This window comes from Lithobates pipiens, unplaced genomic scaffold, assembly GCF_037356315.1.
Source record: "Lithobates pipiens isolate NorthernLeopardFrog02 unplaced genomic scaffold, aLitPip1_a1.2 Scaffold_16, whole genome shotgun sequence".
In the NCBI taxonomy this organism is placed as follows: domain Eukaryota; kingdom Metazoa; phylum Chordata; class Amphibia; order Anura; family Ranidae; genus Lithobates; species Lithobates pipiens.
Genome location: NW_027507748.1, coordinates 594,917,106 through 595,061,284, shown reverse-complemented (window position 1 = coordinate 595,061,284; position 144,179 = coordinate 594,917,106). Strand labels below are relative to the sequence as shown.

Here is a 144,179-nt window from a genome sequence, read left to right as displayed (position 1 = left end):
TGTTTACTTGGTGTTTTTGTGTAAACAGGCATGTATCAAACCATAAAATACAGAACACAGGAACTTACAAAGTTCAACTTTGAAAAGTGAAGACAATATCAGACATGAGTATGTACAAACTGGGCTGATATTGCCTTCATCACATGGGGTCTCACCCCTGAAAAATCCAAATTTGGAAGATGCACACAGTGTGTCAACATGTGCTATCTCCCATCATGGGGGATCAATGTACATGCTTTGGGGCTGCAACCCCTTCATCTTAGACACTTTACACAAAACACGTACATTGATCCCCCATGATGGGAGATAGCACATGTTTACGCACTCTGTGCATCTTCCAAATTTGTAATTTCGTGAAATACAAAATTTTTGGTTTAAAATATCAAAAATAAAACCCTATCTAGTTTTGTGTGTTTCACACTCTCCCCAAAATATCAGTGATGTTCTTCATTTTATTTTTAACATCATTGATGTTTTGCTGTATATTTTCCAAATCCCGATTGCACCCCATTATCTCCCCAATCAGGATCTGGGCACTTTCAACGGGAATCTTCTTCCACATCACCTACAAAACAAAGCAAAAAAATACACCATACCATGTAATAAAAATATGGTGACATACATTGATGAGCTTACCGGAAGCTGTGTTCTCCGACACTCACCTGTTGTGGTGACAATTTGCCCAACCTCCACAATCTCTCCTTCCCCCTCCTCCTCCTCCTGTTTCTGCTTTTGGAAGTTGCCCTCCTTTGGGAGGGGCGTGGTCCCTGGTGTCCTCATACTTGCCGAGTCTTCTCTCCCCTATAAGAATGTAAACAAAGAATAATTAGCACACAGAGGGCAGAAATAGGAATCTGAAACATTGCTTGGAAGTGTTGTACAATTGTATTTTTTGGCCGAGTTCCAAGGTGAGAACATTATCGGGGACACTTTGTTAAGCTGGAATACTTCCCTGCAGAATGAGGTTTCTTACGAACGAATGAAACCATGAACTTGAAAGTGGCCATTTTAAAATGCACAACATGAAATCAAAGCACATATGAACACACGACAACTACTTACTTTTTTTAAGAACACTCTTGATCCTTAAGTACTGTTCGTGCTCCCTCAGTTTCAGGTCGTTTTCTCAGTTGATCCTTGGATCGTTGTACCCCAAAATTCTTATGAAGACTCTTCACAACTTTAGACATGATCTTGGCCTTTCTGATATTTGGGTTTGGGTAAGGGCCATACTTCCCATCATAGTCGGTCCTGTTCAATATGTCCACCATCTCCAACATCTCTCCAAAAGACATATTTGAGGCCTTAAGTCTTCTCTTCCTGGATCGGGATGTTTCAGGCTCCGGGCTTTCCTCCCCCTCCTCCTTGTTAGTGGAACTATTATTAGTGCGCACCTGCGTTCTCTCCGCCGTGTGCTCTCCCCACTGCGCCGGAAGCAAAGGGGCGGGGAATAGTCTATAAAGAACGTCAGGGGCAGGCGGAGTTTCACGCATGCGCACTGTATATAAAACGCAACAGGCGTGTATCGTTCATACGATCTGGGAAGAGAGTGAGGCATGGACACGACGAACGTGCAAACGTAGGTAAAATTTTTAACTTGGTGCATCACTAGACTAGACTGCTTCTATCTAGGCCGATGTTGGGACAAGTTTACGAGGGTTTTTAATGGCATTATTAATATTTGAGGGTTTGTCTTGTGTTGTGTCTTGCAGACAATATGGATCCATTCAAAAACCCAAATTTTATGGGGCTATTCCTCGAACTCTACAAGGAGATGCCCTGCCTGTGGCAGTTCCACAACGAGTTTTATGCCGACATAACAAAGAGGAACGCAGCGCTGGAGAAACTGCTTTCTTTGGTGCAGATCATGGTCCCCACGGCAGACATGGCCTATCTGAATAGGAAAATTGGGGCCATGAAGATTACATATCTCAGGGAGAGAAAGAAGCACCTGGAGTGCTTGAGAGCAGGAGATACAGATGCTGTTTATTACCCCAGGATGGTTTACTTTAAGAGACTGCATTTTCTGGTAGACCAGGGGGTACCCAGGCCACCACTCGGGCCACCACTCTCCAGTCTTCCTTCATGGCATCTTTGACCCCCAGCTGAGGCTTTCAATGTCCAACCTGGGCCTTCCAGGCAGCAAAATGTGGTGGGGCTCAGCTTAAAACAGGTATTGCATTGTTGAACATATTTCTTGTGTTACATTTAATGATGTTAACTAGATGTTCTTATTGATCAGTAAGTTGTGGTTTACATATCAAGAGACAGTAGTGACCAAAAATGATTGGGACGGGAAAGAAAAATGCTGGGCTCAGAATGATAGTCTGTTCTATTTGGTAACATTCAATTTGCAAAAGCCAGGAGCACAAAATGGTGTGATTGATGAGCAAAAAACTAAAACTATGTCCCCTTTTCATACACAGGAAGACCTCAGTCGGGGGTAGGCTGTTGCAAGTGGCAGCCAGGAGGTTGACCAGTGCCCTCCATCTCCTCCTCCTGCCCCAACTACAGGAGACCAGCAACAGCCTCAAAGGATGCCTGGTGGGAAGTGCCGAAGGAAGATGAGTGAGTGATGGCCTGGGTTCAGTCTGGTCTGCCAGAAGATGCAGCCTCTTGAAGATCCACATCCTGGGGACATAAATGGCATCTGAATTTCCTGTTCTCTAGGACTTCGGGACCAGACTTCTCTCCCTGAGATATGTACTCCTCAGGCCACCAATTTTTGATATTCTCTTTGTTCATGTCTGCCCTGGGGGCCAAAGGCTGCACCAAAGTAACAAGTTTCTCCAGCGCCGCATTCCTCTTTTTATTTTATTGCGACCAAAATAAAGGTTTTTTTTGTTTGATCAAATACTTGTGTAAGTGTTTTCCTTCAAAAAGTACAGTTTATTTGTGAGCAGGCAGGTATATTTCAAAAAAACAAAGTGAAATGAATAACAAGGGGTACCAACAATAAACAACCTCCTGTAGATTAAAAAAGAAAAACAAAATATGAAAAATACAATAATATTGTTGTGGTAAGTTCACACACAAAAAACACCCAAAAAAAGGAGAAATGAGCAAACTGTCTTTTAGGCCCCTTTCACACATGCGGATAGTATGTCCGTATTTCATCCATCTGTTTGCGGATGAAATACGGGCCATACATTCATCCCTATGGGATAGCGGGTGTCTGCGGATGAGCATCCGCAGACACCCGCTATTGTCCGCCTCCGCAAATGTCCGATTCTGCAGACGGAGGAAAATCCTATTTTTCTGTCCGTCTCCAGAGCGGATCGGATGAACACGGACACACGGTCCGTGCTCGTCCGATCCCCATAGAGGAGAGCGGAGAGCTGACAGGGCGGTCCCCGCACAGTGTGCGGAGACCGCCCTGTCCGCCGCCAGCTCAGCGGGGACAACGGAGCGATCCCCGCTGAGCGAGCGGATCATCACGGGGCGGATCTTTACTGATCCGCCCCGTGTGAAAGAGGCCTAAAGGAGATTTTTAGGAATTAGAAAAAAAAAAAAAACATCCAAAAAAGAATAAACAAAATCTAAAATTGTGTAGATGTGACGCAAAATAAAATTGTATTGCTGAAATGGTGAAAAAAAGAGTAATGAAATACGCTCGGGAGAAGTGTGTGTGACTATGAGCATCAAAAGAAGTTCGTTCTTGCAGCATTATAAAGAACAAGAGAATGCGCTTCATTAAAGAATTTTTAACATTGCAGCGTGACAAATGTGCTATATCGCTTACGAGCAGTAGTTTTACCTGAATGAGCGCTTCCGTGTTGGAATTTGAATGTGAGCATGCGTGGCACCTTGTCCGTCGGAGTAGGCTACACATGATCGGAGTATGTCCGATCGGACCAATTTGACGGAAAATATTTCCAGCAAGTTGGAAAATTGGGTCAGATGGATATTCCGACGGACACAGTCCGATGCATACCACACACAGTCGGATTATCCAACAAAACGGTCCGATAGGACACATTCCGTCGGAATCTCCGACCGTGTGTACAAGGGCAAGGAGGCACTAGTGCAAGTGACTGCAGATAGAATATAATGTGGTTTAACCACAGTTGGCCAGTCTATGACTTCAATGGTAGTACAGGGCCAGACGTGATGTGGAATATATGAGAGATGGATGGCTGAGTCCGCTGAAACAGAGACAATCAGTGGTGCATTTGCATAGTACAGCCATGGGTACAGGTAAAGGCTGAATAGAGTTTGCGCACCAATAAACTCAATGGTAGCCAAACAGCTAACCTGGCTGTGTAAAGCAGGACTGGTCATCTTAACCTCCCTGGTGGTATTCCCGAGTGTGGCTCAGTTACATTTCAGTACCATTAGCGGTAACCCCGAACCAGTGGCGGCTCGTGAAGTTTTAGGATGGGGGGCGCCAGACCCCGCCCTTCCTTTTTGACCCCTCACACTTTGTGAAAATGGGCATGTTTTCAGCGAAATAGTGGGCGTGGCTCTAAGGTGGTGTGGTTAGTGTCTGAGATGAACGAGGGACTGAGGGATGGCAGGCCCAGATCCTACACAACAATAGAAATATGTGTATTCTAGAAAGTTTAACAATTGTCAGAAACCATGAATCAGACTGAGACAGAAGTACAATTAAATCACACTTGTTTATTAATAAAAATAAAAAGGTAAATAAAAAAAAGCATAGTCAAGCATAGCCAGAGTCCAGTAACCAGATCGGGTAGTCAGCCACGCCAGAAGTCAGGGATCCAAGTAGAGCAACAGTAAGCAGGATAAAGGAGCCAGAAGGGATGTCAGCAAGCCAGTCTTTAAACAAACTGCAGGAGATGGCTTCTAGTGATGTGACCAAGGCAAAGGCAGAGGTGAAGTGTGCTGGAAGGCTTTAAGTAGGCAGGTCAGACGAGCATCATCAGGAACAGCTGGTAACTGTGAAGAGAGAAGAGAGCTGGCAATTAGCCGACAGCTGAGCGGCCAGCCCAGAGAAGGAAGGGCTAAGTCAGCCCTGACAGTACCCCCTCCTCAATGACCCCTCTCCCTCGGAGGGCCACTGGGCTTGAGGGGAAACTGTCTATGAAACTCGCGGAAGAGGACAGGGGCATGTACATCAGAGGATGAAACCCAGGATCGTTCCTCCGGACCATAACTCTTCCAATGCACCAGGTACTGTATGCGCCCACGGAACCTATGGGAGTCAACAATGGATTGTACCTCATACTCCTCATGGTTCTCAACCTGAATAGGATGAGGACGTGGCACCGAGGTGGTAAATCGGTTACAGACCAACGGTTTCAACAAGGACACATGAAACATATTTGAGATGCGCATACTAGGAGGAAGGTCCAACGCGTAAGCCACTGGGTTAATCCTGCGAAGGATACGGAAAGGCCCAATAAACCGAGGTGCAAACTTCAGTGAGGGAACACGAAGCCGGAGGTTGCGAGATGACAGCCAGACCCTCTCCCCAACCTGGTAGGAAGGCGCAGGCAGGTATCTGCGGTCAGCATGGAGTCTGTACCTATCATTGATTGACTAAGATTGATCTCTGCTATCCTGACCCTGGCCTGCATTGTAACCACGCTCTACTCTACACTGCTTGATATCCTGTTGCCAAACCTTGCCTGTATCCTGACCATTCTCTGCCTGTCGACTATATCTACATCTGATCATCTGTTACCAAATCCGGCTTGTCTGATTATGTATTCAGTGTCTTCCCAGCTTACCAACCTGCTTCCTGTTTCCTGCTGCACCAGCTGAACTGACAAGACCAAAGACGAACCAGGCACCCATACACCGCCAGGCTCTTGCGGCCATTGTTGCAACATCGGTGGCCCTTGAGCCGGGGTTGTACGAGACACCCTTCCCACTGCACGTCAGGCTCATCCAGCAGGTACGTAACAGTACCAGACAGCCATGTCTGAGCCTGCAAGTGGGAAGTCGGCCATGGATGACATCTGTCAGCATCTTGCAGCCCTTACCCAAGCAGTCAAATCTCTACAGGAGGGTTATATACAACTGGAACAACGTGTACAGACTATAGCTACACCAGCAAGCACTGCTGCGCCTTCTGCTTCAGGGACTGCCACTTCACAACCTCAGTGGTGATGTTGCCCTCTGAACCCAGAGTTCCAGCACCAGAGAGATTTTCAGGTGACCGGGGAAAATTTCTATCCTTCCGTAACACATGTGAACTATACTTCGCCTTGCAACCTCGAACCTTCTCCCTTGAAGCCACCAAAGTAGGATTCATCATATCACTGCTTCAGGGTGAGCCCCAGTCCTGGGCTCATCGGATGTTGGAAAAGAACGATGTCTTGTTACAGTCCATGTCTGCCTTCTTTGGCGCGTTGGCCGAATTATACGACGACCCACAACGAACCACCACAGCAGAGGCTGCCCTTCATGCACTCCAGCAAGGCCGCAGAACGGCCGAAGATTATGTTACAGACTTTAGACGCTGGAGTGCAGACACACAGTGGAATGATGCAGCCCTGTGACCCCAGTTCCGCTTGGGGTTATCAGAAGGTCTGAAAGACAAATTGGCCCATGTCGGAGTCCCAAATACCCTGGAGGCCCTTATCACACTGACCATTCAAATTGACTGTCAGCTCCGTAAGCGACAATCCGAAAGATCAGCCCAGCAGCCACGCCCGGTCTGGATAATGCCCCGGATCCCAGTTCCTAATCACCCTGCACCTGTTAGCTTCACTCCAGTTCAACCAGCTCCTGTTACTATTGCCGCTGAAGCACCGGAGCCTATGCAAGTTGGCCTAATACGCCCCTCTCTGTCTCCGGAGGAATGCCTGCACCGACGACAGAACAACCTCTGCCTATACTGTGGGGAAGCTAGCCACTATGTACGTTCCTGTCCAACCAAGACACGCAAGTGGCGGATGTTTTCTTCCGTTAATAACTTTTCTTCATCTACCAATGCCACCAACCTAACCCTTTCCATCTCTTTCCAGCTGCTAGAAAGGGAAGTGCCAGTTACAGCGATCATTATTAACGGGGCCTGCAGTAGCTTCATCGATCTAACCTTTGCAACACAATAACGTATCCCCTTAAGACCTAAAGCACAAGGACTTTCTGTTTTTCTAGCTGACGGGTCATGTATCAAGTCCGGACCTGTGACCCAAGAGACATTTGCCTTACCAGTGTTGGCCTCCTCCCAACCTAAGGAAATCCTAAGCCTCAATGTCATCTCTTCACCACTATTCCCTGTTATTCTGGGCCTACCCTGGCTGCAGGCGCATAATCCAAGAGTTAACTGGGCCACAGGGAGAATTGACTTCCACTCAGCCTATTGCCAGGAACACTGCCTTCCAAGAGCCCCAGCTTCGACTACAACACTACTTTGTGTGGACTCTTGAGTCTGAGATGCGCCAAGTCATACCTGAACCTTACCATGAGTTCCTGGATGTCTTTAGTAAGCGAGGGGCTGACACTCTTCCCCCGCATTGGCCATACGACTGCCCAATTGAACTGCTTCCAGGGTCGGAAATCCCTTTTGGTAGAATCTTCCCCCTCGCTGAACGAGAACAGGAGGCACTAAAAGAATATATCCAAGAAAACTTGAAAAAGGGGTTCATCCGACCTTCTACCTCCCCAGCAGGAGCAGGAATATTTTTCGTTGAGAAAAAGGACCACTCCCTACAACCTTGTGTGGACTATCGGGAGCTCAACAAAATTACAGTTAAAAACCGGTATCCTCTCCCTCTAGTACCCAAACTATTTCAGAGATTAAGGTCGGCAACCATTTTCACCAAACTAGATCTACGGGGGGCCTACAATTTAGTCCGCATCCGTCAAGGGGATGAGTGGAAGACAGCTTTTCGCACCCGATTCGGGCACTATGAATACCTGGTGATGCCCTTTGGACTATGCAATGCCCCGGCTACCTTCCAACACTTTGTCAATTACATTTTCTGAGACTTCCTGGATATATTTTTGATTGTTTACCTAGACGACATTTAGATTTTTTCCATTTCCCCGGACTCTCACCGAGATCATGTCAGAATGGTGCTGAGCCGGCTCCGGCAACACGGACTCTATGCTAAAGGTGAAAATGCGAGTTTAAACGAAGCAGCATCCAATTCCTGGGACTGATAATCTCACCTGAAGGCATTAAGATGGACTCTGAAAAAGTCTCTGCTATCTTAGACTGGCCTGCACCTACCGACAAGAAGGGGGTGCAGCGCTTCGTAGGATTTGCCAACTTTTACAGGAGGTTCATTAGGGGCTTCTCCGCTATCATAACCCCTATCACACAGCTGACTAAACAGAACCTCCGCTTCCATTGGACACCTGAGGCACAAGCTGCATTTGATACTTTGAAGGGACTGTTTACTTCAGCACCTGTTCTTGGTCACCCAGACCCGTCTCTGCCATATACACTAGAAGTAGACGCATCTGAAGTCGCTATTGGAGCAGTCATCTCCCAACGCCAAGGCCCTAAGGATCTGATGCATCCAGTAGCCTTTTTCTACCGCAAGTTGTCTCCAGCAGAGAGAAACTATGACGTTGGGGACCGAGAATTGCTGGCCATAAAGGCAGCTTTAAAAGAATGGATGTACCACCTGGAGGGAGCAGTGCATCCTATATTGATCTATACTGACCACAAAAATCTTGAGTACCTGAGGACTGCTAAACGCCTTAAGCCACGTCAAGCACGTTGGGCCCTGTTCTTTTCCCGCTTTGTTTTCCACAATACTTACCAGCCGGGTTCGAAGAATGTCAAACCAGATGCACAGTCTCATATGTTTGATGACCCCAAGGAACCACCAGTGGCAGATACCAACTTGTCTGAAAATAACTTCTTACGGTTACAGGGCAACCTTCTCAAACAAATGAAGCAGGCTTCAACAGATGTTCCCAGCCTTCCAGGGGTTACTCTGACACTCCAGGAAGGATTGCTGTTTAACAGGAGCAAGTTATTTGTGCCTGAATGTCTAACCATTTTGGGTCTGTGTCATGATCATCCCCTAGCAGGTCATTTCGGTGTGCACAGGACACTTGATCTCCTGAAACGCACGTTCCGGTGGCCAGACCTGGAAGAAACCTGTAAGAGATATGTAAAATCCTGTGCGATCTGCAACCGGAGCAAGGGTACAAAGAACCGAGCCTGGGGTCTACTTCGGCCACTGCCAGTCCCTGACAGACCATGGAGAATGATAGCTATGGATTTCATTGTGGAACTTCCCCCATCAGAAGGATGCACAGCCATCTTCGTGGTAGTGGACCGATTGTCCAAAATGGCCTATTACTTGCCTCTGAAGAGTACTTCCTCTGCCATGGAGACGGCTAAAGTGTTTATCAGGGAGATTGTTAGGCTTCATGGAGTCCCTATGAACACTGTCTCTGATCAGGGGGTTCAGTTCACTTCCTGATTCTGGAAAACTCTGTGTGAAGCCCTCACAATTGAAAGATCCTTGTCCTCCACCTACCATCCCCAGACCAATGGACAGACAGAGAGGACCAATCAGAAGTTGGAGCAGTATATCCGATGCTTCACCACTTTTGTCCAGGATGACTGGGTATCGCTGCTACCACTAGCGGAGTTCGCCTACAACAATGCCGCTCACTCAGCCACAGGTCAGTCACCCTTCTTTGCAAATTATGAAATTATGGTTTTCATCCATCCTTCTTGCCCGACTTTATTCCAGAGGCCACAGTCCCTGCTGTCCATCTCACAGTGGATTTCCACAAACGCAACAATAAGTTACTTCAAGAAGTGGTTACCAAGGCACAAGCAAAAGGGCTTATCACAAGAAAAGAAGGGGTGAACTGATTCTCCACCCAGGAGACCAGGTATGGCTGTCTACTATGAATCTCAGGTTGGCATGTCCCTCAAAGAAACTGGCACCTATATTTGTGGGACCATTCCCAGTCAAGAAGAAACTTAATGAGGTTGCTTATGCATTATCTTTACCTGATTCACTTAAGATACATCCTGTCTTCCATGTTTCTCTCTTTAAAACCCGCAGTCCCTGACTCTTTTCCAGATAGAGTATCCAGGCCACCAGAACCTGTGATCATCAATGGTAAAGAGGAGTACGAGGTAGAGGTCATCATAGACTGCAGGAAAAGAAGGAATTAGGTACAGTACTTAGTTAAGTGGAAAGGTTATGGCCCAGAGGATACCTCTTTGGAGGCTGAACAGGATGTGCATGCCAGAGACTTGGTTAATGCCTTTTTTTCGCAGTCATCCACAGAAGAGAGACCCATTGGGCACCCGGAGGTTGCCCGTAAGAGGGGAGCAATGTCATGGATCTGCCACCTAGGGGTTAAAATAGTTCAGACTAATTTCAGTGATTGGTAACAGGCTGCCTGATTTAACCACCTCAGCAGCACTGTGCCTTTGCTGTCTGGTCTCCAGCTCATACCTGTTCCTGTGATCCGATCTGTTTCCTGTGTTTGACCCGGCTTGTTTGACTACGATTGATCTCTGCTATCCTGACCCTGGCCTGCCTTGTAGCCACGCTCTAGTATACACTGCTTGATATCCTGTTGCCGAACCTTGCCTGTATCTTGACCATTCTCTGCCTATCATCTATATCTACATCTGATCATCTGTTACCAAACCCGACTTGTTTGACTACGTATTCAGTGTCTTCCCAGCTTACCACCCTGCTTCCTGTTTGGCCTTATCCTCCAAGACTGACAAAGGCTAAACCCAGCAACGAGGAGGTATGGCACCAGGTTGAAGGTCAATTGCGCAATCATAAGACTGGTGTGGAGGCAAACTACCGGCTTGACCTTTATCAAAGACATCGCTAAAATCACGGTACTCCTCCAGCAGGGAGGGGAGTGAAGAGGTGTACAGGACCTTGGATACCTTCAGGAAGCGTGTCTCACTGCATTGTGGTGACCAGGAGAGAACCTCAGCATGGAGCCAATCAAAAGAGGGGTTGTGCTTCTGTAACCAAGAATAACCAATAACCAGCGGAAACCTGGGTGAGAAAATAACTTGGAATTGTATCTCATGGTGAAGAGCCCCTATGGCCATGGACAACGGAACCGTCTCATGAGTCACATGGGCAGGCTGTAAAGGTCTCCCGTCAAGAACCTCAATGCCAAGTGGAGTGTCACGCAGCTGCAGTGTAATCGAGTGCTGCGAAACAAATGCAGCATCAATGAATAGGCCTGCAGCCCCAGAGTCGATTAGAGCCTGTATCTCGATGGACGACTCAGCCCAAGAAAGCGTGACGGAAACCAGGGGCTTATCTTTCTGGATAACTGGGGATGAAACAATGCCACCTAAGGTCTGTCCATGACAGGACCTCAAGTTTCGGGCGTTCCCTGGACAGGTAGGACAAGACTTCAAAAAGTGACCTGCCTGGCCACAATAAAGGCACAATCTCTCCCTCCTCCTAAAGGCTCTCTCATCCACAGAGAGACGCGTGAAGCCCTGGTGCATGGGTTCATCTTCACTGACCAACTCGGTACCAGGAGGCATGGGAGGTGAGGGAGGCATGGGTGGGACTACAAAGCTTGGAGGCAAACGTACAGGAGGCTTCCGCAAGCGCTCCTTAAGAGAAAGTCTTTCTCTGAGTCTGCAGTCAATGAGGATGGCAAACGAGATCAAGCTCTCCAGCTCAGTGGGTATATCTCGGGCTGCTATCTCATCCTTGATGGAATCTGAGAGATCATGAGAAAAAGCAGCCACGAGGGCCTCATTGTTCCAAGTAACCTCTGCTGCCAGAGTACGAAATTCAATGGCGTAGTCGGTAACAGTTCTCGTACTCTGTTTAATGGACATGAGGCACTTGGCCACAGAAGCAGAGCTTTCGGGAACATCAAATACCCTTTTAAAGGAGGCCACAAACTGAGGGTAACTCAAGACAACAGGTTTTTGCATCTCCTATAGAGGGTTAGCCCAGGCCAAGGCTCTCTCAGAAAGCAAAGATATCAGGAAACCTACTTTGCTTCTGTCTGTGGGAAACGAAACGCCTGGGGCAGCATCTCAAAGTATATCTCAACCTGATTGAGAAACCCTCTGCATTGAACTGGATCACCCCAAATTGCTGGGGAAGCAGAGCAGAACCAGGCATACCACTTATAGAGGTAATACTCTAGGCTGGTGCCTGCACAGAGACTGGGGCAGCAGCAGGGATGGCCTGCAACTCAGGTTGTACTGGAGGAGCTACCGTGGGGGATTCCAGGCGAGCCGTGTGATTCAGGAGCATTTGTAACGCCATGGCAAACTGATCCATGCGGTGATCTTGCTCATCCAATCTGGAAAAAATATTAACAACAAGTGGATTGACTGTATCTTCTGAATTCATGGCCTTCAACTACTGTCAGAAACCATGAATCAGACTGAGACAGAAGTACAATTAAATCACACTTGTTTATTAATAAAAATAAAAAGGTAAATAAAAAAAGCATAGTCAAGCATAGCCAGAGTCCAGTAACCAGATCGGGTAGTCAGCCAGGCCAGAAGTCAGGGATCCAAGTAGAGCAACAGCATAAGGATAAGGAGCCAGAAGGGATGTCATCAAGCCAGTCTTTAAACAAACTGCAGGCAATGGTTTCTAGTGATGTGACCAAGGCGAAGGCAGAGGTGAAGTGAGCTGGAAGGCTTTAAGTAGGCAGGTCAGACGAGCATCATAAGGAACAGCTGGTAACTGTGGAGTGAGAAGAGAGCTGGCAATTAGCCGACAGCTGAGTGGTCAGCCCAGAGAAGGAAGGGCTATGCCAGCCCTGACAACAATCTGCAGATAAAGATATTTCAAACACCTAGTGTTAGCACTTCAATCATCCCGGCACCATGGTTGTTATGGTGTCAGGATGATTGAAGCGCATTATTTCTATTATAACATTGTAATATAAAATGAAATCATTCAACTCACCATAATGCAGAATCAGTGGAAGCCCTGAGCGTGTCACTAGCCACGTCGCCTGCCACCAGATGCCATCAGGTGTCCCCAGCAGAATCCCTCCTTACATGGAGCCTGTGTCCCACCAAATGCAGCCTGTGTCCCACTAAATTGTAGCAGCCTGTGTCCCCATCAATTGCAGCAGCATGTGTCACCAAAAAATTGCCATAGCATGTGTCCCACCAAATTGCAGCAGCATGTGTCCCATCAATTTGCAGCAGCATGTGTCCCATCAATTTTGAAGCAGCATGTGTCACCATCAATTCCAGCATGTGTCACCACCAAATTGCAGCAGCATATGTCACCGTCAATTGCAGCAGCATGTGTCACCACCAATTGCAGCAGCATTTCTCACCACCAAATTTCAGCAGCTTGTGTCCCCATCAAATTGCAGCAGCGTGTGTCACCACCAAATTGCAGCAGCATATGTCACCTTCAAATTGCAGCAGCATGTGTCACCATCAAATTTTAGCAGCATGCTTCCCACCAAATTGCAGCAGCATGTTTCACCACCAATTGCAGCAGCATGTTTCACCACCAATTGCAGCAGCATGTGTCCCATCAAATTGCAGCAGCACGTGTCACTGCCAAATTGAAGCAGCATGCCTCCCACCAAGTTGCAGCAGCATGCGTCCCACCAAGTTGCAGCAGCATGCGTCCCACCACGTTGCAGCAGCATGCGTCCCACCACGTTGCAGCAGCATGCGTCCCACCACGTTGCAGCAGCATGCGTCCCACCACGTTGCAGCAGCATGTGTCCCACCAAGTTGCAGCAGCATGTGTCCCACCAAGTTGCAGCAGCATGTGTCCCACCAAGTTGCAGCAGCATGTGTCCCTCCAAGTTGCAGCAGCATGTGTCCCTCCAAGTTGCAGCATCATGTGTCCCTCCAAGTTGCAGCATCATGTGTCCCACCAAGTTGCAGCAGAATGTGAAACCAAGTTGCAGCAGCATGTGTCCCACCAAGTTGCAGCAGCATGTGCCCCAAGTTGCAGCAGCATGTGCCCCAAGTTGCAGCAGCCTCACATCAAACCCCCCATACTTACATTGCAGTGTGTTTTCCTCTCCAGCGATGTCTATTCATACTTCCTGGTTCCTCTCTCCAGGGCGCAAGTGGAGAGAGAAAACAGGAAGTGAAATCAACTCAGATTTCAATCAAACCACCTGGCTGTAGTAATATATACTACAAATGGGCGGAAGCTACTGGGCACTTCACAAAGCTAAACGCCCGCAAATGAAGCGCCATGGCGTCTAAACACAGTGCACTTTAGGACTTTTTTTTATAAAGGGCGTGTTTTCAAAAAACATTTTTTTTGACTGCCTGGAGGTGGGGCGGCACCCAGCAGCCCCCTATGGACGGGCCGCCCCTGCGAGCCACACTCAGGATTGTATTGTAGAATCCTGGTGCAGTGTACTTACCTTGCCCCCAGGATCCTGCAATGTCCCCTCTCTATGTTTGTGTGCTGTGTCCTCCGGCAGATGTCCTGTGTGCCGGGCTCCTTTCCCTGCGAGTGTTGTGACACATGGGGGTGGAGCCTGGCAGCAAATTCAAAAAGTACACAAAACATAACACATACAGTACATTGTAATCTTACAGATGACATTACTGTATCAAATCATTTCACCTCCCTTTTATCCCTAATGCTTTGCCCAGTGCCCCACATGTAGTTTTATATGATATATACTGTTATTCTGCCTGGAAACTGGAGATTGTCCATGGCAACCAAAAAGTGTCCCTTTATGTAAAAGTGGTTTTAGAGCAACTAGAAAACAGAGATAATAAATTAGAATCACTTGCGGAATTGAGCGATAGTAAAATTTATTTTATTATTATTTTTTATAATTATTTATTATATTATAATTTATGATTTTGTGTTTTAAACTTTATCATACCCGGGATGTCTACTAGACTCTTGTATGGACAGATTTAAAGCGGTAGTAAACCCGCAATTTTTTTTTTTTTTTTTTTAAAACCTGCAAAGCAAAAGGCATAATGAGCTAGTATGCACCGCATACTAGCTCATTATGAAATACTTACCTTAGAACGAGGCCCCGACATCTCGCCCGATCCACGCCGAGGGAGCCGACATGCTCCCTCGGCGTCTCTTCCGGGTATCGCGGCTCCGGCGCTGTGAGTGGCCGGAGCCGCGATATCGTCACTCCCGCGCATGCGCGCGGGAGATTTAAATCCGGCCGGACGAGCGCTGCCGGATTTTCACGGAGAGAACCCCCTTGTGCGCATGCGCCGCTGCAGTCAGCGGCGCATACCGAGGGGAATATCTCCTAAACCGTACAGGTTTAGGAGATATTTTTTTTACCTACAGGTAAGCCTTATTATAGGCTTTCCTGTAGGTAAAAGTTAAAAAAGTGGGTATACAACCACTTTAAGTGTGCTATTCCTAAGAATTATAGGCCTACAATATAAAACACCAAATTTCTATGCAAAACAATTTTACTGCTTTCAGCATAAAAAATCGGCCATAATCATACTGCCAGGGAGGGTAAAGTGCTTGTAAACCTACTTACACCACTTGTACCTACAGGTAAGCCTATAATCAGGGTGGCCAGGTGGGTGCTTGGGTGTGCTAAAGTTCCCCCAAATAGTCTTCAAGCACCCTCATAGCACCCCCAAAAATTCCACTGAGGTATTGACATAAAATTAGAAACATTTTTTTTTATAATATTGTACCTGCTGTGAATCTTGTCTGATACTTGGCTGGGGACTCTTTTTTGAAGAGGAGGGATACAGACACATAAGCTGCTGTTTAATTAGATCTGTCTGAGAGGGGCGGATTGATCCACAGTGTTGTGCAGAGGCTCTAACTTTTAAAAGCACCTGTGACAGTCCAGCCCAGCAATCAGAAGGAAGGAAGGTGTGAGGTCAGCTGAGCTGCTGGGTGTGTCTTTACATGGGAGACCGCTGGGGAGGAGCAGAGAGCTGACTGACTCTGCAGTGCTAGTTATCTGACAAGAGAAGGGGGTTTTCTGGTGTGCAAAACAGGGGGGGGGGGGCTGTGGTCCTAGGAGGAGGGAGGATGGGTGCTTGCTGTTCTTTTCATTTGGGAGCTGTTATTGTGCTGGGGGAGGGGAGTGAGTCTCCTCTCTGCAGTTTTGTCATTTGATCTGTCAGCAGCAGACAGACTGATCTGGAGTCTGAGCTGCACACTCCGTGCATCCCCCCCATAATACACCCCCTATGCTTGCTGCACGCTCTGTGCATCCCCCCATCATACACCCCCTTTGCTTGCTGCACGCTCTGTGCATCCCCCCCCATCATACACCCCCTTTGCTTGCTGCATGCTTTGTGCATCCCCCCATCATACACCCCCTATGCTTGCTGCACGCTCTGTGCATCCCCCCCATCATACACCCCCTATGCTTGCTGCACGCTCTGTGCATCCCTCCCCCATCATACACCCCCTATGCTTGCTGCATGCTCTGTGCATCCCCCCCATCATACACCCCCCTATGCTTGCTGCACGCTCTGTGCATCCCCCCATCATACACCCCCTACGCTTGCTGCACGCTCTGTGCATCCCCCCATCATACACCCCCTATGCTTGCTGCACGCTCTGTGCATCCCCCCATCATACACCCCCTATGCTTGCTGCACGCTCCGTGCACCCCCCCCCCCATCATACACCCCCTATGCTTGCTGCATGCTCCGTGCATCCCCCCCATCATACACCCCCTATGCTTGCTGCACGCTCCGTGCATCCCCCCCATCATACACACCCTATGCTTGCTGCACGCTCCGTGCATCCCCCCCCATCATACACCCCCTATGCTTGCTGCACGCTCCGTGCATCCCCCCCATCATACACCCCCTATGCTTGCTGCACGCTCCGTGCATCCCCCCCATCATACACCCCCTATGCTTGCTGCACGCTCCGTGCATCCCCCCCATCATACACCCCCTATGCTTGCTGCACGCTCCGTGCATCCCCCCCATCATACACCCCCTATGCTTGCTGCACGCTCCGTGCATCCCCCCCATCATACACCCCCTATGCTTGCTGCACGCTCCGTGCATCCCCCCCATCATACACCCCCTATGCTTGCTGCACGCTCCGTGCATCCCCCCCATCATACACCCCCTATGCTTGCTGCACGCTCCGTGCATCCCCCCCATCATACACCCCCTATGCTTGCTGCACGCTCCGTGCATCCCCCCCATCATACACCCCCTATGCTTGCTGCACGCTCCGTGCATCCCCCCCATCATACACCCCCTATGCTTGCTGCACGCTCCGTGCATCCCCCCCATCATACACCCCCTATGCTTGCTGCACGCTCCGTGCATCCCCCCCATCATACACCCCCTATGCTTGCTGCACGCTCCGTGCATCCCCCCCATCATACACCCCCTATGCTTGCTGCACGCTCCGTGCATCCCCCCCATCATACACCCCCTATGCTTGCTGCACGCTCCGTGCATCCCCCCCATCATACACCCCCTATGCTTGCTGCACGCTCCGTGCATCCCCCCCATCATACACCCCCTATGCTTGCTGCACGCTCCGTGCATCCCCCCCTATCATACACCCCCTATGCTTCCTACACGCTCCGTGCATCCCCCATCATACACCCCCTGTGCTTGCTGCACGCTCGGCGCATACACCCCCCTCCCCTGTGCTTGCCGCACGCTCGGTGCATACACCCCCTCCCCTGTGCTTGCCGCACGCTCGGTGCATACACCCCCTCCCCTGTGCTTGCCGCACGCTCGGTGCATACACCCCCTCCCCTGTGCTTGCCGCACGCTCGGTGCATACACCCCCTCCCCTGTGCTTGCCGCACGCTCGGTGCATACACCCCCTCCCCTGTGCTTGCCGCACGCTCGGTGCATACACCCCCTTCCCTGTGCTTGCCGCACGCTCGGTGCATACACCCCCTTCCCTGTGCTTGCCGCACGCTCGGTGCATACACCCCCTTCCCTGTGCTTGCCGCACGCTCGGTGCATACACCCCCTCCCCTGTGCTTGCCGCACGCTCGGTGCATACACCCCCTCCCCTGTGCTTGCCGCACGCTCGGTGCATACACCCCCTCCCCTGTGCTTGCCGCACGCTCGGTGCATACACCCCCTCCCCTGTGCTTGCCGCACGCTCGGTGCATACACCCCCTCCCCTGTGCTTGCCGCACGCTCGGTGCATACACCCCCTCCCCTGTGGTTGCCGCACGCTCGGTGCATACACCCCCTCCCCTGTGGTTGCCGCACGCTCGGTGCATACACCCCCTCCCCTGTGGTTGCCGCACGCTCGGTGCATACACCCCCTCCCCTGTGGTTGCCGCACGCTCGGTGCATACACCCCCTCCCCTGTGGTTGCCGCACGCTCGGTGCATACACCCCCTCCCCTGTGGTTGCCGCACGCTCGGTGCATCCCCCATCATACACCCCTGTGGTTGCCGCACGCTCGGTGCATCCCCCATCATACACCCCTGTGGTTGCCGCACGCTCGGTGCATCCCCCATCATACACCCCTGTGGTTGCCGCACGCTCGGTGCATCCCCCATCATACACCCCTGTGGTTGCCGCACGCTCGGTGCATCCCCCATCATACACCCCTGTGGTTGCCGCACGCTCGGTGCATCCCCCATCATACACCCCTGTGGTTGCCGCACGCTCGGTGCATCCCCCCATCATACACCCTCCCCTGTGCTTGCTGCACGCTTGGTGCATACACCCCCCCCCCATGCATCCCCCATCATACACCCTGGAGTTGCCAGGAGGACGTAAAGCCTTTTTAAAAAAAAAATTAAAAATACACGCTGCAAGACAAAGGCATAATGAGCTAGCATGCATGGCATACTATCTCATTATGAATTACTTACCTGAGATCTAACCCCCTGCATTGGCCCTTGTTTGCCTCCGACACCGCCATCCATCCCGATGTGTCTTCTGGGTATCGTGGCTCCGGTGCTGTGACTATCCAGAGCTGTTAGAAATGACACGCCCAGTGCCCGATGTCTACAGTGCATGCACTGTAGACATCGGTGCCGCTATTTCTGCAATTATCTCCTAAACCTTTTAGGTTTGGGAGATATTTGAGTTTTAATCTAGGCTCACCTGTAGGTTAAAGTGGATGTAATGGGTTTAAAACGCACATTACAGGTTCTGTGGGTGGTTAAGGTGGTAATTAAACTTGTTGCCTTATCTGCATTTAATTAGCATCAGAACCTGTGTAATTCATATGTGTTTGGGTTTAAAGGATGAGTTGGCAATCCTAATACACCCCCTTATGCTTGCTGCACGCTCCATGCATGCCCAATACACCCCCTTATGATTGCTGCACGCTCCATGCATGCCCAATACACCCCCTTATGCTTTTTTTTTTTTATTTTTTTTATTTTATTTTTTTTTCTAAATTGTTTCAGGGAGGGAGAACCGTCTTCTGCAGCAGTCTGGACAGTCACAGCTCATTGGTGCAGGAAGTGAAGGAAACAGAGGAAAGCATTCCCTATATACTGTATTGTCTGTATATCTACACACCAGGAGGCTGTTATAAAATGCTCAGGGATTTGTCAGAGGGAATACAGACACCAAGTATTCTCTTTTCCCAGAAGAAATGATATTCACTATAGAGCCCAGGTTGGCAACCCATAGACCACAATCTACCAGGCAATCACATCCAGGTGACTGGTAGATTGGTCCTGGGCTTGCTGACCTTCTGTCACTGATTGTGGATCATGATGATGGCGGCTGGCCACAGAAGAGAAGCGGGGCTGGAAGGAGCAGGTGGCCGCAGGGACCTTAAGCCTGCTTCTTGAGCCAATGCCTTGTCCATAGTTAAGGTGGTGTGATACCAATAGCACTTTACCTCTTTCTTGGTATTGGGATCCACAACAGCTGGAAGTGAAGGTCAGTGGGCATAATAGGGCACAGTAAAAGCTATGTGGGCACAATGGCAGCTATATAGGCACAATAGCATAAAGATGCTTTTGAGCCCATATAGAGATGCACAACATGGCATGTGTACACCTTTGGCTGCTGCCTCTGGAGCTAAAGAGGGTAGGAATTGGGGAACGTAAAAGTGTGATTCATCCACAGGGTTTTACCAACCCCAATTTTGCTTGTAAGCAAGCCCTAATGGTACCTCCAAATGCAGTTAAGGGCTGTTTAACAAGTCCAAAAGGCACCACCGTGCCTCTAAAAAGTGATCTAAGCATGTGTGACAGGTTGTGAAAAGGCTGATTTAAACCTATAACTGCTGTGCAATGCATGCAGTTGAAGTTTGGTAGTACAACCATTGTAGGTTCAAACCAGGTGGTGAAGCGGTAACATCTCCGCCTCACCACCTGCCAAACACTTCTGAAAAACAAAATGCAAATTAGTTTTCAAAGGACTTCAGTCTGACTTTAGGGAGGATTTGAAAGACATCTGTGCGGGTTCATGCACAAATGTATATTATCGCCTCAATGGTAGTACAGGAACTACTTCTGTAAATCAGTGTGGCGCCACAGTCAACAATGCACCGATTGGTCTACTTCTATTACTTGCAATAGCCTGATTTGACCTGTCTAATCGCATGTCAAATCGTGCAGATGTGAGCCAGGGGGTTCAAACCCTGGAAGTTGATTTGTTGTGCAAAGCTGCATCAGATTCTGTGTGCACCAGGTTTAGTAAATCTATCCGTGTCCGGTGATCTTTGACTTCACCAGTGTTGTGCAGGTAGATCTCCACCTCTCTATTATCAAGTTGAAACAAAAGGTAATAACTGGGAGATGAGCTGATGGAGAAAATGAAAATACAGTTGTTAGGTGTGGGTAGGATAGGCTTCTCTGAAGGGAAGGGTTTTCAGGGATTGTCTAAAAGCTAATAAAGTAGGAGATAGGCGGACAGATTGGGGTAGGGCATTCCATAGGATTGGAGAGGCTTTGGAAAAGTCCTGGAGGTGCGCATGGGAGGAGGTGATGAGGGAGCTAGAGAGCAGGAGGTCTTGAGAGGAATGAAGAGAACAAGTAGGTTGGTATTTAGAGACTAAGCTAGTGATGTACCTCGGGGTGAAATTGTGGTTGGCTTTGTATGTAGTTAGTATTTTTAATTGAATTCTTTGGCCAAGCGGAAGCCAGTGGAGGCATTGACAGAGGAGTAGCAGACAAGGATTGGTAAGGTGGATGAGTCTGGGAACAACATTCATGATGAATTGAAGAGGTGATAGACTATGTAGAGGTAAGGCAACTCCCTTCTCATTGAAGTAGTCGAGGTTGGAGATGACCAGTGAGTGAATTAAGAGCTTTGTTGTGTCAATGGTTAGAAAGGGGGATATTTTGGAGATGTTGTAGAGGTTGAGGTGGCAGGATTTGGACAGCAATTGGATGTGTTGCTTGAAGGAGAGTTCAGAATCCAGGACTACACCTAGAACCTTGGCATGTGGGGGATGGGCTTATGGTTGTGCCATTGATTTTGACAGTGAGATCAAGGGAAGGGTCATATGGGGAATGTAAAATTATAAGTTTGGTTTGGATAGGTTGTGACGTCCAGACTGATATATCTGAAGGTAAATTAGTGATGTGTGAGGAGACGGAGGGAGTGAGCTGAGGGGTAGAGAAATGGATTTGGTTGCCGTCAGCATAGAGGTGGTATTGGAAGCCATGGGAGGCTATCAGTTCTCCCAGAGAGGAGGTGTAGATTGAAAATGGGAGCAGTCCAAAAACAGAACCTTGGGGGATCCCACAGAGAAAGGGAGAGGAAGAAGTAGAGTTGTAAGAATTGCTAAAGGTGCGGTTGGATAAGTAGGAAGACAACCAGTGAAGAGTACAGTCAGAGACCAAAGGTGTGGAGTTTGAGGGGGTGGTCAACTGTATCAAAGGCAGCAGAGGTCCAGGAGTAAAGAATGTCTGTCTGGTTTTGGCCATTAGTAGATCATTCGTTTTAGGAGAGCAGTTTTGGAGAGCTCTATAGGTGACTACCCCTGCTATACACACACTTTCTGACTGGGAGAAAAGAATGCAGAATCTGTTCTGTCCATCCCTCCCTCTGCTTGCTTCATCTTTAACCGCTTGCTGCCATCAATTGATGGTAGCAGAATGGCACCTGTGCACTTTAGGAGTGTTGGGCACTCACTGTGTGATTTAGGAGCCTGTGCGTCTGGCCGCGATGGCTGTCTGATACCTGCGATTGCTCCTGAGGAGAGAACAGATCTGTCAATGTAAACCGATCTCCTCTCTCAGGGGTGAGGAGTGACCTGTTCCTACTGCTTAGGAATAACGATCAGTCTTCTCCCCCAGACAAATCCTTCGAGGGCTGAAGTGGTTAAACTTTAAGGCTCATTCACACTAGCTGTGATTTCAAGAGCAATCAACATTTGCTTTTGAGAGAGCATTAGACAGGTGGTAAGAAGGTCGGAAGGGTCTTTCCACTGCCTGCTTTACATCCTTGAATCCCACATTAGTGTTGCAGACCAGCCCCAGTCACTTGAATGGGTTGTGTTTGGGTGGTAGCACCTGACAAAGGCAATGGGGTATAATTCCTGCTGTGATGCTAACCACCATAGCTGTGTACACCCCCACGCTGCTGCCTATGCAGTTGGGGCTGGTAAAAATGTGGCTCAATTTCAGGCTTGTACAGCCCCCTAACCGCTAGTGCAAATTCGTTCTGACATTGCTGGTGTGGTGTCACAGTATATCTCACTATAAGAAAACATTTTGCAGTTCTTGTGGGATATGGGACCATGTTCCTGACTGCATGGCATTTTTTTCAATGAGTTTTTATGGTTCTCTGGTTTCTTTGTAGTGGCTGAATTGTTATACTTTACTATCCCACTGACTTGATGTTGTTGCTGGCACTGACATATGCTGGGGGGTAATCATTTCTGGCCCTGACATGGTACCCCCAAAAAATTTGGGATGGTGCCACCCCTGTCTATGGGTGTCATGTATGTCTTGCTGACAACATATTTGTTATATATTAAAGGTCTGGGGTGATTAAACGCAAATGGTGCATGTGATTTCAAAAAAGGTGCCAGTCCAGACTGCATTTTTAAGGACATTGCAGCCCACTTTTATTTAAAGGAACGGAAAGTTCACAAAGTGTTCAGTTTTCAATTCCACAACCCAGAACTGAGTAGAATTTTGACACGAGGTATATTTCTACACTCATTTCCTGTTCCTGTCATGTTAGCTGAATCGCTGTAGCTGTACGGAAGTCACTTTAAAGGGTATAGGGGGCTGCGATACTGAGGAGCCATGTGTGTGCCCGATGCTTATTGCATTTTTCCCCCAAAAAATATATAGAAAAACATAAACTAAGTAAGATTTTTTTTTTTTTTTTTAAATTGTCATGCTTTTTTGTTTTGTAGTGCAAAAAATAAAACCTGCAGAGGTGATCAAATACCACCAAAAGAGCTCTATTTGTGGGGGGAAAGGGACATAAATTTTGTTTTTGTACAAGGTTGCATGCCTGCGCAATTGTCAGTGACACAGTGCCTAATTGCAGAAAATGGCCTGGTCAATAAGGGGGTAAATCCTTCCGACTCAAGTGGTTAATCTGGGGGACTTCCCTGCAGTGCTCTTGTCAAGCTGGGATGTAAATCACTTCATAGGTAACAGATCTGATGAGTGATTGCCTGCAGGTCTATCCTTGCTGCCATAAATTCCCTCTGCAGCTTCAGGACTGGAGACCAGGTGCTTCCTAAAAAATTTTTTTTTTTCCTGGGTCTTGTGGCTCCTTGACTTCCTTTTTGCTGTCCAAGAGCAAAACATCAGTGTTCTCTTCATGCCCTCAAGTGCCCAGTTCACCTTGATGGGTAAAGCCAAGCATACCTGCATTTTCATGGTTTTCTTGAGTGTCCTGTTTGGTCTGTAAGGGCAGTTTGGCCCACTTGACTATATAATTGCATTTGTTAGCCTGCACTGACTTTGCTACAATCCCTTGTCTTACTACCAGAACCTCAGCCCAAGTGTCCTTTCCTGAAAGATGTAAATGGGTGCAAAATATATTAGCCTTGGCTGTATTGCAGAGAAAACGGTCACTACATGGAAGGCTGTCCCTTCTAGCTGCAGTGACTAGGTGAGCTCATGGAAACCCACCTAGTTGACGTGTTTATCATCAAATGTAGTTCTATCTACTCCAGTATCAGTGGTGGACTGTCCAGACGGGACTCTGCCCCTCCCCAATCCATGTGCACGGCCTGTAATCTACATGCAGGTTGTCTAACACATGGATTCCAGTGTTTTTTAAGCACATGATTAGAGCCTGAGGCTCTAATTGGCTTCTGCGCCCCGTGCCCACCCAGTTGTGTGACAATAGCAAATGAATATTCGCTATTGTCTTCCTGACTCTCCTGTTGGCCAATTGGAGAAGCGATCCAATTGGCCACTTAGGAGGAGGGAGCAGATGTACAGCAAAAGCGGCCATGCGAAAGCCGCTGCCCGTGATCTAGATGGGGTGCGGGCTGGTGACCATCTGCCTGACCAGTGTTTGCTGCCCCCCCAATATACTACCAGTCATCCCTGTCCAGTATTTTAGATGCATTGGCAGCAGATTAACCCTTATTTAGACAGTGATGCAGAGTTGGGGATATACCTTAAGGCCCATTAAAAAGTCATTTTTTTTTAATTTTTTTTTTTATTCCCCTTTACAGTGGGGGCTGTAAATGTAGAGTGTATGGTGCTGCTGCACGTCTGTACATTATGCCCAGAACATCCAAACAGCTAGAGCAAAGCACAGTGAAAGGTTTTGGCCAACCTATGTGGCATAGTACAGTAACCCATGCAGGACACCTGTCAAACAATAATCCTGGAACTACCATGCTAATGTCCTTGTCTGAGTATTTCAGTAGTATATTTACCAGAACAGATATAAAAAAAAACTTGATAATATCACCCATTCTATGCATGTTGGGCTATATTTTTCGATTGAATTATCTGTATGTCCAGACAGGATTGGTTCATGCTACTGATCTTGTAATTAGTTGTAGGTGTGAACTTGTAAATTGCCTAAAAGAGAGATATAGCTGACTGTTCAAATGTATGTCTTGCAGAGCTGCTTCCTTAAGGATAATCTCCTGAAATCCTGAAGATGTATAGGTTGAAGGTAGCGACGGGAACTGACCTGGCTGCTAGCACCTGTAGTAATGTCTCTATTGTCCTTGTGGGGGTACATGGAGAAAGTGAAATACACAAACTGCCCCATCAATGGAATAACTTCATATCTGGAGCTGTGAGTATCACTACATAGCGCTGACAGTATTTGTAATAGGTTACAATGGCATTACAACAGTCATAGCAGTCAACACAGCTGCTATGGGGTTGGGGGGAGGGGGTGGGAGGGGGACCCATTAAGGAGGCTGGTATTGAAAATTAAATATAGACAATGTGTGTAGGTACAAATCCAGTACTCAGATTTGAGGTTGCTGTTAACACTTTGTAAACCCTGTCATTTCCAAATGGTTTTCACCTGTTTCCCCTTCCTATTGCCTATGACATTTCCAATGAAGAACATACTAGAGACACTTTCAGGACCGCAGTCGGTTGCTAGTCAGATTCCCCTTTGTAGATGATGCCGTAAGGAGGATTTTTTTTTTTTTTTTAAGCTGTTTAGTAAATCCCAGAACATTTCCTCACATAAAATCTAATGAGATTAGAGGTTTATAGTTCTGTCACACACCCACAAGAAGATTGTATTACCCCTTATTTTTATATAGACATTGGAGCTCTTATTGGCGCATATTAGACAGGATCAGAATATCCAGGGCATAGGGATAGGAAATAGTCACCATAAAGTAGCGGCTTACGCCGATCTTTTATTTTGTGACCAACCCGGTCACTTCTATACCAAATTTATTGAATGCACTCAGGTTGTATTCTGCCCTTTCCAGTTATAAAAATAATGTACACAAATCGGAAGCACTGAATGTTGACTTCCCTAGTGAAACTCTGAACACCGTGCAGCGGAATTTTCCCTTTGCATGGGCCAAAAATCAAATCAAATACCTGGGGATATATCTGACCCCCCTCCCTCACGTCAACCTTTCAGGAAAACTATGCCCCCTGGCTAACCACCCTGCATCGTGACCTACAGCGTTGGCATAAACATACTCACTCATTCTTGGTTCGGCAGGAACGGCATCCTTAAGATGGTCGTCCTACCGAGACTTTTGTACTTCCTGCAAACACTTCCGGTGGTGGGGCCTCCTCATTTTCTTACGACTGTGAGGGGGTTATTTTTTACATTTCCTGTGCATGCTGTTGCATATAGAGCCCCGACTCTGCCGAAGGATCTAGGAGGCATAGGTTTCCCGGACCCGGTCAAATATCACCAGGCGGTATATTGTACCAGAGCCCTAGATTGGGTTAAACATTGGAAAAGGAGTGGGTAGAGGTGGAGCAAGTGTTCTCTAGTCCCATTGCTGACCCTGGTGTAGCAAACCTCAAGCCTCCTGGCAACTTTAAAAAAACACCCGTTGATAGGGAACACACTATCTGTTATTACCAACTTGAAATTGGTAAGGGTGAGCCCCCAGGAACCCTCCCTGTTTCTGGTGATTGAGGCACAGGACTTCCCCCGCTAGTATGTCGAGTAGGAGATTTAGGAAGTTCAGAGTCCAACAGATATAGGTTGCAGGACTTTTGTTGCGGGGGACGGTGGCTCTCGGTTGAAGAAATTCAGTCGATGCTGGACCCTCCCCTGGACAGATGGAGGGCCATCCAGATTAGACACCTTTTTGACCTCCTCACATTTTTGACCTGATAGTCCACTCCCTGTCTGCTTTTGAAGAGCTATGTCTTGACCCCGGCCCTCCACTTGTTATCGGTACTGTACAAGTTGGTAGTTGCCCCCTCAGATGGGGCACCCCCTCTGTACTTGGGGAGGTGGGAATGGGATTTGGGACGGACCTTTACGAAGGAACAGAGGGTCCTGTATTTTGCTCAATGTTCCTCCATCGCCACGAGATTCCAGGAGGCAGGGTACAAGCTGTTGGCAGTGTGGTATGGGGTCCCCACACTTCTGCATAGAATCTACCCATCGGTGTCCTCTGCCTGCAGGAGATGCCATCAGGCAGCGGGTTCACTGCTGCATGTATTCTGGTCCTGCCCACGCATTTGACCTTTTTGGGAGAATGTGCGCCGAGTGATCCTGAAGCTAACGAATATAGCCCTAGCAGATGATCCAGCCCAGTGTCTCCTCCATCTTACCCCAATGCCGAGAAGGAGATATAGGAACTCACTCATGATTCACCTGCTGAACATGGCGAGAATCTGTGTGCCTCTAAATTGGAAGAGGGAGGACCTCCCCCCCTCAATGGGCCAGTGGCTGGCTGTGGTGAGTGAAATAGGCCTGATGGAGCAATTGACAGCGACGGTCCACCGGAAGGTGGAGAAATATAATAAAACGTGGTTTTATTGGCACCAATTCCGGTTTTCGTGGGAATACAAGGACCTAGCGTCTCCTGTTGCAAGCTGGGTAGTTAAGGGTGCCCCTGGAGTGAACCTTGGTGGTTGGCTGCTGTGGGGATTTCACCCCCACCCCCTTTTTTTTATTTTTTATTCCTTATCTTCCTTTCCTCTGTCTCCCGTTCCTTTCTGATCAGGACCAGAGTCAGTCCAAATTCTTTCTGCTCTTTTCCTGTAGCCCTATGCACTTTTTTCTTCTAGCTTTATTTCCTACCTATAATTTAATTTTAAAAAAACGTATTGGATCTCAGCAGTCTGACGGCTTTCATTATGGGGATTTTAGCAGCTGTGTTCGACCCCTGTAGGGGTCAGCAATTAAGACTTTTGTTTCTGTAAAATTCTCCCTGTGTATATGTGAATGTTGTGGTTCCGCAAAGTTCCTGGTTATATACACTTATAAGTCTTTCAACAAGCTATACATGGTTTCTTTTTGTATGTTGATCGGTCTGCTGTGTTCAATAAAATCCTTTTAAATGAAGAAAAAGATTGTATTAGGGCTATAGAGTTGTGTGCAGGAATATTAACAATTATCTAATCACATAAAATATTGCAGCGGTTGCTATTACTGCTATCTTTAACTACTAGACTACCTCTTCCATTTTTTTTTTTTTTTTTTTTTTTAACTCTGCCAATGGTAATGGTGGAAGGATTTAGAATTCACAAGACCCTGAGATCTGTGATACTTAAACTATCTGAGCTTCCATGGGTGAAGATTACCTGGAAAATGTAACATTGAGGTGTGGGCAAAAACTTCATTGGAGCATTGGCTAGTAGAGGTGCAACGGATCGTCACCAATCTGATCCGAATGGGTCAACCCGCTCAGGTCGGCACATGCTGCGATCCGTGGAGTGGTCTTGGCCTTAGGAAAGGCCGCAGCTTCGGCCTAGCTCTGAAGCGGGGCCGTCTTTCTACACCCAGGCTGTTTACACTGATCGCTCCGACGGAGCGATTACTTGTACACAAACCAGAGTCATGTCATGACGCCGGTTCCTCTCTCCCCTCTCTGTACTAACCTGTACAGTGGAGGGGAGAGATCCTGAGATGGAAGCAGCCATCCTTCCATACCCTGCGATACCCTGCCAATACTCTGCAGTACCGCAATACTCTGCAGTACCCTAGCAATACTCTGCAATACCCTGCCTGCCAATGCCCAGCCTTACCCAGCCATACTCCCCCCAATATTACAGTGGGGGAGATTGTGGATATTACATTGGGGACTATATGGTGGTGGAATTTTCACAGGTTTTTGCAAATTAAATTATTTGCTGATCTGAAAAATGATCTGATCCGAGGAACGATCCGTGAGTTTTTGATCCGTTGCACTCCTATTGGCTAGGTACCAATACCAATAAGATGCCTCTAATGACATGTTCCCTGCTAATAGCTGCTGTTTATTGGAAAATATTACTTGCATGCAGCCTCTGAAGTTCTGGTGGTGACGTGAACAGTTGGGGCTGAAGAATGGTGTTCAGAGCCAGTCCCTCGCTGTGCAGATCCTCCATTCAGAAAACTTTTTTAACCACTTCAGCCCCGGACCAATTTGCAGCATAAGGACCAGAGATCTTTTTACAATTTCGCACTGCTCTGCTTTAACTGGTAATTGCGCGGTCATGCAATGTTGTAACCAAACGAAATTTGCGTCCTTTTCTTCCCACAAATAGAGCTTTCTTTTGATGGTATCTGCCTCTGCGATTTTTATTTTTTGCGATATAAATGGAAAGACCGAAAATTTTGAGAAATTTTCTTTGTTATAAAAAAATAAAATCGAATAAACTAAATTTTAGTCATACATTTAGGGCAAAATGTATTCAGCCACATGTCTTTAGTAAAAAAAAAAAAAGTCAAGCATATATATATATATTGGTTTGCGCAAAAGTTATAGCGTCTGCAAACTAGAGCACATTTTCTGGAATTTACACAGCTTTTAATTTATGACTGCCTATCATTTCTTGAGGTGCTAAAATGGTAGGGCAGTACAAACCCCCCCCCCCCCCCAAATGACCCCATTTTGGAAAGTAGACACCCCAAGGAAATTGCTGAGGGGCATGCTGAGCCCATTGAAATTTTTTTTTTATTTATTTATTTTTTTTGTCCTAAGGGATTGAATAATGGCAAAAAAATTTTTACAAAACGTTGTCACTAAATGATATTGCTCACACATGCCATGGTTATGTGGAATTGCACCCCAAAATATTTTCTGCTACTTCTCCTGAGTATGGGGATACCACATGTGTGGGACTTTTTGGGAGCCTAGTCACGCACGGCACCCCAAAAACCAATCACTGCCTTCAGGATTTCTAAGGGTGAAAATTTTTTATTTCACTACATATCAGTTTTGAAGGCCATAAAATGCCAAAATGGCACAAAACCCCCCCCAAAATGACCCCATTTTGGAAAGTAGATACCCCAAGCTATTTGCTGAGAGGCATGTTGAGTCCATGGAATATTTTATATTTTGCCACAAGTTGCAGGAATATTACAAACTTTTTTTTTTTTTTTCTCAAAGTTGTCACTAAATGATTGCTCACACATGCTATAGGCATAAGTGAAATTACACCCCAAAATAAGTTCTGCTGCTTCTCCTGAGTACAGGAATACCACATGTGTGGGACTTTTTGGGAGCCTGGCTGCGTACGGGACCCCGAAATCCAAGCACTGCCTTCAGGATTTCTAAGGGCATTATTTTTTTATTTTACTCCTCCCTACCTATCAGTTTTGAAGGCCATAAAATGCCAAGATGGCACAAAACCCCCCCAAATTACCCCATTTTGTAAAGTAGATACCCCAAGCTATTTGCTGAGGGGCATGTTTAGTCTATTGAATTGTATATATTTTTTTTATTTATTTTTTTGTCCCAATGACAAAAAATAAATTATTTACAAAAAGTTGTCACTAAATTATTAATTGCTCACACATGCCATAGTTATATGTGGAATTGCACCCCAAAATACATTTTGCTGCTTCTCCTGAGTACAGGGATACCACATGTGTGGGACTTTTTGGGAGCCTAGCTGCGTACGGGGCCCCAAAAACCAATCGCCACCTTCTGGATTTTTAAGGGCGCAAATTTTTGATTTCACTCCTCACTACCTATTGCAGTTTCGAAGGCCATAAAATGCCAAAATAGCACAAAACCCCCCCCCCCCAAATGACTCCATTTTGGAAAGTAGACACCCCAAGCTATTTGCTGAGTCATGTTGGCTGAACGAAAAGATTGATCAGTGGGTATGCCCACCATTAGAATACCTCCCTTCATCCACCCACTTCTAATGGACATATATGCACCATTTATATATGCCGAAGCATGGGGGCATCCTCCCACAAAAGTTATGCCACATACACACGGTCAAACTTTCCACGGGCATCCGTCGGAATTTCGACCGTATGTACGCAGCATTAGGAGCAAAATCGCTCCTCTGCCCCTGCTGCCCCCATGCTTCGGCATATATGCTCTTTTTTAACTGGTGGTGAAATCACCTCCTACAGCACTGGAGTCATGGCTTTATGTATCCTGGGAGCAAACGCTATTGCTGTCAAGATAAATCCGCGCTGCAGCTGAATGGCATACCTGAAAACCAAAAAAATGGTTAACAAAAAAACTCAGTAAACTGTAAAGTATAAAAAAAATTGGAGAGAGAATAAAACGACAACTATTTTTGGTTTTTATATTTTATATATATTTTTTTGAACTGTAAACTGTAACGGTTCGGGTCTCTCAAAATGCAATGGCATCTTGGGAGACCCTGTGTTGGTGTGCCTAGCCTGTGAAATGCTGTACCCTACGCTAATACTTCACTAGTTCATGGTAGCGTTCAAAACACTAAGGCAAAGACCAGGACAGCGTGGACAATAACAACGGGTGTCACGCCTATATCTGCGCTTGGTACAGACACGACATCTTCTTTGGGGTGGCTCGTTGGGTAGGGGTACTCGGGAGGGCATAAGTATAATGCCTCTCATGCAGCCGGCTTACTGCATTTGGTTGGGAATGGTGAGGTGCAGAACCGTCTGGATACAGAAGCTCTGTGACAACCTCTCTGGAAGAAGAGAGGTTAAAGTCCCGCCTGAAGCTTTGTATAGCACAAAAGCATTCAGCAAAGCCAATTGAAATAAGTAAGCAGACACTTTTTTTTTTTTTTTTGTACCGGTGTCTGGCCTTACGGGAAACTAGATACGGCACCAACAACTGGTCATTGAGGTCCACCCCTCCCATATATTTGTTATATTCGTGGACACAGAGGGGGTTTCTCCACAATACCAGTCGCCGTATGAATTTGGACCGTCGTGTCTGCATGAAGGGAGGTAAGAACGAAAACATTCTTATTATTCCTCCACTTCATAGCGAGCAAATTATTACACCGATAGCAGGCTCTCTCCCCCAGCCTAAGACAGGAATCTACAAGCCGCTGGGGAAAGCCCCGGAAATTAGGTCGCACGGGGCCACATGCTCCAATCTGATCAAATAAATGACTAAACAGTGGCACGTTGGTGTAATTGTCCACGTATAAGTGGTACCCCTTTCCGAATAAGGGTGACACAAAGTTCCACACTATCTTGCCAGCGCTTCCTATGTAGTCAGCGCAGTTCTCCAGGTCTACGTAACTATCTTTACCCTCATAAACCATAAAGCTTCATGTATAGCCTGTGGCCCTGTCACAGCACTTATAGAGCTTGACCCCGTATCTGGTACGCTTATTGGGAATGTACTGTTTGAATGACATGCGACCAGTAAACTTAATCAGGGACTGATCAACGCAGACAACTTGATGGGGAGTAAGCAAGTCTGCAAAACGTTGGTTGAAGTGGTTTGAGGGGCCGAGTTTTGTCGAGCTGATCGTATTCAGTGTCTCCACGATGACGACAAAGGTAATTGTCACTGAAGTGCATGAACCGCAAGATCTGCTCGTATCACTTCCTGGACATGGAGTTAGAGAACACGGGCATGTGGTCAGTCAGATGCGTGGACCAATGAGCCCGCAATGTCATGAAATTGTGTGCCCATGTTGAGGGAAAGGCCCAGAAAGGTCTTAAATTCGGAAACCATAACTGGTTTCCAATCTCTGGCAAGGGCAGGCAACTGGGGATTAGCGGCGATGTGTTGACCAGCATATAAACTAGTTTGGTCCACAATAGATCTATAGAGATCTTCTGTGAAATACAGGGAATAAAAATCAAGTGGCGTAAAATCTGTATCTACCTGAATACCGGGTTGGGCAATGATTGGGGGAAGTACTGGTGCTGCAGAAGTGGTGGGCACCCAATGAGGATTGGCGATTTCTGCAGGAAGGACACTATGGGAACGACGGGCCTGCCTTTGTCTTCTTCTTGGTGGGAGCGGGACACTACTTGTGCTTGCCACCTCGCCAGCTTGAACTGCACTTATGGGACTCGCCACGTCACCATGTGATACTGCACTGCTGGATGTACGTCCAGGGTGTACTAGGCCGCTGGTGCTTGCCAGTTCACCAAAAGGATGAGCGGCGCTAGTACTGGTTCTCTGCTCCATACGAGGGACCTGCAGTTCTTGCACCTCAACATCAGAAGATCGGGGTCGGGTACACCTGACGTTAGCGGGGACCTTATCTTTGTCAGAGCTATCTGTCATGGAGCCGTTGTCCACTACAGGGTCGTATTCTGAGCCTGACAGATCAGTGTCTTCCTCTTTACTATCTGTCATGCTCAAACGTGTAGGCCTCTTCATTAGTGTACCTTCGCTTTGCCATGTTGGGCTCTAAATTTAGGGGTACACTAGTGACTCGCAGGTAAAAAAAAGCACCTAGGCTGTCAGCGACTGTATCAAACGCTACAAAAACTGTTGGCAATCGCAGGGATCAAGCCTGACTCTGCGAACGCTGCAGTTATGTGTTTAGTAAGTGACAGTGATCGATCGATACTGCACTTGGGGGCGGAGGGGCAAAACGCAGGTGCTAGCAGGTATCTGGATTGATCCTGCTAACAATGCGTTTTTTTTTTTTTTTTTAGAACCCTAAACTGCTGGGCACGCTAGTATAGATCCGATCAGATATTGATCTGTTTAGATTCTATACCACTAAGGGAGGTGCATGCTTTGCGCATGGGTGTTAGCGGTACTGGCACTAACCTAGCACTGCCTGGGGTGACGAAGACCCTATCTGACCCTAAAACCGAATTGATATCACGCACCGGGTGATCAGGGGGTTAAACCTTTATTGGGTAATAAATGGCGGGTGCCCTGATGCTATAAAAAGTGAACTACCTAACCAGCGTCACCCGTAACACTTATACGGTGATCACTGGTGAAAGGGTTAACTAGGGGCAATCAGGGGGTTAAAATCTTTATTTGGTATTCATATGGGGGTACCTGACGTTATATAAAAACCTGATGGGGGACCTAAACTAAACTTACTGGCTAACCAGCGTCACCAGTGACACTTATACAGTGAATGCTGGTGAAAGGGTTAACTCGGGGCAATCAAGGGGTTAAAACCTTTATTAGGTTATATATTGGGGTACCTAACACTATAAAACCTGGCAGTGAACCTAAAAAAAACTATCTTCCAAGCGGCACCAGTGACACTAATGCAGTGATCAAAAACGATTGTTTAGTGTCACTGGTAAAAGGGGGGTGTAAGGGTTAACTGGGGGGGGGGGCAATCAAGGGGTTAAACCTTTATTAGGGGGCTACCCTGGACCTAAAGTGGCCTAACACTAGCTGCCCTGACACTTTTTACAGTCACAACTGTCACTAAATGCAGTGATCAGTAAATGATCACGGCAATCAGTGACACTGTGACTGGGGGGGGGAGGAGTGATTGGGGGTGACTGGGGTGAAAAGTGTACTTGTGTCAGTGGACTGTTGGCGCACTTGGATGTCTTCTCTCCTCGTTGTCCAGTCAAAAAGACCGAGTGGAGTGACATCACTTCCTCCTTCCTGTGTTTACACTTACAAAGGGGAGGAAGCTTCTCATTCACCAGGAGCGATAGAGAGGGGATGGCCAGAAACTAACGGCCATCCCCTCATCCCGGATCGCTCCTAAACCGGACCGCTGCATCCAGCGGTCTGATCGGACCCCCCACTCGCATTGCACCGACGTACATTGCCATGCGACGGTCCTTAAGTGGTTAATTCATTTTAACCACTTCCTGCCCGCGCTATAGCCGAAAGACGGCTACAGCACAGAGATTTCCTGCTGGGAGGGCGTCCCTGGACCTCCTCCTCCTATTGCGCATCGGACGTTCTGTGCTGGCTGTGTCCCATCTGTTGGCGGCACTTGGCAGTGGCACCACTTGTCATTGTCCTGGTGCTCCAGGGCCTTCAAAAGTGTAATAGGTAGTCAACAAGTTAGATGTGTAATTTATGCTGCTAGAACATGTGATGGTGCTCCCTGCATGTTGGGCCTCTCTAAGTGGCCAGGTTGTGGAAAAGTACCACACATGTGGTATCATAATACTCAGGAGTAGCAGAATTTATTTTGGGGTGTCATCTGTGGTATACACATGCCATGTGAGAGAAATGACCTATTACAATGACCATTTTGTGGGAAAAAAAATCTTAATTTTACAAAGAATTGTGGGAGAAAATAACATCAAAAAGCTTACCATTTCTCTTACTAAATACCTTGGAATGTCTTCTTTCAAAAAAGGGGTCATTTGGGGGGTATTTGTACTTTCCTGGCTTGTTCAGGTCGCAAGAAATGAGATCGGCCACCAGTACATCACATGAATTTTGTATGATTTGCACCACAGCTTGTAGACTCTCTAACGTTCACAAAGACCAAATAATAAATGCTGAGAGGGTAGTTAGGCGCTCACCTATTAGTTCTACCTAGTACTTGCAGGGGATTCACCTGCTATTAATTGAACCTAATCCCTACTGGGATTTATTTGAGATCAGAGTGTGAATAAAGTGAAACCTAGTTGTCAAATACTTGGTGGCAATTTTACCACCTAAATGAACATATAACGATAAATAAAATATTCCACATGTGTATTTATATAAAAATAGCTAACTGATAGCAATATGGGACGTGCATGAAGGTATTATAGAAATCATATTACACTTTCTAACCTTAGCCTGCTTCCTTCCCTTTCCCTTGATATGAGGATGTGATGTCTGTTTTACTCATTGAAGGGTTCATAGGGCCCTATTTGGGCTCGTCACTCAATTTTTTGTCACTTTTAGTGTGCATTATTTGTTGTTGCAGATAAGTGCTCTGCATATTGTAGCCTGTGACATCTATGTTGGTCTGTTCTCCTGCTAGCACATGCTTCCTTTATTTGTATATGTTGACTCTGTAACTGCAATGTGACATTTACTTAATAAAAACTTATTGTAAAAAAAAAAAAAGAAATCATAATTCACATTATCATGACAATGCTATGTGTTGGTGCAGAAACTTCAATGCACTTTCTACAATGTTAGACAGTGCATTTGTGCAAAATGGGGAAAAAAAGTGCTGAGTGCTTATAAAGGTGCCACACTTTCAATATATACTGTAAAAAAGTGCTAAGTGCTTCTATAAGTGCCAAAATGTGTAAATGCAGTACTTTACAATTTATAAAATGGCTAAATGGAATAATACACATCTAAATTGATACACAAATCCAGCAGCAGAAATAAATGTCAAAGTCCCTCTGGAACAAAAGTGACAGTGTGCTTCAATGCTTAGTGGATTCCTGGATTGCAACCAGTGCGATTTCCATGCTTAAAGACAAAAATCTGCACTCACCAGCTCCCCCGCCCCTTAAGGGGTTAAAGTGCCTCCACAGTGTGAGCCCCTGTGCCGCTATGTAGAGCTGTTCTGGTTACCATCCAGTATTCCTCATTAAAAATGAAAATGAAGCATACATGGTGTAATCCAGTCTTTAAAAACAACTTTTATTAAATGCATGAAATGCTACTCACAAAATTGAAGGTTAAAACAGCGCCTCAGTGTATATGCTGACCACAGCGTTTGAATTCACTGCCGCTATGAGAGTGTACACCATAGGCCACGCCCTACACTTTTCATCATTGGTCGTCGTCTGGAGAGCCAGACTTGTGGATTTGCTGGATTTGTGTATCAATTTAGATTTGTATTCTTCCTTTTAGCTTTTTTATAAATTTTAAAGTACTGTATTTACACATTTTGGCACTTATAGAAGCACTTGGCACTTTTTTTCAGTATATATTGAAAGTGTGGCACCTTTATAAGCACTCAGCACTTTTTTTAATTTTGCACAAATGCACTTTCTAACATTGTAGAAAGTGCAGAAACTTCAATGCACTAACACATAGCATTGTCATGATGTGAATTATGATTTCTATAATACCTTCATGCACGTCCCATATTGCTATCAGTTAGCTATTTTTATATAAATACACATGTGAAATATTTTTTTATCGTATGTTCATTTATGTGGGTAAAATTGCCACTAAATTTCTGACAACTAGGTTTCACTTTATTCACACTCTGTGATCTCAAATCCCAGTAGGGATTAGGTTCAATTAATAGCAGGTGAGTCCCCTGCAAGTACTAGGTAGAACTAATTGGTGAGCACCTAACTACCCTCTCAGCATTCATATACGTCTTTTCAACCTTTTAGGTTGAATGTGTTAGGTAGTGGCAGCCCCTTCTCATCACTTATTCCTTTTGTTTATACATTTCCTCATTTGGTCTTCACTTTTTCTATGGTTTTATTAGTAATAAACATTTCCTGTCGCATCATGGCAGCATACACCTATTAGTTGTGGCTCCGCCCCCGCAACCTGATAGGACCGTTTAACTATTAAATCTTGAGAGGGCCCCTGCTTCAGCATTCTCCTTTTTTTTTTTTTTTTTCCTCCCTCACCTGAGAAGACCGGACATCACCCCTTACCGCTATCGCCCCCAGCCATGTTCAAGCCTCTCCTGGGTGGAAGTCCTACCTGTACAGCCTCTAAATGAGCTTAATGGAGGAATCCCCACTCTGATGGTCTCAGGGGTATCGTTATTTATCTTTACAAATCTTAAACAGATTTATTATGCAGCGGCCTCTAACCTGTGCATTCTAGGTATTTTCTGTTCCTTTCCTGTCAAGCTCTGTAGAACCTCGCTCCTCGGGCGCCGATGATTGAACTCCTCTGCGCATGCGCTGGCGTTCAGTGCCTCATTGTCTTGTCTGTTCGCCACTTTCCAAAATGGAGCCGAACGTCGTGGGACATTTCTGCACATGTGCGGGATGACGTCGACGTTGCGACGGCATTAGCGCGGGGTTTAAAAATTGCATTTTTGCTTTGTGTACCGTGGCTGCTGCTGCTTCACGACCAAGATCGTCTTCGTCATTCCGATCGTTTCTTACATATCGTTCCCTTCGGATCTCAGGTCAGTCTCTTTGTTTCTAAAGTTCTTTTTCTGCAACTGGCATATCTCCCTACCTGTCTTTGCACACTGATTTCCGTTCGTTTTTAGGATTCACTCTTCATGGAGGCCGCTGCCCCAGCAGACCATTGCCAGCCTATTGGGTAAGTGGGGTCAACTTGGTAAGTACGAAGAGGAAAAAGAGAGCCTGTCACTAACGCTGTCTAAATTGCACAGCCCTATCAGGTCATCCAGATCGTCGCACTCAAGGCGCTCAAGAAGAAGCCGCTCCCGTCATAGACGGGACCGAGACCATAGCAGAAGCCGCTCACGGCGCAGAGAGCGGAGATCACAGGAGGAGGCGATCAAGGTCCTACTCTCGACATGGACACTCCTACCACAGAAGATCCCCCTACTAGCAGACACTCTTCTCGCGCTCAAAGTCTCCATCCCTCTGGAAACTCGTGCTGGGTTTGTGGCGCAATAGCACTCCCAGATAAGCTGGCCTGTCGTTCATGCTTCAATGAAGCAACAAAAGACAGGGAATTAGATCCTAGTATTCCAGCTACTGAATTGCCCCTCCAAATCGCAGGGCCGGAAACTAGCAGACCTTTGCAAGGCACCACATCTGCTGTTCCCTCCACTTCAAGGATGTCAGATCCTTTGTCAGATGATGACATTGACGCCTCTACCGGCTTCGACTTTGCACTAGTTGAACCCTTCATTAAATCAGTGAAGGAAGCGATCAATTGAGTGGAAGAGAAACAAACTCCTCAGAAGCTGAGGAAATATTTTCCAAATCTCAAGAGAGATCCTGAGACCTTCCCATTTATTGAGGAACTAGAGGATTTGATTAAAGAGGAATGGCAAAAGCCGGATAAGATCAGTAACTAACAGGTTAGCAAAACTTTATCCCCTGAAGGAGCCTAGTGTCACTCCATTAGTGACCCCGCCAGTGGTGGATTCTTTGATGCGTCTTTCCAGACATGTGACACTTCCAATCGAAGATGCGGTTACATTTAAAGATGTACTAGATGGGAAAATTGACCTAGATCTGAAAAGATCTTACCTATCAGCAGGGGGCGCATGCAGACCAGCTGTGGCCCTAGCAGCTGTCGGTAGAGCCATTTCCAACTGGTCCGCCAATACCGAGAGACTGGTGTCAGAAGGAGGGGAACAAAAGAAGGTAATCTCAGCCCTACAGGAACTATCTCTCGCAGGCGACTTGGTCGCAGAAGCCTCTGTAGATAGAATTAAATCTACATCTAGAGCAATGCTGAGCTCAGTAATGGCCAGAAGGGCACTTTGGCTGAAACCCTGGTCTGCAGACCCATCCTCAAAGACAAACTGGTGCAAGATTCCCTTTGACAGAGCAAATCTCTTTGGAGAAAAGCTAGATTCTGCGATTTCTAAAGTTACCGGGGGAAAATCGGGTCTGATCCCTTCAGATAGAAGATCTAAACAGCAAAGACCGTCAGCCCCCAGACGTAACCTCCCAGACAAATATAGGGAGGCAAGATCCTACAGACCTGGCAAGGAGTACAGGAGAAACTGGAAGAACCCTCAATCATCCTTCCTCAAGCTCCAGAAAGCCAAGACCCCTACTTCAGGGGATCAAAAGTCTTTTTGAAGGTGCGCCCGCCCAACCAGCTGTAGTAGGAGCCAGGCTAAGGTTGTTCAAGCAGGTATGGGCGGGGACAAAGGATCCATGGGCAGTGGCGACTGTATAATTCGGACACAGATGGAGGTTCCGAAAGCACCCAAGGGACCATTTCCGAATAACAAGGATACCATCATCTCACCAAAAGAGTACTACTGAACGGATATGTTCAGGACCTAATCCAGAAGCAAGCTATAAGGGAAGTTCCTCTACCACAGAGAGGGAGAGGATTCTATTCTCCTCTATTTCTGGTAAAAAAGAAAACAGGAGACTTGCGTCCTGTCATGGGCTTAAAGAAACTCAATCACCGAATCCTGGTGGAGGCATTCAAAATGGAGTCTGCAGACAATCCTCCAGGCCATCAACATAGGAGATTGGATGCTCTCCATCGATTTACAAGACGCCTACCTGCACGTTCCCATTCACACCTCATTTCAGAAATGTCTCCGTTTTTGTTGTAGGTCATCAACATTTCCAATTCCAAAGTCTCCCGTTCTGAATATCCACTGCTCCAAGAACATTTACAAAAGTGTTACTGCCAGTAATTGCCCTATTAAGGGAGCAAGGCCTGAGGGTGCACCACTACCTAGACGATATCCTTCTCCTGGCCGACAACCGAGATTCCCTCCTACTTCACCGCGCAATCCTAATTTCCACCCTGCAAAAATTTGGGTGGCTGATAAATTGGGGGAAGAGCAGTCTAAATCCCACACAGCGAATGATTTTTCTGGGGGCAGAGCTGGATACCTGACTCAATACAGTAGAACTCCCGGAGGAGAAAGTTCCCATCCTAATCCGGAAAGTAAAGAGATTACTCGTGGCCACTACCATCCCCGCCAGGGAATGTCTCAGTATTTTAGGGTCATTCTCGGCAACTATCCCAATGGTACAATGGGCCCAGTGGAATGCCAGGCCTCTTCAAATATCATTCCTCAAACAATGGAACGGCGTGTCAATGACCCAGCCGATGGTGATCCGGGAAGAGGTGAAGCAATCGCTATCTTGGTGGACAAAACCACATAATCTCTGAAGAGGTGCAAACGCTTAGTCCTTCTCTCTCAAGAAGTAATCACCTCGGATGCCAGCATGGAAGGATGGGGAGCACACTAGCGTCACCACGCAGCCCAAGGTTGTTGGCCATTCAGGACACACGATGTGGTTTCCAACTTATTGGAGATGAAAGCGGCATTCCAGGCACTACTAGCCTTCAGCCCATTTCTGGAGGGAAAAGATGTCCTACTAAAGATGGACAATCGAGTGGCTGTGGCCTATATCAACAGGCAAGGAGGCACCAGGAGTCGCTCCATGTTGCAAGAAGTCCAACCAGTCTTCCAATGGGCGCAACTGAATTTAACCAGTCTCAGGGCAACATACGTGCCAGGTGTCCAGAATCAGATAGCAGACACCTTGAGTCGACAGTTCGTATCCAACCACGAATGGGCCCTAAGCAGTCAGGCCTTTTCTCTGATAACGAAGACTTGGGGGGGGTTCCGGATATCGATCTGGCAGCAACTCCAAGCAATGCAAAGTGTCAGAGGTACCTGGCGAGAGTTCCCTTTCCTTCGGCGGAAGGCACGGATTGTTTACAACACAACTGGAATTTCCACCTAGGTTACGTGTTTCCACCAACTCCAATCATATCCAGGCTTCTACTCAGACTCAGGAAATCAAGTTCCACAGTTTTAGCAGTCCTGCCCTTTTGGCCAAGGAGGCCGTGGTTCACGACCCTACTCCAATTGAGTACAGCAGAACCATTGCTGCTCCCTGTGACAGTGGATCTACTCTCTCAAGGTCAATTCCTCCATCCATGCCCGGAGAAGTTACACCTAACAGCATGGAGACTGAAAGGGCTAGGTTCATAGCTCACGGATGTTCCCACAAAGTGATAAACACCCTTCTCCAAGCCAGAAGGTTTACCACTAACACTTGCAAGAGAATCTGGGATAGGTTCCTCTCGGTCGCACAACAACAAGCCTGGGACCCTTCATCCCCTACAGTTGCTCAGGTCCTAGAGTTCCTTCAGCTAGGTCTTGACAAAGGTCTTGGTTTAAGCACCTTGAAAGTACACGTATCAGCTCTATCTGCCATAACGGGGGTGAAATGGGCTCAAGAACCTCTTATTTCTCAATTCCAGAAGGCTTGTCTAAGATTGAGACCTCCCAGAAAGCCCTCATTTCCAACTTGGGATCTTTCGATAGTACTGGACTTCCTATCCCATGACCCATTCTTTCCAGTTGAAAAAGCTTCCCTTTGGAATCTAACCCTCAAAATCACCTTTCTGATAGCGATTTACATCAGCCAAGAGGGTGTCGGAAATGCATGCACTAATGGGATTTACATCAGCCAAGAGGGTGTCGGAAATGCATGCACTAATGGCAAAGGAACCATACCTTACCATCTACCCAGACAAGGTAGTTCTGAAACCTTCAGACCGCTTCATTCCCCAAAGTGGCTTCCTCCTTTCATTTTAATCAGGAAATATGCCTTCCCACTCTTTCTACAGAGCAGGGCGACCCTCATCCACTGGAAGTAAAATCTAACTTACTGGCCTACCTCTCGAAGACCAGTGACTTCAGGAAAGTGGAAAACCACCTAGTCATCCCTCATGGCTCCAGAAGAGGACAGGCAGCTACTTCCCGCACCATTGCAGCATGGCTTGTGAAAATCATAAAGAAATCCTACTCTTCTAATCAAGCTCAGATACCTGAGGGCTTAAAGGCGCACTCTACAAGGGCAATGGCAACCTCCTGGGCAGCTTTCTGCAAAGTCTCCTCAGAAACCATCTGCAAGGCAGCCACATGGTCTTCAAAAAGTACTTTTATATCCCACTACAAAGTGGACTCCGCTAGGTTGTCCACGGTGGAATTTGGTAGAGCGATTATTCAGTCCAATTCCTCCATTCCTTGTAAATAAACTTTTTCTGCTTAGACCCACCCAGTTTTGCGAGTTATTCCCCATAGGTGTATGCTGCCATGATGCGACAGGAAAACTGAAAATTGTATACTCACCTTTCCGTAATTTTCCTTTCCTGTTGCATCTCATGGCAGCATACAGATGCCCACCCGTCTAAGGTGAGGTATCTATATATTGAGAATGCTGAAGCAGGGGCCCTCAAGATTTAATAGTTAAACGGTCCTATCAGGTTGCGGGGGCAGAGCCACAACCCATAGGTGTATGCTGCCATGAGATGCAACAGGAAAGGATAATTACGGAAAGGTGAGTATACAATTTTCAGTTTTTTCAGTGTCCATAGCGCACCTTAACCCCCCTTTTTTTCTAAAGACCAAATATCCACTAATTTGGATTATTTTTACCAAAGATATGTAACAGTATAAATTGTGGCCAAACTTTATGAAGAAAAATTAATAATTTGCATAATTTTATCATAATTTTATCACAGAAACAAATGCGTTTTTTTTTTTTTTTTCCAAATTTTCAGTCTTTTCATTTATAGCATAAAAAAAAAACCCAGAGGTGATCAAATACCACCCAAAGAAAGCTCTATTTGTGGGGGGGGGGGGGGGGGGGGAGAAAGGACAAAATTAATTTGGGTACAGTGTATGACTGAGTAATTGTCATTCAAAGTGTGAGCACCGAAAGCTGAAAATTGGTCTGGGCAGGAGGGGTGTTTAAGTGCCCAGTAGGCAAGTGGTTAAAGAATATAAGGTTTTCTGTGATTATACAAGGAGGGGGAGAATGTGGCGTTCATATGCCCCTTGTTCCGTCACAGAAGTGACAGAACGCTTTGTATTTGTAAAGAATACAAGACATTTTCTGGATGGAGGCACTGCACAGCAAATGACCTATACTGATCACTTACCTTCAGCCCAGCCCTTCACCTCAAACGTCAGCAGGGACATCAATGTCAGAGGCTGCATATAAGTAAAATTCTTCATGAAAGAAGCATCAGCTACTAGTGGAGCTCACATTAGCGTTGCCTTATTAATACCTAGTTAAAGCCCCAATAACTCCCCCCAGACTCCAGCTTTAATGGTAACGCTTCATTCCTTGCACCGTGGTCTCCCAGGACAATTTCTATCTATAACCCTGTCCTGAGTATTGCACTGCCTATGCCAACAGCTGCTATCTGTCATTAATTTTTGTATATTTTATTTAAATAACATTTCCAACTGCCAGTTAGAGAGGTAGCCATGGGGGCCCATCCAAATTTTTTTCGGGTGTCCCAATTCAAATTTGTTGCCTAATTTGAAACCTCATCAGATAAAAGTGGAAGGTGGAGTTTCTAATCAAATATGCGTTTTTAGTTCTTGATGACTGTATGTTTGGTATCGGGAAACCAGTTAGAATTTTCTTCAATCATGTTGCATCCGTGTTCCAATTTCATGATACTAACATTTTGACAAATATACTGCACAAAACATGTGAAATGATAGAGAAACTTTGCTTAGACTGCAAGTATGGTGTTTCTATTCCCTGGAGGCTACTAGCACTGCAAACCATATAAATGTTTTTCCCACTTTCGTCTTTCAGGACAGCACATGAGACCTCTGCTCCTCCCTTCTCAGGAAACACTGCCTCCACCAGATCTTTAAAACCACACCTTCCCTCCAGCCCTTCAGTTTTGGTGTCTCCTCGCCGGAGGAAACATCGATGGGAACCTGGTTTTAAATCGGCTGGGGAGGCTGAGTCCAGTTTTACCCTGAAGGCAGAACGTTTTGTCTGGCCGAAGGGATTTCCGAAGAGATTAAGGTCTCATACATTGCAGAAGGGCTGTAGAGTCCATTACCTGCAGTGTCTGGCGCGTCTCATCCTTCCTTGGGGAGAGTGGAGGCATGGGACGTTCGTTTTGGCGCTGCCTGGGGAAGGTGTTCGCTGGATGTGTCCGAGTCTTCCCCTCGTTAGTGGTGCCAGCATGGAGCGCAACGCTGGGTCGGATGACAGGCGATGTCTTTTTCCTATGGGAGAGGTCTCGCCCTGTTCACTCGCGACTTCTGGTTCCGGTCGTGGGACGCCATAAACAAACAGCGCGAAAGCTGGTGTCTGCCTCATTCACGCTGTAGCGACAGCTAAGAGGAGCAGTTTCTTGGCGAATCGACTGTTCAGACCAAAGGGATGTCTGAAGACTGGTTCCAGTTCGGCTCGGGGTGATGCCAGCACCAGTCACTCTAAGGTAAGTGGAACCCTGGGGTGGTGTTCCCTTACTACTTCCCGTATAGCTCCACAGGTGATCTCCCCCTCCTTGGATAGGAGGGGAAGAGTTGTATGTCTGGGACCCTGGTTGTGGTTGGTCCTGGGAGGGTGCACTCCTGGTGTCCATTATGGTGTTCATTTTTGCTGGCAGGGGCTGATGCTGGTGGTGGGGTTTTTTTTTTTTTTTTTTTTTTTTTTTGTCGTTTCAGGACAAGTCCATGGAAAAGTCCAAGCCTTCACGTGGGTCCAAGTGCCTTATGTAGAAGTGTATAAAAATCAAACAAATGGTGTTGCGCTACCTGAACTAAATATAATTAAAGTGCTTATGCTTATAGTGACAGTATTATTAAGTGATAAAAGATGATGGTAGATATTAGTGCACTACCTAAAAACGTATGACTAAACTATACTAAATTAGAATAAAAGTGCTTTGTGCTTATATGAAAAATAGTGTTAAATGCGTGGCCCGCTCCCGGGCGCAGTGTCTCCTTATTAAGTAATTATTCCTTTAAATGTGATAATATAAAATATGCACAATTATAATATGGAAAAATCCAAGGGTTGAAGTTTTTCCAACAAATTAATCCTTGAATAATCAAGTGAAAGGGATATCCTGTCTGTTACAACTCGTATGTCAAGAATATCATGTGCTTTACATAAACATGAATATCTCCAAGCAGAGTACATAGAATAATTTCCCTTATATTAAAACGTGAAACACACAATGCATGCTTGAACAAGAAAGCTATGTAAATAAAGTCTTTAGTGAAATAAAATAAAATACAGTGACCAGTGATTATTTGTTTAGCGATCTCCTTAATAGGGAAGATGAAATAAAAAGTCTATGTGAGCTGAAATAAAGTGACCAGTGGCTTATTCAGTGCTTCTCAATGACAGGTGCCAGCAACCGTGTTTTGTGATTCCTGTATCTCCAGTGTACACGGCACACCAGGTAAAGTGGCCCCTTACCTTACTGCTGTAAGGTAAACAGCAAATCAAACAAACAGGGTCCAGGGGTTGTGCCCTAATTCCGATGATTCAGAGACCTCTATGGATGCTATTGAAGCCTAAGATCCATATGGAAACTATCTGAGAAATAAACCCAGCCGAGGGGACCCATACCCATCTACCAGGAATTGGGGCACAACCCCTGGACCCCCCTGGACCCTGTTTGTTTGATTTGCTGTTTACCTTACAGCAGTAAGGTAAGGGGCCACTTTACCTGGTGTGCCGTGTACACTGGAGATACAGGAATCACAAAACATGGTTGCTGGCACCTGTCATTGAGAAGCACTGAATAAGCCACTGGTCACTTTATTTCAGCTCACATATAGACTTTTTTTTATTTCATCTTCCCTATTAAGGAGATCGCTAAACAAATAATCACTGGTCACTGTATTTTATTTCACTAAAGACTTTATTTACATAGCTTTCTTGTTCAAGCATGCATTGTGTGTTGCATGTTTTAATATAAGGGAAATTATTCTATGTACTCTGCTTGGAGATATTCATGTTTATGTAAAGCACATGATATTGACATACGAGTTGTAACAGACAGGATATCCCTTTCACTTGATTATTCAAGGATTAATTTGTTGGAAAAACTTCACAACCCTTGGATTTTTCCATATTATAATTGTGCATATTTTATATTATCACATTTATTTAAAGGAATAATTTATTACTTAATAAGGAGACACTGCTACCGGGAGTGGGCCACTCATATAACACTATTTTTCATATAAGCACAAAGCACTTTTATTCTAATTTAGTATAGTTTAGTCATACGTTTTAGGTAGTGCACTAATATCTACCATTATCTTTTATCACTTAATACTGTCACTATAAGCATAAGCACTTTAATTATATTTAGTTCAGGTAGCGCAACACCGTTTGATATATATATATATATATATAATATAATATAATATAATATAATATAATATAATATAATATAATATAATATAATATAATATAATATAATATAATATAATATAATATAATATAATATAATATAATATAATATAATATAATATAATATAATATAATATAATATAATATAATATAATATAATATAATATAATATAATATAATATAATATAATATAATATAATATAATATAATATAATATAATATAATATAATATAATATAATATAATATAATTATCTGGGGGTTAGGGTTTATACCCCTGCTGGTGGTTTTCTGCAACCTACCCTTACAAATAGTTTAGGCCCTTGACAGCGCGGGGATACTCTAACTTATTATGTAGAAGTGTGTTAGGGGAATCCTGGGGGAAAGTATTATGCAGGAATTGCATTGAGGGCTTGGTCAAAGTTCTAGTCTGGTGGCTTCTGTTAAAGAGCTCTCCAGCACTTTTCAGTCTTTTAAAACCTTGTTTGAGAATTTCCAGCCTGTACAGCCTCCAGCTAGTCCTCTGCCAGCACAACAGGATGTTGCACCTGGCCCCTTGGCAGGTCCCTCTGCTAATGATGGGTTGCCTGGGGGTAGCGGAACGATACTAGAGGATGAGCAGGTTAGCGAATCCTCACTCTTCTGAGTCTGAGGGAGAGGAGGTAGATGGCGAGTCCTCCAGATCCTCCCATTACAAGCTCTCCTTGAAGGAAGTGGAGGAGCTCCTGGGATTCACACTATATTCACACTATATTCACACTATATTCACACTACGTATCCAAGAAGAGAAACCCCAGTCTCTGCATGACCAGATGTATGAAGGTCTAGGAGAACCAAAGAAAAGGGTCTTCCCAGTACATGAAGTTCTGGTAGACACCATTAGGAAGGAATGGTGAGACCCAGAGAGGAAGCCTTTCTTTTCTAGAGCATTGAAACCCAGATTACCTTTTTCAGAGGATGAATCTGCTGTGTGGAACAAATCGCCTAGATTGGATACAGCTTTCTCTCAAGTATCCAGAAGGACCGAAGATATGGGTATGTTAACCGACCCTATTGATAAGAGGATGGACTCTCTCCTCAAGAAGGCTTGGGATTCTTCTTTAAGCAATCTTAAGCCTGCCATGGCTGTCAGTGTTGGCACGCAACATGGTACACTGGTTGACTCAAAAGCTCATTGAGGCAGGCACTGCAAAATAGACCATTCTTTCCTCTTCCAAAGCTTTTAAAAGGAGTCTCATACATAGCAGATGCGTCAGCAGAATCAGTCCGCGTGTCTGCTAGGTCCTCTGCATTGGCCAATTCAGCCAGAAGGGCACTTTGGTTAAAGACTTGGCAAGCGGGCAATGCCTCAAAGATCAAACTTTGTGGTATTCCCTTCACGGGGGATTTACTGTTCGGGCCAGACTTGGTGGCTGTCCTTAATCGGACAGCAGATAAAAAGGCTTTTCCTTTTTAGATTTTTCCCCTATTTTTTTTTTTTTTTTCTTTAAAGACTCGCCCACAAAGGAAGATTTTCTGAGGACAAAGTCCCTGAAGAAGGTCTGGACCAACAAGGGCGGAGGACATGGGGGAGCCATTTTTCTCCCTCCTGAGCAGTCCCAAAAGGCCCAATGACATGTTAACCCAGGTGGGAGGAAGACTGGGGCTTTCCTTCCACAGTGGGAGTCTGTTACCTCCAATCCTTTTATTCTAGGCATTATAAGGAGGGGGTACAGACTGCAGTTCTCAAATCCCCCCCCACAGACTGTTAATCACAGACCTGCCAAGGTGTGCAGAGAAGGCAGCAGCCCTTCTGGCCTCTCTGAAGGATTTGGAGCAGCAGAATGTGATATCACGGATCCCTCCTGGGGAGGTAGGCACAGGGTTTTATTCCCACGTTTTCATGGTCAAAAAGCTTTCAGGGAAGTTCAGGCTGATCCTGAACCTGAAACCTTTGAATCTGTCAATCTGCTACAAAAGGTTTTCGGATGGATTCCATTTTTCCGTGAAGGCACTGCTTCCTCCAAATTGCTTCATGGCATCCATAGACCTAAGACGCCCATCTGCACATTCCAATTGCCGAGGACAGCCAGAGATTCCTCGGGTTGGCAGTAAGGTCCAGGTCAGAAATGGTGCACCTTAAATTTTGGGCTATACTCTCCCTACCCCCCCCCCCCCCCCCCGGGTATTCACCAAAGTTACAGAGGAGGCCCTGGCCTTTCTGTGACTCAAGGGAATCTGTGGTAGCATATCTGGAACTCCAGGGACATCATGTGCAGGTCTGTTCAGACAAGTCTTCAGCAGTTGCTTACATCAATTGGTAGGGGGGCACAAGAAGCAGCTCTTTGCTCTCTAACGGAAGCAATATTCAGCTGGGCGGAGGTAACAGTACGCTCTCTGCAGTACACCTGAAAGGAGAGCTAAATTGGAGAGCAGACTTCCTCAGCAGGAAAAAGCTGAGGGAGCGACTGGGTCTTGAATCTTGAAATTACAGGTTGATTGTCCAGAGGTGGGGGAGACTGTCCGTGGACCTTTTTGCGTCAAGGGAAAACACAAAAGCTCCTTTTCTCTCTGAATTGGGGGATGGAACAATAGGAGTGGATGCTCTCTCAGAGATGGCCTTTTACTAAGTGCTATGCCTTTCCCCCTCCCATGTTGCTGGCAGTTCTGAGGAAATTCCAGTTAGAGGATACAACTCTGATCTTGATAGCCCCACACTGGCCCAGGAGGCCTTTTGTTTTCTGTACTAGAGAAGCTTGCGGTAGAACCACCTTGGATACTTCCGGTCAGGGAGTATATACTCTTCCAAGGCCCAATCTGCTGCCCTCAGGTTGAGAGGTGGAGTCTGGCAGCCTGGCTACTGAAGAGGAGATGCTGAAAAGCAAGGGGTTCTCCAAAAATTCTGAATTCTAGAAAGGAAGACGCGTAGGATTTATGGAAGGTATGGAAAAAATTCAATTCCTGGTGTGCGTAGAGCTCCTTAAACATTAATAGTCCAGTAGCAGTACTGGAGTTCCTACAGAGGGGGGCAGATGAGGGACTGGCTCTCAGTACGCTTAAAGGTCAGGTTTCTGCTTTAAGTGTTTTTTTCTGGAGCAGTAATTGGCAGCGAACCCTTGGGTCTCCAGGTTCTTTAAAGGGTTAAGTAGACAGACCAGTCAGTTTACATCCTTTTCCAGTTTGGGATTTCTTTAGTTTTACAGGCTCTTACAGAGGATCCTTTATTAGTTCTTGTACAGTAAAATTTTTAACCCTCAAGACAGTTTGTTTTGGTAGCTATCACTACCGCAAGAAGGGTCAGTGAGTTAGAAGCCCTCTCAAGGAGAACACCCTTTTTTCAGGTTTTTCTGGATCGGATTATTTTTAAAACCGATCTGGCCTTTTTGCCAAAGGTATCTTCAAATTTCCATAGAAGTCAGGAAATCAGTTTGCCCACTTTCTGTTTGAATCCTGTGAGGGAACAGGAACATGTCTTCCACAAGTTAGATGTCAGGAGGTGTGTGTTAAAGTACCTGGAGGTTACGGAGCAATTCAGGAAATCCGATTCTTTCTTTTTCAAGGGCTAGGAAGGGTTCTAAAGCCTCTAGAAATACTATAGCCAGGTGGATTAGGTTGGCAATCAGTCAAGCATACATAGCAAAAGGTATTAGGGCCCATTCCACTAGGGCTATGGCTACCTCACAAGCAGAGTGGGCTGGTGCTACACCCGAGCAGATCTGCAGAGCAGCAACATGGTCAAGTTTTAAGACTTTCGTTAAGCACTACAGATTGGACTTATTGTCTGCCCAGGACCAGGCCTTTGGGTGTAAGGTCCTGCAAGCAGTGGTCCCACCCTAGGGTAAGTGCTCGCTTATCCTCAAGTGTGCTGTCCTGAAAGACGAAAGTAGGAAAATCGAAGTTGCATACCGGTAACGTTTTTCCAGGAGTCTTTCAGGACAGTACCAGTACCCACCCAAAATAAGGTCTTTACCATTAGGACATAAGAGCATCAGGTATGTGTAATGTTTGTTTGTCTCCCTAGTCTGGCCGGAGGTGCTCGTGCAAAAGCTGAAGGGCTGGAGGGAAGGTGTGGTTTTAAAGATCTGGTGGAGGCGGTGTTTCCTGAGAAGGGAGGAGCCGAGGTCTCATGTGCTGTACTGAAAGACTCCTGTAAAAAACGTTACCTGTATGTAACTTGGATATTATTTTATTTTTTTTTAATACCCGAGTGTACAAAGATTGTGAATAATGCAATTAAAGTGCTGTGCTCCAAACATGTGCATACAGTGCCTTGAAAAAGTATTTATAGCCTTTGAAATTTTCCACATTTTGTCATGTTATCCCCTTTTTTTTTTTTTTTTTTTTTTTTACGTATTTGGTGGTTTTATGTGGGGAACATATGGGGAAAGACACAAGGTTAAAAACCAAGACCCATCAATGGGGTTTTTTTTTTTTTTTTAAATAAGTCTTTGATAACAAACATAAGTGTCTCTAATAATCCATGCTGCTCATTTAAATGCTCCCAAATTGTGCATAGTGAACTACAGTACACCACCTCCCTGAACAGATCCCGTGCTCTCTTCTGCTCACACAAGCTATGTACTCACCAGAATCTCATGACCCTCTTATCCTAATAAGTGGGTTTGTGCTGTCACTCTAGGCAGCCTTTCAGGTCACCTTCAAATCTTGGGTCTCTGCACCCTTTAATCCTCAAAGTACTTTTTGGCCATCATGAGTAAACAATGTAATAGAATGCAATAATGTAGACCTTTTTTATTTTAAAAAAAATGAATGTATAAACTCCAAGTGCACAGTCGCATTAAAAACAAATATGCCAGCATTTAACATGGTTACTATGCCACTTTGATCCAAGATGGCCATCGATGACACAACTTCCAGCATGTGTTCTACAGGCCGGTGTTTCATAAGATTAGCTGACCCGTCAGAATATGTAACAAAAATGACGTTCCATTGCTGCCATCTTATTACACCCTGCACTCCTCTGTAAATACACTGAGAAGAGGGGCACACGGACATCTTACACCCATCAGTTTTGCATTTCAGACTTGTAACAGTAAACTGATCTTGTATAGTGAAATGCAGTATTTGGAAATCCATTGTACCATTACATGTTTAAAATTCAACATCTAAGCAGTTCAGATTTCTAAATACTGCATTTCACCTCAACGCTGTTAAAAATAAGTGTTAAATGCAAAACTCCAGTGGGTGTAACAAGATGGCTGCTTGCCCCATCTGTGTATCCTTACTGTGGAGTGCAGGGTGTAGCAAGATGTTGACAGAACATCATTTTGTTGCACATTCAGATGTGTCGCCTAATCCGCTGAAACTGGAGGTGATGCAGGTGGATAAGTTGTCACGATGAATAGCCCTGCCCAATGTGTTTTGTCCAATTGATGTTGGGAATGTTTAGCGTGCGCCCTCTGCATCTTTATATGTACTAATTTTATTTAGTGTTTACTATTTCCACAATCTTGTTACTCTTTGGTACCCTCTTGTACCTTGCTCATCTGCATCAAAGAAAACACCACTGCTACGCTCTCATGTTTCCACCAGCTAAATCCATTCACTCTACTTACAAACTAGACACTGGAAAATATGGGGATATTGTTTCCCAGGGTTCGGGAAAATTATTCTCAACACTTTAAAAAATATAAAGGCTACCAATGAAACCTAAAGCTTTAACACTTGAGAGAAAAATATTGGTAAGACTTATTAAAACTTAACTTATTAAAGTTTGTTGTGGCTTTCGCTATGTTTTATTCTGCTGAATATTTGACATTTCACTTGGTCTTTAATCAGCTTTTGTCTATCTCTACCAGCACGCTCTTTGAATGATCCATGATCAGTGCTTAGATTTGTAGTGTGCAGAGCTCTTAGATTCCAATTTTGGCTTTTCCAGGTGACAGAGTTTAATATCGCTGTAAATAAAGACCTCGGAGAGCTCCTGATGGTTAAGCTGTCCATGGAGCGCTACCTAAATTTCCCTCTGGATCCCTGGTACTGCAATTATGTCACAGTGACCTGTCCCAAAGACCAACTTTACAAATTCCCATTGTATCAGTGGATATTCAAATCTGTGGAGATCCCAGAAGGGAAGGGTAAGATGTGACTTTATCATTATTATACTGGAAATGTATTTAACTGTCTATTGTAGGTATTTTTCTGAGGCAGATATGAAATATTACCAATAACATTGAGTCTAATTATGGAGATCTTTAAAGTGCTACAAAAACTCCCTGCGAAAGAACTTGCCTCTAACGGCCCATAGCAGCATGTCTACAGCAAACAAGTACTTTCAAACATTTGTATACACCTTTTTTTTTTTTTTCCCTCCTCTTCGGGGGGGAGGTGTAGGGTGTTGGGAGGTGGAGGGCTTTACCTATTTACCTTGCAGTCTGGACCCCGCGTTGTATGTTATCCACTCCTGACCCCTGCACTACTTCTTCAGCATTACATACTTGTAACCTAGAGCATTGTATGCCTGGGTTTAACTATACCCATTCAAGTCCCTCTCAATTTGGCCTCACCCACCCATCAGTGTGGTGTACTATGTGCTTATATCAGATTTATACTATACTTTGCCCCCCATATTTGTCCCAACAAGGGACAGATTTTCTATAGTAATGTTTGAAGATGACTTCACACCTGTAGAAAAAGCAGAGCCTGGCTCAGACTTTTGGAAACTAGACTGTATGGCTCCCTGTAGACTGAATCCCGGACATCCGAGAATGGTGGGGGCAGGTAAAATACATTTTATAAGATAACTGTACTAAACCCACTGTTTTGTTTTTCTAATAGTATATTCCTAGTTCCACCCATAACATTAAACTAGTTTAGTAACATATCAAGTCTTTTAATGTCTGCACCAGACTGAGCATCTAATGCACGGCTGCTATGGGCTACAGTAACTTTTTGGTATCTGATCCTGCAGAGCACAAACATTAACTGTCTGTTTGGTACATCTGTCAGATTTATGTGCTAAATGGGGGAATTGTGGTAGCAAATGTGACTGTATAATCTGTTCTGTTTCAGGTGTTGTGATAACTAAGAATATTCACCCTGCTCTCCAGCAACAAAGAAAATTAGAATTGGAGATGAATAGAGAGACACACAAGTGAGTGATCGGCACATACGTTCTCTGTATGGTGAGAGGGGGGTTGTCCATTATAGGACAGTTCATTTTCACTCGCATCTTGCTAATGACATAACTTCTGCTCCAGCCTTCCTGCTGATTGTGTTTAACCACTTTCAGACCGGACCATTTTGCTGGTAAATGACCAGAGGTCTTTTTACACTTTGGCACTGCGCTGTTTTAACTGGTAATTGCGCGGTCATGCAATGTTGTACCCAAACAAAATTTGCGTCCTTTTCTTCCCACAAATAGAGCTTTCTTTTGATGGTATTTGATTGCCTCTGCGATTTTTATTTTTTGCGATATAAACGTAAAAAGACCGCAAATTTTGAAAAATGATATTTTCTACTTTTTGTTATTAGAAAAATCCAATAAACTCAATTTTAGTCATACATTTAGGCCAAAATGTATTCAGCCACATGTCTTTGGTAAAAAAAAAGTCAATAATTGTATATTTATTGGTTTGCGCAAAAGTTGTCACATCTACAAACTAAGGTACGTTTTCTGGAATTTACGCAGCTTTTAGTTTACGACTGCCTATCTCATTTCTTGAGGTGCTAAAATGGCAGGGCAGTACAAAACCCCCCCAAATGACCCCATTTTGGAAAGTAGACCCCCTAAGGAAATTGATAAGAGGCATGTTGAGCCCATTGAATATTTTATTTTTTTGCCTCAAGCGATTGAATAATGACAAAAAAAAAATTTTTTTTTTTTTTTTTTACACAAAGTTGTCACTAAATGATATATTGCTCACACATGCTATGGGCGTATGTGAAATGACACCCCAAAATAAATTCTGCTGCTTCTCCTGAGTATGGGGATACCACATATGTGGGACTTTTTGGGAGCCTAGCCGCGTACGGGGCCCCGAAAACCAAGCACCGCCTTCAGGCTTTCTAAGGGCGTTACAGTTTTGAAGGCCATAAAATGCCAAGATGGCACAAACCCCCCCCAAATGACCCCATTTTGGAAAGTAGACACCCCTAAATTTAGGGGTACACTAGTGAGACTAGGTAATAAATGGCGGGTGCCCTGAAACTATAAAAAAATAACTAACCAACCAGCGTCACCTGTAACAGTTATATGGTGATCACTGGTGAAAGGGTTAACTAGGGGGCAATTAGGGGGCTTTATGCGGTAGTATATGGGGGTCCCTGGCGCTATAAAAAGCTGCAGCGAACCTAAATACCTACCTGCCTAACTAGCGTCACCTGTGACACTAATACAGCGATCAGAAAAACGATCGCTTATTAGGCTGGGTTCACACTGGAGCGATGCGGGAACGCCACGAATGCGCGGCGGGTTCCCGCATCGCATGCCTCCCGGCGGCAGTTCACACTGCCCTATGCGAACTGCTGGGAGTGTCAGTGAAATGTTACTGACACCCCCAGATCAGTTCGCATATCGCAGTGCGATCTGCAAACTCGGATCGCATGGTGTGAACACCCATGCGATCCGATTCTGCTGCCGGCCAAAAAAAGGGTCCCGTGCGAATGTGCGGCGGGTGCGGCGAATGGCTGAACTCGAATCGCACAGAGATCGGATGTGATTTGCACTGCAGTGCGGTGCGAATCACATTCGTTCTCATAAACCGCTGCAATGTGAACCCAGCCTTAGTGACACTGGCGACGGGGGGTGATCACGGGGTTAAACCTTTATTGGGGGGGTTAGGGGGGTACATTAGAACTAAAGGGGGCTAACTCTAACTGCCCTAACAGTTATTACAGTCACAAATGACACCAATGCAAAAAAAAAAAAAAAAAAAGACATTGGTGTCACTGTGACTGGGGGGCAGGGGTAATTGGGGGGGTGATCGGGGGGTAAAGGGGGGGTGTGAGTGTGCCTGGCATGTTCTACTGTGTGTGTAGAGTGTTGGTGCAACTCACCGATCCGCTCTCCTCCGTGTCGGAACGAAAAATACCGACACGGAGGAGAGAATACATCACTTCCTCTCCTGTGTTTACATTACAGGAGAGGAAGTGATGTCACCGGGGATTTCTATTCGTCGGGAGCGATCGCGAGGGGGTGGCCATGAATGAATGGCCGCCCCCTCGTCCCGGATCGCTCCCGGACGAAAACCGACCGCCGCAGGCACCGGGCGGGGGCCCGATCGGGCCCCCGACCCGCGGGAGGCAAGGGACGTACATGTATGTCCTTATGCCTGCCCGTGCCATTCTACCGACGTACATCGGCGTGCGGCGGTCGGCAACTGGTTAAAGAATTCCAGGTGTGATACATTGTATTGCTGGATACACTGGAATTTGATGCTCAGTGCGAACAAAGCATTTCCTGAATGAATGGCGTTCTCTGATTCGGTGAGGTAGAGAGCATGTTAGTCCCTTGCCTGTTCACATCATCCAGTCCGAATGCTTTACATTCATTAAGAAATTGCAAAGCTTTTTAGGAATGAAGTGCTTGCTGAACGGCTGACCTCCTATATGCAAAAGACATCACAATGACCACCCAGCAAGGGACCTGGAAGTAAATGGAGATCACTGGATTGGCGGTGTCATAACTTTTTTTTTTTTTTGCCCAACCTTTGACCTCTGCTGCTACTAGTGTATATTAGATTTGTTGTGTTAATCATTTCTCTTGTCTTAGACTAAACAACAAAATGCGTACATGCTTCTAAGCCCTGCTATGGGTACAAACAACAAAAATATACAGTATCTGACAATTGAGTACTCACGCATTTTTTGTAAATGTTCTACTTTTTTCTTATGTGACAACACTGAAGAAAAGACAATTTTATACAATGTAAAGTAGTGAGTGTACAGCTTGTCTAACGGTGTAAATTTGCTGTCCCCTCAAAATAACGCAACACACAGCTATTAATATCTAAACCGCTGGCAACAAAAGTGAGTACACCCCTAAGTGAATGTCGAAATTGGGCCCAATTAGCCATTTTCCCTCCCTGATGTCATGTGACTCATTAGTGTTACAAGGTCTCAGGTGTTAAATTTGGTGTTTTTTCGCTCTTTCTGGTCACTGAAAGTTAAGCGTGGCACCACCATGGCAAAGACTTCTGAGAATCTGAAGAAAAGAATTGTTGCTCTACATAAATATGGCCTAGGCTATAACAAGGTTACCACTTTTGTTGCCAGCAGTTTAAACGTAATTGGCTGGATTATTTTGAGGGGACAGCAAATGTAGAATATTATACAAGCTGAACACTCTCTACTTTACATTGTAGCAAAGTGTCATTTCTTCAGTGTCACATTAAAATATAATTTACAAATGTGTGAGGGGTGTTATCTTGTAGATTCTGTACATATGCATTATTGCTGCAATTGCCAGGAGCATTTATTTTTGATTGCTCTTGGGTGGAGGGTTATGGTAATAAAAAAAAATGTATTCTACTATTGTACAAATTTTTCCTTTGATAAATAAAATCAGGAGATGCCAACCATTTAGCACCAAGTGAAATCCCAATTAGTATCAATAATATGGATGTGCTAAGTAATTGCGATGGTATGTACAGTATTTTTTTTTTTTTTTTTTAAGTTGTGTCCAAGATGCAAAACTGTTCAGATATTTAGGTTTATTTAGACTGGTTGTAACTAAATGCTGACTTGGTTCTATTAACTGGCACCTAATAGATTATTTATTATGTAGGTGGAAAGTTTATGCAGAAGGTGCCCCTCATTGCATTGATGTAACCAATGATGATCCACAGAATCTGCCTCCTAATGACCAGTACTCCTTCCAGAAGCTGGCCCATTTTGGTTCTACATCATATTCCACGTATGTATCGAGCATCTATTGACCTGCAAAAACCCTGACAATATAAAATGTCAGTAAACCCACTGCCGCCTATTTTTGGTATAGGGCAACATAAGCTGCAGTCTGTACTGTAGGAAATGTGAAAATATTGGCTAGTAACTTATTCTCTGCAGGCATGTGATCTTTATTTGCTATGTATGACATCGTGAGCTCAATGGGTGGAGCAATTGGGTAACGCCACTGAAGGAAAGTTCCTTTGTTTTCCTATGCCTGCACAGAGCTGATTGGCACTGTTGTGGGTTGGTAGGAAAATATTCAAATTTAAATGACTCGATAAGCAACATTTAAGCCATGTAAAATAACTAGCAAATTACAAATTTTTAAAATGGAGGTGCATTTATTTTTTTTCTGATTGCCAGCCCGTGTCAAACTCGTGAGCCACTCGCAATCCAACACTCGTTATGTCTGCACATACTGAAAAGCCAGAGGGTTGGTTGCTACAACATTGACACTAGTAATGGAAATGTGCATTGATTAAAGGTTGGGGAAAACTGTTAGAAATCAAAATAAAAATGGGGTTTGAGAACCTAGGCTCAGCAGGGACCGGCTGAGATTTCAGCCATCTATGGGCTAGCTGATTGTACCCAAATTGTTCCATTGACTTGGGTAAAAACAGCCGGTCAGATTTCTACATGCAATTATTGCCAGTAGCTATAGCCTCTAGAAATCATGGTGCTCTCCTTCCAGGGACAGCTTCCTGCATTTCAAATTATTTAGAGCTAAACTTCAGAAACTTTTAAAATACATAGTGTAGCGCTGACCCCCGAAGGAGCTTCTGGTTTTTATTGGGCTTACCATTGCCTCACCTGCTTGCTTCTCCGTCTCAGGGGTCCTGTTGTAAAGAATGTTATCTCCAACGCTTGGTCCTTTTTTCCAAGATTTATTTGAGAAACAAAGTTTTGCAATAGGGTTAAGGGGAGTTTAGGTACCATGTGATTGCAGGATAGAGGTATTTCTGTAATCCAGAGGACAAACTGCTTCCACAGACTGGATCTAGCAATCGCTGGATAGGCCTCTCACTGACCTAGCAGCCGGTGAGATGCTCCAACAAAGTCTCTGCCACAGACTTGTCAATTTAAATGAACTTCTTGAGAAATTAGTTGTCAAACAGTACTAGTTTCCTTCAGCCGAACTGGTGATACTGTGATAGGTGACCCAGCTTGCGTCCTCCAACTGAGTCTCCAGGCTGTTCCAGAGATACCAGCCTTGTTCGGTCCTCTCCTGAAAAAGTCCTACCCTGGATCCTCCAGTCACTTGTCTTCTTTCCGCAGGCAAAAGACGGCACAGGACCACCCCTGGATCGGTAGGCCATGAGTCTTTTGGGCCTACCCTTTCAGTTGCAAAGCCTTGGGCCACGGCACACAACCCAGGCCAGGAGGGCCATGAGGTTGGGATAACTAACCCCAGAAAAGAGCACCTTAAATACTCCACCCAGAATGCACAGTGGGTGAACCACTCCCACTGAACTATTTCCGAGCAAAAAGGGTATTCAATGCATCCAGCCTGTTGCATTTCCACCACACTTACTGGTGGTGACAGTGACACCTACAGCCAAGTGGAAACTAGCACAACCCAGCTGAACTGGTACAGAAACCAGAACTTTGAAATAATTTGTCTGAGCCAAACTGCATCTTCAGGCAACTTAAATTTGCAAAAACAAAAGCGTCTGCTCATTAGGAGCAGGGTGCTACAGTGTCATTTTTACATGAGTGATTTGTATTTCTGCCAATTCAGTCCAGAGATTAAAAATGCTCTACCACACATCATGGCCCTGTCGTATAGCATATAGGAGACCTGATTTTTAACTGTTGCAGTTCTTTAAAGCCCCCAATGGTGAGTCCACTCCGTCGTTCTGCTGTCTGCTCCTATCAGCATGTTCCTTGCACTGCAGTACAGCCATAGCTCCCAACTGCCCCCTTTGTCCCTCTTTCCTTATATTGGACTAATATATATAGTTGTGTATAGAAAATGAACTGCTTATCAGTGTTTCTAAGTTGCTGCATTTGGAAATGCCAAAAGCCAGTATAAACGAATGGTAGTGGTAAAAAATCACTTGTGGGTTTTACTAATCCTTTTTATTGTACAATTCTCTAACCACTTCCCATCTGAGCCAATTCTGACACTTCGCGCATACATGTAAAAATCTACTTTTTCTGAAGTGGTCTTCCAGGACAGCACCCTAAGATGACTGGTCCACCTGACAGCAAAAACAATCAGGTTAAAACCCCTGCCCCTCCCTGTGCTTATCCAGTTTTTGATGGTTCCCCACAGCGAAGCTGGTATTTTCCTCAGACCTGGGACTGGTGGTCTCCCCCCTGGGAGCCAGACCAAAAGCTTGGGAAGCCTCTGGGTCTGGTAGGATATTTCTGTCCTTCCTGGGGAGTCCACCTATCTATTCCTCAGGGGGGCAGCATTTGGAAGAGCCCCCCTGAGAGCTGAAGGACCCTGAGGTGGTGTACCCAGAACTTCAGGGGGCTTTATATTGTCTCGCCTCCTTACCTGTGCAGAGGCCGTGCAGAAAAGGAGTCCTGGTTATCCTTCCTGGTAGCTGAGGGTTATGGAGACTGTCTTCCTCAATCTGTAGCTATACAGTGGTGGCTGGTGCTTCTGGCTGTGTTTGCCCAGCAGCTCCCCCTGTGGCTTGCATGGCCAGTTATTTTTTATTTTTTCTTAACCGGAGTAGATGGGAGAAGGCACCGCTCCTGTAAGCTGAGGGCACTCGGCACAATCTTCCTGGTGTCTCGTGGAGGAATAACATGTCCTCCCTAGAACAGAAAGTGATCTCAGCGTGCCCCGTGTCATTTCTGGTCTCTGGCAAAATGGTAGAGGAAGACTGTCATCACTCTTAAAAGGACAGTCCAGGAGGAGCAGACACCCACTTCTCCTCCTATGCACACCAGCTGCCACTTGGTTGGCAACTGTCGGAGGCTATCCAAAGAAGCTTACTGACACCAGCAGCATGGAGCGTGAGGAGAGACCCGCAGGGTCCATGGCCATGGAGACCATAGGGGGTGAGTCAGACCAGCTGCCAGAGGTTTAGATGGTGTGAGGTACCCCAACTCATGAGTGCTGTTTTGATACCTGTGTAATTCAAGGCAGGACACCACTGCCCTTGGGGTTGCCAGCTGTTATGTTAAATCCTCTAACTGTTCTAAAAGATGCAGGAGCTGTAATAAGTTACCCCTGAACCATTCCAAACACTTTTGCTTTAAATGCCTAAAAAACCTGACAGGGAAGGGAACATCTCGGATTATGAAGGATTTCCTCGCTGTACAAACTGATGCTGTCCACACTTAAGGCTTTTCAGTCCTCCCCTAGGGACTCAAAACCTCAGACCAGTAAGAATGCTTCATCCAGGGGGTCTAGAAGGCAAATCTGAATTTCTCCTTTCTCAGGATTTGGAGGAGGAAGAGTCTGAATCCCCTGAGCAGGGGTTTTCGGATGAGGGTGTAATGGACAGCCAAGAGGGGCATGACTCCAGGTCTAGGCATATTTATTTTTTTCAGCTGACATGGAGGGCCTTCTTGGGGCCATTTATGCATCTGAGGAGATTCAGAAGCCCACTGCTCAGGTCTCTGCCCAAGACAAAATGTATAGAGGCTTAATTAAGCCCCAAACCATTCTTCCAGTACATTCAGCCCTTAAGGCTATTATCCTAAAGGAATGGAAGGAACCTGAGAGGAAGCTCTTGAAATACAACACATGGGAACATAGATGCCCTTTTTACAGAGGAGGATGAGAAGTTCTTCAAAACTCCTAGGCTAGACTCCTCCTTGGCACAGGTTTGTAAGCAGTCTGATCTTTCTTTCCTGGTAACATCAAAGATTGGCGGGATCGGTGGGCTGAATCTATTATACGCAGGGCCTACCGATGCAGCTATGAGCCCTGCGATGGCCTCCGCCTGCATAGCAAGAAATGCCGACATGTGGATCTCTAAATAGACCACATTAGATTAGTTGGATGGCAACAGCACTACCTATGACTATTTAGCAGATGCTGCGGTTGAAATGGTGCATACAACCACCAAATATGGTGCCTTATTGAACTCGTCAAGGAGAGCCCTCTGGGTTAAAACTTGGGATGGGGATAGTTCATCTAAGACATTTTATGTGGCCTCCATTTTTTGAGGGTTCCCTCCTTTTCGGTACCGGCCTAGATAAAGCCCTTGCTAGATTTACCAAAGGGCAGCATATCCGAACTTGCCAGTCAAGCGGTCATAGTGCCGGTCGCAGAGGGTCAGGGTTTTTACTCCACTTTTTGTGGTACCAAAACCCTTGAATGCATTGCCTCATTATATTCCTGCGGTACAAAAAGTTCTGCATGGAGTGTTCCTCAAACACCTCCTCAAGGATGTGTTCATGGAAACTTTAGATTTGAAAGATTCCCATCTTCACGTCCCTATTTTTCAGGATCATCATATCTTCCTGAGATTCGCAATTGCCTCTCCACAGGTAATTCAGCACTGGCAGTTTGCAGCCCTCCCTTTCAGACTGGCATCCAGTCCAAGGGTATTTACAAAGGTCCCATCAGAAATCGTGGCCTTCCGGCATCTCCAGGGAGTAGTGCTGATCCCCCCCCCCCCCCCCCCTATTTAGACTACATTCTGATTTACAATCACAATCGATCAGCTGCTCTCGGATCTAACCAAGGTAGTGTTTTTAGAATCTCTGGGGTGAATCGGCAAAAGGGAAATCCTCAGATTCCTGCCCAGATGAAAATGTATCTAGGATTCCTCAGAACAAAAACTAGGCAAAAACGATCCCATACAGAAGTATGAGGGTTCTGGGCCTAATGACTTAATGTATCCCAGCAGTTCCATGGGCGCAGCTACACCCCAGGACCCTCCAGCACTTCTTCCTATCCTTGGGACAGGGAGAGAAGGTCTCTGGATATAAAGGTTGCCATTCTGGTCGACTATTATCTGGTGGCTTCTTCAGGTTTCAGGAGCCTCCCCTGGGACCCCCCCCGCCCCCCCCCCCCCCGGGACTAGAGTTCTTCAGAAGTTGTTTCTCTCGAAAGGCAGTTTGATTCTAATAATTCTTGGGCCACCAAGGGGCTCTTGGTTTCAACCCTTACAGGGTTGATCCATAACCCCGCCTCTGCACCTACCTGTTCGTGGGACCTTCTCCTTCAGGGTCCAGTCTGCCATCCAGACCCCAGCTTCTTCAGGCTGATGGCCTGGCTTTTGAAAGGCAGAACCTGCGGGAGAAGTGCCTATCGGACAGAGTACTGGATACTCTTCTAAGTAGAAAGCCAGTCACAAGGTGTATTTACGCTAAGACTTGGGTTTTTTTTTTCTTGCAGGTGTCATGTGAAAGGGATGTCCCAACAAATTCCTGCCACTCTGTAATTGCTCCAGGATGGAGCAGATAAGGGACTGGCAACAAAGACCCTTAAGGCAGCAGTTGCAGCCTTGTCCTGTGTTTTGGATGAACACTTGGCGCTAGGCCCCCTGATCAAGAGGTTCTTATTGGTCAGATAAGCTGTCCCCCTGTTCAGCTGTCTAGGTTTCCACCATGGGACATTACCTTTTTGGTTTTAGAGGGGTTAAACAAAGCTCAGTTTTGAGCCAATAGATCAGGTTCCCCTCAATTCTTAACTTTATGTTGACGTTACTATTGGTGATCACATCTACCAGGAGAGTAGGGTGATATTCAGGCCTTTATGATTGAAGAACCATTTTTTTTTCGTTTGCTTGAGAACAGGGTTATACCCCCTGTACTTCCCTAAGGTAGCATCCATGTTCCATACAACTCAAGTAGTGCTTCCTTTCGTTACAATCCCCAAAATGAGGGAAATTTATTTTCATTATCTGGATGTCAGATGTTGTCTTAATTAGAAAGTTACTTTCGAAGGTCCATCTATTAGTTTTTTCAAAGTAATCTTCCAGGATGGCTTGCAGAGAAGGGCTCCTCTCACCTAGCACAGGAAACATATTATCCACATTACAGCAGCACATATGCCTTAGCCCCTCAGTATTTGTTTCCTCTGGCCAGACTGGAACTCCAAACAGATGTTTATTTTTTCCGGCCTTCGTGCTAAATGGCAGGGGCCTCCTGATGTCCATACCCATGGCAAACAGGGGTAGTACTTCTGGGTATGAGTCAGTTTGGGCCACCCAGTGACCTGAGAGCTGTCTAAGGTGAAATTAAGGGACCCCCCTCTCCCGATTGAGTTGTAGCCTCAGATCTGTGAGGAGTGGAGGAGGTTATTGAGTAGGTCCATCTAAAATGGCATAGCAGGGTGTTCTCCTAGTAGAGGCACACTCCTCTGTATGGTCCGGGTACTTTTTCTGCTGTTTAGAGATCTCCATGTGCAGGTCTTCTCTCCTCAGAATGTGGCTCATGCTGGTGGCGTGGTGTGATGAGGTAACTTCCAGGACTGGGTGACAGGAAGTGACCTGGCAGAAAGTCCAGTGGCGGCCAACTTGGTACTCCCATTGAAGCCTAGCTGGGGTTAACAGGGCTGTGCCGGAGGGTGGCATCAGATCCACAGCGCCGCTTCGGATTCTCCACACCTCCTTATATAAGGGCCCAAATAGCAAGATGGTGCTGAAGGCTTCCAGGAGCATGGAGACACCAGGATCCATGGAAGCAGGTCTGGAGGCACCATCTGTTGATTCAGGCCCTAAGGTAAGAAAATGGGGGGGCGGACTGCTCCTTTGCTTTTCTTGTCCTCTTGTGGGGGGGGGGGGGGGGCACAGGGGGTGTTGTCTTGTAGGGCCTGTTTTTTGTTAAGCTTGGTGTAGACAGATGTTGCACATACTAGCATAGCCTCTGGTAGTGGGTACTTTGTTAAAAAAAAGTTCTTGGATTAGAATTTTTGTTATCCACAGGGTGTTTTTGTTACGGGTATTGTCTTCAGTGGAAGCAATGTGCTGGTGTTTGTCATTTGATTCATTTCAGGACTAAGCCCAGAGATGGCAAAACAGACACCCAGAAAATGCCTTGGGGGTGGAAGAAGAGTGCATGTCAGGACTGTATATAGACAAGCTCATCAAAGGTTCAAAGATCCCTTTTTCCTGCAGAGGAAACGGGAACTATTAAAGGCTACAAACGACACCCTGGAGCTGGAGGACCAGGAGTTGTCTGTACATGACCTTTTTATATGCAGGCCTTCAGCCTGAGCAGAACCTTTCCTGTACATATGTCCCTAGAAAGACAGTATATGGAAGAAACCAGGAAAGGGAAGTCTTCTTCCCTAAGAATTTGAAAAGGTTTCTCTTTAAAGAGCAAGATACAATGTTGTGGGAAAAGTGCCCCAGACTGGACGCTTCCCTATCTAAAGTTTCAAAGGGTTCCTTTGAGGACTTAGGCACCCTAAAGGAGCCAATGAACAAAGGCGGAAGGTTATTTAAAGAGGGCGTGGGAAGCCTGCTCCGCTAGCTTTAAGCCAACACTAGCCACTACATGCGTGGAGGATATGCTTGATTTATGGCTTAACCACTTTCAGACCGGACCACTTTGCAGGCTTAAGACCAGACCACTTTTTGCGATTCGGCACTGCGTCGATTTAACTGATAATTGCGCGGTCGTGCAACGTGGCTTCCAAACAAAATTGACGTGTGGTTCCCCCCCCCCCCACATAGAGCTGCTTTCTTTTGGTGGTTTTTGATCACCCCTGCGGTTATTTTTTTTTTTTTTGCGCTATAAAGAGCAACAATTTTGAAAAACACTATTTTATTACCTTTTGTTATAATATCCCCCAAAAATAAACCACTTTTTTTTTCTTATTTTTTTTTTTCCCTCAGTTTAGGCCGATACGTATTCATCTACATATTTTTGGTAAAAAAATTGCAATAAGTGATTGGTTTGCGCAAGTTATATCATACAAAATGGGATAGTTTTATGGCATTTATTTTTTTGCTAGTAATGGCGGTGATCAGCGGGTTTTTTTTTTTTTTTGACTGCAACATTAGGGCACACATCGGACATTTTTGGGACCGTTTGCATTTGTATAGCACCGATTGCTGTGTAAATGACACTGGCATTGAAGGGGTTAACCAGGGGTGGCAGTGTAGGGGTTAAGTGTTCCTAGGGGCATGTTACTAACTGTGGGGGCTGGGCTTTGTTTTAGTGAACACTGATCTCTGCTCCAATCAAAGCGGAGATCAGCGTCGCTTATTGCTGGGGAGATGCTGTTTACAATGGCATCTCCCCGTTCAGCAGCCCCGTGAGACTATCATGGGTATCCCTGTGGCGATGTAGAGCGCAGGGGTTCCAAATGGCACGTGAGCACCCCGTGCCATTCTGCCAACATACATCGGTGTGTCGGTCAGGAACTGGTTAAACGGCTCCACGCTCTTCTGGAGTCAAACTCCCAGGGAAGAGATTTTGGATGCTTTACCAACGCTAAATAAGGCAATTAGCCTATATAGCAGATGCGTCCATGGAGTCTGTTAGATTCTCGGACAGGTCTACAGCATTAATGAAGCTAGGAGGGCTTATCTGGCTGAAGTCCTGGGGATGAGACAGTGTCAAAGGCCAAACTCTGTCCCCTCCCCTTTAATGGAGATTTGCTCTTTGGTAAAGGGCTAGAATCTGTCCTAGAGAGGTCGATTGATAGAGGGTTTCCTTTCGCCAAATACACGTGTGCTGGAGAAGGTAATGAGCTTCATTCCCCCCCCCCCCCAACCCTGTGTGTGTGTGTGTGTGTGTGTGTGTGTGTGTGTGTTCCCCCCACATGGCAAGTGAACGTGTAGCGCTAACATCCTCGTGATTATAGCATGAAAACACACATTAAAGAGGAAGTAAACCCTGATGAGTTTACTTCCTCTTTCATTCCCTGCAAAAGCAAAGCATAATGGACTACTATGCATCGCATAGTAGCCCATTATGTGTCACTTACCTGCCACGGGAGCCTGCGAAGTCACCACTGTCCCCTGTAGTCTGCCGCATTTATCTTCTTGGTGGGTCTCGCAGCTCCACCGCTGTCATTCGGCAAAGCCGCGATGTCACTCCTGCGCATGCGCACGGGAGCCGAGACGCGCAGAATCTTCGTTATCGAGGATGCCACGCTCAGTGCGCCTGCGCGCTGCTGTCTATGGCGCTTGCGCCGTAGACAGCAGTGCCTGTATTTGGGCAAATATCTCCTAAACCGTATAGGTTTGGGAGATATTTCTTGGACCTACATGTAAGCCTTAATCTAGGCTTACCTGTAGGTCCAAGTGGTTTTGTAAGGGTTTACAACCACTTTAATAAGCAAGTCTATGGACATTTCTTTGGTTTAGTAGTTGGTGCCATCTAGCGGCCAAATACTGGTACTGAACTTGAATGTTTATTGCTTTGAAGACAGCACAAAAGACATACAGGAAGTGACTGTTTTGATCAGGTTGACCCTTTTACCCAGGAGGCTTGATGACCTACCCATGAACACTCTTTAGCAGTGCATGCTGGGTAGGACAAAATTAACCCAAGCAGCCATTTTAAGTCTCTTGGGATCACATGGCCTGTCTGTGGGGAGGCTCTCCCCCGCCTTTTCAGAGCGCAAACCTTGTTCGTTTGTGCAAGTGATCTGATGCAGCCAGAGACTGACCAGATTGGAGAGATCTGCAGCCAGAGGGGGTTCTTAATTGAGCAGATGGTGTTGCTCTTCTGAGGGATCTAAAGGGGTTACAGCAGTAGTTTATGAACATACAAAAGCAGCCATTTGCATTTTTTTTTTTTGTATAAAGTGAAGTCTTCCTTTAAAGCTGGGAGCCTAACAAACACTGCTGACAAATTCCCCTCCCCCTTTTGAAGAGGTGTGGTAACGGCTTACACTATGTGTAATCAGGTTCTCACCTGAGGCTTAACACAGACTCTCTGCTCATATGCTGAAGACAGGAGTCGTTCACTAAAAGCAGGAGCCCTGGGCATGTAAAGTATTATGGTACTTGGCATCAAGGGCTGATCCTTGTGGTGACATTGTTTTCTTTTGTCAAAACTATTCAGCAAATACCATAACTTGTTTCTTAAAGCACCTCTGCTTTGTGCTTGGCACACTTGACTTCGTGTACCACAAAGGTACTAAGGTTTCCACCCGTAGCCTCTGGGAACTAGTCATGCCACTGTCATCCTCTCCAGAGATGCCTGACATGGCAAGCCAGGGTGAGTTATTAGAAGCAATTGGTGGTGCAACTGCTTCTCACACTTCAGCTCCTGTATACGTGACTGACTGAAGATGCATTTTCCTCTGCCCTGCAGGGCTTAGAAGGAAGATTAGCGGCTTTAATTACATCTTCCATTCAAGGGGATAAGAAGCGTGGTAGATCCCTCTCTCCCACTCCAAACCCTTTACCAAGTGAACAGTGGGGACAGGATGAGGTATTGCCCTCAAATGATCAGGGAAACACAGATCCAATTCATCTGCAGAGGAAATGGCTGATGTTCTAGCTTTACAATCTAAGGTCAAATTCTTACAAAAAAGTGAAACAAAACCAGAGCAGAACTGGAGTGGCTACCAAATCTGGGGAAGTCGCAGTTGGTACCTACTCAAAGTATAGTATTCCTAGGATACCTAATAGACTCAACTACATCCAAGATTTTTCTAATGAAAGCAAAAATGGCAAAGCTAACTAGAGCTGAGCAGCCTCTGCATATGTACAGAGACCTCCATCCAGGGTATGAGGGTTCTTGGTTTGACAGCAGCCATTCCAGGAGTCCAGTGGGCACAATTCCATACTCTAGTACTTCAGGCGTTCATGCTTTGTCTGGGATGGAAGGAAGGACTCTCTTCAGAGGCAGACAGATCCCATAGAAAGTTAAACTCTCAATAGTGGTTGATCCTTGCAAATTTCTCTGCAGGTTGACTTTGGTCCCAACACAACCCTCTGGCGGTCACCACGGGTAACAGCGGTCAAGGGTGGGGAGACCGTTCAGGCACACAGAGGGGTCTGGAAAAGTTACATCAATAAGCTGGGAGATTTGGTCTTGGACAGAATGGTGCTTGAATCGAACAGGAAGTGGAAAATCCCACAAATAGACCTTTTTGCTACAATGCAGAGCAGGGAGGTGGAACAATTCTCTATACAGAGAGCATCTCAGTCTGGGCCTAGATGCCCTATCCCAATCATGGGAGGTAAATCTGGTGTTTGCATTACCACCTCTTGCCCTCATTCCAAAGATTATCCAGAAGATAAGTGTTGAGCATGAAGCTTATCCTGATCACACCATTCTGGCCAAAGGTCTTGGATCTCAGGATTATTAAAACTCTGCATCTGAGACTGGTCAAGAGACTTCTTGCATCCATCAGCTGTCAGTGGATCTCCAAGTCAAGGAGGTTCCCTCCCTGGGACTTATCCACTGTTTTGCAAGGTCTTTGTAAAACAGTTTGAGCCAATAGACAAACTGCTCATAAAGCTCTTAACCTTGAACAGTGATTTTGGTGGCCCTAGTCTCTGCTAGGAGGGTTGGTGAGATACAGGAGCTTTCAGTAATTGAGCCCTTCTGCATCTTGCAGGACAAGATTATCCTCTTGCTGGATCCGGCATTTCTTGCTAAAGTACTGTCTAACTTCCATTGGTTGGTAGAGATCATGATACCATAATTTTGCAGAAATCCTGTCAGGAGATGCTTGATCGCCTACATAGAGCGCACCGAGGAATGGCTATGTTCCACCAGCCTGTTTGTGGTGGTTGCAGATTCAAACGGGTAAAAGGGTATCTAAAAAATACCATCGCAAGGTGGATGAAGTAGGCCATCGTGGAGGCATGCAAAGCATCATCCCGGACACCTCCATTAGGGATAAATGCTCATTCCATGAGCGGTTTCTACTTGGGCTGAAAGGGCAGGATCGTCTACCCTCCAGATTTGCAAGGCTGCAACCGGTCCAGGTTTCAGATGTTCATAAAGCATTACAGACTGGATCTGCTTGCCAGCCAAGACCAGTCTTTTGGCAGGAAAGTGCTGCAGGCTGTGGTCCCATCCTGATCAAGTAGTCCTATTTTTTGTCTTCTGCAAGCTGTCCTGGAAGATGACTTGGAAAAAGTGGTGTTACTTGTTAACTACTTTCCAGGAATCTTCTAGGACAGCATCAGTTCCCTCCCTCCTTTTTTGGTGGTTAGCAATGTAAAGCAGAGTAAAGTTAAAGCTACGCTATCTAAAGTTAATGACTGCTTATTCTGAAGCCTTTGGTTATTTAATACTGAGGGGCTAAGGCATGTGTGTTGCTTTTTATGATGTGGATCATGTGTTTGCTGTGCTAGGTGGGAGGAGCCTATCTCTGTAAGCCATCCTGGAAGAAGTAGTTAACAGGTAATAACACTGTTTTCTGGCCAAAAGAGGCCACCAAGCATCTAAAGCATCCATAGCTGGATGGATTAAACATGCCATTGCCTTAGCCTATGACCAGTCTGGGTGGAATGTGCCTTAATGTCCCTCAGGACTGCAGTAACAATCACTGGCAACCTCTTGGGCAGATAAGGCCAGAGCTTCGGTGGAGCAGATATGTAGAGCCGCTACAAGGACAAGCCAGAACACCTTCCTGCGGCGTTATAGGGAGGAGTTGCTGTCCCCTCAAGGTCTGGCGTTTGGTAGGGATGTCCTACAAGCAGTTCCACCCTAAGGTAGGCCTGAGCTACTTGATCTTCTCTCAGGGTGCCGTCCTGGAAGACTACTTGAAGACTTCCCAGAAACACTGTTGCGTGTAACTGGTCATTTTCTAAAGGACTGTAAGGTGGACCAGTCATCTGTAAGGGTGCCATCCTGGAAGACTTCCAAGAAATGCTGTTACCAGTAAGTGGAACTGGTAATTTTTTGTGCTAGAAAATTTTGTGTGTTTTTTTATATAATTTTTTGCAGGGACCCTGTAGAATACAATGGAGTTTCTTTTTTGTGAAAGAGCTCATGCTGAGTAAATGGATGCCTAACATGACCACTTTAAAATTGCATCTGCCCATGGAAGCAAACTACAGTGCTTAAAATTCTGCATAGGTGACACTTTAAACACCTTCACAGGTTACCAGTTTAGCGTTGACCAGGAAGTCTGGTGCTAGACTTGTCACGAATGTCAGAATGAGAGCAATAATGCCTCGCATGTGATGAGCTCACTGTTTACATATGCATATGCTAACGTATGCATTCACATTTAAGCACAGTGGGGCGGGATGCTTTCTATTTTTTTCTTTTACTTTTATAGAATGTATTTACTTTTTTTACTAACTTTATTGCTATCACACTTGTAACATCTGGGGCGGTGACAGGTCTTTAAGGAGAGATTTAGTCTATTGGTCTGCCAAGTCTCTCCTGGCCTCTCATGCTGCCGATCAGATGGATATATATGTCTGATCAGCTGCTTTCCTGGTCGCTGATGCCCAGGTAAACAGGCGGAAACGGAAGTGACTTGTCTTGGTATAACCACTGACACCTGAAGACGTCCATGGATGTCCTATGTATGGCAAGGTGTCCTATGGCTACATACTTTTCCTTCATAGGTGTCCCTCATTTCCATCTCAAAGTTGGGAGGCATGGTACAGCTGATTAACTTCATATGCTGCTTCTCCCTCTCCAGCTTTGTGCTGCTGTACAATGGATTTGTACTGCTTGCATTTAAGGATGTGTTGGTAAGTCCAGAGCTGCAACAATGTAAGGCTTTTATTTGTCCATGGAGTTCAGATTTAAAAACTATAGGCAAAACTTTATATTTTGGATAGAGTAGGGATATAGACCCTCCCTGTAGAAAAGGGGCCCCTTGCTTCTGTGCAGATGGGTCCAGTTACTATAAGTGAAGGAGGGGAGAGTAGGAAGACGTTCCAGTCTCCATGCAGCAAGGGCAAGATGGAGGAGACTATCTGTGCAGCGCTACCTCTTGGGCCCCCACTCTCAGGCCTCAAGCTCAGTACCTTCTGAGCAGACTGGTGCGCTCACATCGACTCCAGTGCTGCAAAAAGGACAGTCTGTTTTGAAATCTGGAGTTTTTCCACCATTCTTTTTGTCCCAGTGTCCTCTGAGAACTGTCGGGTCCATGAGTCTCATTTCATAGATGTTGACTATAATTTTCATGATCTTTTTGATCAACAGATTGCCAACCATTTCAATAATGGCAAAATCTACATAATTCGCAAGGAGATATCGGGTTCAATACTCTCCTCCTTTTTTTTTTTTGCCCAGTTACCACAGATGAAGTTGATAAACTCCTCTCTATGACCCACCTCACTACCTGTCCCCTCAATTACTGCAACCACCGTCCCACTCTATCCTAAACTCCTTAACCCACATCTTCGATCTCCTTGGCACCTTTCCTTCCCTGCTCAAACGTGCACTGGTTATCCCCATACTCAACCCTCCCTAGACCCCACTTGTTTTAACAACTTGAGACCCATCTCCCGCCTCCTGTTTGCCTCAACTCATTGAATGCCTTGTCCATGGCTGAATGAGTCACTACCTCACAGACCACAAACTTCTTGACCCCCCTACAGTCTTCTGTCCACAACATTCTACTGAAATTGACCTACTAAAACTTGCCAATGAACTACTGCTAAAACCAATGGGCATTACTCCATACTCGTACACCTAGACCTCTTTGCTGCCTTTGACACAGTTGACTACCTGCTCCTCAGCAAATTACACTCCCTTGGCCTCTGTGATTCTGCTTTATCCTGGTTCTCCTCCTACATATCAGTGCACTTTCAGTGTCACAACTCCATCTCCATCTCCTCCACTCCCCTCCGTCTTTGGGCATCTCCTATTCTCACTCTATACCTCCTTCCCTGGGCCAGCTGATGACCTCCCATGGCTTCCAATACCACCTCTATGCTGACACCCAGGTCTATCTCTCCACTCCTCAACTCACCCCCTCGATCTTCTTGCAGATCTCACTTACTGAATGACATGTCAATATGGATGCCACACCACTTCATCCAATGCAATATTTCTAAAACTGAGCTTGTTTTTTCCTCCATGGCCCCCCTGTGACTTCACCATTTATATCAACACAACCATTGGTCCCTCCACGTATGGTAGGGTCCTGGGTGTAATCCTTGTCTTTGACCTCTCCTTTGGGACCCCCATATCCAATCACTGGCTAAATCCTGCTGCCTTAACCTCCATCTCCAGAATTCGACTCTTCCTGACTGACACCGCAAAGCAACTTATTCACTCCTTGATTATTTCCCAACTTGACTACTGCAACTCTCTCCTTAATGGACTACCCTTAAGCAGGCTATCCCCCTTAATTCTATTATGAATTCCGTTGCTAGACTAATGCATCTCACTAACCGATCCATGACTGCTGCTCCTCTCCGCCAATCCCTTCACTGGCTCCCCCTACCCCACAGTGTAAAATTCAAAATGCTAACCATAACATACAAGGCCATTCACAACATCGCCCCATCTACATCACCAACCTCTGTAAAGATCGCCCAAATCCTCCACTCCGCTCCTCCCAGGACCTCCTGCTCTCTAGCTCCCTTGTTGTCTCCTCCCATGCTCACCTTCAAGACTTCTCCAGAGCCTCTCCCATCCTCTGGAACACCCTGTTCCAGTATATCTGATCAGCCCCTACCCTGTTCACCTTTAGGAGATCCCTGAGAACTCATTCAGGGAAGCCTATCCCACACCCACTTAACTGTCCCCGAGCCACCCCCATCAAATCACTCTCTGCAGCTATTGCCTTTTATACCACCCCCTCCCTTTTTAGAATGTGTAAGCTCTACAAGCAGGGCCCTCCTGTACCTTTTTTGTACTGTAAATGTGGTATCCCCTGTACACTGTAAAGGGCTGCATAAACTGTTGGTGCTATATAAATTGTGAATAACTTTCATTTAATCACATTTTCATTGTTCTGCATAGAAGTCCAGACCATAGCTCTTTCCATGCTGACTAGAAGGAAAATGTCCAGCATTGCAGTAGAATTATAAAGTAAACCTGTCTGTAAAGTGGTTTTATGAGGTTGATTTACTAAAGCTGGTGCAGCTGTGCATGGTAGCCAGTCGGCTTCTAATCTGAGCTTGTTAAATTAAAGGGGTTGTAAACTTGTTTTTTTAAACAAAGTTATACTTCGACTGTGCAGCTTGTTTTGCACAGAGTGCCCCCGAACCTGCTCTTCTGGGGTCCCTTGGCGGCTGTCTCTGCCTCCTCCCGCAAGTACTTCTCACGTTTATGCGAACTCCCTCACATGGTGAGAAGTACTTGCGGGCGCGCTCCCGTGATACAGCCGGTGGCTATAGCTGCTCACTGCATCACTCGGCCCCGCCTCTGGCATGAGCCTCATTGCATGTGATTGACAGCAGCGCAAGCCAATGGCTGTGCTGCTTGCAATCCATCCACTCCAGCCAATCAGTGGCGAAGAGGACGTTGGGAGAGTGCGGCACTTTCGAGGGGACAGGTAAGTAAAGCGGGGGGACTGGAAGCGCCTGCACTGAAATGTTTCACCTTTAACGCATAGAATGCATTAAGGTTTAAATATTTACCTTTACAACCCCTTTAAGCTTTGGCAATAAAATCTGGAAGCTGGTTGGTTTCTATGCAGAAGGGAGCCTGATTTTGTACTCTCCAGCTTTAGTAAACCCTATGTCTGTTTCTGTAGTCCAGCACCTGGCTACACAAGTCTAGTATGCTGTAGAGAACAATAAAGCAAATGCGTTCTACATGTCAAATTCATAATGTCTTTATAGTAATTGTCAACTAACATTTTACTAAATTGTTATATTGGAGTGCACATGTGTTTAAAAATATGGTTGGCTCTTATCTGCTATGCATTTTGTGTTTTGCATGGGCCACATGGCAGCTCACACTGGGCCATGGGGGTTGTGGGGTGGGCGGCGGACTTCTGGTGTCCTCCGCCCCCTAGCACTCTGTCGCCCGAACTACTGGATTCTATTACACGTGCCTGTGATCTGTTGCTGCCAGTCGCATATCTATATTTACTTTGGCACAGCTCTACCATTGTTTGCCTTTCATTGTACTTCTGTACTGTTTATATACCCATGCTTTCACTGATAGTTAATAAAACGTTATTTGAAAAAAAATATGGTTGGCATACGTCTGGTGCTCCTCACTGAGGGATTTTAGGGCCATAACCAGCCAAACAATCTTTTTGCCCCAGGGTAAGGTTTCTTGACTTCCCTGGTGTCCAAACCTCAGGATGGCTGTTACCTGGCATGTCTGGTTTATTGGCTGTTGTCTATGGTCTGGTAGCTCTGCCTCTTCAGATAAAATCTGCAAGGAAAGGCTGGATATTGTGTCATTTACAGGGTACAGACTTCTGTGTATCCTGTATATCCATCAATAACACTGGTATTAATTGTCCTATTTTCTCTTAGTGGCTTAGAAGTAAAGCTGAATGGATATGCCCTAAATGCTGATTCATGGCATATCCTGGAAGACATCAAACTAGTGTCCTCCCTGCGAAGATCACAGTATTCAGGTATTGCAATTAAAATCTGCTTCTGAATCTCTCGTATGCTTTTTAAACATTCTTGAGCTTTGAGGGTAGGGACTGATGTGAGTGTGCAATGTACAGGGGCAATTGTAGACACTCACTCAGGTTGAACTGGATGGACTGGTGTCTTTAGTCAACCTTACTAACTATGAAACGTGAACTCAGTAATTCAAACTTGGTCTGTAAAACATAGTATCCCTGAAGTGCACCCATCCTCCCCCACATATTCACCTTCTCCTTCCCTTAACTACCCTTTTATCCAACAGGTGCAGAGTTGGCCCTGCATTAGCCTAATTAGGGTGTGTTTTTTTTTTTTTTTTTTTTTTTTTTTTTTTTATATCCACCCCCCGTATAGGTTTAGGAGAAATTTCTTGGATCTACAGGTAAGCCTTAATCTAGGCTTACCTGTAGGTCAAAGTGTGTAAGGGTTTACAACCACTTTAAGCTTGCATCTTTAAAGCGGTAGTAAACTCCCATCTCTGGCTTTTACCTATAGGTAAGGCTTACTTACAGTTAGTGTAAATATATCCTAAATGTGCGCTATTTACTATACATGCGGCCAGTGACATTGTTGGCGCATGTGCTTTAGAGTCCTGTGCTATAAATGGTGGCTCGTAAAAGTGACGACATTGCGGCTGTGGCCAGTCACACAGCCGGAGTATGCAAACCCGGAAGGAAGACCAGGTAAAAAATGGAAGCGGTGGCCTTTTCATTAAGGGCACATGCGCAGCCCCCTCTATCCATGCCACCCCCTATATGGTTAATGGATAGGTTCATGCATAGCATGGTTTATTTTGAAGCACCTGATTAGAGCCATAGGCTTCAAAATAGGGTGCACTCAGAGTGCAGAGCATTGTGCTCAATGCCCACCCAGGTGTTTAGAAAATCCAATGCATATTCAATTTTCTAACACTGAATTGCCTCTCTGCCAATCAGGAAGTGTGAAGCTAATGCCCATTTCCTGATTGGCTAAAAGATCAGGCGATCCTATTGGAGGAGTGGGATGCATGGCGGAAGGCACCATTAGCCAAACCACAAAAGGAAGAATGCTACTGGACATGCTGCCTGCTTCATAGATGGGGTAAGCGTGGGACTTTGATGTCCCGGCTGTCCTCCAGGGGGGGGAGGTTTAAGGTAAGTTTAACATAAAAGGATATCGGAACTGGAGAGTGCAGGGAAGGGAAATCTAGCAGCTAAGAGGCACAAGGAGCTCAGCTATGGGGAGATAGGAGGAACTGTATATGTATTTTTTTTTTTTTCTCTTGAGGAGATTAAGGGGATATAATCAACATTTCCAAATCCAGAAGTGGTCCATATAGGGAACTTGGTTTACAATCACTTTAAAGTGAATAAGTCAACATCCTCAGACAACTTAGTGTTCAGATAGTAGCTAATCGCTGCCTGTGAAAGTGTACTTCTGTAATTTCAATGAAAATCACTTTTTTTTCGTAAATGAAAAATCGGCCAGGGTTTACTTCTTTAAAGTCGTCAGAGGACAAGGGGCTACTCTTTAAGTCTGGAGGAAAAAATGTAATCTCCAAATATGGAAAGGTTTCTTCATAGTATCGGATGTGGAATAGAATCCCTCCAGATGTGGTTCTGGCCAGCTCAGTAGATTTCTTTAAAAAAGCCTGCATTTCTTTTCCTAGGTGCACATAACTGGATACTAACATTTATAGGGAAAGTTGATCCTGGGAATATCCGATTTACCTCTTAAGGGAATCAAAGGAATCTATTCCCCCTGTCACGAGTGCATATGCTTTGAAGGAGCAGTAATACCCGTGCCATCCGTTCAGAGGTCTGTGCCTCGGTCTGTAACTGACATCATAGTGGCTAGGCCAGTCATATGGCCGGAGCACATGAACCTGGAAGGAAGGCTGAAGACAGAAGCCCTGTCAGTGGTGACAGTGCACCACTAGAGGTCTTCTTTCTAAGCCAAGTATTTTGTAATGTGCTTGTACACAATGCATACTAGCACATTTTGCAATTGTCTTGCAGGGTTTAAAACTTGCAGTTTACTACAGCTTTAAATCAGATTGACTGTCTGTAATATAGTATATTTAGCCTTTAAGTCTATTTTGGAAGAGGTTTGCTGAGTCTCTTCAGTAATAAAATACTGTAATGTAGTAGACAAGAAATTGTGTACTTGGATACACGTTAATCAATGGAAAGTGCTGTTTATTGCAATTGAGGACTCACTACAGACATACTCCACTGATCTACTTCACTATACTACAGTAAAACTGCACTAGCACACTTCAATATACTGCAGTAAACCTACCCAGATACACTAAAGTTAAAATAGTCACGCTACTCGTGCTGCACTCGCTATATACACACTACACTGACGCTACACTCACAATAGAATAACAATGGCACACTAACCCGCTAGTAGCAATGAACAATGCCCTTTTTTCTATCGCCACTCCAATATCACACTGCAAATGGCTGCTCTGGGAAGGAACATTTTTATTGTAGGGTGGGTGAATGAGCCACAATTAGGCACAGTCATTACTTTCTCCAATCATGGCTCTGACAGTGTTCTGTGCCCTGATTGGGCAAAGCCTTCATTGCCTCAGCCAATCAAGGCTTCCAGTGCAGCATGCAGTGCGTTGTGAGGTGTTCGGGCTGAACAAACATCCGAACACCCTGACAATTTGAGTTTTCCCCAAATGGGCGAACAACCAATGTCAACTCGTGCTTGGGCCGAGCCATTCTCCCAACACTACTGGTGAGTGTTCCTGCCTTTTTTAGTTCTATTTTAAGCCACTTGTACATTTGACAACCCACTAGCTGCTACTTTTATGCATCATTTTTTTTTAAAACTCTTGTATTTCAGATATAGTGAGTAAGATATGGAAGGAGGATTCTTTCTTTGGAAGCCAATATCTGAATGGACTCAACCCCACGATGATCAAGAAATGTGTTCAAGTTCCAGGCAACTTCCCAGTTACTGACCACATGGTGGCCCAATCCCTGGGGGCTTGCACAAATCTACAGAAAGAACTCCAGGTGAAGTTATCTGGCGTGTAGATAAGTATTTAAATTCTACAACCCCAATTCCCAAAAGTTAAAACCCTGTGTAAAATCTACATAAAACAATTACAATGTTTCAAGTCTCAAACCCATTTTATTCACAATAGAAAACATTGAATGTTTAACCACTTTCAGACTGGGCCAATTTGCTGGTCAAAGACCAGACCACTTTTTGCGATTCGGCACTGCGTCGCTTTAACTGACAATTGCACGGTCGTGCGACGTGGCTCCCAAACAAATTTGACGTCCTTCTTTTCCCACAAATAGAGCTTTCTTTTGGTGGTATTTGATCACCCCTGCGGTTTTTATTTTTTGCGCTATAAACAAAAATAGAGCGACAATTTTGAAGACGCATTATTTTTTACTTTTTGTTATAATAAATATCCCCCAAAAATATCTAAAAAAAAAAAAAAAAAAAAAATTTCCCTCAGTTTAGGCCGATACGTATTCTTATTTTTGGTAAAAATCACAATAAGCGATTGATTGGTTTGCGCAAAAGTTATAGCGTTTACAAAATAGGGATAGTTTTATAGTTTTTTTTTTTTTTTTTTTTTTTTTACTAGTAATGGCGGCGATCAGCGATTTTTATTGTGGGGGACCCATCGGACATTTTTGACACCATTGTCCTTTATACAGTAATCAATGCTATATAAATGCAGTGATTCCTGTGTAAATGACACTGGCAGTGAAGGGGTTAACCAGTGGGTGGCAGTGTAGGGGTTAAGTGTTCCTAGGGGTGTGTTACTAACTGGGGGGGGGTTGGGCTTTCATTTAGTGAACACTGATCTCTGCTCCAATCGCATGGAGCAGAGATCAGCGTCACTAGTTGCTAGGCAGAATGGACAAATGCTGTTTACTCAGCATTTCCTCCATTCGGCTGCTCCGTGAGACTATCGTGGGGATGCCCGCGGCGATCGAGTCCGCGGGTCCCGCGACCGGACTCACGGGGGTCCCGACCAGCACGGGAGCAAGCCGCCGGCGGCGCGCTCCCGAAGGCAGGGCGGCATTGAATATTGGAAATACCTGTACGCCAATATGCCTGCCCGTGCCATTCTGTCGACGTACATCGTCGTGCGCTGGTCGGGAAGTGGTTAAACTGAGACTGTACCACATTAAGGTAAATTTGAAATTGATGGCAGCAACACATCTCAAAGCTTGGACAGGGCAACAAAAAGCTGGCATAGTACAGTGAAAAAGGTATTTAGTCTGCCACCAATTGTACAAGTTCTCCTACTTAAAAAGATGAGGCCTGTAATTGTCGTCATAGGTATAGTTCAACTGACAAAATGTGGAAACAAATCCAGACCATCATATTGTCTTATTTTTTTTTTTTTTTTTTTTTTTAAAGAATTTATTTGCAAATTTATGGTGGAAAATGAGTATTTGGTCAATATCAAAAGTTAATCTCAATTCTGTTAGATCCTTTGTTGGCAATGACAGGGGTCTAACATTTTCTGTAAGTCTTCACAAGGTTGTCGCATACTGTTGGTATGTTGGTCCATTCCTCCATGCAGATCTCTTCTAGAGCAGTGATGTGTTGGGGGTGTCGCTGGGCAACACGGACTTTCAACTCCAAAGGTTTTCTATGGGGTTGAGATCTGGAGACTGGCTAGGCCACTCCAGGACCTTAATGCTTCTTACAAAGCCACTCCATTGCCCGGGCAGTTTGTTAGGGATCATTGTCACGGTGAAAGACCCAGCCACGTTTCATCTTCAATGCCCTTGCTGATGGGAGGTAGTTTACACTCAAAATCTCACAATATACATGGCCCTATTCATTCTTTCGTGTACATGGATCTGTCATCCTGTTCCCTTTGCAGAGAAACGGCCCCAAAGCATGATGTTGCCACCCCCATGCTTCACAGTAGTTATTGTGCTCTTTGGTAGGTTTTCTAGAGAGCATTTGGATGATCCAGAAAAACCAGACGGGCCCGGACATGTACTGGCTTAAGCAGGGGGACACGTTTGCCACTGCAGGATCTGAGTCCCTGGCAACATAGTGTTACTGATGGTAGCCTTTGTTACATTGGTCCCAGCTCTCTGCAGGTCATTAACTAGGTTCCGCTGTGTGGTTCTGTGTATTTTGCTCGCCATTCTTGTGATAGTTTTGACCCCACGGGGTGAGATCTTGCCTGGAGCCCCAGATTGAGGGAGATTATTGTGGTCTTGTGTGTCTTCTATTTATTGCTCCCAGTTTTTCTTCACCCCAAGCTGCTAGCTTTATTGCAGATTCAGTCTTCCCAGCCTGGTGCAGATCTCCAATTTTGTTTATGGTGTCCTTCAACAGCTCTTTGGTCTTCTCCATAGTGTAGTTTGGAGTGTGACTGAACTTATTATGAGTATAAGACACTTGTCCACAACCTCAAAAAGGTCCATTAATACAGGTAATGAGTGGAGGACAGAGGAGCCTCTTAAAGAACATACAGGTCTGAGAGCCAGAAAGCTTGTTTGTAGGTGACTAAATATATTCCACCATAATTTGCAAATAAACTTTCAGAAATCAGACAGTGTGATTGTCTGGATTTGTTTTGACATTTTGTGTCATAGTTGAGGTATACCTATGGTGACAATTGGAGGCCTCATCTTTTTAAGTGGAAGAACTTGCACAATTGGCGGCTGGCTAAATACTTTTGTGCCCCCCTGTAAGTGATGCTAACAAGGAAGAACATTTTACAAATTGGGTTATTGGCAACATGTCGCAACATGATTGGGTATAAAAAAAGCATCTTGGATGAAGTGTTTAAATACTTCAGCCCCGGAAGATTGGGCTACTCAATGACCAGAGCACTTTTTACAGTTTGACACTGAGCTGCTTTAACTGATAATTGCGTGGTCATGCATTGTTGTACCCAAATTCTATTTTTGGACCTTGTTGGTGGTTTGGTCCTAGGGACACTCTCCTTAGGAGTATGGCTTTGCATTTGGTTTTAAAAAGGGAGCTGGAGTACTGCAATGCCCAGCAGGCCCTTTGTGCAGTAAGCCTGAGGAACTGCAATCCCCAGCATGCCCCTTCAGCCCCCCGCCAGTTCAGCAGAGTGTTGTGCCTTCCAGTCTTCTCCTCTGCTAATGGAGGGGCATTGGGGGGCACTAGTGACAAGTTGAGGAGCCAGTTAGTGCTTCTTCAGGCTCCCAGGTGGAGTCATGGGGAGCAGGGTTGGGTGGTGAGCCTTCTAGACCCTCCTTGCTCCAAGCTTTCCCTTGAGGGGGTGGAGAATCTCTTGGGAGACATCTGTACCTCCCTGGGAATACAGTAGAAGAAGCTGCTATTGCTTCACGACCAGATGCATCAGGGCTTTGGGAAATGGTGGTCCCCAACCCAGGAAGGTCTGGTGGAAGCTATCAACAATTGTCAAGATCTGGGTAGGAAACGCTTCCTTTCAAAGGCCCTGTAGCCTAGGTTTTCTTTTCATTGAGGATGTCAGTCAACATGGTACCTAGACTGGACACAGCCTTCTATCAGGTTTCCAGGCATACAGGCCTTTTTTGGGGGAGATCCCATGGATAAGAGGATGGATCCACTCTTGAGAGACTCTACCTAGGGGCAGGAATAGAGACAATCTTGTCCTTTCCTGTGCTTTTGCAGGGGGTGGCATATATTACGCATGCCTGAGTAACTAGCTAGGTCTGCCAGATCATCAACCCCAGTCTCCGTTTAAAGCTCGGCAGTAGGACAGTGCATCCAAGGCTAAGCTCTGTGGGATTCTCATGGATGGCTTGTTTTTGGTTAGGTCCTGGCCTGGAAACAGTTTAGATCGGACGGCTGATGGGCGAGTCCTTTCCTGTCTGGAGTTGCTGGGGAAGCAAGGAATAAGTCTCTCCCTCAAAATTCAGGGTCCCAAAGACTGACGTTCCAAAGAGGTCTTGGGGTCAGAAAGGGGGGGTTTGTGCTCTTGAATAGTCCAACGGAAGATTGGGGGCCTTCCTCCCATAGTGGGTAGTGATCTCCAATCCATTTCTTCTGGTTTGGTTAACGGCTTGATTTTGCAAGCCACCCCCTGGCCGCTCATCACCAGTAGGGATGAGCCGAACACCCCCCAGTTCAGTTCACACCAGAACTTTCGAACGGACCCCAAATTCGTACGAACTTTAGAACCCCATTAAAGTCTATGGGACTCAAACGTTCAAAATTAAGTGTTAATTTTAACGGCTAATATGCAAGATGCTGTCCTAAAAAGGGTTTGGGGACCTGGGTCAATGCCTAAAATGTTTTTAAAAATGACTGTTTTTGGCAGGAGCACTGATTTTAATGACGATTAAAGTGGGGAAAAAAAGTGAAATATTCCTTTAAATATCATGCCTGGGGGTTGTCTGTAGTATGCCTGTGAAGTGCCACGTGTTTAGAACAGTCCCTGCACAAAATGACATTTAACGGAAATAACGTCATTTAAAACTGCTTGCGGTTTTAATGTTATATCTGGTTCCTGCAATATGGTTGAAAATCATTGAGAAAAATGGCATGGGTAGCCCTCGCTGCCCATTACCAGCCTATTTGGGTCTTGTACGCATATTAAGGGGAACCCTGTACCCATATTAAAAAAGGAAATGCGTGTGGCCCCCAGGCACTATATACTCAAAACGGCAGTATACAGGCGGTGCAAACAAGACAGGGACTGTGTAGGTTTGTTGTGTTAAGTTGAATATGTTTGTAATTTTTCAACTGGTACATTGTTAAAGTGTAGCTCCAGTCAAAACAATTTTTAAGCTTTTTGGAAAACATAGGGAAGGCATTATCACCCCTATATAATTTGTTTTGCCCATCTTTTTTCATCTCACTTGCTGTTGTCTCCTTCCGTTTGCAAGTAGATGTTTGTAAGTTGGATGTTTGAAAGTAGGGGCCTGCCCTATATGCTCTGCAGAAACGGCAGAACAAGTTGTTGGTTTTGCCACAACATTGTAAGCCCTCAAAGTGACTCTTGGTGGGCGCTGGAGCGCCCTGCTATGAACGATTATATCAAGAATTGTAATTGCATGCCATTGTTAAACAGTGGTAGAAAAATTGACCTTTGGTGGTTGTGGTGCTGGTGCCACAACACTATAAGTCCTCAGTTACTCTGGGTGGGCACAGGAACGGGCCCTCCTGTGAAATATTATATCAAGAATTGTAATTAAATGTCCCTGTTAAACAGGGGCAGAAAAATTGGGCCTTGGGCGCTGGTGCCACAACACTGCAACCTCTCCCATATACTCTAGTTTTATTGCAGGAATAAGCCCTGCTGCAAAGCGTTGCATCAAAAACTGTAATTAAACGCCCCTGTTAAACAGGGGCAGAAAAATTGGGCTGATGGCATCAACCAGAAATGTTCTTCCAACATATCAGAGGAAGAGGATGGACAATCAACATAACATAACAGGACAGTCACTCAGCATCAGCATAGGCAGTCTTGAAGGGATGTGATATTTCAAAAAAAATTATTCTGTTACATCAGCTTCAGGTGCTTGGTAGCTGTGGGTTATCCAAGACTGATTCATCTTGATGAAGGTCAGTCGATCAACTGATTCGGTGGACAGGCGCACCCTGTGATCAGTAACAAGGCCACCAGCAGCACTGAAGGTGCATTCCGAAAGAACGCTGGATGCAGGACAGGCCAGTAGCTCAATTGCATACTGTGCAAGCTCTGGCCAGTGATCCATCCTCAAGACCCAGTAAGCCAGAGGATTTTCGGTGGGAAAGGTGTCCAAGTCTGACCTTGCCCCTAGGTATTCCTGCACCATGTAAATCGGACGCTGGCGATGGTTGCTGGAACCGGTCATACCTTTGGGCTACGGACTAAAAAATTATCTGAAAGCATCAGACGGCCACCTTCTCCACTGCTCCTTCTGACCTATGCCTCAGCAACACGTTGTCTAGGACCAGGAGTTTGTAACCTCCCAGTCTCTGGGAATGCGTTGCACAGACCTTTCTGCAAGGCCTCCCAGAGATGTCTCATCCTCTGCTCCCTCTGCGATGGCAAGATAAGGTCGGCAACCTTACCCTTGTACCGTGGATCAAGGAGAGTGGCCAGCCAGTAATGGTCCCTCTCCTTGAGCCGAAGAATACGAGGATCCTTCCGCAGGCTTTGCAGGATCAGGGAGGCCATACAGCGTAGGTTAGCTGAGGCATTCGGTCCGGAGTCCTCTGGGTCACGAAGGACAACATGATCCGCAGCTACCTCCTCCCAGCCACGTACAAGTCGATGGGTTTCTTGGGACTGTAAATCATCCCTACAAGACTGCTGATGCTGAGTGCCAGCCTCCACCTCCATGCTGACACAATCATCCTTCTCATCCTCTTCCTGTGTGATGGGTGGCACAGCAGGAACACTGTCTGGATAAAGGGGGCCTTGAGAGGCAAGCAAGTCCTCCTCTTCCTGCCTCAAGTGCCCTGTCCATTATTCCACGCAGCGTATGCTCCAAGAGGTGGACAAGGGGTACAGTGTCACTGATGCATGCACTGTCACTGCTCACCATCCTTGTGGCCTCCTCAAATAGTGACAGGACAGTGCATGCATCCCTGATCATGCCCCACTGGCGTGGTGAGAAAAAACCGAGCTCCCCTGACCCTGTCCTGGTGCCGTAGTCGCACAGGTACTCATTGATGGCCCTCTGCTGCATGTGCAGCCGGTGCAGACTGGCCAACGTTGAGTTCCACCTGGTGGGCATGTCACATATAAGGCGGTTCTTGGGCAGGTTCAACTCCTTTTGGAGCTCAGCCAGCCAAGCACAGGCATTAAATGATCGGCGGAAATGCACACACTTTCCTGGCCTGCTTCAGGATATCCTGTAAGCCCGGGTACCTGCCCAAGAACCGCTGCACCACCAGGTTAAGGACGTCAGCTACACAGGGCACATGGGTCAGTTGTCCCTGTCGGAGGGCGGAGAGGAGGTTGGTGCCATTGTCGCAAACCACCATTCCTGGCTTAAGCTGGCTTGGCGTCAACCACCTCTCGGCCTGCCCCTGCAGAGCTGACAAAACATCCGCCCCAGTGTGGCTCCTGTCCCCCCAAACCAGCGCAAGCACTGCATGGCATCCTTTTGCCCGACACTTGCGTAGCCCCTGGAACGCCTACGGAGCACCGCTGGTTCTGAGGACAGAGCACTGGAAGAGGCCATGGAGGAAAGAGCAGGGGGTGGAGGAGAGAGGGATGTCACAACCAATAGTAGCATTTTGGAGGCGTGGAGGAACAATCTCCGACACTAATGCACCTTGTCCTGCATCCTTCCCAGCTGCCAGAAGAGTGACCCAATGGGCCGTGAAAGACGGGTAACGTCCCTGTCCATGCCTGCTGGACCATGAGTCAGCGGTAATATGCACCTTACCGCTGCCCGCCCTGTCCAGCGAGGCAAGGACATTGCCTTCCACATGCCGGTAGAGAGCCGGAATCGCCTTCCGTGAGAAGAGGTGTTTGGGGACCTGCCACTGAGGAACCGCACATTGTACAAACTCATGGAAGGGGGCTGAGTCTACCAACTGAAAAGGCAGCAGTTGAAGTGCTAGCAATTTAGCCAAGCTAGCATTCAACCGCTGGGCATGTGAATTGCTGGGAGTGAACTTTTTTCGCCGGTCCAGCAGCTGGGGCAGGGACCTTTGCCTGCTATAATCGGACGTGGGTGTACTGCTAGCGGAGTGCCCGGAAGCACTTGGCTGTGACACACCTAATTCTACACCTTCATTCCCCTCAGAGCAGGTTTCAGAGAGGACTGAAGGTCTAGTGGGGTTGGAGATGCCTGCTGATGAGGAGCAAGGAGAGGTCCGCTTTGTTCTTTGATGTGGGTCTTTGAGGTACGCTTGCCAATGAGCTGCATGGCAGGTCAACATATGTCTGGTCAAGCATGTGGTGCCAAGCGGCTGATGTTTTGGCCACGCGAGATACGAGACATATGTTGCAAATAGCAGCAGTGCGATCTGATGCACTCGTCTCAAAAAAAGCCCACACCAAAGAACTTTTAGAATAACGCACAGAGGCAGCGCCCTGCACAGGCGGAGCTCTGCGGTGTGATTCAGTCGGTGTGCTGCCCCTAAGCTGGCCCCCGGAGGGCATCCTGCCTCGTTGGACATGTGCCTCCTCCTCCCTCCTCCTCCATCGCTGGAGCAAACCTGGCAGTATGCTGCAGCTTGTGGAACATGACTGCCAGATTGCTGTACTTCTTAAGCATCCCCCTCTCTCTCTGCACTCACGCTACTGCCTTCCTCTAGCTGAGTATCATCATCAGAGCCTACAAAACACTGGGCATCCTCCTGGAGCATGTACCCAACACTGTGCTCAAAGAGTTCAGGAGACTCCTCAGGAGGATGTGGTGGGTCTAGGGAAGGAGTCACTGATGACATTGAGAGGAGGGAAGACGATGCGTTGGCAGCTGCTTTGCCAGTACCCTGAGCCTGGGTGTGAGAGTATGAGGATGAAGAGGGCTTGGTCATCCACTCTACCAAGTCGTTGGCATGTTGCAGGTCAACATGTCCAGCTGCCGAAAAGGACAAGCGTGTCACATGGCCACGTGCTGACAATGCACCGTGTCCACGACCAGCACTGTTGTCTCTAGACGCAGAGTCTGCTTGCCCTCTTTTATCGGCTCGCGCCTGTCTGCCTCTCCTTGCTGGCCTTCCAGACATGGTAATGGCCTGAAGGGAGCTGGGTAGTGTATATTGTGCTGGAGGCACACAACACCCGCTAACTCCTGCAGATGCCTTTATTATAGAACACCAGCAATAAAGGGTAAATACAGATGTATAGTGTGCTGTGCTGGAGGCACACACAACTTCCAATAACTCCTGCAGATGGCTCAAATAGAGAAGAGCTATGTAGGTGGATATAGCAGTGTGTACTGGGTACAGAGCATGCAGACAGCACGCACAAGCTCCTAACACTGACTGCAAACTCTATTATAAAAGATATATATCGCTAGCTATATAGGTGAGGTGAATATAGCGGTGTATACTGCCGTCAGGGCATGCAGACAACCACTACAGAAGAGCAAGATCAAAAAATCGGCCGATAATAATCGGTGTGTACTGTGTTGAAGGTACACAGAACACCCACTAACTGCTTCAGATGCCAACACACTACACAAGGCCGCCACACTGGCAGCCTTATATAGTGTGGGGCGTGTACCACACAGCCTGAGCTATGATTGGCCACAGGCATCCTTCCTGTGGCCAATCATGGCTCTCCTCGCTGCTGGTGCTGTGATTGGCCAAGCATGCGGGGTCACAGTGCATGCTTGACCAATCATGAGCCAGCAATGTACTGTGCCATCGCAGTGCGTTGTGGGCCATGAGCACCACGCGAATTTGGTGCGAACAGCCCATAACGTTCGGAATTCGCCGAACATGCGAACAGCCGATGTTCGAGTCGAACGTATGTTCGACTTTAACACGAAGCTCATCCCTAATCACCAGTTTACCAAACTGCACAAAAAAGCATCAGCCTTTCTACCCTCCCTGAAATTCTAAACGTTGTCTCAACAGTGGCTTAGTGGCTGGCACTTAGACTTGCAGCACTCGAACCATAGGTTCAGTCTCTGACAGGTTATTGCCTTCTTGGGACTTGAATAGTAAACAGCAGTGTATCCTGAAAATGGGCAACGGCCTAGCTACCAATGCCACATCGGTATGTTTTAAAAAGGGTGTTCCTAGTCCTGGAAGCTGTCAAAGGATGGCAAGATGAGGTAATCCTTTTCAAGGGAAGGTAGAGGAGCCAGTTGGTGCTTCAGGCTCCCAGGTGGAGGTAGAGGGGTTGGACGGTGAGGCCTTTAAACCCTCTCGCTACAAGACTTCCCTGGAGGAGGTGGAGAATCTTTTGGGAGCCATCTATGCCATCCTGGGATTTCAGGAGTAGAAGCTATTGCTCAATGACCAGAGGGATTAGTTACAGGACAATGACTAATCAACATTTCTGCCTACCAGCAGAGTTTCTGGGTTTTCACACCAAACATGCCACTTCATATAGAGAAGGCTAGTTCTTCTGTTAAGCACAACTGACTCAGACTTCCCTAAATTCAGGGCCTGGGGAACAGTAACTACAGAAGGCTCTGTATAGACTCTGTCCACCCCCCTCCGTCCAAACTGCTTTAATGGCAATTGGACCTGAGTGACACTTATTTGCACATCCCTATGGCGGAGAGCTTTTAGTTTCCCAGGCTGACAGTAGAACCAGGGAAGGTGTGCTACTCGGGGGCATTTTAATAACTGCCTAGCTGGGTGATCTGCTCCTATTTATCTTCAAACCAAGGTTCTCCTGTTCTCGCTGAACTGCATTGGCCCAGGAGGCTGTGGTTCCCTAGCCAGTACGTTCTGGATACTGACAATCTGAGGGGACCTTCATCTTGGGTCAATTCTGCTGTCCCCAGGTGAAGAGGTGGATTCTTCCTGCATGGCTTCTGAGGAGGAATTACTAAATGCAAGAGCTACTCGGATGAGGTGGTGGCCCCAAGTAGCAGGAAAAGGAAAACCTGCTCAATCTACTGGAGACATTTTCAACAGCTGGTACGCAGAGTGCATTCCTGATCAGGGCCCCCTTTTCTACGAATCTTTCCATACCAGGTGTTTTCAAGAGGGTAGCCTTGAAGTTTCGGAGGCCAAGAAATTATTTTGCCAACTTTCGGTTCAAATCCTGTGGGTGAACATAGGCTGTATGTTAAAAGGTTGTCGCACCTTTGCCAAACTCTACAGGTTGGATCTGTGGATCAATAAGGATTGGACCTTTGGGGGGGGGGGATAAGGGTTCTACAAGTGGTGGTCCCACCCTAGGGTTAGTGCTCGTTTTTATCCTCTCAAAGGTGGCTGTCCTGAAAGATGTTTAGGGAAAAGCAGAGTTGCTTATCAGTAATCTTTCTAGGATTCTTTCAGGACAGCACGGATACCCACCCAAAACAGTGTCTGCAATAAGGAGACTGCCCACTGGCTAAGTGGGTAGCAGTTCTGTCTAGCAACACTGGGGCTGCAGGTTCACTTCCCACAATTTTGTAATGGAGTCCCTGACAGAACAGTCAGGAGGATTAAAAGTTGTGTGACATGTCTCCCCAGCTGGTCGGAGGTACTCTTAGAAGACAGAGCCCAGTGGGGCAAGAGGGGCTTAAATCTTGAAGCTAAGGTGGTGGTTCCTGTGAAGGGAGCTGAGGTGTCTCAAAGGTGGTTGTCCTGAGACTCCTGGAAATATGTTACTGGTACACAACTCCCACATTTTTGTTTTTACTTTGCCATTATTCACTTTTTTTAAATATTTTTGCAATGCAAACACTGACTGACTATTCTGAAATTTTCTTATTTTGTTATAAGAAAGCCAATAAACTAAAATTTTTAGTCATGCATTTAGGCCAAAATGTATTCAGCCACATGTCTTTGGTAAAAAAAATCTAAGCGTATATTTGTTTGTACAAAAGTTATAGCGTCTACAAACTATGGTACGTTTTCTGAAATTTATGCAGCTTTTAGTTTGACTGCCTATCATTTCTTGAGGTGTTAAAGTGGCAGGGTAGTATAACCCCATTTTGGAAAGTGGGCATCCCAAGGAAATTCTTTCCACTGCTTGTAAAAGTCTAGAGGCCAATTAGCCACTAGGATTGCTTTTACATGAAAGCTGACGGAATAGAATATACCAAGATACATGAAACATGCATTCTGATATACAAGATGCATGCTTTCTGGTATAATCAAAGTCCAGCAACATACCAGTATGTTGCTGGTTCTTGTTGGGCGTACATTGTAATGTTTTTTTAATGCGAAAAAGATTGATCGATAGGTTTGCCCACCATTAGAATACTGCCCTTCATCCAGCCACTTCTAATGATGGGCATACATGCACAATTTAAATGACAACTGATGGTTAAATTGCCTCCTACAGGGCTGGAGTCGATGATTAACGAATTGTGGGAGCTAATGCTGTTGCTGTCAAGATGGATAAATCTGTGCTGCAGCTGAATGGCTTGCCTTCTAAGTTAATGATGGTTAACAATACAAAGTAATATAACAGTAAGACCTACCATACCTGCAAAGCAAATGCAATAAAGCATAGTAAAAATAAAACGGAATATAGAATACGGTAATAGTGAGTGGACAGAGCTAACGTGAGGGAGAACAATAGACAGAAGAAATATGAAACCAACTATTTTTGGCTTTTATTTCTGTGTGGGTTTTTTCACTTTTATAAACTGAACGTTGTAGATTAGGGTCCCAACTGTGATGGCCATGTCGTCTTTTGAGACAATGTGGTGCTGTACCCTACGCTAATACTATACTAGTGTGTGGTAGCGTTTGAAACCGTCACCGATGCATAGACCAGATTGGTCAGGAGGGACAATGCAGTTGTCACATCTAAAACCGTGTTTTCTGCATGCATGACCTTCTTTGGTTAGGGGTACCAGGGAGGACATACAGAAAATGCCCCACATGCAGCCAGCTTGCTACATTTGTGTTGGGAAGGTGGGCCATAGCACCATCTAGAAACCGAAGGGCTGTGACAAACTCTTCCTGAATTTGAGGAAGCATCTAGTTTGTCCTGATGCTTTGTAAAGCACAAAAGCTTTCAGGGCCAATTGAAATCAAAATATACAGACCAATTGAAATAAGTAGACACTTTGTACTAACGTCTGGCCTTGCATGCAATTGGGTACAGTAACTGGTCATTGGGGTCCACCCCCTCCCATATTAAGGTTGTATTTGTGGACACGGGTTTCTCCAACACCAATCGCTGTAGGAATTTTGACTGTGAAGGGAGTACAGAACAAATTGTTCCATGAATCCCTCCACTTCACTGCTAACACATTATTACACTTCAAGCAGGCTCTCTCCTATCTAATTTGGGATTCTACAAGCCGTAGGAAGCCCTAGCTATTGGATCGCACTGTGCCACATAAGCCAATTCCATAATCAAAAAGGTGACTCAAGTGGCATGCTCATAATTGTCCACATACAAGTGGTACCACTTTCCAAATAAGGGTGACTCCAAGTCCCACACAATCTTACCAGCACTCCCTATGTCGTCTGGGCAGTTCTCCAGCTCTACATAATGTGCAGAGCAACATGTACATGACCATCTTTTCCCTCGTAAATCCATAAAACAGATGCAAGCTGTTGGTTGAAGTGGCATATAAGGGGCCACATTTTGTAGAGCCTGCCGTCCTCAGGGTAACCCTGGATTTGATTGAGTTCAATGAAGTGCATGAACTACAAGATCTGCTCGTATCGTATCATGGAGGCAGAACACGGGCATATGATGAATTGGGTCAGTGGACCAATATGTCAAACTCACTCCTTTTTAGTTATGCCGATGAGGGCTAAGCCCAGGAAGGTCTTAAATTTAGAGATTGTAAAAGGTATCCAATCTCTGGCAAGGGTCAACTGTGCATTAGTGGCGCTGAATTGACCAGCATACAAACTGCTTTGGTCCACAATAGATCTATTGATCTTCCATGAATAATGGCAAATAAGAATCAAGTGACACAAAATCAATTGTTTCCACCTGAATTCCAGGTTGGCCAATGAATGGTAGAAGTATGGGTGCTGTGGAAGTGGTGGGCTCCCAATTAGGATTGGAAAATGCAGCAGGAAGGGCACTATGGGCTCAACAGGCCTTTTTGTCTTCTTGGTGGCTGTGGGACACTACTCGTGCTAGCCACATCTCCAGCTTGAATTGCACTTATGGGATTTGTCATGTCACCAAGTGTTACTGCAGTGCTGGATGTACAACCAGGATGTACTAGGCCACTGGTGCTTTCCAGTTCGCCAGGATGAGCAACACTAGTACTGGCTCTCTGCACCATGTGAGAGCCCTGTGGTTCTTGCACTTCAATGATGGCAGAACTGGGTCAGGTACTCCTGACCTTGGCAGGGACCACTGTCAGAGCAGCGCTGCTGTCTACGGTTCATATTTTCAGCCCGATTGACAGATGAGTCAAGAGGAAGTCTCTCATCTGTCATGCTCCAGAAACGTGTAGGCCTCTTCACTACTGTACCTTCAATTAGACATTTTGGTCTCTGAATTTACTGCTACAGAAAAGAGCTCCTGACTGCGACTGCTTCAAAACCTACTAAAAAAAAAAATGCGTTCGCAGGCCTGACTCTGTGAATGTTGCCGTTATGTGTTGTGTTTTTGCAATTGACAGTAATCGATTTGATACTGCACTTGGGTGGGCAAAGGTGCTAAAAGCAGGTGCTAGCAGGTATCTTGGCTGATCCTGCATTTTTGGGAAACCTAAATTGCTGTGGATGCTAGTATAGATATGATCAGATATTAATCTGTTCAGACTCTTTACTACTGAGGGAGGTGTATAGTGTTGTGACAAGAATAGTGATCACTGGTGACTGGGTGATCAAGGGGTTAAACCCTTTTTATTAGACTTATTTGGGCCTACACAAAGTACCCTAACACTGATTTTTGTCACTGACACCAATACAGTGATCAAAAATGAACACTGCACTGGGTGAAACGACAGGGTGGAGGGGTTAACTGGGAAGGGGGGGCGATCGTGGTGTGACAAGTGGTGTTTGGTGTCAGTGTAGTGTTGGTGCACTTACTGTGAGATCTCTTCCCCCCCCCCTCTCTGGAACAGAAAAGGGTTCCACGAGGAGAGATGACATCACTTCCCCTGCTGTTAACACTTGCACGTGCAGGGGAAGGATTTTGTTTGCCAGGACTAATCACCAGGTTTGATACCTTTTTGGCCTGAGCATTGATCAGTTCTGGCTCAAATCCATGTAGCTATGACGCTTCGTGCAGCCGGACCAACCTGCCGCAGTAACTGCAGAGGCTGGTCCAGAACCGGTTAAGTAAAGATTGGCATAGTTTCAGCCATCTGTGAAAAGCTGCGTCTAAAATTTGCAGAACAATTTCAGAATAACATTCCTCAATGTAAAATTGTGAAGACTTGGAATCTTTTGATAGTATGTACTGTAGAAGATTTAAAGAATCTGGCTTAATCTCTGTGCAAGAGACTAAGTCAAAACACATTGGATCTTTGGGCCCTCAGATGGCACTGCATTAACCCTTTTGTTGCCAGAGCCATTTTTTTGCCCACATTTAAAAAAAATCATTAGGCCTGAAGATTATATAAAACCCACAAACCTATATATTCTAAAAGCAGAATAAAATGGTGCTCTTCTTAGCAGTTGTAGGGTTAAATCTGTGAGGCTGTTTGATGGTGACAATGAGCATGTATTCCTCCCTCTTCCTCTGCACAAAACCAAAGTTTTGGCAGTTTCATTCTGTGTAATGATTCCCAACAGTTGCTTGGCTCCCCACTGCTATGAAAGTTTGCACCCCCTGTGCCTCAAATGCTGCCCAGTGTCTATGGGGTTAACTGATTTGGTCTCCTCAGGCTGGATCTCCTTTTGTAGTGACCTGTGTGGATTTCTTTGGGACACAAGCCACCTTCTCTCATGCACAAGTCTCCTAATTGGTCTCAGTAACGGAGATATGGTGACGAATTTTCTTTGGGTCTTTTCACTGTAGGAAGGTGGAAAGGATTGTAGATGTCTGGCTGCTCCCCTTTTCTCGCCCAGACTGGGGGCAGAGGGCTTCTGCTGCTTTGCTGTGTTGAGGTGGACTGATCATTTTAACTTAGATTTTTGCATTTTACAGCCACATTAATGCCTTCCTGTCTGCCCTACAGCAGAATGGCAGCCAGGCGGTGGTTCTGTTGGCTTGATTGGGCATCATATGACATCCAGCAGGGGCATGCAGCACGGTGAGTTGCTCTGACACACTATCTCCTGGTTTTGGTGAAAAGCCTGTGAGTTAAATGTAAGCTTTTCACTATGTGATCTGATCATGTCCAATCACAGCTGATCCTATCATAACCAGGAAGTGCTGGTTATAGGCTTTTCCTCTATTCGCGCTGAAGAGGTGCGAGTAGAGGAGAGCTTATAAGCGGCTCTCCTGACAGGTCTGTGCTGATGATCAGTGCATTGATTACATTGGTGCACGTTGAAGGAGAAAATGAACTAGTTTACTAGAAACTTTTTTTATTTATTTTTTACTTCAGTCTTTGTAGCACAAAAAATGGAAGAAAACTGGTGATTAGTTACAACTGAAAGCTCTATTTGGGGGGGGGGCGCAACATTTTCATATGGGATCATAGTGGCGGTGGTAGGTACCCTAATATCTTTCATCACTGGCATGTGTCACTGGTAGGTATCCCAGGATCTGGTAGCATGGTTATGCGATCTAACTGGCGGTGGTAGTTACCCTAATGTCCTTTTACCTTCTGGCACATGACAAGGTAACGTGTAATAAGTAGCTACCCTGGAGTATAGCATTACCATGTGAGGAAGGATGGCAGTAGGTATGCCAGTGTCCGATCACATCACCATGTGATCTAGCTGGCTGTGGTATGTGCCCTAATGTTGTGCATCATGTGTATGATGGAGGTGGTATGTACCCTGAAGTCTTGTGGCGTTGGCATGTGATGATGGTAATGGTAGGTAACCTATTGTCTCAAAGCATTGCTATGGATGGCAGTGGTAGGTGCCCTTGTGTATGGTGACATTGCCATTTTAGGCTAGCAGGGGTAGCCCAATATCTGGCAGCATTGTCATATGGCAAAGATGGTGGTGGCAGTTGGTTCTGTCATGTTGCATTGTGATGTGCATTAGATGTCTATATGTGCCCTTAAGTCTGGCACTGTTGTGTCAAGGATGGCAACAGTTGGTACTGTCATGTAGCATTGTCATGTGGTTAAGAGTTTAGATCAACACCTAGTTGGGTGCAATTCTACCTAAGACCCTGCTCACCCATAGTGCAGTGATGGAAAAGTCAAAAGTACAGTTGATAGGTGGGAGCAGAGTAGGCTTCTCTGAAGAGGGTTTTCAGGGATCGTCTAAGAGTAGGGAATGGTTGGACAGATTGGGGTAGGGAGTTCCATAGGATAGCAGAGGCTTGGGGGGGGGGGGGGTCCTGGAGGTGAGCATGGGAGATTAAGATGGAGCTAGAGAACAGGAGGTCATGGGAGGAATTAAGAGGAGGATTGGGTTGGCATTTTGAGATTAGATTGGTGATGTAGCTGGGGGCCGAGTTGTGAATGGCTTTGAAAGTTGTTAGCATTTAATTTGGGTGAGTGGAAGCCAGAGGAGGTATTGACAGGAGTAGCAGACACTGAATGGTTGATAAGGTGGGGGTAGCCCATATAAAGGTAACCCTATGAGGGAGTTGCAGTAGTTGAGGTGAGATGACAAGGGAATGAATATCATTGGTTAGGAAGAGGCATATTCTGGAGATTTTGCCGAGGTGGAGGCATTAAGATTTCAACAGTGATTGGACGTGGGGCTGAAAAGGATAGTTCAGGTTCCAGGATTACACCTAGCCCCTTGGCATGTGGGAAAGGGCTGATGGTTGTACCATTGATCTTGATAGAGAAATTGCTGAGAGGCACATGGGGAGGAAAGCTTTTTGGCGGTTACGGATTGAATGGGACAACTCCAGCAACTGGTCTCCTCGGTTCCCAGACATTTACAGTGTTATGAGGGGTGATGCTACACTGATAAACATGGCCCTGTCCCAATTTGAGACATGTTCTTTTTTTCAAAATTACGTTTTTTCTTTTTAAGATGGTGCATTTTTTCAGTTTAAACATTTGATGTTTTCTTTGTTGTGACTAAAATATGGGTTTGAGATTTGCAAATCATTGTATATGTAGATTTTACACAGCGTACCAACTTTTTTAATTCGGGTTGTAAAAAGGAACTGGACTTGCATGTATAGCCAATACATGGATACAGTAGGGAGGGAATGAAATCCTTGTCTCTTTACTTTTTGCTGTCTGTGCCATTGGGGAGATTTCCTCAGACAAGAAGTGAGGAGAAATCTGACACTTCAGAGATTATAATCCATGTGTTTTATAACCAAAATAAAATTATCTCCGTCTTTGTCCTACATGACAAAATATACATTTGATTGTGTCTGGCTAGACTAAGTTAATTCATTTCATTGCTGATCAGATTTCCTAATTGTTACCTTTCAGAATGGTCACATTTTCCTGGCAGATTATGAGGTTCTCCAGGGTGTTCCCACCAATACTATCAATGAAAAGCCTCAATACATTGCAGCCCCTATGTGTCTACTGTGGAAGAATCCTCAGGATCAGCTTGTCCCAATTGCCATCCAGGTAATTTTACTTTTATATTTGGAGCACCACTCTACATAGACTCTGAGGTAAAGTTGGCACGGGGCTTCTGCTGTAGCCACAGGAGCCAGATTTGTTTAGGTTGGTCTGCAAGTTCGATTAGCTCCACCTGACTCTTTGAGAAGCTTCTGGAGACTGGGGCGGGAGGATGCAAATGTGAATGACCCCTGTGTGTTAAACCCCTTGAGCTAGTGGGGGGCGTGTGGGTTTTTTTTCAGTTCCAGGCTCCCCTTCTCCACAGGGCAGATAGTCCATTTTATTACACTAGCATGCAAGCAGCATGAATAAACTTTAAGGAAACAGTTTTCAGTAATTTAATTTTTTCCTTCCTGGATCATTATAAAAGTAGTTCAATGCAAATAAAACAAACCCTGCAATATGTCTTGGTTACATTATTATGGCCAATAAATGGATACCATGATCTTTTTTTGTATTCCAGTTATCTCAGACTCCTGGAACAAATGTCCCCATCTTCCTGCCCAGCGACTCTGAATATGACTGGGTATTGGCCAAGATCTGGGTGCGTAGTGCTGATGTCCAGGCGCATGAAGCGGACACTCACCTTCTCCATACCCATCTCTTAGCTGAGGTGTTCTCAATTGCATCTATCAGACACCTTCCAATGGGGCACCCAGTGTATAAAGTGAGTAAAGAGTCAGAGAAAATGTTCTGGTGACACACACACACACACACACACACACACACACACACACACACACACACACACACACACACACACACACACACACACACACACACACACACACACACACACACACCATTATGAAATACAACAAAGAATAGCGCCCATGGGATTTTAAATGAGGTGAGCACAAAAAGATCAATAAAAGTAAATGGTTTATAAATTTATTAAAAATATAGAACTTTCATCATATATGGGATGCATAAAGGTGCCAAACAACTTGGCAGTTATATATTTAACCACTTCAGCCCCGGACCAATAAACACCTTAAGGACCAGAGGTCTTTTTCCAATTTCGCACTGCGCTGCTTTAACTGGTAATTGCGTGGTCATGCAATATTGCACCCAAACGAAATTTGCGTCCTTTTCTTCCCACAAATAGAGCTTGCTTTTGATGGTATTTGATTGCCTCTGCGATTTTTTTTTTTTTTTTTTTGGCGATATAAATGGAAAGAGCGAAAATTTGGAAAAAAAAAGATATTTTCTTCTTTTTGTTATAAGAAAAATCGAATAAACTAAATTTTAGTCATACATTGAGGGCAAAATTTATTCAGCCACATGTCTTTAGTAAAAAAATGTCAATAAGCGTATATTTTTTGGTTTGCGCAAAAGTTATAGCGTCTACAAACTAGAGTACATTTTCTGGAATTTACACAGCTTTTAATTTATGACTGCCGATCTCATTTCTTGAGGTGCTAAAATGGCAGGGCAGTACAAATCCCCCCCCCCCCCCCAAATGACCCCATTTTGGAAAGTAGACACCCCAAGGAAATTGCTGATGGGTATGTTGAGCCCATTGAATATTTATTTTTTTTGTCCTAAGGGATTGAATAATGACAAAAAAAAAAAAAAAAAATTTTTTTTTTTTTACAAAGTTGTCACTAAATGATATATTGCTCACACATGCCATAGTTATATGTGGAATTGCACCCCAAAATATATTCCGCTACTTCTCCCGAGTATGGGGATACCACATGTGTGGGACTTTTTGGGAGTCTAGTCGCGCACGGCACCCCGAAAACCAATCACCACCTTCAGGATTTCTAAGGGTGCAAATTTTTGATTTAACTCCTCACTACCTATCACAGTTTCGAAGGCCATAAAATGCCAAAATGGCACAAAACCCCCCCAAATGACCCCATTTTGGAAAGTAGACACCCCAAGCTATTTACTGAGGCATGTTGAGTCCATGGAATATTTTATATTTTGCCAAAAGTTGCGGGAAGATTACAAACTTTTTTTTTTTTTTGCACAAAGTTGTCACTAAATGATATATTGCTCACACATGCTATGGGCAGAAGTCAAATTACACCCCAAAATAAATTCTGCTGCTTCTCCCGAGTACGGGGATACCACATGTGGGGGACTTTTTGGGAGCCTAGCCACGTACGGGACCCCGAAAACCAAGCACTGCCTTCCGGATTTAAATATAAAATGCTACCAAAAAACCTGTTAGCGATGGCAGGGATCAGGCCTGACTCTGCGATCGCTGCAGTTATGTGTTTAGTGTTTTGTAAGTGACAGTGATCGATCGATACTGCACTTGGGTGGGCTGGGCAGAGGGGCAAAACGCAGGTGCTAGCAGGTATCTGGGCTGATCCCGCTAACAATGCGTTTTTTTGGAACCCTAAACTGCTGGGGACGCTAGTATAGATCTGATCAGATATTGATCTGTTCAGATTCTATAGCACTACGGGAGGTGTATGCTTTGCGTGTGGGTGTTAGCGGTACTGGCACTAACCTAGCGCTGCCTGGGGTGACGCAGACCCTGACCCTAAAACCTAATTGATATCACCCGCCGGGTGATCAGGGGGTTAAACCTTTATTGGGTAATAAATGGTGGGTGCCCTGATGCTATAAAAAACAAACTAACCAGAGTCACCTGTAACACTTATACGGTGATCAGTGGTGAAAGGGTTAACTAGGGGCAATCAGGGGGTTCAAATTTTTATTAGGTAGTATATGGGGGTCCCTGGCGCTATATAAAAACCTGACGGGGAACCTAAATAACTAACTGGCTAACCAGCGTCACCAGTGACACTTATACTGTGATCGCTGGTGAAAGGGGGTGAAAGGGTTAACTAGCAGCAATCAGGGGGTTAAAACCATTATTGGGTAGTCTATCGGGGTACCTAGCGCTATAAAAACCTGGCGGTGAACCTAAAAAAATAACTAGCTACCTAGCGACACATGCAGCGATCAGAAAAATGATCGCTTAGTGACACTGGCAAAAGGGGGTGAAAGGGTTAACTAGGGGCAATCGGGGGGTTAAATCTTTATTGGGGGGTGATAGGGGGCTACCCTGGACCTAACACTAACTGTCCTGACAGTTTTTACTGTCACAACTGACACTGAATGCATTGATCAGTAAAGAAATGATCAATGCAATCAGTGACACTGTGACTGGGGGGGGGGGGGGGGCGGGGGCGATCGGGGGGGGGGGGGGGGGGGGGTTTGTGTGCCTGTGTGTACCTACATGTCAGTGTAGTGTTGGTGCACACTTACTATTAGTCTTCTCCTCGTAGTCCGGTCAAAAAGACCGCCCCGAGGAGAATGACATCACTTCCTCCTTCCTGTGTAAACAATACACAGTGGGAGGAAGCTTCTCATTGGCCAGGAGCGATCCAGAGGGGGTGGCCGAAAACAAACGGCCATCCCCTCATCACGGAGCGCTCCTGGAGCGAACCGGACCGTCGTATCCAACGGGAGGGGGTCCGATCGGACCCCCCACCCGCTGGAAGGCAATCACGTACATCTACGTGATTGTGCCTGCCTGTGCCATTGTGCTGACGTACATTGGCAATACGGCGGTCCTGAAGTGGTTAAAATTTGACCATGAGTAGAAATTTTAGTATATTCCAGGCCATATGCAGTAATCCACAGCCATTAACCCCTACTGACACCACCTGTAGAAGTAATTCTGTGTCTGCTTTGTACACTGCTACTTGCTACAAACTGGGTTTACAAAGGCATGTTATCCACAAAGTGGATTTATATCCTTTGTCTATCAAATATATTTGAATGAGGTTTTGTGCCTGGCATTCAGCTTTAAGGCATTGTGTGGGCATATTACTAGGTTTGCAGCATAGGCAGTGTTTGCCCTACATTGGTTAACTGACACAGCTACGGTACAAGATCACTCCTAAATCCCTGGTGTGAATTGGCTTTATTGCTACTTAACCACTTCAGCCCTGGAGGATTTGGCTGGCTAAGGACCAGAACTTTCTGCAATATGGCACTGCATCGTTTTAACTGACAATTGCACGGCCGTGCAACATGACTCCCAAACAAAATGTCCTTTTCCCACAAATGGCTTTCTTTTGGTGATATTATCATCTTTGTTTTTTGCGCAATAAACAAAGCGACAATTTTTGTGAAAAGCAATATATTTTTTTATAGCAAGTAAAAAAAGTAATCTTCCCAAAAAAAATTTTCTCAGTTTAGGCTGATGCGATTTTTTACAAAAAATATGTAGAATACGTTGGTTTTCTTAAGTTATAGCATCTACAAAATGGGAGATTTATGGCTTTTTTTTTTGACTGGCATTGCAGACAGATCGCACACTGTTGGTGCTATTTTTGGACCATTAATATTTATACAGCAATCAGTGCAATTAAAAATGCATTGCTTACTCTGTAAATGACTGGCAGTGAAGGGATTAACCAGGAGGGGGTGCTGCAGGGGTTTAGGGTTTCCTAGGGATGTGTTCTAACTGGGGGGGAAATGGGCTATGTGTGACATGACACTGATCACAACTCCCTGTAAATCGGGAGCAGTGATCAGTGTCCTGTCACTAGGGCAGAATGAGGAAATGCTTGTTTACATCAGCATTTCCCTGTTCTTCCTCTCTGAGACTATTGCGGGTATCCCTATGGACATAGTCCGTGAGACCTGAAGTCAGACTCGCAGAGCTTGCGGCAGGCACGCGCCTGCTATCCAAGCCCCACAAGATCATGTAATACAAAGTGATTTTATGCAGCAGAGCCAACCTGGTCCGCAACTGGTCAAAGCATGGTGACTTTTTTAGGAGGGGAAAACATTTCCAAAATCATTCAATTGAGGCCTGGGAAGTGATGCCTAATGCTAATGAAACAACGCTATGTAAGTAGATTTCTCATGGTGATTTAAGTTCAGCTTTAAATTGTTAAAAGGCAATAAGGTAACCTTCAGCAAATCATATATTTTTATCATATATCATATGCATTTCTTAAACTAATGTTTGTGTGTGTGTGTTTTTTTTTTTTTTTTTTTTTTTTTTTTTTAATATCCTAGCTGATAATTCCACACTTTCGCTATACCCTACAAATAAATGCCTTAGCAAGGACGAGACTCATTGGACCAGGTGGCGTCTTTGATCAAGTAAGAACCAAATTGGTGGCTATGTTTTTACTTGTTGGCCTGTTCTATTATTGCCTGGCAAAGTGACTTCAAACAGCACAATCAGTAAAATACACACTTTGTGCGTCAAGAGAAAAGTACCCAATGAATCAAAACTATTCAAAAATAGAAAATGTAAGAAACTTTACTATTGTGGAAATTTTTGTTTCTAAAAAAAAACATTTTGGTGGTTGGGAGATGGGTACAGAAGAATTTGTGGATGGAGACAATCATTGCTCTTTCTGCCAATGTTTACCTAGAACTATTTTTGTTAATGAATATACTGTATATTTAGTGCTTTATTTTCTGTCCATATTGCCTAGGCACTTGTAAAAGATGTTCCCCTTTTTGTTTTCAACAATTGTACGCAGTTATTACTGAACAAAACGAAAAATGGTTGGCATCTACGTTGCATACAACATTCTGTCTACCAGATTTCCAGAGCGTTCTTTGTACCTCCAGTCCCTTAGGCTGGGTTCACACTTGTGCAATTTGCATATTTCCTGCAACCAGTTTGGATGACAGAAGAGTGACTGGCTCTCAATGGAGCCGTTTCACACATCTCTGGGAGGCACTGGGATTGCACTGCAGGAGTGTCCTGTGCTTCTTTGGATTTGTTTCAGGTCTGAATTGAGGCAAAAATTTAGACCTATTTTAGACCTGAAGCGGCAAACATGGATGCACAGGACCCCCTGCTGTGCACCGTGGCCACATAGTGTGAACCCAGTCTCAAATTGGAATTAAACCCTAAACCAAAGATATATTGTAGATTAACAATCAGATGTTTCTCCCTGTTTTCACCTGGTGATCCTGCCAGTAACACCTCCTTTTTATTAGAGTGCCCCCACTCTAAATGATGTGGCACAGGGGGCATATTTGTAAAGCAACATGGTTAGCCTAGGGGCAGGGGAATACTATGCTACCATAGTAAAACCTATATGTAAAACCTATTTAAAACGTATATTACAAATTTTGTTATGCCAATGTGTATACCTGAACCTTTGTATAAGTATTTACCGCTGCGATTGGACCTGATGCTCTTCATCCTTGTCACGAGGCTTAGATTTTATACATGGGGTCATGTGATCTGCATCTCCACTCATTGACATCACTCCTCTCATTGACATCACTCCGCTCACTGGCATTCAATGGGACATGTAGAATGCACGCCATATACCATGCTGGACAGGCATCAGTGTCGTAAATGGATTGATACCAAATTATACCATTATTAGTAACTATATGCACAGTGTAGGAGCAGGCTCATACCCCAGTTGATTTCCTGTACGACAAAACTAGTTTGCTTTTGCTAGCCAGCTCTAAACATTGCGCTTGTTTTTTGGCAATCCCTGTTCAGTGATTTTTTTTTTTTTTTTTTTTTTTTTTTTTTTTTTTTTTTTTGTACACATGTTGGTACTTTCTTTTACATGAACCTATACGTTTTTTTGGATCTACACTATGGGGAAGCTTTTCCTTTTTTTTTATTCATTTATTTATTTTTTTTTGATTCAATTTACCAACCTTTTGCTGGACGTCAGTTCCATGGGTGTCTCTTGCTGTTCCAGTGATCAAGGTCTGAGATCCTGTATTCATTCCTAAGCTTGTTTGACCCACTGCCGCTGGTGTGTGGGTCCACCACTTCTGGTAAGAGTACCTACCCTTGAGTGGTTGGTGCAGTCTCTGGTGTTTCTCCTTTTTTGGACAGATGGTGGTTCATCTTCATTTGTATAGACCAGCCTTTCTCGACCTTTTCAATAAAGAGGAACCCATGACATAACCTTCTAGTCTCAAGGAACCCCTTCTAAAATTAAACGCACGTGTCAGTCACTGGGAAGAATGCTCCTTGTATTTGTGGTCATTAAAAAGAATTCCCCCCCCTTTACAGATGACTAAAAGGATAATTGGTGTCAGTGGTAACTTAACTGAGCGACAGTTATTAGCTCAAGGAACCCCTAGCAACCTCTAGAACAGGAATATGCCATTAGCGGACCTCCAGCTGTTGCAAAACTACAAGGACTTGTAGTTTTGCAACAGCTGGTGGTCCATTAATTGCATATCCCTGCTCTAGAGCAGGGGTCTCCAAACTGTGGCCCAGGGGTCAGATGCGGCACTTTGCTTGCTTTTTATGCGGCCTTTGGGTGGGAATGTTTCCCCTGATAATAGCAATGGGACATAACCCCCCCCCCCCCCCACTCAGACCAATGAAGGGACACAATTTCTTACAATGATGGGGCAAAATTCCCCAACACCAACAATGGTCAACAATTTCTTCTAAATACACCAATGATGGGGGACAATTCCTCCAAGTGATTCCGACAATGGGGCACAATTCCTCCTACTGACACCAATGATGGGGTACACTTGCGTGCTTACAACTCAACCAAAACACAGCAGCAAGACTAACGGGAAAAACCTGGGAATCCATCTCCCTACCCTGAGGAGCCTACATTGGCTAACTGTAAAGAATCAGATTACATTCAAGATCCTCTGCCTCACCCACAAATGCATACAAGGAAACGCTCCTCGATACCTACCCGATAAGAAAACGCAGTCTCCGATCATCTAACCAAAACTTCAATCCCTAATCCCGCTACAAATCAAAGGGAGAAGGAAGATTCGCAGTCCAAGGACCACAGCTATGGAACACTCTACCGATGTACATCCGCATGGAAGGAAATCCTTAGACCTTCAGGAAAAAACGTATGACCTACCTATTACCTATTCTAATAAGCTAGACAACACAGGACAGATCGAGCGCCTTGAAGCAATTCAGTTGGCATTGCAGCACTATACAAATTCATTCACTGAGACCAACTACCTTCCCCCCCCCAGCTCCCAATGTCCACAGTCCGGCCCCCTAAACTCTGAAGGACAGTAAACCGGCCCTTTGTTTAGCAAGTTTGGAGACTCCTGCTCTAGAGGAACCCTAGATTTCCATGAAACCCTGGTATAGACACTACTAATTCACATCTGTTCAGTGGGTTGAAATTCATTCCAACATGAATGTTGGTGGACTTTCCATTTTTAGCCATATTTTATAATTGTAGTTTGTTCATCTGATTTGCACAATTTATAGCTAGCACTTTATGACATCTGCTGGACAGATTGTTCTGTTGAAAAACAGACTTACTGACCAGATCACCAGGTAAAAATAAAGCCTAAAGGAAAACTAATTCAAGCATCACATCTAAGAATTGCTAAGCTGCAATATGTTTTCTTTTGGATTTTATACTGCTTTTAAAGTGTATGTCGGTGCAAAATACACAAAGTACATCTCTGCCATACGTGCACATTGCAATATAGTTTCTCTTCAAATACAATGAAAGTACAGAAAAATACCTGATCTGCCAGTAAGCTCCTTACTTCCCATTTGAACTGATAACAGTGCTTGTGCTGCACTGAAATTCTAAGCAGTGCTTACATTGATTTCTTAGCAAAACAATGCTGTCTTTTTTTCATTGCTAAGAGCTTGCTCATCCTTGGTGTGTAAGTTAAGGGCTCTTGGGATATGTAGTTCCAGGGTTATTCATAAAAATCAATTGGTCAATTTCCCAACTTGCACTGTTTAATTATCTGTATCCAACCAACTAGCCGTGGTGTGTTTTTTTTTTTTTTTTTTTTTTTTTTATTTTTTTATTTAAACAAAATGCCTAAAGTACAGGCAGATTACAAATATCAATGAACCACAGTATGATCTCTTAAAGTGATACTAAAGCTTTGTTTAAAAAAAAAAAAAACACATCATACTTTCCTCCACTGTGCAGCTAGTTTTGCACAATGGCCCAAACATCTAATGGGCTCCCTCAGTGGCTCTTGCAGATCCTCCACACATTAGATGACCCCCCTAGGAGAAGCACTCTCCCGAGGGGGCTACCTTTGGGGTACGCTCCTGAATCATTCATTCGGCATTAATGGAAGCCAAATATATGACTCGGCCCTGATTGAGTGCAGTGGGATCCAATGGCTGTGCTGCTATAGATCCAATCCTAGCTGGTGCTCTGGAGAGTAGGACTGTGCGTCCCTGCCAAAGAAGGTGCTCAGGTAAATAAAACGGGGAGGTATAGGGGGCCAGTGACTGCCAGGTGTTTTTTCACCTTGGTGCATAGGATGCATTAAGGTAGAAAAATACAAGCCTTTACAACCCCTTTAATAGAACCAGTTATAGTAAAGATTACTTTTTATATAGATTTTTAGAGATTTAATAAGGTCTTATAGTAAAATCGCTACATATTTTTACTAAGTAAACAGATCATGTAATCAACAAAAATCTGAATCTTTTTGCAAATGTCCAGTGATTCCTCCAAAGCAAACCCCAAAGACTAACTGGGAAAACAAATGGCATATGTTGTGCTTTAGTGCTGCTCTTGGTACTGGTCCAGGAGTTCCTTAAAGCAGAACTATACTTGCCTATACTCCAGCACTGTGACCTCCCAGAGCTTCCTGCTGGACATGGACTTCTTCAGCCCGGTGGCTTCTGGGTATCAATTCTGGCTGTTTTAATTGGTCATGCCTTCTTACCTCAGTGTACAGTGATTGAAAGGTAGGTAAGCAATTTTGCGAGGAAACCAGCTTTTAATCGAGGGGGGGGACATGGATCTCCAAAGTACCGGAATACAAAGCCTAGCAGCATTGGTCATATGCATCGCCAAAGATTTAAAATATTTCTCCTGGGGAATGTTGGATATGTGTAGTAAATATTGTGCTGGGGTGAACTCCAAAGCCAAGGGTGAAATCTCAGTGATTACCTTATGGACTTCCCTCCAGTAAGGCTGAATCAAAGGGCAGCCCCACCATATGTGAAGGGTACCTGACTCCTGACCACATCGCCAACATTGATCAGACTGTCGGAAAGATTCTATGAAGCAAATCTGGGGTTTTGTACCATCTCATCTTTAGTTTGTATCCATTTTCCTGTGTTTACATTTAGGGACCCCTTGTGAATGTATAAATGTATACGGTCCCACTCTCCATCCGTAATCTCCTGATCCAGCACGGACCCCCAGAAGACCCGATCCGAGCTCCTGCCAGAATGCTGAGTCCCAAACATAGAAGCATACAAAGCCGAGATCACATGATTCTGGGGAGTCGTGCTGGAGCACAGGGCCTCAAATACAGTGGGCTTTGTCAAGTATCCCGGTCTCCTCCCTGGCTCATCTAAGAAATGCTTCAGCTGCATATAGGACCAATACGGGAACGCATTTGTGTATGACAGCTTGGCCAAGTCATGATGACTCAAAAACCTGCCCCTCTGAAAGAACTGTTTCGCTACCATCTCCGCAAATGGCCATTCACGAGCTAAAAAACTGGCAGATAATCCCGGGGGGGGAAGTCAGGGTTACCCCTAATAGGTGATTCCAAGGTAATAATCTGTTCAGTGGTCTCGATATGAAACACTCAGAGGCCCACAGAAGAAAAAGGGACTTGAGTCTTGCTACAAAGATACCATGTAAAGTCCAATTACTAGTGGAAGGGAGACTCTATTTCTGTGACGCACAAAAATTCCCAGAATCCTTCTGTGAAGCAGGTTCAAGTTCTCTCCACACTGCGCACACGTATCCTGCGCCCGGAACCTTTCTGTCTTGTCAGAAAGGTTCCGGGCGCAGGATACGTGTGCGCAGTGTGGAGAGAACTTGAACCTGCTTCACAGAAGGATTCTGGGAATTTTTGTGCGTCACAGAAATAGTCTCCCTTCCCCTAGTAATTGGACTTTACATGGTATCTTTGTAGCAAGACTCAAGTCCCTTTTTCTTCTGTGGGCCTCTGAGTGTTTCATATCGAGACCACTGAACAGATTATTACCTTGGAATCACCGCTAAGGGATTGAGTGCTGACCCAGCTGAGGAAAGTTAACTTGGACGTCATCCATTTATCATTTATATATGCTTCATTCCATATATCTTCTGGTAAGCGCATTCAATATATGGTGACGGGTATTCCACGCGCCTAGGAAAGTGTTGAACCACTGTGGTGCTGTCATTTAAGAACACTTATGTCCGTCATTTGGATTCACCTGTGAACTTTTCTTAAATTGGACTTTGTATTTTTAGTTTATGCCATTTTTGGCTTTTTTTGGTCACCTTCACATTTTTTTGAAATCTATTACTTAACTGTACTAGTTTTTAATTTATATTATATATGTAGGGAAGGGTTGGCGCGGCTTTGTATATTCTTTATTACTGTTGGGTGTCATATCACATTTATTGCTGCTGCCTATTTTTGTTAGTTTTGTCAATTTCACACTATTTATCCTAGCGCAGTTTACATGTTTTCTATTTTTTACCCCTAATAGGGGTGATCGGGCTCTCCTGGTAAATTCTTGCAAAGTCGCCCCAACAAGAGGGTGCGCAGAGAGCTGAGGTCCATTGGGTCGTTTATTACTCCAGGGAAGCGCTTGCAAGTTTTGGCCTACAATGAGCTTTCTAGTTCTAGCCAGTCTTTGCAGCGCGAATGGATCTTCCAGTCAACTACCCTGGTCATGTGTACTGCCCAGTAATATCGTTTAAGGTCTGGCAGGCCAATTCCTCCCTTGGCTTTAGGTAAAACCAGAGTCGCCCACCCGATACGAGGTGTTTTGGAGCCCCAGAGGAAGGATCTACAATCTTTTAAAGGCTGTGAAAAAAGCTGGCGGTAGACGTATTGGGATTGTTTGCATTTTATAGAGAAGTCGTGGAAGAACAGTCATTTTAAGAGCAGCTGCTCGCCCAAACCACGATAGTCGGGACATCCCACCTCTGTAGCTCCTGTTGTATATTTTTTAGTTCAGGGAGAAAGTTATTTTCATAAAGGGAACTTGGCTTACCAGGCAATTGTATACCAAGGTATGTGATGGCATCTGAGTTCCATTTAAAAGGAAAGTTGGCTTGGCATTGCTGGGCAAGACAATGTGGCAGGGAGACATTCAGCGCAAACGATTTGGAGTAATTAATTTTTAGGTTGGCTATGCGTTTAAATTGCTCCAATATTGGCATCAAATTTGGTAGAGACGTTAATGGGGACGTGAGGAAAAGCAAGATATCGTCCGCGAAGGCCGCGATCTTGTATTCCTTATGGCGCACCCTGATGCCCTTAATGTCCGGGTTATGCCTAATGCAACGCAAAAGGGGTTCCAGGGTGAGGATGTACAGGAGGGGAGAAAGAGGGCACCCTTGTCTAGTGCCATTATGGATGGGGAAGGTGTCCGACAGGTGGCCGCTAACCTTGACCCTGGCCCTGGGGTTGGAATATAAAGCCCCAATGAAGGCACACATGGTGCTGCCCAGGCCCAGGGCCCGCAGCACCGCCTGCAAGTAGTCCCAGGCCACCCTGTCGAACGCCTTCTCCGCATTCATTGCTAGAAAGAAACCCTCCTGTTGGGTGGAAGTCAGCCAATGATGGAGATTTAAGGCCTTGATCGTGTTGTCCCTCGCTTCCCTCCCCCGCACAAAGCCCACTTGATCCTTCCCCACCCAGGCAGGAATGTAAAACGCCAGACGGTTTGCTATAATTTTCGCAAACTGCTTAAGATCTACGTTTAAAAGTGAAATTGGCCGATAATTCATAACATCCGTGGGGTCCTTGCCGTCTTTGGGTAACACTGTGATGTACGCTTCTAAAAGCGTATCCGGTGGTTGGGGGGGGGGGTCTTGGCTAATGTGTTAAAGGCTTTAAGAAATAGTGGCGCCAGTAGAGCCGCATAGTTTTTGTAGTATGGTACCGTGAAGCTGCCCGGGCTTTTACCCGGCTTTATCGACTTCAAGGCAGTCTCCTATTCCTCGGAGGACAGAGGAGCCTCCAGGCCAACGCGATCGTCAGCCGACAACGCTTTAGGGCTATATTTGTCTAAAAACTCCCCGATTAACGTCGAGTGCGCCCTATCCTCCGCGGGGTCACAAACGACCTGCGCAATATCTTCATTTTTTGAGAAGGAGCGTCCCGAACTGTCTGTCAAATGGTGTACCGTAGAGGCTAGGGTGCGCTTCTGCAAGCAACGTGCCAGTAACTTCCCAGGTTTGTTGTCTTGTTCGTAAAACAACTTCTGCGATAGCATATGACGTTTACGCGCCCGCCTAAAAAGTTCCTCCACCAATTGAGCCCGTGCATCAGCCAATTGCTGTGCCACTTGAGTGGCCCTAGTACATTTGTGCTGCAATTCTAAATTGGTAATCTCCTGGGTAAGGGTCTTTATCAGCTCCTGATGTTCCCTTTTCTTCCTAGCTGCAATCGCCAGAAGGTGTCCCCGAATCACGCACTTATGGGCCTCCCATTGCACCATGGGAGACACATCCGGCTTATCATTCGTGGCAAAGTAGTCCCGTATGGCCTGTTCAATGCGAGCTGAATCCACGGAGTCTGCCAAGGTGGACGCGTCCAGCCTCTACATTCTTGTCAGTCTCTCCCTCTGTGGGAATTGTAAAGTCAGCGTGATGGGATGATGGTCGGAGAGTGTCATAGCTTCTATGGATGCGCTAGCCAGGTGGGATAAATCAGTCTGCCGTATGAAAAGGTAGTCCAGCCTCGTAACGATTGTGTGGGTGGGAAAAGGTGTAGCCCTTCTCACTGGGTGAAGCGTACGCCAGGTATCGTGAAGTGCGAGAGATGCAAGTTGAAGTTTGACTTGTCGCAACGCCGAGTAAGGGAGCGATGACGTCCCTGTCGAGGTATCTAGCAGGGGATCTAGCGCTAGGTTGAAATCTCCCCCTAGAATAAGGAGGCCTGCCTGGAAAGTTGTGAGTTTCAATAGTGTGTTTTTCAGAAATGGAATTCTATTAGTATTGGGACAGTACACATTCGCCAATGTTACAGGTTTGTCCTTCCAGGTTCCTTTCAGAAAAAGGTACCTGCCTTCAGGGTCAACTAGTTGATCAGTCAGAATAAACGGGAGAGATTTGGCTATTAAGATGGAGACACCCTTAGCTTTGGAGTCGGGAGGTTGCATGGAATACTGTCGAAACGCTTGTCCGACAAGCGGAACTGAACCAGTTTTGAAATGCGTTTCTTGAAAGAAAAGAATTTGCGCCCTATGTCTATGGGCTTCCGCCAGGACACTGCTGTTTTTCCGGTACATTGAGTCCCTTAGCATTCAGGGAGAAAACTTTGAGCGATGGAGGAGCTGAGATATGCTTTATGGATGACATTGTCTGAGGCAGATGAAAGGCGTGAGCAGGGGACAATAGTCATGCCGCTAGCCTAATATACGTCCCTACCCAAGCCCCGCAACAGCGAGACTGAGAGGGCGAATCTGGAGGAAGGGAAAGAAGAGGAAAGAAAGGGAAGAGAGAAAAAAAAAAGGGGGGGGGGGAGGATAGAGAAAGTGGGGAAGAGGAGGAGTAAACTAGGGTGGAGGGGGGAGAGAATGAGGGGAATTAAGAGTCAAATTAAAACAAGGGGAATGGGAACCCCTACCAGAAGGGGGGAACCGCTATCTAGTAATCACCAGTGGGGGTCCCAGCTGGGGCCGCCACCTAACGCACTGCTTGTACCCTAGGGGTATCCCGAGGGATAGGACAACCAGAGGTGGGTATAGGCCTGCTACCCCACCTATTCGCTCCGTGATAAAAGTAAAGAAAACAGGGTAACTTTTTCCGGGTATGTTCAAGAGGGGAAACCGCCTCCTTGATGTGAGAATGAAGCCTAACACTAGAGAGTCACACAGCTATCCCCACCCAGGTGACTCCCTACCTGGCTCATATAGTATAGGAAGAACCTCCCCTTTGGAAGGTTAGGACTGCTGGAAAGCACTCGACTCCACTCGGCCCCTCCACCAGGCTCCAATAGGACCATGTACCTGCCTGTACCCCTAATATAAGGAGAGAGATTGCACCCGCAGGCAAAAATTTTTATTTTCTACATCCCAGATTTAAATGTAACCCGTATCTAAAATTGAACAAACAGTAAACCTTATGATAAGGGAACAAAGTTATAAGGTCCCAAACCCGGTGTCCTCGGTCTATGAAGAGCAGCGATGCAGAACCTTCCGCGTCACCGGCCCCAGTAGAGATTGCGAAACTGCCGGACCAGAAGCTAGTCACTTGAAGGGGCAGATTGGAAGTGTGAAACACTGCAGTCTACAGCGAGGCTCCCTCATGACCGAGAACTAGGCGGTTACCGAGATGTCTCGGCAAAAACTCAATAAGCAGTGCCCAAGAAATTCCGGTCCCCAAAGATAAACATGTGTAAATGACCAGACATCACATTTTAAACCGAACACAAACCAGTCCCTAGCGGGGAACATAAACATATTGAAAAAGATAACCAGGTCAACTAGCTAACCCTTGCAACCATCCCGATCGGCAGGCATGTAAAGGTGATGGTGGCCGCCGATGGCGAGGGCCGCCAATGGTCCCTATAAAGGATAGCGATCATAAGCGTCAATCCCAAAAAGCAGAAGCCGGATGCCAGGACTGAAGGGAGAAGTATAGGGCACGTGTCTCTGTGTAGGCAGGTTTACCCATGAACTCAGCTGGAGGAGCATAGCTAGAACCCTCTATCATCCAGGGAAGGCACTCGCTGGCATGTAGAATGAGCACTCACTATCAGCAGTTGTCAGTCTACTGGCGGAAGAAATGTGGTCCCCCACCAGAGAGGGGTTACTCACCTCCCCCCCAAGCGTACTTAAGATCAAGCCTAAAAGCCAGGGGCCCTGCCTATCTATTATATGCATTAAGTCCCTTAGACGCCCTGATATTCGGAGTGGAATGTGGCAGTTCTCAACCCCAAGCCTGGGGGAAAGTACGTACAGTCCGCTTCTGCTGTGGTCTCAGCCTAAGAAATTTGTGCGTTCTTACCAGTTCACGTCCCAAATAGATCACCTGAGAGAACACAGTCCAGAAGGCCCTCTTGGATGGTTAGGCATGCATGCAAGTTCACTGATCAGGATAACAACAAAGGGGTGGCATGAAACTACTCACCCACCCAAGTACCCAGTCACTGGTCGGTTCTGCGACGGACAGATGAGGGGGAGTCCTGCGGACTGTCTTCCGTTTCCATGTCTCCACGACTCCTATGTGGAGAAGCAGTAGAATTCCTCCTCCTTGGCCGGTGTCTGTGCGATCGCGGTGTAGTCAGGCTGGGTAGGTATCCAGGGATCCGGTTGCAAGAAGGCGCTGTACCAATCCGGAACCTCCACAAATGGGATGCCCAGGGTATCGCAGAAAGGCTTCAAGTCAGCCGGGACTCTCAGGTGGGCTGTGCGATTTCCTGCTGAGGCTTGTAGGCAAAATGGAAACTTCCACCTGTAAGGGATACGTCGGTCTCGCAGGACTTGCAGCAGTGGTCTGAGGTCTCGTCTGTGCTGTAGCGTGATGGCTGATAGGTCCTGGAACAACTGTATGCGCGCCCCTTCGTATTCCTGGCGATCATGGTTGCGTGCGAGCCTCAGTATGTCTTTTTTGAGTAAAGCTCACTAGACAGCACACCGCATCTCTAGGAGGGGTCTGTGTCCCTACCCCTGGGCCTCAGCGCTCTGTGGCACCGCTCCATCTCCACTGGGGCATCTGGAGACCTACCCAGCAGCGTGTTAAAAATAGCCCAAATTGCAGCCTGTAATTGGGGACCTTCCACTGTTTCAGGGATGCCTCGCACACGTAGGTTACGCCTGCGCCCCCTGTTATCCAGGTCTTCCATGTGTCTATGCATGTCCATGAGATGCTGGGTGTGCACACTGGAGACCTGCTGCACTTGCTGTATGGCTGCTCCATGTGTCATGGCTGCGGCCTCCACCCGCTCCACCCTAGAAGCCACTGCCCTGATGTCTGATCTGAGGTCCGATATGGCTGCAAACAGGGTGTTCTTGATGTCTGTGGCCACCAAATGCAAGTCCGCCAGATTCAGAGGGGGAGGGGTGTGCGAGTGGTGTGTACCTGCCGCTGCGGAGGTTCCCTGGAAGTCCGGCGGGGTAGCAGACATACTGTGGTACGGGGTCTGGGATGCGGCCTGCACGTCCGCCGCTTGTGAGCGAAACATCGCCGGAATGTTGCGGCTGAGCTGCGTGGACTGGTCCTGCGCCGACCGGGAGGTGGAGGAGCTTCTCCCAGTCATTTTCTCTGGTAGAGAGGAAGGCTCTTCCCTCTGACAGAAGCGAATTAGGAGGTCTGGGCGGCGGAGCTCTCGTTGTAAGCTGCCATCTTCCTCCGGTGCCAGGCCATGCCCCCTAGGTAAGCAATTTTAATGCAGAAGAGAAATATCGGACAATTTCTGTCATTAAAGTTCCACTTTAAGTACATTTGTCTTCAGGTACTCCTATTGCCCTGAAAGTGGTGTGTGTTTAATCTCCTTTTCATTACTCTTATTTTCATTACATGACGATATTTTTACATATTTGGTTTTTCTGTATTCCCCCCCCCCCTCAAGGCTTCGGTGACTGGGAAAGGAGGGATCCCAGTAATTATAAAGAAAGCAATGGCTGAGCTGACCTATAGCAGGCTTTGTCTTCCTGATGATATAAAGGGAAGAGGAATGGAGCACATTCCCAACTACTTGTATAGAGATGATGGCATGAAGATCTGGGCAGCTATGGAAAGGTAAAAATCTTCCATATTCAAAGACAAGAATGCTTAGTCTACAACCATCTGCGGTCCTACCTCACTGAAAACTACCTTCTTGCTTTCAGCAATCCACAGTAACTGCCCTACTAAAACTCATTTATAAACTTTTAAAACCAATGGCCATTGCTCCATACTCATTACTAGACCTCTCTGCAGCCTTTAATACTATTGACCACCCACTCCTTGTCAAACTCCTTTCTTGGCCTCCAAGATTCTGCTTTTCCCTCTATCATAGCGCTCCAGTGTTACCTATAACTGTCTGCTTCTCTCCACTTACTCTTTCCATAGGGGGTCTCCCAAGGCTCTGTTCTTGGGCCCCCCTTCTCTTCGTACATCTTTGTCATGTGAAACTCCCACAACAGCTTCCAATGCCATCTCTAAACAGATGACACCCAAATGTATCTATCTCTACTCTTCAGATCACTCCTTCAATTTCCTCACATTAACTGATATATTAACATGGATAACATAGATGTAGCACCGCTTCCTAAATCTAAATCTTTCTAACACCGCACTTGTAAAATTTCCACTCTGCTTGTGCACTTCCCCCTGACTTTTCCATCAAGATTAGTAATACAACTATCGGTCCCTCTCCCCACGTCGGAGTATTGGTGTAATGCTAGCCTATGATCTGACCTTTTCTGTCCCAAATTGCAGTCCAAAAGCTTGTAGATTCACCTCCTTAACATCTTTACAATTCACCCCTTTAACTAAAACCACCAAGCTACTCATTCACTACCTTGCTATCTCATCTTGACTTTTGCAACACCCTTCTCACAGGCCTACCTCTTCATGGGCTCTTCCCTCTTCAGTCTATCATGAATGCTGCTGCTGCTAAACTTGCCTACCTTACTAATGACTCGGTGTCCGCCATCCCTCTCTGCCATTCCCTAAACTGGCTTCCAATTGCTTCCATTTCAAAATGCTAATTGCAACATACAAAGCCATTTACAACTCTGCCCCAAGCTACATCCCCGATTTTGTCTGCAAATATTGCCCAAACCTTCCTTTCTGCACCTCCTGCCCTCTAACTCTTGCCGCCTCCTCATATATGCTTGTCTCCAGAGGCTTGCCTACCTCAATCTGTCTGGCTATCTCCCACTCTGGCCACTTATAGACAACCTTTAAACTCATCTCTTCAGGGAAGCTTAAGCCTACAACTGAACTGTTCCATCCGCTTATCCCCCAGTTATTACATTTTGTACCACTTGCTCCTCCCTAGATTGTATGTTTTAATGAGCAGGACCCTCATAACTCTTTAGTCTATTGTAACTGTACTGTCTCCCTAGATAATACATTGCTGGGAGTGGTTTTAAATGCCAAAGGATTTGTCCATTCAGTATTAAAATTTAGACAGCTTTGCCACATAGCATAGCCCTGTCTGGCAGTATGAAAGGCCTGTTTTTCTTTGCTGCATTTGTCCCAGCCTGTGATAGAACAGAAGCGGCAAACTTAGTGTGTGTAGATTATAAATATTTTTTCTTCGATCATCTTTGTCACTTTTGGTGGTTAGCATATGGGCACTGTGGCATGAATTTTCCCTTATAATGCCTCTCCCTCCCCCAGCAAAAACTCTACTGTACAATGAAACACAAGTGGCTGATACCAGTTCAAAATCTTACACTGCTTTTATTAAAGTATTAATGAATACAATTCTGCATTCGTTTGTAACTGTTTGGCTTTCATGTACATCTCCCTGAAAGTAAGTAATTGTTTTTCTTTTCAGTTTTGTGTCCAACATAATTAATTACTATTATACAAGTGATGAGATGGTCAAGGAAGACCCTGAACTTCAGGCCTGGGTAGCTGAGATTTTCAAGGAAGGATTCCTCCAAAATAAGTCTTCAGGTACTTTCACTCCAGTGTATAGTCAGTGTTAACTAAAGGCACCTTATTTCTTAAACATGAGTTCTATTATGTCAATGTAAAGATGTGGTACAAACAACCATTCAGGTGCCTCTGAATCTGGCTAAGTTTAAACTGGATCTCTTTTGATGGCTGAAATGACAGCGTACTGGAGAAGGTTTCATACATTTATAGTAAATCTCCCCTCACTTGCATTATTTTTATTATTATAAATTGAGTTTCTTGCTTTTCCCTCTACAGGACAATATCTCATACTGAAGAAAAGATGAGCAAGTGGAACATTTTACACCCCCCCCCCCCCCCCCCCCCATTGTTTTTGAATTTGCATTGCATTTAGGTAACAAATTTTCTCTTTTGTTAATTGATGGACACAGCTCCAGTAATCTTAACTGTAGGGTTATTATGCCACCTTCAGGAGAGGACTAGGTAGAACATGTAATATATGTGAAAACAGAACTTTACAGTTCTGCCCAGGGGACATTTCCTCTGGAATAACCCCTCAGCTGGCTTCCTGCAGCTCAGTTTTTTTTTCTTCTGCCTAGTGAAGGACTTGAGCTCCCTGCCTGGACCATCAGGTCTGGGGATTTTTGCCTTTTTCATGCAAGATTTTAAGATCCTGTGATCTATCAACAGCAGACTGGGTGACAGGCTGGATAATATAGATCCTTGTAGTCTCCCAAGCCGGGCCATCAAGCATGTGCAGACCCTAGCTATGTGCTGGGTCGGCCACAACATGATCCCTCAGGCTCCAGGGGTGGCCAGTGAGCACAATGCTCTGGGGCACACATGACCGGACTACCATTGTCTTTGTCAGTGTGCCGTGGCCAGCAGCCACCCCATACTGCTCGGTGTGGGTCTGTGATGGGATGTCCCCAGCTCGTCCGGATGGTAAGTACAGCTCTTCCTGCCTCTGTGGGATTGAGCAGCTGGGCATTGCCTGGGAGGTCAATTAGGGGGTCCCTCTCCTCCCTGTCCCTACTTTACCCCCCATGGGGGATGCTACATGACAGGGCTGCTGAGCAGTGTTCCTGAGCCAGGGGTCCTCTGGGGGGGGCTCTGATCCTGGATTGGGGCTGCGCTGTCTGTCCCTGGGCTGCCTGGTCTCTGCTGGTGTCTGTGGGCTCTGTATGTGCTGCTGCTATAGCGCTGTCTGCCGCCATTATCTCCGGTCATTCTGTGGACAGTTACTTGTCAGACATTTTCTGTGAGTCTCTGTAGAAGCATGGTTGGTGGCTATTTTCCCTGTGATTGTCCCTTATACAGGGTGCCCATCAGCCATTTTTTGTAGCCTCTGTTTTTTCTTTTCTCCTAAGCGCTGTTCTGAGGTACAGGAACCAGTGCGTTTTTTTCTTTTTATATATTGGACACACAGCCACAGTACTTACTATGTGGGTTATAGGGCCACTGATAGGTGATGGACACTGGCACACCCTAAGGCAAGAAGTTTTCTCCATATCTATCTATCTATCTATCTATTCTATCTATCTAATCTATCTATCTAATCTATCTATCTAATCTATCTATCTATCTAATCTATCTATCTAATCTATCTATCTAATCTATCTATCTTATCTATCTAATCTATCTAATCTCCCCCTACTGGGAGCAGTCAGTTTTATTGTTTTTTTTTTTTTTCCCTGTGTCTAAGGTGTTGATCACAAGTAAAGATGTGCTGTGCTCCACTGGAAGCAATCCTTGCTAGGGCTAGCAATGCTGACCGGATCCGTTCAGAGTGTCATTTAATGGCTTAAGGAATGGTACCCGGGCCTTGTGTCCAAAGAAACAAGGTTTTGCTTGCGAATGCTTCTTTTTAGAAAGCTGGACCCTGGGATCCAGTACTTTTTGTTAGTAAGGCCATAATGTTTTTTTACTGGCAGAGTGCTGTTGCAGGTCCAGGATTGTGGGTAACCTCTCGGTTCCCCTGTTCTGAAGGTTTTGGAACCCACCATGAAGGGTGAAGATTTGGTTTATTTTAGATACTTTTACTCACTGCAGGGTTAAGTGGAGATTTTGTTAATTTCTCCTTTTTTGAGTTATGTTGTCATGCCTTTGTCACCACTGGGGCTGTATTGAGCACTCACCGCCTGCTGCTGGAAACAATGCTCTAACAGAAGTCTTCATTTCTCCTCTCCACCGGCCACAAGCAGATCCTTAGTAAGATAAGGGGGGACTGGCTCTCCTCCTGTGCCCCCAATGTTGGAATCTTCTCCTTTGGGGGACTTGTATGCCAAAAGCATTTCTTTTTAAAAGACAAACCCGTGACAACTCAGCGGTAGTTTTTACCCCCCCCCCCCCCCCCCCCGCTGCCATATCAGCTATATGCAAGGAACCTGAAGTCCACCACTCGCACGGGAAGATGCTTTCTTTTGAAAGAGGGGGGTTGTAATTAGCTGTGGGGGGGGGCCTAACGGCGTGAGATGCCGGCCACGCATGGAGGAAAGTTTTTAAAGCACTGTGTGCAGCTGCTGCTGGCTGTGGAGGGACACATCAAGGTTTTTTGTTTTAATAGATAATACATTTATGTGAGTCGTCATTTCACAAGATTATTTATTTTTAGTTTTGAATCACTGAACATTTAGTGAAGTATTTTCATTGATCTAGATTTATAGGTTTTAGTGGTGGAAATGCACACTATTTTTAGCGCCACTTGTTTCAGCACTTGCTAAAGGAAAATTGTACACAATCCTATTTTTTTTTTTTTTTTTTTTTTTTTTTAAAGTGGTGGCTTAGAGTTTAGGGAGCTTTGTAGTGCAATGGTGATACATAGGAGAAAGGGGGAGAGTTGGTGTATTAGTGTTTTTACAGACTATGGGATTGGCCTGTAAGGTTTCAGTCCGACAAGGCCATAGTGTTGGCTTACATCAATCACCAGGGGCACAAGAAGTCGTGCAGCCCAAAGAGGTGAATCATGTTCTAGCTTGGGCAGAACACAAAAATCCTTGCCCATTGGAAATATTCATTCCAGGAATAGACTTGGAAGGCAGACTACTTTAGTTGCTAACAATTGTTTCAGGGGGAATGGTCTCTTCACTCCGACATCTTCCTAGCGATATGTCAGAAATGGGTTATTCCGGATGTAGACCTGTATGCATCCAGATTCCACAAAGTTGACAACTGTTGAATGAGGGATCCACTAGTATGTGGAACAGACGCATTAGTCTTCCCATGGGATCAGTTTTCACTGATCTATGAATTTCCTCCAGTTCTGCTACTTCTGTGTCTTCTCCGCAGAAACAAAAGGAGGTAATTCTGGTGGCCCAGAAGATCTTGGTTTGCCGAGATCATAAAGATGGCGGTAGGAGTCCCTTGGACTCTGCTATTATGGCCAGACCTTCTCGCACAAGGTCTGGTATTCCATCCTACCTTACAGGTGCTAAATTTAACTGTTTGGCTCTTGAGACCCACATTCTAAAGGATCGTGGGTTGTCTCCTTCGGTAGTGTCTACCAGGAAGCCGGCCTCCAGAATCCTTTACTATAGGGTCTGGAAGGCATGTTTCAAGTTGTGGCTCCAGGGGTTGACACCCCAGAAAATGTCATGGGTAGGATCTTTGATGTCCTGCAAATGGGTTTAGAAATTAAGCTGGCCTTGAGTACTATCAAGAGCAAAATCTCAGCCTTGTCAGTATTTTCAACAACCTCTTGCTTCCCACTCTCTGGTGCGTAGCTTTCTTCAGGGGGTAACATGGATTAATCCCCCTATCAAGGCACCTCCAAATCCTTGGGACTTAAAATTGGTCTTATTGGCTTTGCAGAATCAGCCGTTTGAGCCTTTACGAGAAATTCCCTTGGTTCTTTTGACAAGATACTCTTGCAGAAGGAAAGGCAACAAGATTATCGAACTAGTGGCTCTGTCTTGTAAAGAGCCATATTTGATCATGGATAAGGTGGTTTTACGTCATCCTGAATTCCTACCAAAAGTGGTAACAGGTTTTCATTTAAACCAAGATCTTCTTCCTCCTTTCTTCCCAAAGCCTCTATCTAGGGAAGAAAAGGCACTACATTCCCTTGATGTAAGAACGATCAGCCTATTTAAAGGCAATCGCTCATGTTTGCAAAACATGTTTTATTTGTGCTGCCACAAGGTCCAAAAGGGGACAGGCAGCATCAAAATCTACTATTTCCAAATGGATTTGTCAAGTCATAGTTCAAGCTTATGGCTTGAAGAAAATTCCTCCTTTTTTATGTTAAAGCATACTCAACCAGGACGATTAGTACCTCTTGGGTGGTGCATCATCAGGCCTCTATGGCTCAGATCTGTAGGGCTGCAAATTGGTCTTCAGTTCATATGTTTACCAGATTTTATCAAATCCATGCTAAAGGTCATGAGGATATTCCCTTTGGGTACAGTGTTCTGCAGGCTGCAGTAAGAGTCCTCTGGCCTCCTTTTTTGTCTCCCTCCCTTCAGTTGACATTTCTATGGGACATCCCACATAGTAAGTACTATGGCTGTGTCCCCTGATGTAAATCCAAAAAAAGGATTTTACAGGTAAGCTGTTTTAAAAATCCTGTTTCTCTAGTTTGTCCAGGACAGCACTAGAGATTAGGCTACACCTCTGGAGGCAGGAAATGCATCAGACCTTTTAAAGGGTGGCACTTGTCCCTTATTCCTCAGTCTGTGTTTTTCCTCCACCTGAGGAGGAGGCTGGATTGGAGCTCTCCTTCTCACATGGGCTATCCCAGTTTCAGGGGAAGTGGAAGGTCTGTGTACCTGGGCAAACAGGATGATGGACATCTGGGGTCCCCCGGTCAGGTTGAGCGCAGCTGACGGTGCTCTCCTCCTACCCAGTTCCCCTGATAATAAGATCTAGTGTGATTGTCTTGATTGCTGCAATATAAGCCCTACCCCGAAAATAAGCCCTACAAGGACTTTAACTAGGGCTTATTTGGGAGGGGTAGGGCTTATATTGCAGCCATCACTGACAATCATGCTAGGTCTTATTTTTAGGGAAACAGGGTAGATAGCCCGGGGCAGGCTGGCATTCCCCGCCTGATGGCCAAATTGAATTTGGCACGGGTCAGGCAGGGGGGCGGGTACAGGCTTTGAATTCCAGCCTGTGGAACACAGGAGGAGGGCAGGGACTTCCGGTTCCAGGTCGTGCGGCGAGCGTGGACGGTGGAACTAGGGTGCCTTATTTGAAACGCGCCAGCCACAAGACACTCTGCTGCACCACAGGCTTAAGGGGAAAGCCTCCAGGTGGTCACGAAACTTCTGAACGAAGCATAAATGCAGCGGAATGTGGCAGTGGAGCCAAACCAGCTTGGGTAGGCAAACGCAAGGGTGTCTTGTACCTATGGAGCTGGGGGGGTGATGGACAGATTTGGTAGTCCATTTGTTCCGCCTCTCTAAACAGGATCCAGCCTAATGTGTCTTGTGAATCCTGTTGGCTGGTGGGGTGCACATAGGTGTTTGGTGAAGGCATCCTATTTTTGCTAAGGTTATGCTGATGGCTTCCTGGTTCATAACGCACTGGTGGACTTTATTAAGAGTGGGTAGAACCAGAGAACTTTTTTTTTTTTTTTTTTTCCCCAAAAGTCTGAAGTAGTTTCCCTTCAGTGATCTCATGAAAAGGTGATCCCATCATTGAGGAGCCCACCTGTGTCTGGAACAAGGTACCTAAGGTAGATGCAGCCTTCTCTGTGTGCTAAATCAACAGACCTCACCTTTTGAGGACATAGGTGTCCCTAGACACGACTATCCACCTATCTTCAAGGACCAGAAGGCCTCTGTGGTGGTGGAGAAAAGAGAACCTAGTAAGGGTCTATGGTGGGATCTTCCAGTGTCGGCATCACTACAGATGCCAGTGCTTGGGGGGCCTGTTTGGGGTGAAAAATAGCCCAAGGAAGTTGGGGGGGGGGGGGGGGGGAAGCTTAGTCCCAAAGGTCTGCCAACTGCAGGTCATCTGAGAAGCATTAAGAGCATTTGCCAGAGATCTGAAGGGGCACCACGTGCAGGTCCTCTCAGACAGCATGGTAGCAGTCTTGTGTCTAAACAAACGAGGAACAAGATGCTTGTCCTTAATCGGACTACAAAGGATGATCTTGCATTGGGCTTAGAAAAACCTAGGGTCAGTCTCCGCTGTCCATCTGAAACCACCTGGACAACCACCTGGTGGATTTTCTGAGTTGACACAAGGTGTGCGAATCAGAATGGTCCCTAAACAGGGAAAACTTTTCAGCTGATAGTGTAGAAGTGGGGCCTCCCAGAGGTGCACTTGTTCGCCAGCAGAACAAACTCCCAGGTTCCAGTTTTCTTCTTGCTAGAGAGAAGTGGGGACCAAAGGGATGGACGCCTTGGCACAAAAGTGGACCTTTCTCACTGGCTGTCTTTCCTCCATTCAAACTTATTCCTCCTAGTCCTGAGAATTTCTTCAAGAACGGATCACTATATTTGTGCTTCCGTATTGGCCAAAGAGGCTGTGGTTTTCCACTCTATTGTGGCTTTCAGAGGAGCCTGCCCTCATGTTCCCTGAGATGGAAGATCTGCTGTCCCTGGGGGCCCTGTTCCCAGAAATACAAACTCTAAAGTTATCGGCTTAGTGTCTGAGGAAAGCCTCTTGAAATCGAAAGGACTCTCAGCCAGGGTGGTAAATACAATTTTTGTTAAACTTTGGTAAGTTTTTTATTTTTTGTTCATGGTTCGATGCCTTCTTGGCATCTAAGTATTCTGACAGTCTTGGAGTTTTTACAAGACTGTGCGGATAAAGGACTGGCCATTAGCACTTTGAAGGTACAAGTTGCAGCCCTGTCTGTGTTTAGAGCAACCCCTGGTGTTGGACCCATTAGTTAGCAGGTTCTTTAAGGGGTTAGCCAGAATGAAACCTGTTCCATTTACAATTTTACCAAAATGTCAGTTGTACTACAGGGATGGATAAAATGGTCGCTAGGAGAGCCCACATTAAAATGGGTCACTCAAGACAGTCTTGGTGGCTATATCTGCAGCTAGATGCATTAGCAAGCTTCAAGCACTTTCTATTAAAGAGCATTTTTTTGCCTATTTTTGAGGACAGGCTGGTGCCACGCACAGACTAGAATTTTGTCACCACTTTAGGCAAAAAAATCCTTAGAACCCAGGAAATTATTTTGTCTTTGTTCTGTGGGTCCCCCACCAATCCAAAGAAAGTAGAATTACACCAACTGGATGTGAGCCTGCGTCTTACAGTATCTGGAGATGTCAATGCATTATTTAACATGCGGGTAAAGTTGGGGTCCCAAGCTTAAAAAAACAAAACACAATTGCGAGATGGATTAAACAGGCCATTGTGGAAGCTTACAAGTTTATGAAAATGGAATGTCCTTTTGTTTTGTTTTTTGCCCCCCCCCCCCTTTCTCATGCCACATGGGCACTATCTGCCTCCTGAGCAGAGCAAGCTAGAGCGACACCAGAACAAATCTGTTGAGCAGCAACATGGTCAAACTACTAGACTTTCATGAAACATTATAGGTTGGACCTCATCTCAGCTGAAGACTTGGCGTTTGGGAGTAAAGGACTCCAAGTGGTACTCCGTCTGTCCACCCCCCCAAGCTGGTAAGTTCTCATTGATCCTCTCTAGTGCTGTTCTGGACAGACTAGAGAGAACCAGAGTTGGACTTGCCGGTAACTGTTTCTAGGAGTTGTCCAGGACAACAGGGATTCCCTCCCTATATGCTGTTATAATATTGGACGTGTGTGTATTTCAGAAGCCATTTCAGGGAAGTTCTCGGTTAAAGACTGAGGGAGAAGGGACAGGTGCTGCCCTTTAAAGGTCTGTTTCCTGCCTCTGGTAGAGCCTAATCTTTACTGCTGTCCTGGATGACTCCTAGAAACAGTTACTGTTGAGTCTAACTTTTTTTTTTTTTTTTTCTCTGGACACTGACACCTGTAACAGCACTCGGGGTGGTGAGTCCTGCAGTGGAGCCCTTCAGTCTGCAGCAGCTAGGAGGGTGGGATTGAACACCTTGTCCTAATTCCCCAAGGGTGGCAGACAGGGAGGGTCAGCATGACCTCAAACTGGTGTTCTTCTCCAGATCTCCCTGAAATTGCAACAGGCTTGTCTGTAAACAGTGCAGTGCCTTTGGATGCTTTGTTGGCGGTCCATGAGAAGTTTGTTGCTAGGGTAGAGGTGGTGTGCAGGTGCAAATGCCCTCCCCCCATCCTCCAGGGAGAGTCCTGACTCGGGCCCCGCATTGACTGGTGGCCCTTGCTGTGACGGGGGACGCTGACCAAGACCGTACGGACAGTGGCGATTCCCCCGTCCGGGTCTGCGCAAGACAAAGTGCTAGTTGGAGCACTTATCACAGCGGTGCGTGATGCCCTGAAAATTTAGGATACAGCAGGATCCTCTGCTGAAGTAGCAGTCCTTTTTGGGTCCCGTAAGCCAGCCCGTACACCTAAGGTGTTGCCGTATCTGACTTATTTCGATAAGTTTATACAAGCAATGGGGAAGCCTGCCCCGGACCTTTTGAGTCCCAAAAAGAATGGCGGTGTTACCCCTTTTGAGAGCCTTTAGAAATGGTCGGCTCCCCTGGTCATGGGACCCTCCATTATCCAGGTTAAATAAAGTAACCACAATCCTGGTAGAAGGGACTCCTGCATTTAAGGACCCTATCTACAGGAAGGCTGAGGCAGTGGCCCATTTATGATGGTGGGGTCAGTGATACGACCAGTACTGGCCACAGCATTAGTGTTGCAGACACTCAGTGGGCAACACTATTGCACTGAATTGGAGAAGCAGCAGGCCTCTCCTGTCTGCATGGAACTGGCAGACCAGTTAGGTACGCCTGTGATGCGGCCCTGGATAAGCTTTGCTTGCACTCCAGAGCATCAGTGTCAGCAGTGGTGCTGCAGTGCCTTATTTGGCTGAAATGCTGGTCTGTGGACCAGACCTCAAAAAAAGCCTTGATGGATCTACCCTTCCTTGGTGAGCGGCTATTTGGAGCCTTGTTGGATGACATTAAGAATGTCACAGGTGGGAAGAGCACCTTGCTCCCACAGTCCAGGAAGAGTAAGGAGCCATGCCGCAGGCAAGGGTCCTCATTTTCTGCTCAAGAGGTTTTTTCATCTGCCCGGGACTTAAGCAAAATGCTCAGTCCGATGGGGCAACTACTGAGGGACAGGAGTGTCCCTGGACTCGCAAGCCTGCACGCAAAAGTGCTACAGCATGGTTTTCCCCCACCCTTCATTTGGGTGGGGGGGGGGGGGGTCCCCTTCAGGAGTTTGCTGCACAGTGGTCTTCTTGGCTGTCTACCAATGGGTCTGTGAACTGATTTCATCGGGCTTCAAGAGTTCCTCTTGGCCATTAAACAGATTCTTACCTCTCCAACATACCCTTACTCCCGGCTTGCCGGGAGGCCCTGTTTGGGGCAGTAAGTGACCAGCTAAGCTGCAGGGTGATGGTGCCTGTTCAAAATAAGGAGAGGTTTCAGGGGTTCTATTCCAATCTGTAGTCCCCAAAAATGAAGGAGAAGCCCAATCTTGGACCTGAAAGCCCTCAATTGCTTTGTGAAAGTAGAGGTTCAGAGTGGAATCGATTCACTCCAGTGTCACTGCACTCTATCAGGGGGACTCCTCCCTGGCATCTTTGGACATCCAGGACACGTACTTGCACATACCCATATGCCTCAGGCATCAGGTTGCTGCGATTTGCAGTAAGGGAAGACCACTAACAGTTTGAGGCTCTCCCCTGTGGCTTGGCTTCAGCACCCCCAAGTCTTTACCAAGGTGTTGGCTCCAATTTTGGCATTGTTGCGACAACATGGGATCGCAATCATAGGTTACCTAGATCTCCTGAGAGCAGCTTCTGCCTCAGAATTAAGGATGTGGTGATCGCCATGCAAACCCTGCAGGTATTTGGGTGGGTGTTGAACCTCAAAGTTGGTTCTTGTGCCGACTCGGAGCCTGTAGTACTTAGGCTTACTGCTGGACTCCATGGAAGTGTTTCTCCCTTCAAACTGCAGACTCTCAGAGCCACAGTGAAGCTGTAGGATATAGGAGCACAGCGCTGACCACCTGCGGTTCGAGTCCTGGGCCTCATGGTGGCCTCCTTTTTTGAGGCGCTACCATATGCCCAATTTCACACCAGTCTTGCAGAAGGAGATATTGACAAATCTACATTTATCCCTGGAGCGACAGATTCAGGTGAGCCAGTTAGTCAGGGATTCCCTTCTCTGGTGGCTGAGATCTTTAGTCTAGGAAGTCGTTCCCCCCCCCCCCCCCCCCCTCTGCATTGGACAGTGATCATAATGGACGACGGAGATGGGGTGGCGTCCGTGCACTTATTCTGTTTCCAGGATCCTGCTGACCCTACAGCAAGGAGTAGACCAGAAACTGTCTTTAAGCACCATTAAGGGATCCCTGGCATCTCTCTTGTAAGAACCTTTGTACAAGGGGTTCGGTATGTAGTCGTCGTCCCCTCCCCCTGGTGCGTCCACCCTTGCCTCTGTGGGATCTTAACCTGGTGCTATTGGCGCTTAAGAAACCGCCATTTGAGAACATCAGGGAAATTACCTTGTTTTTCTCAAGTGGTCTTCCTAGTGGCAATTACATCGGCCAGGAGGGTCTCGGAGCTGGCGGCCTTGTCTTGCAAGTCACCCTAGCTTTTCCACAGGGATAAGGTGGTGTAGCGTCCGCATCCTTTTCTACCAAAGGTGGTTTCAGCTTTTCAGCTCAATTAAGATATTGCTACCATCTATGTCCTAAACCGACACACCCTAAGGAGGTGGCCCTCCATTCCCTGGACATAGTCCAGCCTCTGAGTTTGTCTGCTGCGGCTCCCTTCCTGAAGTCACTGTTTCGGTAGCTGGTCCGAAAAAAGGATTGATGGTCTCGTCGACCATTTTCAGGTGGATCAGGAAGATCATGGTCCAGGCTTGCGCCTTAAATGGACAGGTGCCCCTCCTTTCCTGTCACGGCCCATTCCACCAGTGCAATTGGGACCTCTTCGGCTTTCCGACATCAATCTTCAGTCACTCAAGTGGGTAAGGTGGCAACTTGGTCGTCCATTCGTAATTTTTACAAAGTTCTACAAAGTGGATGCAAGCCCATCCTTCTGATGCCTGCTTTGGCCACTACGTTTTACAGGTGGCCGTGTAATGTTACATAGGCTGAATAAAGACACCAGTCCATCCTGAGTGTCTACAATTGTCCCTAACCCTGTACTTTGTACATCGCACACTCACATTGGTCCCTACCCTCAAGGAACCCACAGTCCAAGGTCCCCATTCAGATACTAGGGTTTATTTTGGACAGAAGCCAATTCACCTACCAGCATGTCTTTGGAGTATGGGAGGAAACCTGAGTACCTGGAGGAAACCACACAGGCACAAGAACATACAAACTTCAGGCAGGTAGTGTCATGGTTGGGATCGAACCAGGGACCCTTTTTACTGTTAGGTGCGAGTGCTATCCACTACACCACTGTGCCACTGAATGTTGCTATTTACACTTTTTTTTTTTTTTTTTTTTCTGTTAATAGAAGTTACTTTTTTGAATGTTAATGCACTCTGAATACGTTGAGCACAAGTTCTGATGCGTTTGGTTCAGATGGTGACTCCCCTCTTAGGGAGCACTTCTGGTTGTGGGTGAAGATGTTACTGTTCCCACCCCTTGTTATGACACTGGGGATGTCCCTACGGTCAAGATTACTGGAGCTGTGTCGTCAATTAACTTCAGAGACACTGGGTACAAAAATCCTATTTCAGAGCGCAACATCTTTACCTGTGTTGTACATGGAAGCAAATATGTAATGTTTAGTCATGTTTTGTGGTAAATGCATATTAACTGATGTTAAATTGAACCTGTGACCAGCCTGCTCCAGATATTTTATATATTAACAAGCCGCAAATGGACTTTAAAAATGGCATGTGTAGATACAGGAGCAATTTTCAAATTTCACAACAGAAAGCAGAAGTACTGCAACTGATCAAATGGTTCTCTGCAGCTCGGTTTACCCTTTTCAATGGTGTGACTCGTTACCAGCTTTGCCCTCTTGTTTTCCCTCCCATCTGTTTATTAACAGGCTTCTAGACTTATAATTTAAACAGAGTAAGAAGTATATTTGTTGTTCCTGTGGGTTTCCTTAATTTGTTCTAATTTGACCCACTAAAGATTTGAAAAATGATTGTCCAAATTTTTATTTTAAAAACCAACCCATCTATGGCCAGCTTTAGCAATTTAATGGGTTAGAAAACCTTTTTAACCTCTTCCTGCCCATGCTATAGCCAAAAGACTGCTACAGCACAGGCCTAAATTGTCAGAAGGGCATCCATGCATGTCCTCCCGTGCATGAACTGTCTGCGTGGTCTCTGATCAGTCAGTCAATGAGACTCTGCTGACTGGAGTAAGGGGCATGTGATCAGCAGTCAGCCATGTGATGCAGAGAGAGAGACTTTTTTTGTGCCATAGTCAGACAGGAAGTGAGAGGAAATCTTGCAAATTAAGAGATTATCCCTGCAAATTAGGGTTATTTACAGTTCACCAAACTAGTGTCCCAATTGGATGGATGATTTTCCCTCTTACTTTTCTGGGGACAACCCAGAATTTGGGCTTTTTATTTTACTTTCATTTTTAATGATATTTGTGAACAGGACAAATAGAGGGTGAATCTCCTTAACTGGGGCACAGACAACAGTAAAAACGCACAAGCGTTCCAACCATTCTCCATTCTATCCAAAGCCTAAACACGTTTGGCCTATAGTTATGGTTTAAACTGTTCACTTTTCCTCTTGTGCTACTGCCTAAATAGGAACATTCATGTCTCTACTTTTGAAAGCTTGTCAGATCATGCATTCACATGTAATTGTTCTCCAAAGCATATGGCATATTGTCTTGTATCCATGCTGAATAAGCAGAGGAAATCACTTAAACTTGGTTATTTCCTGACAGAAGTCCCATCTTCCTTGGGAACGAGAGACTCTCTGATCAAATACCTGACAATGGTGATCTTCAGATGTTCTGCTCAGCATGCAGCTGTCAATAGTGGTCAGGTGAGTATGATTATACTGTCCTTGCGCAAACAAATTAACAATCCAGAATCGGAATTGCATAAGTTTAGCCAGTTACAAGCATTTGGCCTTAGACCCCCATTGTATTGGTGTCCCTCCACCCCCTTTAGAGAATTCCAGTGAGCAGAGATACCCCCGCACCCTATATCAGCACCTCCTGCCCTCTTTAAGACCTATTCAGATTGCATTACCAGTGGGACACGGAGGAAAGTGAGCCGAGCTAAGGGGGCGGAGCTGGGAGTTGGAGCTGTTCTAGGGCTATATATCTCCCACTGTGCAGCAGAAGGTGTCATTTGCTAGGACACCAACCAATGGCCGTAAAGATCATCACAGCAGTGGGTGGGTGCAAGAGGTGCAGGGTGGGGGCGTACTGAAGACTGAGGTACAGCCGAATGGAATGCTCACTGGGTTAAGGGTGGCTTATTGAGTGGAGCGCATGGATGGATCCAATCGGACTGTATCCTTGGTGACTGGGGACAGCTGATCACCCTAATGTAGACATCACATTAACATAGAAGGTTCCTGGTACATCATCTAAAATGTATGGGTCCACAGTTCTGCAGGTTATAGGAGAAAAATTATTTGTCATCAACAGCTGCTCTAACGTATCCATTAAATCTCACATGGATCAAACTAAGAAGGTGCCGATGTCATAGAAAGTTAGCAGAAGTTTTTTAGGAGCCAGTGTGTCAAGTACAGATGGGTATTATGGTGGAATTTGAGGTCAGTCATTTTGGACTAGTGTTAAGGAAGCCAGTGGCGTAACTAGAACCTTCAGGGCCCCGATGCAAGAAACCATGAAGGGCCCCCCTGAACCCCAGCCAGGGCCCTTCCCTCCGAGTCCGGCGGTGGAACTCCAGGGGGCATGGTCACATGTATGACCTTTGTGAGCCCTGTAGTTCCACCACTGGTATCAGTAGTTTTTATTTATTACATTTTTTACATTTTTAGGTGCCCCATTGGGGGACTGTCCCTAGGCAGGATTGGGTCCCCGTCCCCAGAAGGGATGAGGTCCTTTTCTCCAGAGCAGATGAAGTTACTGCCCCATGGTGAGAAGGGGTCTCTGTTCCCAGGGTAGGTGGGGGTCCCTGTCCCCACGTGAGAAGGGGTCCCTGTCCCCAGGGGGATATGGAGGGGGTATGTAATAGTGTGTGCTAGCTGCCTATGCTGCTGCCAGCCATATGTAGAGGGGGCTGCATGGGCCCCCTGCATCACAGGGCCCAGTTGCGGTCGCCACTGCTGCACCCCCTATAGTTACGCCCCTGAAGGAAGCCTTTCCTGAGTGAAACCTGCAATTCTGAAAATGTTAGCTTGCTGCCTGTCATGCTTTGTTTCAACACTTTGGGGGAAATTTACTAAAACTGAGGCACTCGGTATCTGATGCAGCTGTACATGGTAGCCAATCGGCTTGTTCAAGCTTTGACAATAAAACCTGGAAGCCGATTGGTTTATATGCTGAGTTGTACCAGATTTTGCACCCTTCAGTTTTAGTAAATGACCCCCCTTTAAGGCACCTAAAGAAAGTGTGCAGAATAGTGACTCCTGACTCTGCTTATTAGTTGAATTATTGGTGAGTAGAGTTGGGTGAAAGGTTTGGGTCGAGCAAAAGTTTTGCCCAAACTCTACCTGTTCGCCCATTTAGTGAACACTGGAATTTGGAGAGCTGCACAGTGCATTGTAATCCCTGATTGGGCAAAGCTTTGGCAGTATACATATGATTTAGCCCCGCCCCTATATCCACCCACAGGACCTGTTTAGCTCTATAAACGTCTGAAAATTACCCACCCCCATTTTCTTTTTTGTCCTCACCGATCAACCCCTACAGGCAATTACAATCAGGCTAAGCTCTGGTCTGCTACCTTCTGGATTCAGCCTCTCCCAGCACGTAGTTCCACATCTTGGGCTGCTAAACGCACTAACAAGGTGGTGAGCCCCTTCTGGTGGTCTTTTGGGGCCAAGGTGTTCTCTAATGGGACGGAAATCCTCTTGTGACATGCCTGCTGTGAGGTTGGATATACTGGCTGGGACTGCATGTCTTCTGTGTCTTTTAGGTCTGTCCTTTCTGTTTAAATATTTCTCAGTGGTTTAAATGTTTCCAGTGTTTTTTTGTTTACTGTATATGAGCTAAGGGGGCAATTGCACTTTATGTAAGGGTCCCCCCTTGGGGCGCTCACGTGACTCACCTTTCTGCTGGTGCGGCAGCCTCAAGTCATCCTGTTTGTCCGCATGTGTGGTGGACTCTGGGGCATCAGGCAGCTATGTTTTTGGAGCCTAGAGACTCCAGCGCATGCGCCTTGGATACAGTGGCGATTTTGGATTAGGCTTCCCACTAATTGCTCTGCCTTCATAGATTGGAGGGGGTGGAGTCTTACAAAAAGTGCCCTATTTAAAGGGCACAGGTAAGTATTAATGGATATGTTTTGATGGTGTCAGGACAGGCAGAATCTCTATAGAGAAGTACAGGTGAGTCTTTCTATTCCAGCGAGGAGGGGGGGGGGGGGGGGGGGGTGGGAGCAGGGCAGAATGAATTATGGGATGGGGGAGTGTTTTTGCCCAGTTTTTTTCTTTCTCCTTGCAAAAAGTGTGCGTTTTCCCAGGTCTCATTTTTCTTCGTTGCCATTCAGTCCCTTTTTGTACCTTTTTTGGTTCTTCTGCCAGCATGAGCCTAATACCACATAACCAAGACCACCACACTATCAGGTAAGGGCTACCTTTGGGTAAGAAGATGCGGGAGATGAGAGTGCATTATGCTCTGACGAGTGTGCCTTCTGGATTTTAGCCCCAGGTACTCATAATCCTGCCCTAGGAGGTCCAGAGACCCTCTGGATCATCAAATTTTCCAGGGTAGAGACTCATCCTGGCAGACCCCAGTACAGCGGGTGCAAATGTATGCTTTAAAAACACGGCTTTTCCTCAGAGGGCTCATCGCCCAAAAGGCAAATGTTCACACGGAGAAGACCCTATACCAGAAAAGTTACTTTGCAGCAATTGCTTCAGGCAGCTTGCCAGAGACCAGGAGTATGAGGGTCAGCAGTAGGAATGAACCAAACACCCCCGGTTCAGTTTGCACCAGAACCTGCAAACTGACCGGAAATTTGTGTGAATTTTAGAACCCCGTTAAAGAATAAAGTATATGGGACTCGACCTTTTGAAATCAAGTGCTAATTTCAAAGGCTAATATGAAAGTTATTGTCCTAAAAAGGGTTTGGGGATCTGTGTCCTGCCCCAGGGGACATGTATCGATGCAAAAGTTTTAAAAACTTCAGGTTTTTTTCGGGAGCACTGATTTTTAATGATGGAAAAAGTGAAATATTCCTTTTAATATTGTGGCACATGTTGCCCATGTTTAGAAATGTCATTTTGTGTAGGGACTGTTCTAACAGTCATTTAAAACTGCTTGCGGCTTTAATGTAATGTCTGGTCCTGGGAATATGGATGAAAATCATTAAGAAAAATGGCATGGGTGGCCACGCACTGACCCGTTTCATGCTTATGTCGTCAGAAGGGCATCGTGGATATTAAGGGGAACCCCGTACCCAAATTTAAAAAAGGTGTGGGGCCCCAAGGCCCTATATACTCAGAACAGCAGTATACAGGCAGTTCAAACAATACAGACTTTAAAAATGTACCAGTTCAAAATTACAAACAGAATCTACTTAAACCTAAAGTATAGCTCCAGTCACAAAAAACATTTTTAAGCTTTTTGGAAAACGTAGGGAATGCTTATCATCCTTTTTTTCTTTTTTTTTCTTTTTGTTTTTTGGTCTGCACCTCTTCAGAAGATATCAACTCAATTTCTGTCCCAATGACAAATGGTTTTTGAAAATGTGGGGTTTTTGTTAAAACGAGGATTGGGATAAAGCCTCATTGGAGAGGAGACACAATTTTTTTTTTTTTTTTTTTTTTTTTTTTTTCCCCCATATCAACTCTTACAGGAGAGATTTTCCCTTCCTAGGGGTAGATTTCATCCCACTTCCTGTTTCCTTCCGTTTTAAAGTAGGAGACATTTGTAAGTTGGATGTTTGAAAGTAGGGGCCTGCCCTATATGCGTTGCAGAAATTTGGGCCTAAGGTGTTGGTGTTGCCACAACACAGCCCTTAAAGTGACTCTGGGTGGGTGCTGGAACGCCCTGCTGTGAACTTATATCAAGAATTGTAAATGCATGCCATTGTTTAACAGTGGTAGACAAATTGGGCCTTTGGTGGCCTAACACTGCAAGTCCTCAGTTACTCTTGGTGGGCACTGGAACGGGCCCTGCTGTGAAATATATCAATAATTGTAGTTACATGCACCTGTTGAACAGGGGCACAAAAATTGGGCCTTAGGCACTGGTGCCACAACACTGCAACACCTCACAGGAACTCTAGTTGGAAAGCATGAATGAGCTCTGCTGCAAATTATTGGATCAAAAATTGTAATTGCACGCCCCTGTTACCGGGGGGCTGAAAAATTGGGCCTTGGCCACTGGTGGTGGCACCCAGAACCAAAAAATGTTCCTACAAGCTATCAGCATGATCATTGAGGAAGAGGATAGTCACTCCTCAGCATAGTCTTGAAGGGATCTGACAGTTCAAAAAATTATTCGGTTGCATCAGGCGCTTGGTAGCTGGTGGTGATCCAAGACTGATTCTTTTTTTTTTTTTTTTTTTTAAGGAAGGTCAGTCGATCGAGTCGGACAGGTGCACCCTGTGATGGTTTACAAAGCCTTCAGCAGCACTGAATGTGCATTCCAAAAGAACGCCGGATGCAGGCCAGTAGTTCAATTGCATACTATGCAAGCTCTGGCCAGTGATCCATCCTCAAGACCCAGTAACCCAGAGGGTTTTCAATGGGAAAGGTGTCAAAGTCTGATCTTGCCCTTAGGTATTCCTACACCATGTAAATCGGATGCTGGCGATGGTTGCTGGAACTGATCATACCTTGGGGCTGCGGACTAAAATGGTCAATGCGTCGGTCAGACGGCCACCTTTTCCACCGCTCCTTCTGTGACTGACCGAAGCCTCGGCAACACTGTCCAGGACCAGGAATTTGTAACCTCCCAGTCTCTGGGAACGTGTTGCACAGACCTTTCTGCAAGGCCTGCCAAAGAGGTTTCATCCTCTGCTCCTTCTGCGACGGCAAGATAAGGTCTGCAACCTTAACCTTGTAATGTGGATTAAGGAGGGTTGCCAGCCAGTAATGTTCATTGATGGCCCTCTGCTGCAGCATGGCCAACGTTGAGTTCCACCTGGTGGGCAGGTTAAATTGCTTTTGGAGGTCGGCCAGCCAAGCACAGACTTTCCTGGCCTGCTTCAAGACATCCTGTAAGCCTAGTTACCTACCCAAGAACCACTGCACCACCAAGTTAAGGACGTGAGCCACATGGGTCAATTATCCCTGTCGGAGGGTGCAGAGGAGGTTGGTGCCTTTGTCGCAAACCACCATTCCTGGCTTAAGCTTGTCTATTGGAGGCTCTTTACTGGGTTCGGTGTAGCAGTGTCAGACTGACAGACACCACGATCGCTGCGTTGTGTGCCCCACGTCATGACTCCGTCAGGATAAGCACCGCCTGGCTGTCATTCTACTGTAGGCTGTATGGTAAGTGGTTAACATCCATAGCAAGCCCTATGCATGTGTGGGAGCAGAACTTGTAGTATGTAATCAAAAACCAGCTGCCAAAAGAAAAATCAAGGCTCTTGAGCTAAAACTCTCAACGGACTTCATAGGTGAGGCAGCTATAGACATCATTTGATGGTCCTCCAGAGCCATGCTCAGTCACAGCAAAAAGAGCATTGTGGCTAAAAGCCTGGGAGGGGGGCTACCCATCCTCCAAAGCAGAGTTGCTGTCAACTGCCTTTTTAAGGGAAGGACAAAAACTGGAGATGACATCTCCAGGGTTACACAAGGAAAATCAGGTCTTCAGCCCCAAGATCGAAGGTCCAGATGCCAGAGGGGGCAACCATCCAGAGAAGTGCCAAACAGGGATTGGGATTTTAGAGGCTTTCACCCATCCAAGGACTCCAGATAGGGTTGGAGGGGTACGAAGGCCCCTGCAGCTCCCTCAGATATCCAGAAGCCCTTGTAACTCAAGGCCCGCCAAGGAGCCAGTTGGAGCCAGGCTTCTCAAAGTGGTTCAGTTCTGGAAAGACCACTGCCAGAATTGGCAGATTCAGTCCACAGTGGTGTAAGGCCATTGACTGTTCAAACAGGAGCCTCCAGAATGACCAAGAGGCTGAATCAATTTATCTGGATAGACTCAAGATGGAGTCTCTCCATACCATAATCCAGGTTATTCAACCAGGAGCCTGGAGGACTTCAGTGGACTTGCAGGATGCTTACCAGCATGTCCTGATCCTTCAGTCATATCAGCAGTTCCTGAGATTTGCATTGGGACAGGCATTAGAGCCAGTTGGAGCCTCTAAAGAATATGATGTACTTAGGGGCCCAATTCAATACTCAAGCAGCCACAGTTTCTTTGCCACTTCAGAAACTCACCAAAATTAGGGAGCAGTTCCAACGGGCATTGGCTGCGCCAGTGATGTTGGCCTCCCAGTGCATGAGTCTTCTTGGGATAATAGCTTCATGTATCCCCTGGGCTCACTGGAAACTCAGTTTTACAACAAAGCTTCCTGATGCAGTGGAAGAGTTAGTCTAGCCCAACCAATTGGGATCACCAGCTGGATGCGCCAGAGTCTCTGGCGGCAGAAACAAATGCTAAACTGCATCATCTAGGGCTGCACCGTGGATCATAGTTACCACAGATGCCAGTGCAGCAGAGTGGGGCACCACCTGCCAACAACTCAAGATCCATGGGCAGAGGAATTTTCCCACTCAGGGCCTAGTTTCTGGAACTTCAAGCAGCATTCACGGGGTCGGCCACCTTGCTGACTCACACAGGTTCACCCAGTCCTGTTCCATCTGGAAAACACAGCAGCAGTGTCCTGCATACAGTGAGGAACACACAGCAAATCCCTCTTGAGGTGGAATCGATCAGGACATTAGCACAATATCTCCCAGATTTGAGGGTCATATCTTCCAGGCTGTTGGAAATGGTTTGCCTATCCAGACAATTCAAAGATCCCAAGTTCTAACGACTGGTCCCTTTACCCCAAAGTGTTCAAACAGATCATCCATGAGTGGAGGTGTTCAACTGTATCTTTTTGCTTCCTCAACCAACTGCAAGGTGAGCCAGTTCCTCACGCTACCCTCATCCATTAGCAAAACAATTTCTTTAACCCTGAGATATTTGACGGTCATCGCAGTATTACCTTAATGGCCTCGCAGACCATTCTCTCTGGCAATTGATATCTGTGTGTGCCCACCTATCACTGATATCCTACATCTGCAACCATCACGACTGGCCTTGGTGGCCTTGAGTTTGAAAGGCAGAGGTTACAAGAGTTTGTAAAGTTCTGATATCCTCTGAACATCCTGAGTTCCAGAAAGTGGTCAACCAATGCCATCTACAACAGAATATGGAATAGGTTCATGAGCTTTGCAGCTGGATGTCGGTTTGACCCTAGTGACACGTGTATCAAAAATCCTATATTTCCTGCAATCCAGATTGGATTTGGGGCTTGGCCTAAGTTTGCTCAAGGTGCAAATTTCAGCCAGCCATCTTGGCTTTTACCCAAAAGAAATGGGCAGCAAACCTGCTGATGGAGCACTTTGAGAGTGGTACTTGGCCTACACCTTCCCAAGAGAAATGGTTTCCCTCAATGGGACCTGGCAGTAGTTCTCATTCCATGTTCTTCAGAGACATGATTGTGCCGAGACCATTGGATCACTTTGTCCCAAAAGTGGCATCCATATTTTATCTCTCCACTGAATGGGTCCTTCCAGCCTTCCCAGCGGCATCGGATGCTGATCTGCACAAGTTGGGCATTCCAAAAGTACTCAAAGCCCATCTCCAGGCTACTTCTACATTCTCACATTCTGACAGACTTCATCATACCGAATGGAAAATGTAAAGGGAACAAGGCCTCGGTTGGAACCATCTCAGCCTGAATAGTAAAAACTATTCACTGGGCATATAGAGCAGCTAAGGATCCCCAGGAGGTTAGAACTCACTCAACCAGGGAGATGTCTTGGGCAGGATTGTCTCTGGAGACGGTGTGCAAAGTGGCTAGCTGTTCATCACATCATTTAAGACCTGCTGGATCTACCTTGTAGTGTTTACAGTAGCTTGAGAGAAACTATCCAGCTTCTATGTCTATTGTCACAGTATAAGTTTGTCGCATTAAACCCTCCCTCTCAAAAACTCATTATGTATCGTATTTATGCTGCCATGTTGGAATCGGGGAAAATGGGAACATTTTATCAATACTTAATGTCATTTTCCTTTCCTAATGCCAATACATGATACATAGTTGCCAACATTGTTAATTTTAGGGACACTTTTTTTGGCTTTAGGTGGAGTCGGATTATAATTAGGGGGCAGGGCATGTGTATGTAGATGTGGCACATAAAAAAAATACTGCGCTGAAAAATGAGCATAGTTTATGCTGAATAGTGGGTGTGGCTTAGATGGCATGTCTAGAAGGGGGTGTGGTTAGTCTGAGATGAATGAGGCATGGAGATGGAAAGGGATGTAGGGACAGCAGCCCCAGATCCTATATCACAATAGAAATGTTTAACAATCAGCAGATAGATACTCCAAACACCTGGTGTTGGCACTTCAATCATCCCAGCGCCATGATTGTTATGGTGTCAGGATTGAAGCGCATTATTACATTGAAATATAAAATTTACTAGTTTTACTTGCCGTAATGCCGAATCAGTGGGAGCCCTGAGTGTCGCCTGCCATCAGGTCCTTGCATCTGGAGTCCCTAGGCAGCGGAGTGCTGCTGCAGCACCCAGCACTTCAGAGGATAGCCAGACACAGCTCTGATCACCAGCAAGCAGCCTGTCTATTTACATTGCCTGCTTCCCTGTCTCTACCATCTGATCCTGAAGGAAGATGAGTCATTGTTGTGTTCCTATCGGGTGTCCTTAACCTTTCTCCTAACCTTTGCCATTGCTGCATCCTCCTGAATTTGGATTTATGGTCTAGGTGTCTGCTCATGCCTTGCCTTCCATAACATGCTCCTCTGTCATTCAGCAGGCACTGGTCAGTAAGTGGGGCTATGGGGGCCGCATATGTACTTTGAACATGAGGAATGAGAGATGTAGTCTCCCATCCTATTAGAGAGGGGAGGGGCTGATCCGTGCAGCTAAGCTTGGCTGGAGAATTGTGAAGAGAAGCTCATTCATTGGCTGCACGGACCGGCCCCTCCCCTCTACACTGAACGAGAGGTGATGGTGCTGAACACAAGGGGAAGGAGCTCTCATTCCAGCAGCCATTTTGTGCTAGGAGACAGAACTTATGGAGCCAGAGCCAAACATTCCCGTTTTTTTCCATGGACAAAAGGCAAAATCCCAAATCGGGGCGAGGGTCCAAAAATCGAGATTGTCCTGGGAAAATCGGGACTGTTGGCAACTATGCATGGCGGCATATGAACTCTCCCTCTGATCTTTGCTTTATACAGAGAATGGGGGAGGTAGCTCTCAGTTCTATTTCTATAGAGCTAAACGGGTGCTGTGGCTGGATATAGGGGTAGAGCTATATCATATGTATACTGCAATGTATTGCCATCAGGAAAGGAAAGTTTTATGGTACGTATTTGATAGTTAGTTTTTTTTATTTATTTTTTTATTTATTTTTCCTTTTCTCAAGTCAGTTTATAGGCAGACTAAGGGGACCCCACATGCACTATATTAAAGGCATTTTACAATTTTTGTTTCACTTTAACCACTACCTGCCCAGTCAATAGCATATTGACGTCCAGGATCTGTTATTCTGACTGGGCATCATAACGTCCAGCAGGATAACATGCCGGCGCATGCCCATGGGGGTGCGTGGCGTGTCAGTCAGGCTCCTTGCAATCAGATGTGGTGTGTCAGTGTCGGAGGCTTAACACTTGATCAGCTGTGATCATTGTGTGAACCAGCAAGTGCCGGTAAACGGCATTCCTCAGTTTGTGCTGAAAGGGAGAGCCGATCGGTGGCTCTCCCTGTTGGGGGGGGGGGGGGGGTCTGATAATCAGCACATCGGCATAGCCCCCTCAGATGTGCCAATAATCACATACGAAGTGCCCAATGTCCCCATAATAAAAAATAATCAGTGCTCATTACAGTGCCAATCGGTGCCCAGCAGTAACACATCAATACCTCATTAGTGTCTGTCAGTGCCACCTGTCATTGTCTACCAATGCTATGTATCGGTGCCCATCAGTGAAGGGGAATTTTTTTTTTTTTTCCCCAACATTTTTGGTCTTTTTAGTTTTGTTTAGCAAAAAATAAAACTCGCCAGTGATTAAATACCAGCAAAAAGCTCTTTGTGGGAAGAAAATGATAAATTAGTTTGAATGACAATTGCTGTTATGCAACACTGTACTTAACGTGTGACAGCGCTTGTCCTGGGCAGGAAAGGGTGAAAGTGCCTGGTATTGAAGTGGTTGCGCATCATTGATAACTGCTCCTTTTAAAAACTATTGTTTTTAAAATGTATGAATTTATACATGTCCCTCAGGGCAGTACCTGGGTCCCCATACCCCCCTTTTTTTTATGGGCAGTAACTTGCATACAAGCTTTTAAAATGGGGACTTTTTTCATGTTCGGGGTCCCATAGACTTTAATAGTTTGCGGCTCGGGCTGAACTTTTTCCCTGTTTGAGAGTTCTAAACAGGGGGATGATTGCCCCATCTCTATTGGTGAGTGCATTAAAAAAGTACTGCTGACAGGGCAGCTAATGTCTATAAGCAAGTCAGCAACGGCAGTTCCCCTATGTATTTGGAGTACACTTAGTGGAGTCTTAATCTGATGTTCTTTCATGTGTTTGCCTCCTCTGCAGTTCGACTTCTATTCTTGGATGCCTAATGGCCCCATGACCATGAAAAGCCCCCCACCCAGCACCAAAGGTGTCACTACAATGGAGACTATTTTGCAAGCATTGCCGGATGTAAACAGTACAGCTGCTGCTATAAGTAGTGTGTGGCTTCTCAGCAATGAGCCCATGGATAGGGTGAGTGTTTGGAAGTAGTGAGAAGTAATACACAAAAATGCCTTGGGCCTAAAAACAGTATCACATTATCTATGTCAAATAGAACCTGACAATCGAATGCATTTCCTGGGTCTGCTATGGCGTTTAGTGATTATTTAATAATGCAAGGTCTCTTCCTTTACAGAGGCATCTAGGAGAGTACCCAGATGAACGCTTTACAGAGAAGACCCCACAAATCTTCATTAAGAAGTTTCAACAGCAATTGTCTGAGATCTCCAAATGCATCCAGGAGAGGAACAAGACCATGCGCCTGCCCTATCCCTACTTGGATCCAAATCAGATAGAAAACAGTGTCTCCATTTAATGGCGATTGTGATGGATCTGCTTTCTGACTTTTTCCAGTGCTTTGCATCTCTGCTTTCTATGTGTGATGGTATCATTGCAGACTATGATAATATTTAAGGATAAATGTGAATAAAATCTTTTCTATCAGGCATATAAAGGTTTTTTTCAGTGAATAATTTAAAAATATTTACCATCTCTTCACTGTTCCTCTCCTCAGCAGTATACCAGCGTTTGTCACCACTGAATATAACGGTTAGGAAAACATACGGCAATAAGGCCAAATGCAGATTTTACACATGCATTGTTTGCATTTAAATTTTCGTCCTTCACTCCACGTCTAGGAGATGCTCTCTATAGCTAGTCCCATCCTCTTTTCTGTCTTTTAGTTTCTGTTCTGAGTAATTGCTGGAGATGGGTTTAAAAAAAAAAATGGTAAGTCTATCTGATCATCTGTTCAGAGACCGTGACTTGATTCAAATGACCTCTTACAGATAGCAGAACGCTTTAATCCAAAATGTGTGCAGATCTTATTTTACTGAGACTATAAGTTACAACTATCGTGCCACAACTGGATCATTTATAGAGATCATAGTTCATTGCTTAGATTGGAGAAGCAGAACATGGCGTATATACGTAATAAGAACTAGGGACACAAAGCACAATACAAATGTTTGAAAACTGGAAGATACTTTGTGTTTTTGCATAAAATGCACAGCATGAGATTCTCAGGCCCTTTTTGAGAAATAAAAAAACACTATTTGACAGATTTCCTGAATGAATGCTGAGAAAAATGTGGCGCTGATCATTTACAGCTTCTAGATCCCTTTCACACCGAGGAGTTTTTCAGGCGCTTTTGGGCTAAAAATATCACCTGGAAAATGGCTCCCCTGCAGTCTGTGAGCCCGAGTGCTTTCACACCGCAGCAATGCACTGGCAAGACATTAAAAAGCAAAAAAAACCTCCTGCATGCAGCATCTTTGGAGTGGTGTATACACCATTCCTGCCCATTGAAATTAATGGGCAAAAGCGGCACTTTGCAGGTCATTTTAACCCTTTCAGCCACTAGCGGGGATTAAAAGCACCCCGCTAGTGCCCCAAAAGCTCCATAAAAACAATGGTAAAGCACCACTAAAAATAGCAGCGATTTACTGCCGATGCCACAGTGTGAAAGCAGCATAAAACATACTGAAGTGATCTGTATTTTGCAGCCTGGGGAAAAATGCAGGGCCTTATAGAAAATATTAGGTTTTTTTTCTGTCTTGTTCACACCACAACACTGGTGTCATGTGCAGTGTGGTGCACCAAAATGCTACATGTATTTAAGCGGAACTGCCCCATCCTGTACAGGATCCCCTTCCCTCAGCTGCCTATGCCCCCTTGTGTACACCCCCAGTCCACAGGTCTGCCAGCTTTCCCTCTCCCCCATAACCAGCTGCTGCAGGGGATTGTTTCAGGAAGGGGGTGTGGTGAGCAGGGGTCTAAATATGTCGCATCTGCCAGCCCCTTTATTTTCTGAATGATCACTCACTGTTTATAATCAAAGTGTTTACTATTCTTCAGTTTGTGAATGGATGGGGAGACTGTTCATTCTGTGTAGCTGAGGCTTCAGCAATAGACATTAAGGACTATGCCCTTAATCATTTTCTGTCCAAATGTGAGATATCAGTGGCCTGTTTAGACCCCTGATATTTCACCAAAGCCCTCCCAATAGGGATGTGTAAAAAATAAATGAAGGCCTCATTCACATAAGTTCAGTGTGGCTTGTTCATGCATCTGGGGCCCCCTGTTTTTCTATGGGGATGCAGCAGCTGTATGGACACACGGATCCTAATTTGACAGGTGGACAGGTGTGGGGTGAGTGGCCAGAGTCTTTGTGAGCCATACACCTGCAGCCACGCGCCTGTGAAATTGACTCCTGTGGCTGTGTCCACTGTCAAACAGAATCCCATGCTATTGAAAAATGTTCAGCGAAATCTGTGCAATTGATGTAATTTGAATCGGCAACGTAACCATCCTGCATGTCTGAAGGGGGACCTGAATTTTCTGATGCACCTTCTACAGGTTTCTTTGCCATCCTGTGATAAGGCCATGATAGGAGACTGAGTAATGAGCTCATGTGTCAGCCTTTCCGCCTATGGGGATACTTCCTGCACTGCACCTGTTGTGGCTCCTTCTTGCTCTGCTGTGCAGGGACTGCAAGATTTAGATACCTGTTGAAATTTAGGTACTTGCACAAATACACATTGATACTACAAAGCAAATTGTACCCAGACTTTATTTAAATAGTAGACAACTAGGGATGGGCGAATGGTTTGGCCCAAACTTTGGATGTTCTGGGAACAATATGCGGCGTTCGGGGGAAATTTGGAACACCGTTAGTCTATGGGACGCTAACATGAAAAATCAAGTGTCCATTTTAACCACTTAAGCCCCGGACCATTTGGCTAGCCAAAGACCAGAGCACTTTTTGTGATTTGGCACCGCAACACTTTGACAATTGTGCAGTGTTTTTCTTCCCCCACAAAGCTTTATTTTGGTGATATTTGATCACCTCCTGCGGTTTTGTTTTGAGATGTAAAGAAAAAATCGTGACCATTTTTAAAAGCCTTTTTGTTACTTTTTGCTATATCCCCAAACGTTTTTTATTTATTTTTTTATACATTGATCAGTGCAATTAAAATTGCATTGATTACTGTGTAAATGTGACTGGCAGTCATTAGGTGGTGCTGTAGGGCTTAAGTGTGTCCTAGGGAGTAATTCTAAATGGGGGGGCTGTGTGTGACACTGATCACCGCTCCTGATTACAGGGAGCTGTGCTTGGTGTCCTGTCACTAGGCAGAACAGGGAAATGCTTGTTTACATCAGCATTTCCCCATTATCCCTCTCCGTGAGTCCGCAGGACCTGCGATCGCTATGTCCACGGGAATACCCGCTATCATTTCAGAGGTTGTGGCGGGTTCCCGCAAACTGCTTCTTAAAGGGCAATATACGGGTACGTTGAGCTACCTGTATATGCCCTACTGCCACAGTATATCTGTCTAACCGCTTTGCAACTGGCTCAAAGGCTTATGCAAGTTGTCATAAAGTGTTTGGGGACCTGTGTCCTGCCCCAGGGAACATTAATCAATGCAAAAAAATGTTTCAAACTGCTTTTTTAATTTTATTTTTGCATTAAAGTGAAACAAAAAAATCCTTTTTAAATAGTGTGCCGGGGGCAGGGCTTGAGTCCTGCGGGAACGCATGGGAACGGCGTCCCTGCACTTTTTTCACAGCAGGAACGCCGTTCCCTTTGTAGGACCAGAGCTGCCCGAGGCTCTAGCACAGCCTGCTAGCTGTGTTGTCTTCATAGAGCTGACATCGGAAGAGCAGCACAGTGATACACGGAGGGCAGGGGCTGGCTCAGTTAACTGATTGGTTAATAGAACTGCTCTGCATTCTATCAACCAATCCGTTAACTGGGGCAGGTCCCGCCCTCTGTCCATCCCTTTGCTGCACTTCCGATGTCGTCTGCTGTGCTGTGTCCTGTGTAAGGTAAGACAGGGAAGAGGGCACTGTTAAGGAGGAAGGGGGAAAGTATCAGAAACTGAAAGGAATGAGGAGAGGTGATATAAAAGGGAGGCAGGGCAGGAATGTGAAGGGGGGTTCTACAAAGGGGGTGAGGACAGGAATGTAAAGGAGGTGCCATAAAGGGGCTGAGGACAGGTTTAAATTTTAAAACTGGCTACTTGGTCATCTTCCGTACTATGTCGCATTCACAGTCTGGTCATCTCCTGTAGTCGTATTCGCGGTCTGGTCATCTACTGTAGTGACATTCGCAGTCTGGTCATCTCCTGTACTATGTCGCATTCGCAGTCTGGTCATCTCCTGTACTATGTCGCATTCGCAGTCTGGTCATCTCCTGTACTATGTCGCATTCGCAGTCTGGTCATCTCCTGTACTATGTCGCATTCGTAGTCTGGTCATCTCCTGTAGTCGCAATCGCAGTCTGGTCATCTCCTGTAGTCGCATTCGCAGTCTGGTCATCTCCTGTAATCGCATTCGCAGTCTGGTCATCTCCTGTAGTCGCATTCGCAGTCTGGTCATCTCCTGTAGTCGTATTCGCGGTCTGGTCATCTCCTGTAGTCGTATTCGCGGTCTGGTCATCTCCTGTAGTCGTATTTGCGGTCTGGTCATCTCCTGTAGTCACATTCGCAGCCTGATCATCTACTGTAGTCACATTCGCAGTCTGGTCATCTCCTGTACTATGTCGCATTCGCAGTCTGGTCATCTCCTGTACTATGTCGCATTCGTAGTCTGATCATCTCCTGTAGTCGCATTTGCAGTCTGGTCATCTCCTGTAGTCGCATTTGCAGTCTGGTCATCTCCTGTAGTCGCATTCGCAGTCTGGTCATCTCCTGTAGTCGCATTCGCAGCTGGTCATCTCCTGTAGTCGCATTCGCAGTCTGGTCATCTCCTGTAGTATGTCGCATTCACAGTCTGATCATCTCCTGTAGTCACATTCAGTCTGGTCATCTCCTGTAGTCGCATTCGCAGTCTGGTCATCTCCTGTAGTCAGTCTGGTCATCTGTAGTTGCATTCGCAGTCTGATCTCTTGTAGCATGTCGCATTTGCAGTCACTGTATTTTATGTGAAATATATATATATATGCATACGAGTGTATCTTTTTTTTTTTTTTTTTGTGGGGAGTGGATCTTGGGTGGGAGTTCCCACACTTTTTTTTTCCCCAGGA

At 45.8% G+C, this 144,179-nt stretch overlaps 1 protein-coding gene across 1 annotated transcript; it reads left to right on the top strand.

Annotated features, from left to right (window-relative positions):
* The first annotated feature begins 24,857 nt into the window (after positions 1-24,857).
* Positions 24,858-139,532, top strand: LOC143983848 (polyunsaturated fatty acid lipoxygenase ALOX15B-like). Its single transcript, XM_077483948.1, has 14 exons — positions 24,858-25,006; positions 52,141-52,339; positions 53,274-53,355; positions 56,989-57,117; positions 74,396-74,499; positions 77,354-77,526; positions 95,479-95,622; positions 96,080-96,283; positions 100,615-100,701; positions 113,047-113,216; positions 114,967-115,088; positions 127,967-128,067; positions 138,956-139,126; positions 139,290-139,532. Exons 1-14 carry the CDS (start codon positions 24,866-24,868, stop codon positions 139,467-139,469), a joined length of 2,007 nt encoding a protein of 668 aa, XP_077340074.1. The 5' UTR covers positions 24,858-24,865; the 3' UTR covers positions 139,470-139,532.
* The last annotated feature ends 4,647 nt before the right edge of the window (positions 139,533-144,179 follow it).

Bases quoted from the DNA above. Each gene is read 5' to 3' on its own strand.
- LOC143983848 (XM_077483948.1), top strand. From the start codon at position 24,866: ATGTATAGGTTGAAGGTAGCGACGGGAACTGACCTGGCTGCTAGCACC. The intron at 25,007-52,140 runs GTGAGTATCACT...TGGCTTTTCCAG, and splicing joins ATAACTTCATATCTGGAGCT to GTGACAGAGTTTAATATCGC. The intron at 100,702-113,046 runs GTAAGAACCAAA...CCCCCCCTCAAG, and splicing joins CAGGTGGCGTCTTTGATCAA to GCTTCGGTGACTGGGAAAGG.